Source organism: Amphiprion ocellaris, chromosome 5 (assembly GCF_022539595.1).
Source record: "Amphiprion ocellaris isolate individual 3 ecotype Okinawa chromosome 5, ASM2253959v1, whole genome shotgun sequence".
Lineage (NCBI taxonomy): Eukaryota > Metazoa > Chordata > Actinopteri > Pomacentridae > Amphiprion > Amphiprion ocellaris.
The window spans coordinates 39,799,137-39,916,028 of record NC_072770.1 but is presented as its reverse complement, the minus strand read 5'-3'; the positions used below and the strand labels follow the sequence as shown (position 1 = coordinate 39,916,028).

The following is a 116,892-nucleotide window of genomic DNA, read 5'->3' as shown; positions in this document are numbered from 1 at the left end:
GAAAACGCCATCTCAACTGCCTGCACACGGCCCTGACCCACCTGGAGGGCCCCAACACCTATGTTAGAATGCTATTTGTTGATTTTACATCAGCATTCAACACCATCTCCCCCCATAAACTGATAACCAAGTTTGGCCATCTGGAACTAGACACAACACTCTGCTCCTGGATCCACAGCTTTCTCACCGGCAGACCACAGAGTGTCAGAGTAGGAGAGGTGACATCATCCACACTCACACTGAGTACAGGTGCACCTCAGGGTTGCATCCTCAGCCCGGCCCTGTTCACCCTTTTCACACATGACTGTACCCCCATCCACCCCTCCAACACGATAGTAAAGTTTGCTGATGACACCACCATAGTGGGACTAATATCGGACAACAATGAGACCCACTACAGGGAGGAGGTCCAGCACCTGGTCAGCTGGTGCTCTTAAAGTGACCTGTGATGAATACCACCAAAACAAAGGAGATCATTGTGGACTTCAGGAGAGCCAGGAAAACGACACCCCCCCGACCTCTCTGCATAAATGGAGAGGAGGTGGACAGGGTCAGCAACATCAAGTTCCTGGGTCTCCACATCACCAGTGATCTCACATGGACCTCCAACACCTCCCACTTGGTGAAGAAGGCTCAGCAGAGAGTTTTCTTTCTGCGGAGGCCGAGAAAGACCAAGCTCCCCTCACAGCTTCTCATGAACTTCTACAGGAGTACGATTGAGAGCATTCTGTGCTGCTGCAGCACAGTCTGGTTTTCCAGCTGCACCTCTGGAAACAGAAGGGACTTGGCCCGTGTTGTAAAAACTGCACAGTGGATTGTGGGTGCACAGCTTCCCAGCCTGGACTCTGTCTATGCTAGCCGGCTGAGGAAAAAGGCCAGCAGCATCGCCAGAGATCCCACCCATCCGGGACACAGACTGTTTGTCCCCCTTCCATCAGGGAAAAGATTCTGGTCATTAAAAACAAAAACCAGCAGACTGTGGAACAGCTTCTTCCCCAGAGCTGTCGCTGCCATCACACCCCCCACTTACTGCCCCACCACCCAGTCATTCCCCCCTCCCAGTTCAACTGTGCAATAAGAACTCTACTGCAACAGTGGACCACTTTATCAGCACTGACCACTTTACTTTGTTTGTATATAGTACTTTGGTTCTTCTTTTTATTATTTGAGTATTTTTTAACTATTTTTATTATTTGCACTGCTGCTAATTGTTGTGTTCTTCAGACAAATTTCATTGTACTTCTGAACAATGACAATAAAGTCTCTTTAAGTCTTTAAGTCACCTGTCTAAACCTCTACACACCTGTCGAAACCTCTACACACCTGTCCACTCACTTCCATACCTGCTGAACACTGGGAGAGACGGATCATCAGACACATTAGAGGAGTACTTCCTCTGGTTCTACTGGTCCCTCTGGTTCCTCTGGTTCTTCTGGTTCTACTGGTCCCTCTGGTTCCTCTGGTTCTTCTGGTTCTACTGGTTCCTCTGGTTCTATTGGTTCCTCTGGTTCTCCTGGTTCCACTCAACCATTCCCTGGATATTACTAGGCTAGTTTTACACAGTGAATGTTTATGGGATGGGAGGAGGTCTGCCACCATCTTAGATCTTTCTCATATCGTTGCTCTGCAGTGGATTTAATGTTCTGAACCAAACTCTGTTGTTTTATAGACAATGACAAAGACTGAACGAGTTTCTGCAGATGTTTCCTCCAGCAGGAAGCAGACTCAGCAGATGTTCAGCTCAGTCCAGACCTGGAGGACATTTTACGTCCTCAGTCCTAAAACCTGCAGTAGTTGTGTAGATGTTCTAAAACCTGCAGTAGTTGTGTAGATGTTCTAAAACCTGCAGTAGTTGTGTAGATGTTCTTGTCCTGAGACCAAATCTACAAAACTAGGAGAAAAGAATGTTTTTAATTTTTAAAAATTCCAAATAAGTCTGGAGTTTCTCCTAAAATGCCATTTTTCTCTTGTCCACCCCCCTGATGACCAAACTGGATCTCTAATAAAACAGAATCGAATTTACATCTCCCTTTTTTGGTTTTTCTTTTTTCATTGATGTTTCTGTAATGGTGGAAACATTTTTTAATCAACATAATTTTTAAAACAATTATTATTCATGGAATGTTTCCCCACAACATGTTAGCACGACCTGGTGATGATGTTTTTGTCATTTTCTGTCTTGTTTTTCTCATTTTCTATCTTGTTTTTGTCGTTTTGTGTCTCGATTTTGTCATTTTGTCTTGTTTTTGTTGTTTTGTCTTGTTTTTGTCATTTCCATCATCCAACAGTGTTCCTAAAGAATGTGTAGAGCGAAGCTATGTCCTCTCTTCTATTTTCCATCTTTTCATCCCATCGTCAGCCTTGATTAAATGTCTCACTCTACCTCATATTATCAGGATCAGACTAATTCTTTGGACTGTTTTCCATCAGTCAGTTTATCCTCTTGGTCAGCAGTAACAGCAGCTAAATATCTAGCTTCTACTGCTGAGAAAAAGGTTAGAAAACAACCCAGAAAACATGGAATAAGAAGCTGAGCCGATCAATACCTATTATTGATCACTATGGAGCAGAAGGTTGGTTTTAACATCTAGAATCTCAGATGTTCTCCAGGTCTGGAAGAACCCTGAAACAGTCTGGAATTAATGGGAGCTACTGCTGAGGAACCTGGTTCTACAGCCAGGAAACCAGCCAATCAGTGATCAATAACTCATCAATAAGTGATCAATAAGTGGTCAATAAGTGATCAATCAGTGACCAATCGGTGATCAATCAGTGCTCAATAAGTGATCAATCAGTGACCAATCAGTGGTCAATAAGTGACCAATCAGTGATCAATAAGTGACCAATCAATGATCAATAAGTGATCAATAAGAGATCAATAAGTGATCAATCAGTGACCAATCAGTGCTCAATAACTGATCAGTGACCAATCAGTGATCAATAAGTGACCAATCAATGACCAATCAATGATCAATAATAGATCAATAAGTGATCAATCAGTGACCAATCAGTGATCAATACGTGATCAATAATTGATCAGTAAGTAACCAATCAGTTGTCAATCAGTGATCAATAAGTGACCAATCAATGATCAATACGAGATCAATAAGTGATCAATCAGTGGTCAATAAGTGACCAATCAGCGATCAGGTTTCTCCAGCAGCTTCATGTTCCTTTCAAAGATCCTGGAGATGTGGAAGAACTCTGACCATCCCACATTTAAACTCCCTGTCAGCCGATCCACCAATGAGCTGCAGGCGGCCCCAGGTGTGTCCAGGTAAACACTCACCTGTCCATCGTCCTCACGGAGGAGGAGGGGCCACACGTCCGCCGGTCACGTGACTTCACGGAGACTTGAAGTGTTCTGGAGGTTCTGAGCTTTGAATCTGTCACCAGAGAAAGATGGGATTTTTCTGATCACTGATCAATACATGAATCAATCTGCAGTATTGATGAACACAGAGACACTGCAGATCATTGATAGACTTCAACCATCCTCATCCTGGACACACTGGAGACCTTCAGCAGCTCCTCCAGCACCAGGCTGCTCCATCCTCCCTGTAGGAAGGAAGCTCCTCCAGAAGGTCCTCCTCCTCCAGGATCCATCATCTACCTCTGGTTCTCCTGCTCCATCATCTACCTCTGGTTCTCCTGCTCCATCATCTACCTCTGGTTCTCCAACCTCCATCATCTACCTCTGGTTCTCCAACCTCCATCATCTACCACTGGTTCTCCAGCCTCCATCATCTACCTCTGGTTCTCCAGCCTCCATCATCTACCTCTGGTTCTCCAGCCTCCATCATCTACCTCTGGCTCTCCAGCCTCCATCATCTACCTCTGGTTCTCCGGCTCCATCATCTACCTCTGGTTCTCCAGCCTCCATCATCTACCACTGGTTCTCCGGCTCCATCATCTACCTCTGGTTCTCCAGCCTCCATCATCTACCTCTGGTTCTCCTGCTCCATCATCTACCTCTGGTTCTCCGGCTCCATCATCTACCTCTGGTTCTCCAGCCTCCATCATCTACCACTGGTTCTCCGGCTCCATCATCTACCTCTGGTTCTCCAGCCTCTATCATCTACCTCTGGTTCTCCTGCTCCATCATCTACCTCTGGTTCTCCGGCTCCATCATCTACCTCTGGTTCTCCGGCTCCATCATCTACCTCTGGTTCTCCAGCCTCCATCATCTACCTCTGGTTCTCCTGCTCCATCATCTACCACTGGTTCTCAGGCTCCATCATCTACCTCTGGTTCTCCAGCCTCCATCATCTACCACTGGTTCTCCGGCTCCATCATCTACCTCTGGTTCTCCAGCCTCTATCATCTACCTCTAGTTCTCCGGCTCCATCATCTACCTCTGGTTCTCCAGCCTCCATCATCTACCACTGGTTCTCAGGCTCCATCATCTACCTCTGGTTCTCCGGCTCCATCATCTACCTCTGGTTCTCCAGCCTCCATCATCTACCACTGGTTCTCCGGCTCCATCATCTACCTCTGGTTCTCCAGCCTCTATCATCTACCTCTGGTTCTCCGGCTCCATCATCTACCTCTGGTTCTCCAACCACCATCATCTACCTCTGGTTCTCCAGCCTCCATCATCTACCACTGGTTCTCCAGCCTCCATCATCTACCTCTGGTTCTCCAGCCTCCATCATCTACCACTGGTTCTCCCGCTCCATCATCTACCTCTGGTTCTCCAGCCTCTATCATCTACCTCTGGTTCTCCGGCTCCATCATCTACCTCTGGTTCTCCAACCTCCATCATCTACCTCTGGTTCTCCAGCCTCCATCATGTACCACTGGTTCTCCATCCTCCATCATCTACCTCTGGTTCTCCAGCCTCCATCATCTACCTCTGGTTCTCCAGCCTCCATCATCTACCTCTGGTTCTCCAGCCTCGATCATCTACCTCTGGTTCTCCAACCTCCATCATCTACCTCTGGTTCTCCAGCCTCCATCATCTACCACTGGTTCTCAGGCTCCATCATCTACCTCTGGTTCTCCAGCCTCCATCATCTACCACTGGTTCTCCGGCTCCATCATCTACCTCTAGTTCTCCGGCTCCATCATCTACCTCTGGTTCTCCAGCCTCCATCATCTACCTCTGGTTCTCAGGCTCCATCATCTACCTCTGGTTCTCCAGCCTCCATCATCTACCACTGGTTCTCCGGCTCCATCATCTACCTCTGGTTCTCCAGCCTCTATCATCTACCTCTGGTTCTCCTGCTCCATCATCTACCACTGGTTCTCCTGCTCCATCATCTACCTCTGGTTCTCCGGCTCCATCATCTACCTCTGGTTCTCCAGCCTCCATCATCTACCTCTGGTTCTCCGGCTCCATCATCTACCTCTGGTTCTCCGGCTCCATCATCTACCTCTGGTTCACCAGCCTCTATCATCTACCTCTGGTTCTCCAGCCTCTATCATCTACCTCTGGTTCTCCAGCCTCCATCATCTACCTCTGGTTCTCCAGCCTCCATCATCTACCTCTGGTTCTCCGGCTCCATCATCTACACACTAAGAAATTTCCCTGTAAATTTACAGTAAAGAGCTGGCAGCAAAAGTTGCCAGCAGCGCACTGTTATTTTACAGTAATCCTACCGTATTCTACAACAACAGTTTACTACTGTAAAAAATATTACAGTATTATGCTGTGTAGAGAGCTATTTCCTGGGGCTTTCAAAATGAAAGCCCCAGGAAATAGCATAGCATAGAAATGGCTCAGACAAGAGATGATTTTTCAACATTAAGGTTCTATTAAAGCCAACTCTGTAACAAACATATTTCAAAAACTGACTTATTTAAGCCATTAAATTTTAGTAACATACAATCACTTCCTCATGCTGAACAGGTTCCCATTGTGCATGTTCTAGTTCAGGTACACTGAGTTTGGATTCCATTTTTCCTGAACTGTAACAAAAGATACCTGTATATCACTTAAATTATTTAACTACTGCATTGAACACATTCAGCAGCTAACAAATTTCAAGTAATTCAAATCTTGTAAAACAAAATCTATAAAAACAATAACGTTTAACAGGTTGTCAACAATCTGTTTAAAGATTGCACATCACATTTCAGGTATCCTGCTTTCAGAATCAGTCTTTCATAACTCATGATCATGTTCAATAAACACCTAGTCAAGGAACAAACCTGGAACTGAAGTATTTTATACTGAACCCAACACAATACTGAGACTTGTTACCTTAGAATGACAACATGAACATCTGGTTGCAGACTAGGCTTTTGCTTTGTGAAAGTGAAGTCCTGTGTGGAGAGATGCTGTGGGTTTACATGAAGTTCCACTCAGAGTCCATCAGTCTTTTTATAAAGGAGGCTACATGTGGATTTACAGTAGATGTCTTTTTCTGGAGCAGCTTCCTGACCTCTTGAACATCACCTTCTCCTGACTGGCCTTTGTTCCCCTCTCAGGGTTGATACCAAGAAACAGCCTACAACGAAATGACAAAGAAAGAATATATTAGGTGTGTAGGCAAAGATCCCTTGAACATAATATGGAACTCTGTCATATTCATCCAAAAAAACATACAAACAGGAAACTCAAATTATTAAGCAAAACAGAGTTTTCCACTTATAACAGCTGTTTAGTTCAGTACACATTTAAATCTAATTTTTGCAGCCGTTTGCATAACACCCAAATTTACCTTTCCTGAGTGGAGAGAAAAGCAACATGACACATCCTACAAACCTTTTTAAAACTTGAAATTATCTAAATGGTGGAATGCAGACAAGTACATGTGGAGATTTGATAACAGATCAGTGGAGCATCACATTGGATATTTAATGGAAAATTACACTAAGACAGAGATAGCTAACTTAACCTAGCTGGATCTGGTTGCTTAGAAATTCATTTTCCTGGTCTGGTTTAAAAGAAAGACCCAAAGTTTTGTCCACTCTGCAGCCAAAGGGGAGGATGCTAGCTAGCTAGCTAGCTAACAGTGTGGGAAACGTTAGCATTCATGCTAGCTGCTAGCTAACAGTGTGGGAAACGTTAGCATTCATGCTAGCGACTCGTGGCTAACACCAAGCAGTAACTAACCTGGCTATGTTTATGTTACTGTCAAAGAATAAAACATAAACTGACAGAATTAAAAGTAAGGCTGACTGTTTAATAATCACAGTTACCTTGTTAAGTGAACCGGAGCAGGATGGATCAGCTACAGATGGTCCCTGCAGGTCTGAGGGCCGAAAATCGTCGTCCTCAGTTCTTCGTTTTCTCCTAATTCTTCCCTCAGTAATGAGTAAAATCACTGATACATAATATTTTAAACCTATTTTGTCACTTCTTTGTGTTGACTGTTTGCTAAATGTGGTGATGTGCAGGAAAATTTGCCGAGACGAGTAACGGTCGGACTGCAGCAACAGTCACACTCAAATCAACCCAAACCAGAAAAATACTGTAATCTGCTGTAAGATTGTACGGTAGCTTGCTGTTAATATTTTGTTCTTAAAAAAACACACGAATTTACAGTATTCAGCTGTATTTACAAATAACGGTATATTACTGTACAAAATATGCTGTATTTTTACAGCAATTTGTTACAGTGTACCTCTGGTTCTCCAGCCTCCATCATTTACCTCTGGTTTTTCGGCTCCATCATCTACTTCTGGTTCTCCTGCTCCATCCACAGCTTCCTTCATCTCCCTCAGTCTGACGGACACGCGGTGCTCGTTCACAGCGGCGCTAGTTAACCGGTGGAACCTTAATTGCTTGTTTATAAACGGCAGAAACTAACGGGAATTAACGGCGGAAACTGACGGAAATTAACGGCAGAAACTAACGAAAATTAACGGTAGAAACTAACGTCAGTAAAACTGAAACGCGTCGTTCAGATGCTGAACGTTGCTCATTAACGTCTCAGGAATTAGACGGAGCCGAACAACGAGCCTCGTTCAACCGCCTAGACCGGTCCGGGTGATAGACGGGTCCGGGTGACAGATGGATCCAGGTTATAGACGGGTCCAGGTGATAGACGGGTCCAAACTAAATGACACCAACAGGAACTAAGAAGAGTTAAAGGACAGATTACCTGTAACGGAGCACAGTCCGCTCAATATGGGATGTCTGGTTTCCATCTGCAGCAGAGTGAGCGCCAACTGGCCCTGACCCCTGACCTCACCTGCGGTCATGTGACCCGTGACGTCACCACGCCATCTCATTTCTTTCCTCGGATCAGTTTAAAAATGAAGGAGAAAGTTTTAGTTTCTCAGAGGAACATGTTCTACCAGAACCACAATCCACCCAGGTTCTCAGGTTCTAGTTCAGGATGCAGTAGGAACCAGATAGATAAATATACCGGTAATAAATAAATAAATGTACAGGTAATAAATACAAAGTGTTCCACAAGCCTCAGCTCGACCTTCTGCCCACCTCTCTGACATCACAGTGACATCACGCTGTTCAGCTATAGAGACCACAGGTTAACAGGTGCAGCAGGTGAGCAGCTGCTGCACAGTAACAGTAAACAAGGAATGTAGGAACTTTAAGGTGTGTAACACCTGGGTACAGTATGTGGAGTACTGTGTGTAAAATGTGGAGTACCATCTATACTGTAGTATTATGTGGTACAGAAAGTACTGACCGCAGGGACCAGATTCTCTGCTGATCACAGCAGCATCAAACAACCAGCTGCCAAACAGGTGTAGGAGGGAATCCATGGTACACCTCAGAGGGGAGGGGGAGGGTCGGGGGGAGGAGCATAGAGGATGAGGAGAGGAGGAAGGGTGGGAGGAAGACTTCCCCTGTGGAGAGGATGAAGATGTCCGAGAGAAGAGGGAAGGAGCCAAGTCAGGACGATGTCTTAAAGTCACCAAAAAATGTAACACATAATAATCATGTACCATTAGAAAAGAGAAAAACACCAGGACAGGTAGAGAGAGGAGTACAGGGACAGGTGATGATGTCATGCACCAGGACAGGTAAGGAAGACAATTGAAGCATGAAAACAAACAGTGTGGTGCTGTAGGAGGTTAGCTGGTTGCCTTGGAAACGTTTGCTGCTTTCATTCGTCTGCTGGGTGGAGGGGGGGATGTAGTGGAAGGAGCTGCACTGGGCACGTTCAGTATGTTGACTGGGGTGGGCGGGGCACTGCCAGAACGTGGCCGAGACATACCTGAGAACAGAGAACAGGTGTACCACTCTGCTGTTAACGTCGACCAAATCCACCAATCAGATGGGGCAGGGGCAGGGCCTACCATAAGGGGGGAGGCGGTCCCTGAATGGGTTTCTGGTCACAGCAACACCTGGGAGGAGACCAGGTGGAACGGGTTCTGGTTCTGCTGTCTGCTTTCATTAGTTCATGGAGTGGATGAGCAGTTTGGACTTACTGAGGGACGGAAGACGATTTCTGACATGCAGACGTGTCGACAGTCCTGAAGAAACACAGAAACATCATTAGTAATGAAAGCAAGTACCATGGAATGAAAGCAAGAAGTAGAAACAGCAGCAGGAATCACTGTAGCATCAATCACAGAACGGCTGTATCACCAATGATGTGTAGAGTTTACATGTGTACCAGTGTACAGTTACTGTGTACCAGTGTACAGTTACTGTGTACCAGTGTACAGTTACTGTGTACCAGTGTACAGCTACTGTGTGTACCAGTGTACAGTTACTGTGTACCAGTGTACAGTTACTGTGTGTACCAGTGCACAGTTACTGTGTACCAGTGTACAGTTACTGTGTGTACCAGTGTACAGTTACTGTGTACCAGTGTACAGTTACTGTGTACCAGTGTACAGTTACTGTGTGTACCAGTGCACAGTTACTGTGTACCAGTGTACAGTTACTGTGTGTACCAGTGTACAGTTACTGTGTACCAGTGTACAGTTACTGTGTGTACCAGTGCACAGTTACTGTGTACCAGTGTACAGTTACTGTGTGTACCAGTGCACAGTTACTGTGTACCAGTGTACAGTTACTGTGTACCAGTGTACAGTTACTGTGTACCAGTGTACAGTTACTGTGTGTACCAGTGCACAGTTACTGTGTACAGTTACTGTGTGTACCAGTGTACAGTTACTGTGTACCAGTGTACAGTTACTGTGTGTACCAGTGTACTGTTACTGTGTGTACCAGTGTACAGTTACTGTGTACCAGTGTACCGTTACTGTGTGTACCAGTGTACCGTTACTGTGTGTACCAGTGTACAGTTACTGTGTGTACCAGTGTACTGTTACTGTGTGTACCAGTGTACAGTTACTGTGTACCAGTGTACCGTTACTGTGTGTACCAGTGTACAGTTACTGTGTACCAGTGTACAGTTACTGTGTACCAGTGTACAGTTACTGTGTACCAGTGTACAGATACTGTGTGTACCAGTGTACAGTTACTGTGTACCAGTTTACAGTTACTGTGTACCAGTGTACAATTACATTGTGTACCAGTGTACAGTTACTGTGTACCAGTGTACAGTTACTGTGTGTACCAGTGTACAGTTACTGTGTACCAGTGTACAGATATTGTGTGTACCAGTGTACAGTTACTGTGTGTACCAGTGTACAGTTACTGTGTGTACCAGTGTACAGTTACTGTGTACCAGTGTACAGTTACAGTGTGTACCAGTGTACAGTTACTGTGTACCAGTGTTTGACAGCAGCTGCTCTGTCGGCTCTTTGCTCTCCACAGTCACACCTGCAGAAACACAAACAATAACATTTAGTAAAAACAGTTAATATTCATAGGAGGCACAAAGGTCAGGGGTCAGAGGTCAGTACCCAGGAAGGCGTCGACCAATGAGCTGATTCCTTTCATGGCTTTGAAGAAGATGTTCGGCAGCTGAACGTCTCCCCGGAACGCTTCGTCCTGCGAGACTTCAACGAGTTCTACCGGGTTACTGCAGAACCAGAGAGACCCGACACATGTTCAGGCACAGACGCAGGAACTTATTTCTGAGGATCGGAGCACATTTTACCTGAACAGGTGCAGGAACCTGAACCAGGTGTGAGGGATTCAGTCGTCGTCCAGGTCAGCAGGGATGAGAGCAGCGTCCTCATCTGGGATTTTAAATGGAGGGAAGGACGGACCAAAATTCAGCAGCAGCAGCCTGGACGCACAACAACAGTCAGACAACAGTAACACAACAGTCTGACAAGAGTAATACAACAGTAACACAACAGTCACAAAACAATCAGACAACAATCAGAGAACAATCAGATAAGTCAGACAACAGCAACACAACAGTCAGACAACAGTCAGACCACAGTGCTGAGGGTTGAACCTGGACGTTAGCGCTGCTACGACGCGGCTCCACTGCTGCACCACTGCAGCCTGATGCTTCCAGCTGCTCAACATCTGTCTGCACATCTGCCACAGAGAACGAGATGGAAAACACCGAGAGCAGGACAGCAGCCAGACCTCCAGGAGCACCTCCATGGACAGGTCCGAGACAACACCTGTACACAGGTGAGATGGACAGGTGGCAAGTAGACAGATAAGATCCAGGCAGGTGTGAGAGGTGCTGATAAAGAAGTAGGCGGGGTTACTGCCTCACCTGCAGCAGTGGGCGGAGCCAGCATGGCGTGATTGATGCGGAGCAGGAAGTGCAGCAGCGTCTCCCAGGTGTCTCTGCTCAAGGTGAAGTTCTCTCTGGCCAATGACTGAACGGCACACAGCACCTGCTGACAGAGCGACAGGTATACGGGACCCTGCTGGTCCCACCTGTGCAGGATCATACTGGACAGGTGTCGCAGCATCTTCTGCACATACAGGTCAGGCTCTCTGCTGACTGGTGGAGGGATGGAGTCTCTCGGGGAAGCCAAGGCCATCAGCCAATCGATGTAGACGTCCACACAGAGTTTGACTGTGTCTCTGTCCAATGGGAGAGTGAGACCGTAACACAGAACCTCCATCGTCCACTTCACCTGCAGATCCAAGAACATCTCAGGTGTTTTCTCTGTTACCTGAACAGAACTCAGGGTTACATCTGAACTCTGCCTTTAAACCTGAACTCATTTAAACCTGAACTCTGACTTTAAACCTGAACTCAGGATTTAAACCTGAACTCTGACTTTAAACCTGAACTCAGGATTTAAGTCTGATTTTTGAATTTAAAACCTGAATTCATGTCATTTCTGTGATCTGTGCAAGTAAATCAACTCTGACATATAAACAGCCCGCTCTCAGGTGTACACCTGTCTGTCCAGAAACACACCTGTCTGTCTGTGCGCAGCAGGCTGCAGGTGTTGGGGTTTCCTAGGCTGGCTGCCAAGGGCTTCACCACGGCAATGGTAACATCTCGACCCACAGAAGGCGGGAAACAACCGAGCACGCTCACATGAGCCCCCCCACCGGACAGTGACTGGTCCATGTCCAGTCAATCAGAGCTCACCTGGACACCTGAGACAGACGAGGTGAAATGTTCTGTTGTTTCAACATTCAACAGTCAAACATCAATCAGCTGTTTGAGACACATTAACCACAGAGCAACACGTTTGTTTCTGATTCCTGAATCTGTGACCTTCAGCTCACCTGAAACCTGAACCTAAACCACAATAACCACAATAACCATACTAACCATAATAACCACAATAACTGTAATAACTCAGATCCTATTAACTCTATTAACTCCAAAAACCCTACAAACCCTAACCTTAACAGTCTGATTTATGGATGAAGCTCATTAGAAACAACTGGTCTTAAATCAAAGTTCTGTACAGTTAAAATAGAGGACATCCAGTGAGCAGAAGAAGAGCTGAACAGATGTTATTAATATAAAATCAGCCACAACAGGTACCAGACGTGTTGGAGTCTGTGTGTTGAGCTCAACATGAAGCCGGCAGGTAAACAGATCTGACATGAATCTGACTCTGTGGGGAACAACTATTAATCATACATCCTGATGTCCACTAGAACTGAAATGTTTCAACACTGGTTCTATGTCATTAAACATTAAACACTTGTTCTAAACCAGACTGATGGAAGACAAACTGCTGCTGTTCATTCAACAAGATTTCAGGAGGTGAAATAAACACATTTAAAAGCAGTTCTGAAGTCAGTTTGTTCCAGAGAAGTACAGGAAATGCCAGCTCCTACCTGAACAGGTGAGTCCAGCCGAGTCGCATTCACACCTGACAAGACAAACAGTGAAAGTCACGACTCTGAACTTGAAATCACCTCTTCTCCCTGGGCTCAGACTGGCAGGACGTTTACAGTCAACAGGCTGACTCAGGATGTTTACTGTTCTAGACCTGGAGAACCTGAAGAACCTGCAGAGAACATCCGACCACCACATCTGAGAACCCAAACTCTGGTTTAAACCTGAACACGGAGTCTTTGGGTCAAGAACAGGTGAGAACAAATAGTTTGGGTTTAGGAAAGTTCTGGTCCGTTCCTCATCAAACCAGACGCCCCCTGCTGGTTGCTGGAGAGAATGAAGCTTCAGCAACACTGAGGAGAACCAGGACCTGAGACCAGGAGAACCGGGACCTGAGACCAGGAGAACCAGGACCTGAGAGGTTCCGCTGGGTTCTAATGCCATAGAAACAGAAGCAGTTTTGTGGATCTTCAGCTCATCCTTCACAAGTTACTGACCAAAAATGAAACTTTATCCAGGAGAACCCGCACAGCAGAACATGAAGAATGTTCTGGCTGTAGAACAGCCACGATATCAACAAACAACCGTCCAATCACAGCACAGGATGTAAAACACATGTTCAGTACACCACAGAGGGATAGCAGCAGCAGTTAGCATGAAGCTACAGACCCAGCCAGGTCCAGTAGAACCAGAACGGCTCCAGTAGAGATGAAAACAACAGGCGAGTTTTTAATTAAAATTTCATTTAATGTCCAGTTTTCCCTTTAATTGAAAACAAGTTTCACATTCAGACTGAAATTTAAAAAACAAATCAACGGACAGACGGGTGGCAGTGCTCGTCTCCATGACAACCGCAGGCCGCCACCGCTGCCAAAAGGGTGTGTCGGCCGAGGGCAGCGATGTGATTGGTTCAGGGTTCATTTCCTTTCACAATGATCTGGTTGCTGATTGGCTGGCAGGGTATTAAAAAAAAAAAAAAGTACGGCAGCCCAGAGAGTCCAAACAGAGCAGAAGCTACGGCAGCCCAGAGGGTCCAAAGAGAGGAGAACTTGGTCCAGCCGGATCAGTACGGCTGCTTCTTGATGAATCTGCTGAACATGGCGAAGGCAACGATGGGTTTATCTGTTGGAACCATGTGACCTGAACCCTGCAGTGAGAATAAAGAACAGGTCCCATGATCAGCAACACGAACAGAGCTCCGTCCCCAAACTGATGTCACAGAATCAGCTGATAATGGAGGTCTGTACCTTCACTGTCAGGAAGGCAATGTTGTCAAACTCTTTGACGAAACCTCCGACCTGCCGACCGTCGACGTCATCGTAGAGCCACGGACGCCTCTGGACCTCCACCTGAGAGACAGACAGGTCAACACACCTGACAGACAGACTGAGGTTACCATGGAAACAGTAATTGATTACTGATTAATAAAACATCATCTACCTGCTGCTGCAGAGATTCAACGAACCACTCGTCTCCCATGAAGTTACAGGCCATGTCCACGTCCCCGTTATACACCAGGACCCGGTACTTCTGCACAGAGAGCAGCACAACACACCAGGATCAATAGGACACGCCCACATACACCCGGAACAATAGGACACGCCCACACACACCAGGATCAATAGGACACGCCCACATACACCCGGAACAATAGGACACGCCCACACACACCAGGATCAATAGGACACGCCCACATACATCTGGATCAATAAGGCACTATTTCTGATCAGTATTCAGGTAAGTTCAGGTGAGCTCAGGTGTGTTCAGGTGAGTTCACTGACCAGAGCAGAGAGCAGCTTCAGGTACTGTTTCCTGACGTCCAGGTAGAGCCGACCGTAGTTCAGGTTCACCTCAGCACTGCATCACCACAGAGACCACACAGGTGAGTTACAACGTTACAGATCAGAGACAGGTGAGGTGCAGCAGGTGTGTGAGTTACCTGCAGATGGCCCAGTCCAGAGCCTTGGGGCTGATGTGCAGAGCAGTTCTGACATACGGGTTGTTGAGGTACAGTGAGGAGGGGGTGGAGTTAGTGCAGGGGGGGTCCAGACGGACGGACCGAAACATCAGCGCCAAACCCCGGAACTTCTGAACATCCAAGGACAACCAGGTAAGTATCAGCCGCCAGGTGAGTATCAGTCAGCAGGTGAGTGAACTTTAATGAACATCAGGTGACCTCATACTCACCTGGCTCCACTGCTGAGTCGTCTGATGGTTGATGAATGAGTTCCCCAGATCCCTGATGACCAGCTGGTCCCGCTCCACGCTGACAACCAACACAAAACCATTGTACAACAATATTACAACCACACACAACCATATTACAACCAATACACAACCATCACACAACCATATTACAACCAACACACAACCATCACACAACCATGTTACAACCAACACACAACCACCACACAACCATGTTACAACCAACACACAACCAGGTCACCTGCTGCAGGTGAGTTCAGGTCAAAGGTCACGGCTCACCTGACTCTGCAGTGAACTCCACCTGGACAGGAGGCGTACAGGTTGTACATGTTCAGTCCAGAAGCGTAGACGATGGTCTGGACCTCCGACAGCTGCAGAGAAAGACACACCTGAGAGCCTGAACACCAAGAACCAGACTAGAGCAGACTGGTTCAGACTAAATCACACTGGTTCAGACCGGATCAGACTATTATTCTATTGTATATCTATTTTTTTTCATACATATATAATATAGATTTTGCATAATATTTTTTTTAATATATTTTATCTTATCTGTTATCATTTTATCCCATGAAGGAGATGCACTCAAATTTCGTAGTACATATGTCCACTGACAATAAAGACATTTGATTGATCAGACTGGTTCAGGTCAGTTTAAACTGGATCAGACTGGTTGGTACTGGTTCTGCTGGTTCAGACTCACGCTCTCGCTGCAGTTCTGGTCCTGGTTGTTGTAGAAGTTGCATTTCCCGGCGCTGCAGCAGAAGTTCTGCAGGTCGGCCCAGAGCCGGCTGCCCAGCAGGCCGTGGTAGTAGGCGAAGTACACCAGAGAGTTATCGTTCAGCTCGTAGCTCGACATTCCGTTTCCCACAGCAACACCCTGCATGACAGGTACAAGAGACATGCTAACGTAAAGAGGTCGCTAACGTTAGCATTCAGCTCAGCTGTGGCCTATAGCCCTGCTGATGTATTACTGCAGTACTACACAGTACTACTGCAGTAATACACACTACTACCACAGTACTACTGCAGTAATACACACTACTACCACAGTTCTACTGTAGTAATACACACTACTACCGCAGTACTACTGTGTATTACTGGAGTACTAAACAGTACTACTGCAGTAATACTGCAATATTACTGCAGTAGTACTGTGTATTACTGCAGTAGTATTACAGTAGTACTGCAGTAGTACCTGCAGTAGTAGTGTGTAGTACTGCAGTAGTATTGCAGTAGTACCTGCAGGTTGATGCTGGCGTCCTCCATCACTCTCTCGGCCAGCGTTGGGATGTAGATTCCTCCGTAACTCTCTCCGGTCAGGAACACCTGGTTGCTGCTGAACTCAGGGAACAGGCGGAGGAACTCCTTCAGAGCCAGGTAGTTGTTCATGGACACCTGCACAGAGACACCTGTAAACACCTGGACACCTGGAAACACCTGGACGTCCGTCAGCCAATCAGAGATCAGACGCAGGCTCGTTGCTGACCTCAGTGTCGTTGGTGACGTAGCGCTGATCGTCAGAGTACGAGAAGCCGACACCCACCGGAGACTCCAGGTACAACATGTTGGCAATCTGCACACAAACAGTCGACCAATCAGCTTTCAGGACATGTTAACCATGTGACAGGGCTGCCGGGACACATGACTCACCTTGTTCCAGGAGTAGGGGTTGTACTGCAGCGTCATCCCGTCGTCCTGCACCTGAAACGACACCAGGTGTAGCTGTGATGTCACACTGATGAAGGGGGAGGGGTCAGGTGGGCAGGGCTAGAGCTACCTACCAGGTACGGCCCGTGCTCGGTCAGCAGTCCGTCCAGAGAGCTGCAGCCGGGGCCACCATTCAACCACAGCACCAGCGGGTCGGAGGACGGGTCATTCTGGGACTCCACGAACCTGAGGACGACACGACAGGTGAGGCACCTGGATGTCTACCTGGACAGCCGGCTCAGGTGTGCCGGGCTCTTACCAGTAGTGCAGGTGTTTCCCGTCGGCCACGTTCAGGTAGCCAGAGTAATGTCTGAAGCTCGGCTGTTTCTGCAGGCCAGGCAGGAAGGTGATCTCATCTGCTGCCGGGGCGGCGTCAGCGCCGAGCAGAGCCAACAGGAAGTAGCACAGCAACACCTGCATCTGGGGGCAGACCGGAACCGGGACCAGGACCAGAAACAAAAAAGCAGGAGACATGTTCAATCAGTGCAAAACTACTTCATTCAAAGGGATCAATATCTCATCAGCTGGAGGTTTCTGATCAATTATTACACACACACACACACACACACACACACACACACACACACACACACACACACACACACACACACACACACACACACACACCTCTGTGTGTGTGTATAAATCAGTCTAACAGGAAATGAAACTCTGAAATCACCTGATGTTAGAAACCGGAAGCAGGTTAGCTGCGGCTAACTGCTAACACAGAAACCAGGTATGGATCACCTGAGGTTCTACTGACAGTGAGAGGTTCTACTGACAGAGGTTCTACTGACAGTGAGAGGTTCTACTGACAGTCTGAGGTTCAACTGACAGAGGTTCTACTGACAGAGGTTCTACTGACAGTCTGAGGTTCTGCTGACAGTTAGAGGTTCTTGTTTTTCAGGTTCCGTCTCCAGACTGATCACTGGAGGTTCTGGTTCCGGGTCAGTTGAAGAACAATAAAGTGTTCTGTGTTCCTCGGTGTGAAATGAATGTGTGGTTCAGATATTTTTAAACGGAGTTCTGCAGAAAGCCTCGGAGTTAAACTGGGTTCTGCTGAACGAACGGAACCAACAGGTTCTGCTGAATGAAACATTTTAACAGGAACTAAAGGAAGCTAACGGCGGCTACATGCTAACAGCCGGTTCGGACGTAAGAAACGGACAGAAGAAGTTCTGACCGGAGTCCAGCTCACCTTTCAGCCCGGTTCCGCCTGGTTCTGCCTGGTTCTGCTGGGTTCTTCCTGGTCTGTCGCTCCGCAGGGGAAATCCGCTGTAGCTCCACAGAAGTCAGAGTCACATGACTGGAGGTCACATGATCAGATGTTTTTACAGCTTTAAACTTTATTGGTCCTTCATCAGGTGACCTGCTGTTAGTATGTACTACTGTAGTACTGTGTACTATGGGTATGTAGTACTGTGTACTGTAGTACTGTGTACTATGGGTATGTAGTACTGTAGTACTGTGTACTGCGGGTATGTAGTACTGTGGGTATGTAGTACTGTGTACTGTAGTACTGTGTACTATGGGTAAGTAGTACTATGTACTGTGGGTATGTAGTGCCGTGTACTGTAGGTATGTAGTACTGTAGCACTATGGGTATGTAGTACTGTGGGTATGTAGTGCTGTGTACTGTAGGTATGTAGTACTGTAGTACTATGGGTATGCAGTACTGTGGGTATGTAGTACTGTGTACTGTGGGTATGTAGTGCCGTGTACTGTAGGTATGAAGTACTGTAGTACTATGGGTATGTAGTACTGTGGGTATGTAGTACTGTGTACTGTGGGTATGTAGTACTGTGGGTATGTAGTACTGTAGTACTATGGGTATGTAGTACTGTAGTACTGTGTACTGTGGGTATGTAGTACTGTAGTACTGTGTACTGTGGGTATGTAGTACTGTGTACTGTAGTACTGTGTACTATGGGTATGTAGTACTGTAGTAATGTGTACTTTGGGTATGTAGTGCTGTGTACTGTAGGTATGTAGTACTGTAGTACTATGGGTATGTAGCACTGTAGTACTGTGTACTGTAGGTATGTAGTACTGTAGTACTATGGGTATGTAGTACTGTGTACTGTAGGTATGTAGTACTGTAGTACTGTGTACTGTAGGTATGTAGTACTGTAGTACTATGGGTATGTAGTACTGTGTACTGTAGGTATGTAGTACTGTAGTTGTATGGGTATGTAGTACTGTGTACTGTAGGTATGTAGTACTGTAGTCTTATGGGTATGTAGTACTGTGTACTGTAGGTATGTAGTACTGTAGTAGTATGGGTATGTAGTACTGTACTACTGTAGGTATGTAGTACTGTACTACTGTAGGTATGTAGTACTATGGGTATGTAGCACTGTGTACTGTAGGTATGTAGTACTGTAGTAGTATGGGTATGTAGTACTGTAGGTATGTAGTACTGTGTACTGTAGGTATGTAGTACTGTAGTAGTATGGGTATGTAGTACTGTGTACTGTAGGTATGTAGTACTGTAGTAGTATGGGTATGTAGTACTGTGTACTGTAGGTATGTAGTACTGTAGTACTATGGGTATGTAGTACTGTAGGTATGTAGTACTGTAGTACTATGGGTATGTAGTACTGTAGGTATGTAGTACTGTAGTATGTTAGATCTCTCTGGTGTAAGTCTCTGTTAATAAATGAGCTGATCTCTGATCTCCAGACTGATTAGTTCTGACAGAAACCAGTTTTATTGTTGTATATCGTCCTGCTGCTCCTTTTTATCTGATTTAGTGCTCAGCTCAGATAAAGTCATTGTTGTGGGTGACTTTAACATTCATGTTGACGTGGACAGTGACAGCCTTACGACTGCTTTTAATTCAATATTAGACTCAACATGTAAATAAACCAACTCATAGTTTTAATCACACCCTTGACCTCATTCTGACTTATGGCATAGAAATCGAACAGTTAACAGTATTTCCCCAGAACCCTCTTCTTTCTGACCATTTTATGATAACATTTCAATTTACAACAATAGATTGTATAGGAGTTAAGAATAAATATTACAGTAGATGTCTGACAATTCGGTAACTAAATTTAAGGAGGTAATACCCTCTACTAGTCTTCTTGGTTTCTTCTCATAAAAGGGAGTTTTTCCTCCACTGGGGCCTCAGGGCTGTTCTGGGTTCATCTGGCTTCTTCTGGGTTCTTTAAGCATCTGGAGACAATCTGGCATGCAGTTGGTGCTATACAGATAAAATGACCTGAAATTACTGGTAGCACTGATAGTATCTGCATGTAGTACTGTTAGTTTCAGTATGTAGTACTGGTAGTATCAGGACGTAGTACTGGTAGCATGAGTACATAGTACTGTGTAATATCAGTATGTAGTACTGGTACAATCAGTATGTAATACTGTGTAGTATCAGCATGTAGTACTGGTAGTATCAGCATGTAGTACTGGTACTATCAGCATGTAGTACTGGTAGCATCAGTATGTAGTACTGGTAATATCAGCATGTAGTACTGGTAGTATCAGTATGTAGTACTGCTCGGTGCCAGTCTTTGACATTTAGCTCCGCCTCCTGTTTGAATATTAATGAACTGACATGAGCTCTGATTGGCTGTTGCTCCAGCTCTTTATTAACTGGTTACCATGGTAACTGTACAGACAGCCAGAGTGAAATCAAACTGAGAAACTTTATTTAAAAAAAACACAAACCAGAAGGTAAAAAACATCTATACAGCAGGTGTGTGGGGGGGGGGGCTTCTTCAGGGGCGAGGGGGCGGTCTCAACCCGGGAGGGGGCGGTCCTGAAACAGCAGTGCAGAGAGGTCACATGACACATTTACACCACTCCATGATCCGATTGGCTCCTCAGAAGGCCAACTGAAGCATCACCGTGGCAACAGCTTACCTCTCATGCCAGGGGGGGGCGGCCTCATCCCTGGAGGGGGCATCCCCATCGGAGCGCCTCGACCGGGACCAGGGGGCATCCCCATTGGAGGACCCATCGGGGGCCGCATGCCAGGGGGCGGGCCCATCATACCTGCAGCCAGTCAGCAAAGTTTGTTGCTATGGCATCAATGAACGGTGACCACACTGTTGCTAAGGTGTTGTACGTGTCCGCTCACCTGGAGGCGGGGCTCCTCTGCCCATCGGTGGCGGGGCTCCTCGTCCAGGTGGGTACTGCGTCGGTGCCCCGGCGATGCTGGCTCCTGCTGCTGCCGCAGCAACCGTCCCTCTGCCCTGGGGGGTCATCACCTGGAGACACAGGAAGCCGTCAGCGTGACATCACAGCTCACCTGGCAGAACAGACCAGCTGTTACCATGGTTACCTGCTGCGAGGGGCCGCCCACTCCTCTGACGGGCCCCGCCAGCCCAGCCGGAGCCTGAGGCATCGGAGCTCCAGCAGGAACGCCGCGACCTGCCGCCCGGCCCACACCTGGACCCCCGGCCACGCCCGCCAGTGGCACCCGGGCGATCCCCGTCTGAGGGCAGAGAACACGTTAGGACGGTCAGCTGACACACGCTGGCTCTGATTGGCTGCAGGTCACACTTACGTCTTTAGGGGGCGGACCTTCCACCGTCATGGAGACAAGGTTCTCCCCCCGCAGCAGAACCAGACCCAGAACCCGCTTCTCCTCACGCTCCGGCTGCTTCGAGTTCTTTGGTCTGGAGGACGGAAACAATACTCAGTACCCACAGTCATTTCTCAGTTTTTTAAAATTATGATTGACAAATTCATTTAACCGTCCTGTTGTCCTCATTCACAGGCACCAAAAAATAGTTTCCTTGTCTGAAAAAAAATCCAAAAATCAGCAATAAATTTCCCCAAATTTCTGAAAACTTGCAAAACCTTCAGGAAGAAAATTCCAATAATTCCCTAAAAGTTTTATTTTAAAAAATACAACAAATTTGGCAAGAAAATTTTTAGCAATATTTTCAAAAAATGAGCAAAAATCTTCCAAAAAATCCTAAAAATATCTAAAGTGATTCCATATATATATGTGTGTGTGTGTGTGTGTGTGTGTGTGTGTGTGTGTGTGTGTGTGTGTATATATGTAAAACTTCTGATATTTTCTCAAGAACATTCACATAAAAATCAACCAAAATCCAGCAAAATTCACTGGATTTTGGTTGACTTTTATGTGAATGTTGTTTAGAAACATTTTTTCCACCAAAAAATGTTCAAAATTTTATCAAAAATGTTGAAAATGTGGACAGTAGAAGTTTCACTGTGAAAATATATTTTTTTTACCACATTTTCAAACTTTAAATTTGACCCGCAGGTCGACATGAAGGTTAAACTAAGCACTGTGGCATAGAATCTTCACAAAGGCTTTTTTTGTAATGAACAGGTGCTCAGAGTGCAGAAAATAAAATCTAAATCTATTAGAAAAAGCAGTTCTTGGAGATTGTATGAAACAATCAGAGCAGAAAGGAAAAAAGAAGCAAAGAGAAAAGAAATCAAACAGAACACAGAGCGAGGACTGTCTTTGCAGATCGTAATTCTCAGATTGAAGAGTTTAATTCATGTTTAGTTTTCATTTTTTAAGGGCTTTAGTGAAGGGTAGAAACTCCTAATGAAACATTAAACCTGGGATTTACCATCATGGATTTACATTTGTGTTTGCAAAATTCCCATTCCATGTTTGCATTTTCCATCCCCCACAAAATACACAATTATTCCTGTCAAATCTGAGTCGTTCAGTGCAGACGGTCAGCATGTAAACTGCAGCGTCTGATGACTGAGGCGTTTAGGAAACGTGGATACTGCAGCGTCTGCAGGCATGGCAACAGCAAATTTTGATTTCAGCTGAAAATGTTCGGTATACAATCTTCAGGGGGGGTCCAGGGGGGGCGCAGCCCCCCTGAAGCCGAGAGGTTTTCAGTAAAATAGAGGTGATTTAGAATGAAAAACATGCATAGAATTACAGAAGACTAGATTGTAATGAATCGCTTGTGTTTTTTGTCTTATTTTTGCAATTTAGTGTTTTGCTTTGTTGTTTTCTGTACCGTTTTTGTCGTTTTGTCGACTCGCTTGTGCTGTCTGTCTACTTTTTTGTTTTTTTCTCTCGCTTTTGTCATTTTTGGTTCGTCTCTTTTTTGTCTCATTTTTGTCGTTTGTCCACTTTTTTGTCGCTTTGTAACTTTTAGTCTGTTTTGTTGCGTGTCGTTTGTCTCACATTTTGTCATTTTTTTCTCATTTTTGTCGATTTGTGTCGCGTTTTTGTAATATTTTGTCTTGTTTTTGGTGTTTTTTTTTGTCTGACTGTCATTTTGATGTCGCAGCCGACCAACGAGGGGAGCTGCAGCTGCTGATGTCATGACAACAATCACAAAGTCACACTGTAGAAAAAAAAGTTACAATAAAAACCGAGCATCGTGAAGATGGAGCCTCATGTTCAGGATGTTTAGTTTTTATTCCAGACAAACAACCTAAGAAACATGACGCCGTGCTCATCTGGTTGCCATGGAAACGGTCCGTCCACCTACTTGATCTTCCTGAACTCGTCGCAGTCGCACAGGATCAGGTTCATGTGTTTGTCGAAGGCCTTGAAGGTGCCGATGAAGATGCGGCCGTCCTGCAGGATGCACCTCATCCTGAAGTCGATGTGCTGCAGCATCTTACTGCTCTTACCCACCGTCTGTCGGCAAATCAGAGGCACACGTCACCACGACATCATCACCACATCTACAACATCAGCTGGAGCGACTCAGATCATTAATAATAATCATAATAATAATAATAGTAATAATATATATTAGAACATCAGGTGATTAATAATAATAATAATAATAATAATAATAACATATATTAGAACATCTCTGGAGGCTGAACCGTCCTGAACTCTGGACAGAATATTTTCCACTAAAAACACCTCAAATTAACCCTCCTATGTTAAACATTAAGATAATTAGAGAATTTACTCAACATTTGTCCTGTTTAAAAGTGATTTTATTCAGGTCCAGCTGCTGAAAAGGGTTTAAAATGGAGAAATTCGCCTTTTTTAAAGAGATGAAGTCTTCAGCGAACACCAGACGTCTTTATCTTCTAACAAACTGTATTAGAGGAGTTTTCCTCTGTGTGTGTCTGTGTTGGATTTCATAAATATAAACAGTCAATGTGAAACCCAGACAGATGCAGTTTTATTTCCACTGAACAAAACATTCAATGAAAGGTAAGTCCAGTCACACATGTTGGATCATTCTGGGCAGTTCTGGGTTCATTAGGAGGAGTGATGACGGTATTTAAGTTGTTCTGGACAAAATTCACGGAATTTTGGGCCATTTTGAGTCAATTTAAACAACTTTAAATGCATTTTAAACAGCTTTAAACTAATTTTAGTCAAGTTTCGGGTGATTTTGACGTTAAGATCATAATACTAATAAACAACACTCACGGTCGTTTCTCCGTTAGCAGCAGAACTAATGATGCTAATAACCAGCGGAGCTTCACTTCTACCCGCTTGCTTTATAGTTAGCACCTTTAGCTGAGCCGCTCGTCACGTTCAACTGCATTTTACACTTTAACGGCAGAAACTCAAGGCAGCACCGGAAGTAAACCTGGTAACGGACCGGTTTAATTGTGTTTCTGACCGGTTTAACCGGAGATAATCTATTACTATAATAAACGGCTAAGCTGGAACAGAACCTGCATTCAGACTCAGGCTGGTCCCGGACCGGTCCAACCCTCCAGTATTCAGACCCTGGCTGGTCCCGAACCGGTCCAACACCGACGTCCATCAGACGTTCATTCAAAGCGCCGCCATCACCGGCAGCAGCCGGTAAATCGGAGTCATTCGGGGCTCCGGTTCACCGGCAGCACGCCCAGCATCGCCCCGGGAAACACTCACCATGTCTGCGGTTCGGATGGTTCAGATTCCTCCGGATTCCAACCAAAAATACTGACCCGCGGAACTGCCCGCCTGGCCTTTATCACGAAGAACAGGAAGTGACGTCCAAGTGCAGCAGCGGAACTATTCCTACCAGAAACTGCGACAGTTCCGACCTGAACCCAACAAACTACACAGGAAGCTGTTGAGGCTGGATGAACGGGACAAAAACAGTTAAATAAAATAAAATTAAACATTCAGTACAGACAACACAGGAAGCTGTTAACGGAACAAAAACAGAATACATCAGAGAAATTAAATCAAATAAACGGACCAGATGAAGTTAAAATAAAGAGATTCAATACACACAACACGAATAGATGGAAATAATTTAAATATGAAAGTAAACTTAATTTTTATCAGCAGGATTAGTGCTGAGCTGCTGTTTCTGTTGGTTCATTTTAATAAGAAGCTCAGAAATGACAGTAAGAACTGCTGCTGGAAGATCAGTCCAGAAAATATATGTTAAAAATTAATTCAAAGTGTGAAGCATTGTGCTCTAAATCGTTCTGGTTCTTCACTTCTTTATGTGGTTCTTTAAATGGAACAGGAACGTGTCTGTCTGTCATCCGGCTCATGTTAAAGGGTTCTTTAAAGAACATTTTACTAAAAATTTCTTTGAGGAGTTAGATTTATTTCTTCCACGGTGTCACTGTGGGGAAGTATTTGTGGTTCCAGGTAGAACTGTGGTTCTTCGTTCTTTGTTTCTGTGTACACATTAAACATTAAACCACTGAGCGAACCGGACAGTCAGACCAGCGGTTCTGTGACTGATGTTCAGCAAAAAAAAATCCCCATATTTCTGAAAGTTTGCAAAACCTTCAGGAAGAAAATTCCATTAATTCCTTAAAATTTTTTGCTTCAAAATTACATAAATAAAAAAAATAATAATTGAGCAAGAAAATTCTTGTAAATATTTTCCCAAAAAATCAACCAAAATCCAGCGAATTTCACTGGATTTTGGTTGATTTTTACATGAATGTTCCCAAAGAAAATATTAGAAGTTTTACTGATATATATGGAATCACCTTAGATATGTTTAGGATTTTTTGGAAGATTTTTACTCATTTTTGGAAAATATTTGCAAGAATTTTCTTGTCACATTTTTTTTTTTTTAAAAAACAATTTTTTCAGGGAAACTTTTAAGGAATTATTGGAATTGTTTTTCTTGAAGGTTTTGCAAAATTTCAGAAATTTTGGGGATTTTTTTGTTGAATTTTTGATTTTTTTCAGACAAGGAAGCAGTATTTTTTGGTGCCTGTAAATCAGGACAACAGCGGGGTTAATAAAAGAAAGAAAAATATGAAACTAAATTAAGTTTAAGTTAAGCAAAAATAATTAAAAGCAACCAGTTTAATGAAGCTGAAGATAAAAAAACTAAATAATTAAAATACATTTAAAATAAAAACAGTCACTAAAAATGGTCCGTAATAATCCGTGTATGGTTTGCTCATTTGTTTTTCCATTTAAACAAGAGAAAAAGCCTTTTCCCATTTGGATGCTGCCGGCAGAACCGGAAATCAAAGTCAGAACTCGTGGCGACTTGACTTCACTTCTCTGTCCCAAACTCAGCACCACCTACTTTGAAAACAACGAAGACATGTTTGTCTTATTTAGAGGAAGTAGACGCATCACACTGAGAGCTCATGATCTCAGTGTGAACAAAATCGCTTTAATATTCCAAGTATTTTTAAGTATTGAAATGTGAAGAACTCTGGCGATTCCAGTTTAATCAGGTGAACTGTTGATAGTTTCCATCTCCAGATGTTTCCTCCTCAGATTCATCCAGACCAGACCTGGCTGTGTGTCAAATAAAGATACTAGATAAAAAAGACCTCGCCGAAAAACGTCGGCATTACTACTTTTTAAAGTCTATAACCATGTAAATATCACCTACAGACAGTAAAAAGAAATGTGCTGGCAAAATAAAAAAAACACGTATTTTTATGAACGCTGAGAGGAAACGATGGAATCCAGAAATAAAATCAGAGACCACAGTCTGACTCATCATGTCACCGATCAGTCTGATAAACATCCCGCTTCATCCACATAGATCTTTGTCATTCTGCCAGGTGTTTAACATCTGGTGATTGTTCAGGAAACACGCCCAGGTTAACTGGGGATAATCACAACTTACCACAGGCTGCCTGGTTAATAACAAGCCACAAAACTAATTAATGTCTCACCAAGAAAACCCGGACGAACCTGGACGACATGCTATACTGTGACGTTTTTAGAGCGACATGCTATACTATAGGCTTTTTCAATTGACATATTACTATGACTTTTTTTTGTTTTAGTTTTTTTTGTTGTTTTTTTGCAACATATAAGAATTTGAACAGTTTTAAAAGTTACTATACTTTTACTTGTGCAATGAAATATTATTCTATGGCATTTTTTAGACGACATGTTATACGCTGATGTTTTCTTGAAAAACATACTATTTTGACAATATACTGCACTATGACATTTTTTGAACCACATATCATACATGACAATTTTAGGCAACATCCCATCATTTTGCGCTTTTTGAACCACATAATAATCTATGGGGGTTTTTTGCCAACATGCTGTACTATGAGCTACAGGCCATACTATGTTATTCTTGAGTAAAACATACTATACTTTGACATTTTCTGAACTACATCCTATACTATGGCGTTATACACAGATTGCTTTGGTTACATGTTGATTTATAATCTACATTTTTTTCTGTTTTGTTTTTTGACAGGATTACCACAGACCTGACCGTGAACACCGTTGACACCCACCTCAGGGAGACGCTGTCTAAGATCTCAAGGCTGCTTGGTCGTGGTCTTTCTGGTCCTGCTCCAGAACGCCTTCATCAACTACATCTTCTTTTGAAGAGGCCCTCAGATGCTGCAATCTCTGACCTTCAGGAGGAACTGCTACTTTCACTCTGTAACGAGACGGCGGTTATTTTAAAGACCCAGCTGCTGGCAGCTTTGAGTTAAAATTTAACATCCATCAAAACGGAACTACAGACAGTTAAATCTGAGCTGTCGGTCAGTATTTCAAACATCAAGTCCGACCCAGCTGTCCTAAAGCATGCTGTGGATGAAACGGAAACTTCACTCTCCACATCACCAACAACATCGTCACACTCCAAAGCAGAGCATCTGTCTGCTGAACTTTTAAAAGTGGACAATAAATGTGAAGAATGTGAGCAGCAGCAGACTGTGAGCAGCGGAACAGATGTGATCAGAAAGAAGTCATTTTCTTTTCTTTCTGGTTGACTTGATTCTGTCAGATGCAGATGTTGGAGCTGATTCTGATCTTTCAGGATAAAAAGCTGTTTTTCCTTCACAGACTTTTCAGGAAATTATTCTCTCAGGTTTTCTCTGCTATTTATATTTTTATTATCTGTGATTATTTCATTATTGTAAAATAAAGTTTGAGGCATAAAGACTCATTTAGTTATTTTATTCCTGAAATCTTTGACGTAGCAGAACTAAACTTCCAGTTTCCTTCTTGTACTTCTGATACTAGAACTAAACGTATCTTCAACACGGATCATCTGGTTTTAATGAATCAGCAGCAACATCACAACAACAAATGAGACAATTTTCAACAAATTCATGAAACTGATGTCATTTAAAACTATCAGAGTCTGTTTTAGTGTCAAATTAAAGCTGATTACTGACAACTAGAACATTAACGTTACTGTTTTAATCACATTTAAGTTTCCTGAACGTTACATTAACGTCAACCAGCCACAGTTTTATGAACTTAATGAACCACATTACAGGAACACAACACACTTCAGCTGCTGACAGGAAACAACACAAACATCGTTAGCTTGATGCTACATTTAGCTGCTAATCAGGACTGGTCAGCTAGCTCGGTTAGCATCACTAATTCACATTAAAGCTAATATTCACTGGATGCTAACTCTCTTCTCTGGTCAACACACACAAATAAACTCCACCAACTCCTGGGGTTCACTGCTCACATTATATCTGACTCTGAAGTTGAACATAAAGTTCATTAAAACCGGCACCGATCAGTAAATTATCATTTATTAATGACCAGCTGTCGGAGTCCTTCAATGTCTGTTGGTCCAGTCAGCCGAAGGACTGAATTACTAAACTGAAAACTGATTAAAACAAGACAACGGACAGTAAAACTGTCTGTGGAAAATGTGCTGCTGCTCTGATAAATCCCACAAACTAAAACAAACTTGGTGGAAGTGTTGCTTTTAGTGAGTTTTAAAAAATAGCCAATATGAGGCTTTTATTTTTCTGGAACTAAAAGGAAACGTTGCTTATCCATAGTTTCGCTAACTTAAATTTAGCTGCACTTTCACCATGTTCTGACAGATCATTATTTTTATATTAAAATAGCTGCACTTCCTTTGTATATTTGGTCGTTTCTTATGTTGCTGCTGTTTCATTACAATTATATTTTAATAATATCACTTTAAATACAGAAAATTGAAAAGAAAAAAACGGGCTCTGAAATACTCAATGAACCGATACATCATCTAGTGTTAAATTGAATAAGAATTCTTAATAATATAAAATGTAACTGACTGAGCTGTATTAATTAAATTGAGATATTTCAAATTGAAAGAAACACAACATGGACTGAAAGATTTCAGTCAATTAAACCTTAAATTCATTTACCGAAGAAAATTAATTAATTAATTTATTAATGTCTTACCTTAAAATGACCTACGTTTTTAAAAAAATATAGGTGCAAAGTAAAAGTTTCACACTAAAGATGAATCACTGATGAACATTTAATTGCATTAACTAAATTATTATGAGGAAACAGAAATCCATTTCTAATATTTGCTGGCTGCATGGACCATGGACTACCTCACAGACAGACCTCAGTATGTGAGGCTACAGGACTGTGTGTCTGATGTGGTGGTCTAGGAGCCCCCCAGGGTACAGTACTCTCACCTTTCCTCTCCACCCTCTACACATCAGACTTCCACTACTCCACAGACAGTTGTCATCTCCAGAAGTTCTCCGATGACACTGCCATCATAGGATGAATGTCAGAGGGGAACGACTGTGAGTACAGGAAGGTCATCATGGACTTTGTCTACTGGTGTGAGCAGAACCACCTCCAAATGAACGCCAGCAAGACAAAGGAGATGGTGATCGATTTCCACAGGAAACCCTCATACACTCCACAGCTGAACATCCAGGGACTTGACATTGAGAGAGTGAGGACCTACAAGTACCTGGATGTTCACCTAAATAACAAACTGGACTGGACAGATAACACTGACTCTCTGTATAAGAAGGGTCAGTGTCGTCTATACCTGCTGAGGAGACTCCCATCATTTGGTGTGAGCAGGACACTGCTGAGGACCTTTTATGACACTGTGGTGGCATCCATGGTCTTCTATGCAGTGGTGTGCTGGGGAGGAGGATGCTCCGAGTGTGATGTTACGGGTTCTGAATGGCTCAAGCGCAGGAAATGAACAGACAAGTTCTGAATGCAATAAAGGGTTTATTTACAAAAACTTAGAGGTATTATAAATCATATCGGAGAACTAAAACAGGAAGCACGTCAACGAAAACAGATTGCCAACCTATGGCGACTACTATTGGCGAGGAGGATTCACTACAAAACTCTAACTCACATTGGGTAACACCCAGGCAAGAAAGATAACTCAAATTCACTCGGTTACAAGAGCTAGGAACTAAGCCAGGAAACTAACGAGTACGCGAAACTGCGAAACTTGAATTAACTCATAAAAACTACTATGAGATGCTCGGACTAGGTAACTAACTGTGGAGGTGCGTTGTTCTGGGCTGGCAGGCCGGTGTCCAGGTGGTGGTTGTCGAGATGCTGCAGCAGGACGGTGTGGAAGGAAACCATGAGGTGGAAACAACACAGGTGAGTGAATTCCTGGACGCTGAGGGGCACCAGAACTGGAGCTGACGATGGAGCCCGTGGAAACCAGCAGGAACAGGTGGAACTAAAACAGAGGAGGACAATCAGAATTACTAAAAGCAATTTGAGAATGCAAACTAAGATTTTGGGTATGAGGAGTGACTGTTACTGGTGGCGTGACGATCCGGCACAGAGAGGTGAATGGCGTCAGACTATATTGTGTTGAGAGAGGACTTGATTGGCAGAGACCACCTGCTCCTGCTCCAGGCTGATGATGATTAATGATGAGGATCACCTGCTGCAGCCACTGCACTGCTGAATCCTAAAAAGGAAAAAAGGGCGGAGGAAGAGGGAGAGGGCACTATCCCAGCCTGGCAGCAGCCAGCCTGACAGAAGAACAGACTAAACAGACTGATGAAAAGAGCAGCTCAGTCTGTGGCTGATCCCTGGACTCCATGGAGGTGGTTGTGATGTTATTAAGTGTTGTAACACAAGAACTCAATTACCCAGCATGCCACATACAGGAAGTGTGCATAGCAACCCCGGGCACTGTATTGTTTATGTTGAAGCTGCCTGCATTAAAAGCCAAGACCAGCCAACACGCCTCGTCTGATTATTATAAAAAATAACGAGACAACACAGTGGTGGGAGAGATGAGGGCTCTGGATAAACTGTCTTCTATCATCAGAAACTCCTCCCAGCCTCTGCATCAGACTGTGGACTCCTTAAGAAGCTTCTTCAGCAACAGACTGGTTCACCCTGAATGTAAGAAGGAACGTTTCCACAGGTGGTTTATTCCAGCATCTGTTAGATTGTACAATGCCGCACTATAAACTCCATACTATAAACTTTTTCTCTTTCCCCGTTTTAGACACGCATCCTCCTACTTATGTGCAATAACTGATACCTCATCCTGTTGTACATAATCTTCTACATGATATTTATAAGAAAAAAAAGAATCATCTGTATAAATTTTTTTTTCTGCAATTTTTGCACTGTGTTTCTTTTTCTTATCTGTTCCTGCACTGCCTTTATACTTTTTTCTTTGGAGCTGCTGTAATGGTGAACTTTCCCCATTGTGGGATCAATAAAGTTTATCCTTATTCTTATTTCTATCAAATATGTTTATGTCTACAAAATATACTGGACATCAATAAAAATGTCTGCATAGTGAAATATATGAAGTCCATCTGCATTTATACATCATAATGATGTTTAAATAACAGGAACTGCAGCCCACGTTCAGTCAAGTTAGCGGAATTACGGATAAACAACGTTTCCAGGTATCTCTTGCAAAATAAAAGCCGTGATTTGTTTTACGGAAAAATTACGTGATTTCAAAAATATGATTTTGAAAATGTAAATCAAACTGTAATCAGCGTTAGCTAGCTGCTCCACTTGCTCTGAATATTTTTGTTCTCGTCTTTGTCAAGCCCAAAGGAAAAATGAATCCATATTCTGGCTACATTACCGACAGCAGCATCCCTGGAGTGACCGGAAAGGTTAGCCGACCTAGCGGAAGTGCTAATGAGGTCTGCTCTGGCACGGATTATTACCGTCACACATGTAGCTTTGAAAATAAATCTTCTACAAGACACAGAGCTGTAGCTCCGTTTCAGTGTGAGCTCTAATGTTTCTCTGTGTCTGACTTCCTCTAATAAAATCCTCCTGTTCACTGGGAGCTGCAGCTACCAGAGATATGAAGATCTATGTATGGGTCAGACTGACTGAGAGCCGAGGATTCTCTGTCCCGCCCACATTTACGGCTTCTGCTGTTTACCTGCTGCGGCTAACAACGTTAGCATCCAAAATGAAGATAAACTCTACAGCTAAGTCATTTTTGTAACTAGTTGTACTCTTCTCCACATCTGGACAACATCACATATAAAGCAGTGAAGTTACTGTAAGTTAATATCAGACTATAACATCTGATATAAACATGTTCTGACGTCATGTTTTAAAATTGTTCTGTAAATCTGAGGTTTCCTCATTTAGTGCTAACGCTGATGCTACATCTGGTTAGTCAGTGTCATAAACTAGTTAACTGTTAGCTGTAGCTGTTTCCTGCAGATCACAGCTGATCAATCATAATGGTTCAATCATAACAGATCAATAACTGCTCTCTCGGGGTGCAGTTCGTTTGTGATCAGCAGATAGAAATGAATCTACATTAACGTTCCTCCACAGAACTCTGTTACTGATGAATGTTGAGTAAAATGCTGAGTAAAATGGTCTTTAGCCTCAACCAGGAAAACAAACATTTCCAGAAGATTAAAAAATAGAACAAAATACAACACTCTATTGTGTTCCATTCATATCCTGATGTGTTCACTCTGGTATTTAACGTTCCAGCAGTTGGAATGAAAGAACCTTGTGGATCTTTTCCTCACTGTTAGTGTCTTTTCCTACCAGTCTTGGTCTGGATCATTGGGAACATCTGGTCTGATGGACTGAGAGCTACAGAGAGCATGAACATCCAGCTGTGGTTGTCTGAAGAGTCTTTTCTCCTTCATCACTGTGAGGAAGAGCAGCACTGATGTCCTCCTCATCCTTCCAGTAATAACAATAATGCTGCAGATTCAGCTCCTCTCTTCATAATACAACTTGTCTTGTTACTTTTCAGTTTTTACATTTCACTGTCAGCAACACATTATTTATTTCATCCATTTATTATATGTGTTTAAACGTCTTTACAGTTCACAATTGTTAAATAATGTAGTTTTTAAATGTGCCGTAAAGGAAATAATGAAGCTCTTGACCTGAATGTGTTGATGTTTTAATGCTGCACATCTGCTATAAATAACATGGACTTTTTATATTTTATTTCTGCTCCAACAGCAGAGATGCAGTTAAAGGTGATAAATGGAACCTGTGAATACTAAGAACAGAGAATAATAAACAGCTGAAACAGTTGGTCTGTCCGTCTGTAAGTGAAAGTTAAACAGGAAGTGGTTCACTGAGGATGTCGTCCATTCAGTCTCCTTCTTCACAACCAGATGAGGTTTTCCTTCTGTTGGCTTCGCTCAGAAGATCCTCACAGTGAACATGAGACACCTGAGATGAAGACAGACGTCACAGTATCTGCATCAACAGCAGAGGTTCATTTTAAAGTATCCCTGGATAGATTTCCTATTTCATATATTTTTCCAAGCACTGAAAGACAGACAGGCCTGTAGTCACTTTAGCTTTAAGGGAGAGGATTTTATTATCCAGCTTATCTGTGCTGTAATTTAAATGTAATAACTGTAGTGTTCATCATTACTTTGGTCATGTTCTGGGAGGTTATTTTTCTAATCTGCACTAAGATGTACTACAACATGTGAATCAGTCATTAAACAACGTTAATGACTAGAGAGCAGATTTACTGTTTTCTTCACTTTAACTTCAGAGACTCAGATATTCAGGACTACTGACAACACAGAACCTTAACCTCACTGTTTTAATCACATTTAGGTTTTCTAAACGTTACCATTAATGTGAACCAGCGTCTCCATGAACAGTTTTATTAACTAAATGCACCACATTACAGTAACACAACACACTTCAGCTGTTGAAGTATCTGGTCTGGTGTGGGTTCTGGTGGTTATTGACCATAGAGTGAACTTTTAACTAACAGGTGGTTGTAAGTAGTGAGAATGTGTTTTCAGGCTCCAGAAATCCTATGCTGTGTTGACTTTGGGGTCCACTGTTAACCTATAGCTGATTTGTGACCCTTAGGAATGCACAGAAGGGGACTCTTGTCTGAGGAGTTGTCACTCTTTAGTGGGGTTGTAAACCAGATGCTGTAATTCTATACGTTGCTAGAAGGTATAAAAACTGACCGTTGGTCTTTGTTCGAGGAGGATCATTGGGTGACATCCTTCCAGACAGCTCCTGTCTGTACGATACTGTTCTTTCTTTTAATAAAGTTCTTATTAAGAAAGTCAGTGTCAACGGGCGTTTCTTCTCCACCTGAACATCACGGACATCAGAGAAACAACGACACTGTTTACATGAAACTCAACACAAACATCGTTAGCTTAATGCTACGTTAGCTTTAATCAGGCTACGACCGAGCAGCTAGCTCGGTTAGCATCGCTAACATTAACACTAATATTTACTGGATGCTAACTCTCTTCTCTGGTCAACACACACAGAAATAAACTCCACCAACATCTGGAGTGCATGGCACACATTATATCTGACACTAAAGCTGCATATGAAGTGCATTAAAAGCGGCACCGATATTAAAATAAACATTAACTTACCGAACTATCAGAGTCCTTTCAGTGTCTGCTGGTAGAATCAGCCGAAGGTAGAAAACTGGTTAAAACAAGCCAATAGGCAGGAAAACTGTCTGTGAAAAAGGTTCTGCTGCTCCACCGATAAATAAAACAACAGTTATTATATCAGAATTAATCCAAACGAGGAGAGCAGAGTCTCTGCTGCCTCCTCCATAGGACCTGTCAATCATTCCAGACCAGACTGTCAATCAAGTAGTCCCGCCCCCTGGCTTCGTAAAACTTTAAAGCTCTATAAAAAAAAATTAATATTGATTTATTTTAAGATCGGCCACCTGATCTCTCATTTTAACCATGAAAACTAACGAAAAAAAATTATATCCAGTCTATGCACCGTGCTCTGTTTGGCTCATCACTTGCTGATGACCACTTCCGGTCTCAGAAAATGAAAAAACTGACCTTTTTTTGTTTCTATCTCTTACTGATTTTACTTTTTAGTTATTCTCAATATAAAATGAAAATCAAAGCATTTTTAAAATTTTGCATATCCCCCTTTGATCATGAAAAGGAAAAACTCCTTGTATTTCCATTTTAATTTTTGTATTTTAAAATGAAAATCAAATAATTTTTCAATACCCGTTTCAGAACGGAAAATCCAATTGCCAAAAATAAAAAAGTACAATTTGAATGAAACTAAAGATCAGAATAAAAAAATTAAAATAATTTCAAAGCCAACATAAACTCATGTAATGACATCAGCGGTAAATAAATGATAGATAATAAAAGATAGATTTAATAATAGAATTATTCAATTCAAAAATAAACTATTTTATTTAAAGTAAAGATTTAAAAACTAATTTATTTCAAGTAAAATAAAAACATTTGCTAAAATAAAACAATTAAGTGAAATTGAAGTAAAAAAACAAATAATAAAAATAAACTAAACTAAAATGAATACAAACATACGTACTTAAAGTAAACATATAAATAAACATATTTACATGATCACAAATTATATTTAATTTATTATAATTAATAATAAAAACAAATACAATGAATTAATTCAAAATATAAAAACAGATTCAGTCCAAACCAACACGTTTATTGATTCATTGTTTCTATTAATCGATCACATTATCGATCCCGTTGATCATCTGATTTCCCGTCATCCCGCTGCAGGCAAGTTGCCATGGTAACCGGGCTCGGTCCGCCGGCCGCGCGCCGCAGAGAGACGGAGGAGAGACGGTGAGTCACCGGCACGAGCTCAGCGACACAACCGACGACCGGAGCGACCACCGGTCGACGGACGGACGGACGGACGGACGGAGGGACACACTGATCGCCCCGGTCGGTTCGGGGAGCGCGAGACCGATAACGACGCTGACGACCGTCATCTACCGCAGTGACGTCACAGCGAACAGCAACAAGGACGGCAACCCGAAGAGCCGTAGCGTCACCGCAACACAGAGAACCACAACCAGAGGAACCAGACCCAGAGGAACCACAGGAACCAGAACCACAAAAATCACAGGAACCAGAACCAGAGGAACCAGACCCAGAGGAACCACAGGAACCAGAACCACAGAAATCACAGGAACCAGAACCTGAGGAACCAGACCCAGAGGAACCACAGGAACCAGCACTACAGAAATCACAGGAACCAGAACCAGAGGAACCACAGGAACCAGCACCACAGAAATCACAGGAACCAGAACCAGAGGAACCACAGGAACCAGCACCACAGAAATCACAGGAACCAGAACCAGAGGAACCAGACCCAGAGGAACCACAGGAACCAGAACCACAGAAATCACAGAAACCAGAACCAGAGGAACCACAGGAACCAGCACCACAGAAATCACAGGAACCAGAACCTGAGGAACCAGACCCAGAGGAACCACAGGAACCAGCACTACAGAAATCACAGGAACCAGAACCAGAGGAACCACAGGAACCAGCACCACAGAAATCACAGGAACCACAGAAGTCACAGGAACCAGAACCAGAGGAACCACAGGAACCAGCACCACAGAAATCACAGGAACCAGAACCAGAGGAACCAGAGGCAGCAGAGGAACCACAGGAACCAGAACCACAGAAGTCACAGGAACCAGAACCAGAGGAACCACAGGAACCAGCACCACAGAAATCACAGGAACCAGAACCAGAGGAACCAGGTCCATCAACAGCTACCTGACAGGTCCAGCAGCTGGTGCTGAGGGTTTTTCAGGAGGAACTGGAGCCGCTAGACTTGCAGCACCAACAGGAAGTAACAGTCGGAGTAGAGCAGGAGCTCCAACCTGAGGAGCAGAAATGATCGTCCAGCTGCAGCAACATGTTGCCTCAAGAGACGACAGCAACTAAACTACAGCAACGTATTGCTTCAACCTGAGGGAAACTACAGCAACTAGCAACCTTCAGCAGGTGAGCAGCAACACACTGAGTCCATTACTACGGCAACCAACCTGCTCACTGTCAGGTTCAGTTCAGGTTAGAGAAGTTTATAGAACCGACATGAACTTCATCCATCCTCTATACACACAGTAGAGTCACCTGGACGGGTAACAGTCTATCACAGGGCTACACATAGAGACAAACAATCACACCTACAGATCATTTAGAATCACTAATTAACCTCAGCATGTTTCTGGACTGTGAGAATAAGAAATACTTTATTGATCCCCAAGAAGTTGCTCACGTTGCAGAACAATAAACTCTAAACGTAGAACTCTAAACGTAGAACTCTAAATGGAGAACTGTGTGAGGAGAATGATGACCAACAAGCTATTTCTGTCATGTGATCACATGCGACTCGTCTCATTGGCTCAACTGTGGTACCGGCACAGGTAAACTGGTCGCCATAGCAGCATCGGCATCCTCCATCACCTCCAGTTACATAACAGCTGCAGTCACCTCTCTCTCTCTCTCTCTCTCTCTCTCTCTCGCTCTCGCTCTCGCTCTCGCTCTCGCTCTCGCTCTCGCTCTCGCTCTCGCTCTCTCTCTCTCTCTCTCTCTCTCTCTCTCTCTCTCTCTCTCTCTCTCTCTGCAGGTGGCTGTCTGGCCTCCTGACTGGACAGATGGACTGTTGCACTGATCAGCTGATCTGGAATCAGGTATGTCTGCATGCAGCTTTGTTTCCATGGAAACAACAGCAGAAACAGACCAATAAGAGACAGAACAATATTTCGAAACGCAGCTAAGCCCCGCCCAGTGCTGCCCCTCCCCCGATTCAGGTAACAACGACAGCCAATAGGATGAGCCAGCTGAAGGAGGCAGAGCCAGAGCAGGAGATGGAGGGCAAGGTGAGATATCCTATCATCTGTGTATGTTGTGATGCGTTAAGGGTCATTAACAGTATGTTGTGATGCGTTCAGGGTCATTAACGGTATGTTGTGATGCGTTCAGGGTCATTAACGGAATATTGTGATGCGTTCAGGGTCATTAACGGTATGCTGTGGTGTATTCAGGGTTATTAACGGTGTGCTGTGATGCGTTCAGGGTTATTAACGGTATGCTATGATGCGTTCAGGGTCATTAATGGAATATTGTGGTGCGTTCAGGGTTATTTACAGTATGCTGTGATGCATTCAGGGTCATTATCGGTATTTTGTGGTATGTTCAGGATCATTAACGGTATGTTGTGGTGCGTTCAGAGTCATTAACGGTATGCTGTGATGCGTTCAGGGTTATTAACGGTATGCTGTGATGCGTTCAGGGTCATTAATGGAATATTGTGATGCGTTCAGGGTTATTTACGGTATGTTGTGATGCGTTCAGGGTCATTAATGGAATATTGTGTATTCAGGGTCATTAACGGTATGTTGTGGTGCTTTCAGAGTCATTAACGGTATGCTGTGATGCGTTCAGGGTTATTAACAGTATGCTGTGATGCGGTCAGGGTCATTAATGGAATATTGTGATGCATTCAGGGTCATTAACGGTATGCTGTGGTGTGTTCAGGGTCATTAATGGCATGTTGTTATGCGTTCAGAGTCATGGTGTGTTATGATGCGCTCAGGGTTATTAACGGTATGTTGTGATGCGTTCAGGGCCATTAATGGAATATTGTGGTGTGTTCAGGGTCATTAACGGTATGTTGTGGTGCGTTCAGGGTCATTAACGGTATGTTGTGATGCGTTCAGGGTCATTAATGGAATACTGTGATGTGTTCAGGGTCATTAACGGTATTTTGTGATGCGTTCAGGGTTATTAACGGTATACTGTGGCGCGTTCAGGGTCATTAACAGTATGTTGTGATGCGCTCAGGGTCATTAATGGAATATTGTGATGCATTCAGGCTCATTAATGGTGTGTTGTGGTGCGTTCAGGTTCATTAACTGTGTGTTGTGGTGCGTTCAGGGTCATTAACGGTGTGTTGTGGTGCGTTCAGGGTCATTAATGGAATATTGTGATGCGTTCAGGGTCATTAATGGTATGTTGTGGTGCGTTCAGAGTCATTAACGGTATGTTGTGATGCGTTCAGGGTCATTAACGGTATGTTGTGATGCGTTCAGGGTCATTAACGGTATGCTGTGATGCGTTCAGGGTTATTAACGGTATGCTGTGATGCGTTCAGGGTCATTAATGGAATACTGTGATGCGTTCAGGGTCATTAACGGTATGCTGTGGTGCGTTCTGGGTCATTAATGGCATGTTGTGATGCGTTCAGAGTCATGGTGTGTTATGATGCGCTCAGGGTTATTAACGGTATGTTGTGATGCGTTCAGGGCCATTAATGGAATATTGTGGTGTATTCAGGGTCATTAACGGTATGTTGTGGTGCGTTCAGGATCATTAACGGTATGTTGTGATGCGTTCAGGGTCATTAATGGAATACTGTGATGTGTTCAGGGTCATTAACGGTATGTTGTGATGCGTTCAGGGTTATTAACAGTATACTGTGGCGCGTTCAGGGTCATTAACAGTATGTTGTGATGCACTCAGGGTCATTAATGGAATATTGTGATGCGTTCAGGCTCATTAACGGTGTGTTGTGGTGCATTCAGGTTCATTAACGGTGTGTTGTGGTGCGTTCAGGGTCATTAACGGTGTGTTGTGGTGCGTTCAGGGTCATTAATGGAATATCGTGACGCGTTCAGGGTCATTAACGGTATGTTGTGGTGCGTTCAGAGTCATTAACGGTATGTTGTGATGCGTTCAGGGTCATTAACGGTATGTTGTGATGCGTTCAGGGTTATTAACGGTATACTGTGGCACGATCAGGGTCCAGGGACCAGTATGTTGTGATGCGTTCAGCGTCATGAATGGAATATTGTGGTGCGTTCAGGGTCATTAATGCAATATTGTGGTGCGTTCAAGGTCGTTAATGGAATATTGTGATGCGTTCAGGGTCATTAACAGTATGTTGTGATGCATTCAGGGTCATTAACGGTATGTTGTGGTGCGTTCAGGGTCATTAACGGTATACTGTGATGCGTTCAGGTGCAGACCTGGGCTCAGTCTCTGGTTTACACTCTGGAGGAACTCGAGTGTAAAATCTGCTACAACCGTTACAACACTTGCAGCCGGAAACCCAAACTGCTGGGCTGCCTGCACCGAGTCTGCGCCAAATGCCTGAAGAAGATGGTGGACATGGGTGAGCTTACCCAATCAGCAGAGGCCTTACTGATGGACCAATCAGGGAACAGTACACTGATGATGCTGGTTGTGTTGTGTGCTTCTGTTCCAGGTGAGTCTTCGCCCTCCGTCATCAGCTGTCCCTTCTGTCGCCATGAGACTCACGTCCCTGACGAGGAGGTCAGTCTTCTGACGGGTTCCTCCACCTGTTCTCCAACTGTCCTCCACCTATCCTCCACCTGTCCAACCCTCTTCTTCTCCTCCAGGTGTGGCTGATGGAGGATGACCGACACATCCTGGCCGTCCTGTCCGGTCAGGACCGAGCTCGGCGAGGAGCGTTGGGAGGCGGTGGGGAGGTGGTGCTGAGTCCCAGCGGTCTGACCGGTAAAAGACCACCAGCAGGTTGTTTCTGAGTGTTTCTGTGTCGTAGACCGAAAGCATCAGGTGATCTCCGTCTGTCTGCAGGAGGACCAGCAGGAGGCGTGGATGTGTCCCACCGCTCCTCAGACTGTCTGGTCATCACCATCATGGAGCTCCCTGAGGAGTCTCCATCCTCCGACTCACTGAGCATGCTCAACGTGGTGGGTTTGTATCGCCCCCCTAGCCTGGACTCGCTGCCCTGCAACCTGCCGGCTCAGAAGTGTAGCGCCTGGACGTCCCGAAGTATCCCCCGCTGCCTGCTGGGGGCACTGTGTCTGGTCAGTACATCCACAGTAACAACAACATCCAACACCAACCAACCAGTAACAATCAAAACCAACCAACCAGTAACATCTAAAACCAACCAACCAGAAACAATCAAAACCAACCAACCAGCAACATCCAAAACCAACCAACCAAGCAACCAACTAACCAACCAACCAACCAACCAACCAACCAACCAACCAACCAACCAACCAACCAACCAACCAACCAACCAGTAACATCCAGAACAACCAACCAGTAACATCCAAAACCAAACAACCAGTAACAATCAAAACCAACCAACCAGTAACAATTAAAATCAACCAACCAGTAACATCTAAAACAACCAACCAGTAACATCAAAAACCAACCAACCAGTAACATCCAGAACAACCAACCAGTAACATCCAAAACCAACCAACAAGTAACAATCAAAACCAACCAACCAGTAACATCCAAAACCAACCAACCAGTAACAATCAAAACCAACGAACCAGTAACAATCAAAACCAACAAACCAGTAACATCCAAAACCAACCAATCAGTAACATCCAAAACCAACCAACCAGTAACAATCAAAACCAACCAACCAGTAACAATCAAAACCAACCAACCAGTAACATCCAAAACCAACCAATCAGTAACATCCAAAACCAACCAACCAGTAACAATCAAAACCAACCAACCAGTAACAATCAAAACCAACCAACCAGTAACAATCAAAACCAACCAACCAGCAACATCCAAAACCAACCAACCAACCAACCAACCAACCAGTAACATCCAGAACAACCAACCAGTAACATCCAGAACAACCAACCAGTAACATCCAGAACCAACCAACCAGTAACAATCAAAACCAACCAATCAGTAACAATCAAAACCAACCAATCAGTAACAATAAAAACCAACCAACTGGGAAGAACATGTAGAGGAAGGTGTGTGTGTCCAGGTGTTTGTGTGTCCAGGTAAGTGTGATATGCTGTTGGTCTGTGTGCAGGTGTACTTCAGCTCGCTGCCTCTGGGGATCTACCTGCTGATGATTGGTCAGCTGTGGCTGGGCGTGGTCCTGGTCAGCCTGGTTCCCTCCACGCTGCTGCTGCTCGTCCTCTATGGCTTCTGTCAGTGTCTCTGCCACGAGCTGATGGAGGCGCTGGCCACACGCTCCCACACGCTGCCATGACAACGACAGCATCACAGCCTGCTGCCATGACGACAACAGCATCACAGCACGCTGCCACGACAACCACAGCATCACAACACGCTGCCACGACGACGACAGCATCACAGCACGCTGCCATGATACACGCTGCCATGACGACGACAGCATCACTACACGCCGCCATGACAACCACAGCATCACAACACGCTGCCATGACGACCACAGCATCACAGCACGCTGCCATGACAACCACAGCATCACAACACGCTGCCATGACGACGACAGCATCACAGCACGCTACCATGACGACGACAGCATCACCACACGCTGCCATGACGACCACAGCATCACAGCACGCTGCCATGACAACCACAGCATCACAACCCGCTGCCATGATGACGACAGCATCACACTGCCATGAAGACATCACAACACGCTGCCTGACAACAGCAATGCCGTGACATGCTGCCACAACAATAAAAACACACAATGTAGCCATAGCAACAGCATAACAACCACAAAGAAACAACAGAACAATAAAATGAAAGGTAGAACATCAGATCCAACACAGAACCTAACGTGAACACTCACCTGTAGACCCGTCACTCTGACATCAGTCTGACCCCGCCCCCTCTGAATACCAGCACCCCACCCCCTTTGTTAAACTACAGCCAATCAGAGCAGGACCAGGTGATGACATCATCACAGGAGATTTTTGCTGCTGATCATCAGCTGAACGTCAGCTTATCACCACAGGTGGTCCTGACACTGTCGGCCAATCAGAGGACACGTCTGTCTCTGGACACTGAAGCTGAGACAGAATGTAAATATGACGATTTATCCATGTTCTAAACAAACTGACTACCATGTCAGGATTAACACGTTCTAAGTAACTCGGTTAACATGTAAACACGTGGAACTGTTTCATATGCTTGTCTTCAGATAAAAGGTGTTTGAAACGTCTGTGATGATGTTTGGGGGGGCGTGGTCTAACTCCTGTAACCTGCATGACCTGCAGCTCTGTGATCATCTTCCACTTCAGACGATATTTAAAATAAACGTTCCATACATGTTCCAGACATGTTCCAGACATGTTCCAGCTTTGTCCCTGAAACCAGTAAATGTGGAACAGAGAGAGGAGAACGACGAGTTACAAACTGTTTCTATCATATGACCACCTGCAACTTCTCTCATTGGCTCAGCAAAAACCAGTGGGAAATGTGTTAGCCTAGCTTAGCATAAAGACTGAAACCACAGGGAGAGTGTTAGCCTAGCTTAGTATAAAGACGGAAACCACGGGTAAAGCTACCTGGTAACACCTGGGAACAACACCTGAGTGAGTCTAAAGTCGAGCTTCACGTGTCTCTGATGTGAAACTGATGATTTTATTCCAGGATGGAAAAGACGAGAGAAATACTTCAGTCAGTCCTCCTGTCTATAAATATCGCAGTCTACCTGCACAGGTGAGTCCTCAGCATCCGGTGTTCCAGAGCTGAGATTACAGCAGGTTCTCCTGGGACCTGGACTCAGCTGGCATCTCAATGTTAATCAGAAACAATGATGTTCCCCCGAGATCCAGAACAGGAGTGTTTATAGAAACCTGCCTGACGCTGCAGCATCACAAAGAAGAAGGTGGATGGAAGCAGTAGCAGGTAGCACACCTGTAGATAGCACACCTTTGGATAGCACACCTTTAGATAGCACACCTGTAGATAGCACACCTTTCTCTACAGTTGGTTCTCTACAATTAGTTATCTACAGCTGGTTCTCTAGTGTTGGTTCTTTACAGTTGATTCTCTACAGCTGGTTCTTCACAGCTGGTTCTCTTAGTTCTCCTCTGGGTTCCTACAGAATGAGCAGCTTTCCTCAGGTTGTCTCCAGGTAAATGTTCTCCAGGTGTAAACGAGGAGTTGAAGCTGTATTTTGAGGTTCTTGTGTGGAACATCTGCTGATGAAAAGTTATTGATGATGTTTTTATTGAGCTTTGCTTCATTGATCGGCTCCATTCATTAACTGTTTTAATCATTTCTGAAGCTGAACTTTGTAGATAGATTATTGATTGAGTGATCGATCAGATGACTTTATTGATCATATCCAGTCTGTCACTGTGCAGCCAAGAAAACAGGTGATCAGTCACAGATATTACAGGTAATCAATCAATGATATTACAGATAATCAATCACAGATATTACAGATAATCAAAGATATTACAGATAATCAATCAATGGATCTGATTGGCTTTAAACTGGAACAAGTCATCTGTAGTATTCAACATCACCATCCTGTGACATCACACAGATGGTACAGAGAATAAGCTCTGATTGGTGAAGGAGCAGCTTGTTGTCTGTCATGTGACTTCAGTCTGCTGACTCCTCCCCCTTCAGGTGGGCAGTGACATCATGAGTCGGTGGCGCCGTTCCGTGGACGAGCTGGCAGCGCGGCACCGCCAGCAGGGCGAGTGTGAGCGTGCTCAGGACGCTCTCAGCCGTGTCACTTCCTGCTTCCAGCAATTGGCGACGTCACTGGGCAGCTCAGCGGACGGCAGCTTCCTGCGGGACGAGATGGACGAGACAAGAGCGCTGGCTCACCGCATCTGCAGCGGTAACTCACCTGTCTGTGTCTCACCTGTCTGTGTCTCACCTGTCTGTGTCTCACCTGTCTGTGTCTCACCTGTCTCTCTGCAGGCCTGTCCCGCCGCCTGCTGCGCCTCCTGTCAGAGTCTGACTCCGCCCCCTCAGGTGTGGAGGACAGACAGGTGTCAGAGCGTCTGTGGGTTCTCTTCCTGTCGGCATTGGATAACTTCCTGTCTGACCTCCGTAAGGCAAGCGACCTGATTGGTCAGTTCCCTCTGACTCAGCGCTGCGATCGACGCTCATTGGTCAATGCAGGTCAGCTGTTACTTCCTACTTCCTGTCTGTGGGAGCTCTGTGATTGGCCGACACACTTTTCCTTCGTACCTTTCTTTCCTCATTTCCTTCCTTCAGAGAACGTGATCCTAGAAGTCCCAGAGTTCCAGGACTTCCAGGAGGTCGTTGCCTTCAGTTGTTCTTTGAGGACCCAAAAACACTCGTCAGACATCCGTCCCTCAAAGACTCGTTGTCCACACGGGTCTCCTGATCCCGTCAGAGGACAAAATGAGTGATAGATTATCCAAGGTTCCTTCAAACCATCTCAAAGACACCCTGGATCTCTACGAGGACCTCTAGAACCTTCCAACAGTCTCTGGTACATTCTCAGGTATCCTCAACCCTCCACAAGAATCTTAGCAACCCTCTCCAGGAGTCGTAGATGTTCTTGTGCTCAACGATCCCCGGAAATCCATCATGAACCCCAACAGCCTTCTCAAAAACCCTTAGAACCTTCTCAGGAATAAATCAAGGCTCTAGAACCTCGTGAGGAACACCACCATCACGAAATCCTGAAACCTGCACTAAGGAGCAACAGATGTTCCCCAGAATTGTCCAGGAACCTTCCAAAGATTCCTGTAACATTTAAAATATTGCAACAATCTCCTATAAAACTCCGTCAGGAACCCCTGGAGTCTCCTCAAAGATCACAAGAAGTTCCAGAGGAATACCAAGGAATGTCAGAAAAGCTTCACGTTCTCAGAACATCCTCTAAAATTACTGTCACTTCCTGAAAATCTCCACTTTCTTGAAGACCTACAAACATCCCTCAAAGGACCCCAGAAGGTTCTCAGGTACCCCAAGAACCCCCCAGATTTCTGCAGTAGGTCTTTAAGAAATGTTGAACCTTTACGAGGATGAAACCTCTGAGATATCTGCACAAAAGATCAGTGAACCTTCTTCTATGACTGTTGAAGGACTTCTGGAACCCCCTCCAGTGCCCGAGAACCTTTCCTGAAATCTGCTCGACCAAGTTTCAGAAGTAACTCAAGGACCTCCCAGAGGACCCCTGAACATCCACAGGACCTGTAGATCCCTTTGACTGAGTGCCTCCCGCTGCTTACCTGTCTGACCCTCACCTGTGTCTCCTCAGGGTGCATCGATGGCGTGGTGGGCGTGGCGGCGCGGGTGGCTTCGGTCCAGGTGCCGTGGCTCACCTTGGAGGAGGAGTCCAGCCCTGATCTGGCCAATCACATCGCAGGGCTGGAGGCTCTGCTGAGTGAGCTGCAGCTGAGGGTGAGAGAACGTGACAAGATTCAGGTGTGGAGGTGGAACCAGGTTTCATTAAAGCTGTTCACGTTCTGCAGGTTCCGGTGGCGTTCTGGTCAGTGGAGGCGACCCAGCCGGCCTGGGCTGAAGCTCATGGTGTTCTGGATGAACCGGATGACAGCCTGGAGGACCTGATGGAGGTCGAGGTCGTCTCCAACGGCAACAGAATGACCACCTGCTGCCCGCCGGCGTGCTGCGGACTCGGCTGCGTCGGCTAGAAGGACGTGGATCTAAAGCCTCCATTAAAGAACGTTACAGAATAAAACTGCTGTGAAGGAAATAAGATCCATAGTTTGTGTTCTAAGAAACAGGTGAAGAGGATTTTTATTATAAGATAAAGTTCTGCTGATGTAAGGAACTCTGTAGTAAAGTCCTAAAATAACTAAATAAAATCACGTTATTATTACAGAAAATACAGATCCAACTCAATCTGTCCATAACAGGACAAACATCCCATAATAGAAGACGTATGTTACAGTAACTGTGATCAATGACAACAGGATGAAATCTGTCCTCCACTGATTAAAGATTTTAAAAGTTTATCTTCACACATTGTTGAATTCTTCTCATTTCAGTGGAACTTCTTCTGTAGCTCATTAAATTATCATTATTATTATTTTTAATAAATATTCTCATCTTCTCTTCAACTGGAACATGTGAAGTTCAGACCTCTGGGCACGAAGCTGCTGGTTTTATTTTCTACATTTAAACATTAAATCTGATGCTGAACTTTAGAAATAAACCCTTAATGAACTGATTAGAGATCAGCTGAAGGTAAACCTGCTGCTGGTTTATTGATTATCTGTTAATTATTGATCCTCCTGCTGTCATCAATGGAAATCGATTAACTTTCACAACCAAAGTCTGATTTTGAACACCTTGATTGTGAAATCAAAGTTAAAACATGATATATTTTCCATAAAAAAGATCAAATATTAGATTCCAAATGTCACAGAGCAGCTATGATTATTAAATAGAAGTTCATCTCCTCTGATCGGTTTGAGCAACCTTCGTAATTAAAAACCTCCAGAAGAACAGCTGCTGCTGAACATCAGTTAAATGTCTGAACCTCAACTGATGGATTCATCTGATCAGTGTTTAGTGACTCAGCCTGAACTGATCGGTCTGCTGCACAAAGTCCAGATGATTTAATTCATTCGTTTTTATTTCATCCACTGACAAAAGAAAAAACAAAAAAAGCCACTCCAACACAGAAACAAAAGTTTCCAAACTTGTGAATGAAAGGGAGCAGAAAGAAGAATAAACTTCAGTAATCTGTCCCTTTACATCAGCAATCAGTTCACAGTGAGACTTAAAAACAACTAATTAAAGCTGCGAGCAGTGGTCAAAGGGTCCTCACATCCCAACCATGTCCACCAGGTGGTGCTGCAACCGAGAGTGTATTTCAGCCTGTGGATGTGAAGGCTGAACTCTGATCATACATGTAGAGTTTCAGGCAGATTTGAGCATGTGCAGGAAAGTTAGCATTTCCTGTTTCACAGCAAGCCATCCAAAATGGGCGCATTCCGCTGGTCGCCCTCAGACTTTTGGAGAATTTTGATAACTTTTGATCACGCATGAGTAGTGTACATCCTGGCCAAATTTCATCTCTATGGGTTTGAAATAACTAAAGATGACGCAAAATTGCCCAAAATATAAATCATAATTCAAATGTCTGTCCTGTTGGGTTTGGGGTGTTTGCAGAGGCTTTTTGTACGTCTTTACTTCATTTCTTTGTATTTTAATAATATTCTGGTTCTAATTATGTTTTTAGTTCTTGCCATGTTCTAGATTCTTCTGGTTCCTTGTCTAGATCATTCCATAAATTGACCCCTTTCACAGAAATGTTTCGTTAACTTGGTTTAAGAAGATCTCTGCTCCTTTAAGTTCTCCAGACTTCAGTTGGACCATCAGGTTTGTGTTTTATTTAGTCAGAGCCATCAGTGAGTTGAATTAAGAACTTTATTAATATAGGAAATGAACAAACATAAAAATATTGTACAAACACAGAAGACGAACAGAAGAAGAAGGAAACGTGGAGCTGCTTCACTTCTGGAAGGTCAAGTGTAGATGAGCTTTAAAGGCTGAAAGAGACAAGCAGCAGTTAGAACTACAACTCCCATCAGCCCTCACACCTGAAGCTTCCACCTCATAAAGTCTGAACCCATCTGAACTAATGATGTCTCCTCATACTTCTGTGGAGGTTCTGGAAGACATTTCTAGAAACTAGAAATGTCTTCCAGAACCTCCAGCTGGTTTCTCCCGAAGCTCCTTCCATCTCCTCATCCTGTAGTTGTTTTCTATCTCCATGTTTCCTCTCTACTCTGCTCATCAGCTGTAGAAGATGTTTCACCATGGTGGATGGATCTCTAACAAGTCATTTTGTGTCTTGTTTTTGTCATTTTGCATCTTGTTTTTGTCATTCTGTCTCGGTGTTGTTTTGCGTCTCATTTTTGTCATTTTGTGCCTTGTTTTTGTCTGGCAATTTGTCTCATTTTTGTCTCATTCTGAATGTGAATAATTCTAGCTTTAGTAGATGTTTCACCATGCTGGATGGATCTCCAACTACTAGCTCCTCTGTTCTAGTATGTTCTCACCCTCCTGGTCCTCCCAGAGTTCTGCTGCAGCTGTGTTCAGTGGACTCTCGTTGTTGGGTTCTGGAGACGAAACAAACACAGAGTCAAAAGATAAATACAGAGAATGAGTCCGTGTGGAACCACAGAACCATGAAGGAACCCTAAGAGTTCCTTCGCTTCTCAAAAACCGGGAGCAAGAGTAACAAAAACATTCCTCACCCCCCCTAAAATTTTCTTAACGGATTTGGACGATTCACAGAAATGATCAATTTGAAAATTAAAACGGCGGATTTCCGTGGAACGGCGGAAAATTGCCATGCCTGTAGTAGTAGTTCTGGAGGTAGTACTACCATACTTTCCAGACTACAAGCCGCTACTTTTTTCACACGCTTTGAACCCTCTGACTTAAACAACAATGTGGCTAATTTATAGATTTATAGAGCCAGCTTCATGGAGTCAAAACGTCTAGCCTCGTCACATCAGACCAATGAAATTACAGAACAGGTCACAGTGGACCAATGACATTAGCAAACGTCGATTTACTGCCGTGTTACCAGCACTGTTCGGAAAAAAGCATTCATTTAATTAAAAGTTTAAAAAAAAAATTGTAAATATCTCATGTTACAACGTGGACACCAGCAGCTCATAGACAGGTGAGGCTGATATATGTACATGTTTTCTATTTAAATTTAGTGGGTGTGGCTTAAATTAAGGTCACTCAATAATCCGGAATACAGCAGTAGTAGTAGTAGTAGTAGTAGTAGTAGCCATAGAAGTAGTAATAGTAGTAGTAGTAGTACTAGTAGCCATAGAAGTAGTAGTAGTCTTGAAAGTGACATCAAGTCAAGCAACGAGGTACCATAATAGCATTAAGCTAATATCTACACTCCATGATGTAACTGCTGACTGCATTTTCAGATGAGCTTGTTCAATTTTTTTTATTTATTTTTTTTTACATTCAGCCTTTAGAAAGCCATTTTCAACTGGCCATTCAATAAATGGGTTGTACAAGGAAAACCTGCAGTTGAGTGTCATTTGTTTACGTTGCCACGACTCCCCAGAGAACCTGCCACCGCTGCTGACAAAAATCCAAGAGGAAACACTTATGGGTATACTGGTTATTCTAGTTATACTGGTTACACTAGTAATATTGGTTATACTGGTTACACCTGTTATACTAGTTGTACTGGTTACACTAGTCATAGTGGTTACACTGGTTACTCTAGTTATACTGGTTACACCAGTCATACTTGTACTGGTTACCTCCCAGCAGGCTCTGGATGGACAGCAGGATGGAGCGGACGTCGTACAGGGCTGACCACTTGTCCTTCAGGATGTCCAGGCAGATGAAGCCCTGGTCGTCCACGTTGGGATGGAAACACGGAGTGACAAACTTCACCCGAGGAGCCTGGTAGGGATAACCAGCTGGGAAGTCCAGGGACAGCCGGTACCGGAGGCCCTCGTACACCTGTACAGGTGAGACAGACACACCTTCTGACCGCTGTACCTCCACTTCTAAAAGTACTCTGTCCACAGTACTGCAGTATCTCAGTACTCCTGATGTCAGACACAAACCAGCAACTGAAGGAGCTGAGACTGAACTGGTCATACGTGTTCTACGTGTACTGTATGACACATCAACCAACAAATCAAAGAACATATCCGCCAATCAATAAACCAATCAACCAACCAACGAACAAATCAACCAATCAGTGAACGTACCGTCCCCTGAGCTCCATCGATGGTTCCGACCCATTTGAAGAGATTATCTGATTCTGGAAACGCTGAGATCCCCTTATCCCCCGACATCTGCAGAAGGTCACAGAGAGTCAGGAGAACATCTCCAGGATCTGACATCAAAGCTGCAGCTCAACATCTAAACTTCTATCAATGCATCTCCAACAGTGATGTCATGAAGTATGCCGACTAATCACAGCGGCTCTGGAAACACTTCAGTCTAAATGTTCGAGCGTTACGGCTTCCTGTGTCCGTGATGCAGATGTGGTCATCTATCTGAAGGAGCTGTGATCTCCACACAGGGTTCCCTCCAGGTTCAGAACAGCAGCTACAGGCCCTCAGAGAAGGTTCTCTGAGGGCCTGTAGCTGCTGTTCTCCTCACCAATACTGACTGTTGAGTGTTGGTTAGAAGAACAGTCTGAGGCCATCACCAGGTCCTCCTCTGACAGAAAGGACAGAGAACTCACCATGAGGGTCATTAGCTCCTGCTGCAGCCTGGAGACAAACACAACATCTCACATTAGCTGCTAATCAATCAATTAATTAATTATTCATTACTACTGCACAGCTAAATGTCATCTTTAATAACAGAACTTCAACACCTGGACCGGTTCTAATGTAGAACCCCCAGCAGGGCTCCGGTCTGACTCACCGTTTGGACACCGAGCCTCGGGCGGCGCTGGCCCCGCTCTCGCTGCCCTTCAGAGCGGCTGTGGAGGAAGCTGCCGCCGCTGCAGGGTCCATGTTCTGGGAGGCCATGAGTGCTGACGGTCCGGTTCCTGCTGGGACACAGGGCAGTGGTGGTACCGGGTCAAACACACCGCTGGTACCGGGCCAAACACACCGCCAGTAACGGGCTGAGCCGTCAGTTATCCGGTAAATCGGCTTGTTAGCTCGATGCTAACTAGCTAGCTCTGTGGCTAACTGACGGTTAGCTCCGCTGTTAGCTTCCTGCTAACATTCAAACCACAGAGGAAACAGACAGGTAAACCACGCAGAACCCGTCCAGGTAAACACGCAGGTGTTTCTCTGGTCCACCGGGACTCACCGGGACTCACCGGGTGTCGGTGTGTCGGTCCGTTAGCCTCCGCGTAGAGCTGCGGTCTCTCGGATTCAAACTGAGCTCACTGCCGCCCCCCGGTTTAAACCGACGCGTCATCAAACACGCAGCCAATCAGCGTCCGACTTTTAAAAACAAACTCCTGCTGGCCAATGACAGGAGCTGGCAGGCAGAAACCAGTGCTGTGATTGGATAAAAAGAACGACCGACCGGAAAACGACGAAATTGTCCGAGCTGTTGATGGTTAACGGTGACGCACCTGCCCGTTTGCCTCTTGATGCTCAAAGTGCCCTTTTGTCAAAGTTATTTTTTAAGTTCTATTTAATTTTGTTTTTTATTTGTAAGTGTGTGTGTGTGTGTGTGTATGTGTGTGTGTGTGTGTGTGTGTGTGTGTGTGTGTGTGTGTGTGTGTGTGTGCGTGTGTGTGTGTGTGTGTGTAAAAGTCTCTGAGGACCAAAATAATAAATAAAACAAAACTAAAAATAATTCAGATCTACCGTCGGTCGGTCACGTGATCTACGTAGACGTCCCTCACTGCTCTGAGGGGTCCAGATGTTCCCTGTAGCTCTGCGCTAGCGCCGCTAGTCTAGAAACCGGAGACCCGAGGGAGGACATCAACAACTGATGGTCCTGATGGAGAGGAGGTTCTGCAGCGGGATTCGTTTATGTACGGTGTATTTTTGCAAGATGACTGATGAAGTGAGCATCCTGTGTGTGTGTGTCTGACTCTAACACACACCTGTCATCAGTTCTAGCCGCTAGTTAACCACACAGCTGCTGAGAGGATAAAGTCTGCCAGGCTTCTTTTTGTTTCTGTATGTTTCTGTTGTCATGGGCAAAGTGCATCAGAGAGATGTATTATTTTACTGTCAGTGAGTTGCAGTGTGTTTCCTGTTTCTAGAGGCAATGAGACAGAGGTTATGTTATTTCACTGAAACTACGTACATGCATTTTCACATAATTTTGGACTATTGCAGTATAAATACAATAATAATTAGAAGAATTTGAATTGTGATTTTCTCAACCTCTCATTTAAAGACATCAGTACTTGTTTATAACATTTATATGTTTATAACATTTATATATAAAATAAGATAAGATAGTCCTTTATTTCTCCCCACGCCAAGGGAAATTCACATTGTTACAGCAGCTTATGTAGCAATAAACATAGTAATAGTAATAAAATGATAATAAAATAGTATTAATAATATTTACAATATGTACAGGGACGAGAAATGAGAATGAAATATTGCAGTATTGACACACTGTAAACAACACAATATAAAGTGGCTTGAAAAAGTAATTTTAAAAAGTGCAAAGATGTAGCAGTGCAATAATGTCTGTGCAAATTTTATGGTTTGGGATGATATGATGTGAGTGCAGTTTATGTTAACATCAGCCAGTGATGCTGATGTTGTAAAGTCTAATATATAGACAAATTAAATATAATGTGCATAAATATAAAATATATAAATTTTATAACCTTGCTGTCTTGCGCAAAGTGGATAGTCAAACTGAATAAAAGCACAAATACATTTAAATACATGATTTCTATATCGCTTAAAATTTTTTTTTTACTTTATTATTAGCACTACGAATAATACGAATAAGAATAATAAAGGGAAGATTATGAATCCGCACCATGGAGCAAATCCGTGGCTCTACAGTACATGTCTGGAAAAGGTATGAAATTTAAAAGCAAGGCCTCCAGGAAGAGTAGCCACAGTTAAACAGTCCAGTGTCTAATGGTGATGTAAATTCAGCTTCAAAATAATAATTTTTCTCACATACACTACATCACAGGTCAGAGTTTGAACCAATGACCTTCTGATCAGCAGTCCTGAGACTTAGCCACTGCTGCACCTTGTATTATGAGGTATGTTTCTGTATGATGTTTCAAATTCTTGCTCCATGTGCACCCTTTTAACTTTGAGCACCTGCCCCACCAAAGGTCTCTGCACGGCCCTGATGAACGAGCTGTGGTCCTGAACCAGAGGGAGAAGTTTGAAATAAAGGACAGACTGCTGCTCACATGAAGGATTATTATTCAAGAATCAGTATAATCATGAGATTGGATCACATGTTGCTACTTATATCAGGAATAAACAGTAACATAAATCCAACTAAATTCATGGAGATGTAGACGATAAATAGACAGATAGATAGATACTTTATTAATCCTGAGGGAAATTTAAGTGTTCAGCAGTTTACATACAACAACCTAAAATAACAAAAAGGTTCAGTAAATTCAGTAAATCTCACATTCAGTGTCATTCTTTTGGCTATCGGACACTTTCTGCTGCTGTTAAACACTTCTGGGAGCAAGTTAAGAAATGTAAAATCATAATTCAAATAGATAAACAGGTTTATCTGAGGTGAACAAGTACAAGGCTTTAGTTTAATTAGCTTCTGTTGTCGGATTATTCTGCTCTATAAAGGCTGATTAACTGGATAAATTCTACAGAAACACATTCAGATCCTTGAACTCAGCTGGGTCTGTTCTTGTGTTTTTGATGGAGGTTCTCTGCTGATTTATCTCCTGTTCCCGCTCAGTCCGGCAGGTGGCGCTGCTGCTCCTTCAGGCCGCTTAAAGAGACGCTAATGACCGCAGAAGCAGCGGCGGCTCCGCTCGTCTCAGTCTGGGTCCGGGAAGATGAACGCGCCCCCCGCCTTTGAGTCGTTTCTGCTGTTCGAAGGAGAGAAAAAGATCAGCATCAGCAAGGACACCAAAGTCCCGAACGCCTGTCTGTTCACCCTGAACAAGGAGGACCACACGCTGGGCAACATCATCCGAGCGTGAGGCCACACACACAGCACCGGCTCACAACAAGCTACAGCCCCGGAGCTAACACGCTAACACCGGGCTACAGCCAGGGAGCTAACAGGCTAAAACCGGACTACAGCCCCGGAGCTAACAGGATAACACCGGGCTACAGCCCCAGAGCAAATAGGCTAACACCAGGTTTAAAACACGAAGCTAACAGGCCAACACTGGGCTACAGCCCCGGAGCTAATAGGCTAACACCAGGTTTAAAACACGAAGCTAACAGGCTAACATCGGGCTACAGCCCCGGAACTAATAGGCTAACACCAAGCTACAGCCCCGGAGCTAACAGGCTAACACCGGGCTACAGCCAGGGAGCTAACAGGCTAACACCGGACTACAGCCCCGGAGCTAACAGGCTAACACCGGGCTACAGCCCCAGAGCAAATAGGCTAACACCAGGTTTAAAACACGAAGCTAAGAGGCCAACACTGGGCTACAGCCCCGGAGCTAATAGGCTAACACCAGGTTTAAAACACGAAGCTAACAGGCTAACATCGGGCTACAGCCCTGGATCTAATAGGCTAACACCAAGCTACAGCCCCGGAGCTAACAGGCTAACACCGGGCTACAGCCCCGGAGCTAACAGGCTAACACCGGACTACAGCCCCGGAGCTAACAGGCTAACACCGGGCTAGAGCCCCGGAGCTAATAGGCTAACACCGGGCTAGAGCCATGGAGCCAGCAAGCTACTATAAGGCTAAAAACACGGTGCTAACAAGCTACAGTCATGCTAACACTACTAAGGCTATTATGAAAATATAACATCAGACAGGTTTCTATGCAGACCGACGTCTTCCTGCTTCGTCCCTGTGTTTACATTAATGAGACAGAACTAGTTCTGATCCTGGTTCTAGTTCAGATCCTGGTTCTGATCCTGGTTCTGTTTGTGTGTCAGTCAGCTGCTGAAGGATCCTCAGGTTCTGTTCGCTGGTTATAAAGTTCCTCATCCTCTGGAGCATAAGATCGTCATCAGAGTGCAGACAACACCTGACTACAGCCCACAGGTAACACACACACAGTAACATAAGTTAGATATCTCTGATTGAGGTTTAGTTTTAGTTGAGCCAGGTAACACTTGGATACCTGTCCATGGGTGATGATGTCATACTGACAGGCTGTGACGTGTCTCTCTGACAGGAAGCGTTCACCAACTCCATCACTGACCTGATCAGCGAGCTGTCGCTGCTGGAGGAACGTTTCCGAGTCGCCATCAAAGACAAGCAGGAAGGCATCGAGTGACTACGCCCCCGTGATGATGTCACTGCTGATTGTTTACTTTTCTAAAAATAGTCTGTGATGTCACCGTTTATTAATTTTCTAAATAAAGACTGTGATGTCACAGCCTGTGGAATATTTGTGATCTAAGTGCAGGTGCTCACAGCCGATTGGCTGATGTTAAACCAATCACAGAGCTGATCAATGAACCGTCATAGATCTGAATCTACATACATGTTCATATTTACATGTTAACTGGCTGATGAACAGAAGCTGAAACATCTTTGACTCACAGATTAGGTTTATTTTAAAAAACAGCATGAAAATAAAAACAGTGACATGAGCTAATCAGATCAGAGCCTGCTGCTCACATGATCAGTGTCTGCTCTCTGATTGGCTGGTCATTCCTCCAGGTGAATGTTCTCAGGACTCCGAGTCTCTCTGGGCCTCCATGGCTCGCTGCATCTTCTCCACCATCCACAGAGGAACGGAGAACGGCTTCAGCTCGTCCATCCTGACCTCCGGACAGTCCCTGATCACACACGCACACATTATCATGGCAACCACCATGTTAGCCACATTACCGTCAGCCTGCTAACTAAGTGTACAACACGGATGATCAAAGGGTTACAGCAGCCAATAACTGATCAATAAGAAATGAAAATCAATAACATAACAAACCAGAAGTGGGTGGGGCTTATCACCTGCACAGGTGATCCAGTGATGTCAGACTCACCTGTACTCATCGCTGCGGGACAGATCCTGGATGTCCTCCTCGATCAGCAGGTAGGCCTGAACACAGAACCCCCAGTCAGTTCCTCAGAACCTCATAACAGCTGTCAGTTCCACAAAACATCACGGTTCTAACATGTTGGTTCTAACATGGAACACGATGGTTCTAACATAATGGTTCTAACGTGTTACATGACGGTTCTAACACGTAACATGATGGTTGTTAGAACCGTCACGTTACATCTAACATGTAACATGACGGTTCTAACAACCGTCATGTTACATGTTAGATGTAACGTGACGGTTAGAACCGTCACGTTACATGTTAGATGTAACATGACTTCTAACATGTAACATGACAGTTCAGCCATGTAACATGATGGTTCTAAAATGTAACATGACGTTTCTATCATGCAGATTTCAAACTGTTACCATGGAAACAACTGATGGGTGTTAAACTCACCATCTTCCCTCCTGTCGCCCTCATGTGGTGTCTCTCAGCCAGCCACTGCTTGTCCTTCGCATCTGCTGCATACTGACACACACAGAAAGTGGTTTAGTGCAGCAGACACTCAGGTGTGCTTCAGTGTGGGTCTGTTTCCTGTCACCTGTCAGTGGGAGGAGCTAAGGAGGAGGTTTACCTTGAACAGGTCGGCGTGTTTGATGTAGATCCGTCCTCTGGTCCCGCCCATTCCCAGCGCCCTGCGGTGACATCACAGCATCACATGATCACTGGTCATGTTGCAATGCCAATCAAGTTTTACAAAGTGCAGCTCATTGGCCTGACTGACCCCTGGCTCAACATCGCCATGTTGTTTACACGTTGTTTACATCACCATGTTGTTTACATCATATTGTTTACATGTTTACATCGTCATGTTGTTAACGTGCTGTTTACATGTTTACACATTTTTTACATCGTAATGTTTTCATTGTTTATAGCATCATGTTGTTTACATGTTGTTTACACGTTTGTGTTGTTTACATCATCATGTTGTTTACATCATCATGTTTACATGTTTATGTCATCATATTTTCATGTTGTTTACAGCATCATGTTGTTTTCGTGTTGTTTATGTATTGTTTACATGTTTACGCATTGTTTACATGTTGTTTACATCGTCATGTTGTTTTTGTGTTGTTTACATGTTAACATGTTTGTGTTGTTTACATGTTGTTTACATCATCATGTTTACGTGTTGTTACATGTTGCTTACATCATCATGTTTACATCGTCATGTTGCTTTCGTGTTGTTTACATGTTAACGTGTTGTTTACATGTTGTTTACATCATCATGTTGATGTATTGTTTACGTGTTGTTTACATGTTGTTTACATCATCATGTTTACATGTTGACGTATTGTTTACGTGTTGTTTACATGTTTACATCGTCATGTTGTTTACATCATGTTGTTTACATGTTGTTTACATCATGTTGTTTACATGTTGTTTACATCATGTTGTTTACATCATGTTTACATGTTTACGTCATGTTGTTTTCATGTTGTTTACAGCATCATGTTGTTTTCGTGTTGTTTACATGTTTACACGTTGTTTACATCGTCATGTTGTTTTCGTGTTTACATGTTGTTTACATGTTTGTGTTTACATGTTGTTTACATGTTTGTGTTTCCATGTTGATGTATTGTTTACGTGTGGTTTACATGTTTACTTCATCATGTTGTTTACATCATCATGTTGTTTATATGTTGTTTACATCGTCATGTTTACATCATCATCATTTTTTCGTGTTGTTTACATGTTGTTTATGTATTGTTTACATGTTGTTTTGGTGTTGCTGACTTACTTGTTGGCTCTGGAGCCCAGAACAAACGTGCTGCTGTCACCAAGTCTGGATGGATCCCACTGAAACACAAACACAGCGCCCCCATCAGGTAACAGTGTGAACTACAGCAGCGCCCCCATCAGGTGTGTTTCAGGTAAGTTCTCCTATAACGGACTCACCTTTGGCCCCTCCCTCTTGACTGGATCAGACTTGGGCTTCACTCTGAGGACAGAAACACAGTCATCAGGTGTGATGTTCTACCTGGACACTGATGATGTCACCTGTCAGGTACTCACTGAGAGGAGAAGCTCAGTGTCCTATCAGACGAGACGATAGCACCTGGACGACTTTTCCTCTGCTGAGAGAAAATTATCAGAATCACTGGATCAATATCATCATCTCCACCTGATACCTCCACCTGAATCACACCTGGCAGCTCAGGTGTCTCAGTACCTTCTTGGGGAGAGGAGATCCTCTCTGACCGCAGTCTTCATCAGTAGCTCTGGACCTCTGACAGAACACAGAACCAGGTGAGACACAGAACTAGGTGAGATCCAGTCTGCTTTGTTCTGATTGGTCAGTGTGAGAGCTCCTACCTTGATGGTGACCTCTGGCCCCGCCCTCTTTGCCTCCCCTTCTGGAAACAGCTGCTTGGCCTGGTGATGACATCACAGGATAACATGGTTACCACACAGGTGAGTACATGCGGCCACATGACCAGTGGTCTAACAACAGGAAGTGATCTCACGTGTTCCAGAACGTTCCTGCAGGCCTCCCTGATCAGCTGATCGGTTTGAACGTCTTCTCCAACGTTCTCCTTCACGTTCTCAGCCGCTTTCTCAAAGAACTGCAACACAAACACACAAACAGGTCACACCCGTCCACACCTGTCCACACCTGTCCAGTGTGCTATCTGACCTTGTGGTACTTCCTGAACACGGCCATGATGTCGTTGTTGAAGCTCGGCTGAAGCACCGCCCTCAGCAGGTCCATGGACACCTGAGGATCCGTGTAGCTGCACACAGGTAAGAAGATCATCATTCACCTGAGACCAACACCTGACCAACACCTGAGACCAACACCTGACCAACACCTGAGACCAACACCTGACCAACACCTGAGACCAACACCTGAGGGCCTCATCACAGGATGAAGAAACCTTATTGATCCTCACTGGGGAAACTTACAGGTACAGGTGAGGCAAAACAGGAAATACAGAACAAGAGGGCTAAAAATAAAGATATTAAAAAATCTGTTCACCTTCACAGGTATGGCATGATAAACAGGTACAGGTGTGACATGATAAACAGGTACAAGTGTGACATGATAAACAGGTACAGGTGTGATAATGTTCTCAGCACTGAGCTGCATTTCTGTTGTTGTATCGACATTTCATGTCAATAAAGTTGCTACTGAATAAAAAACAATTACATCATCAACAAATCCTGCTCTGACTGGCTCTTCCTGCATCATCATCATCAGATTCAGGAGAAACCAGGCTGGACTCCAGTAGGACTGATCAGAGAACCCAGCAGAACCCAGTGGAACCTGGTAGACAGTGAAACCCTGTAGAACTTGACAGAACCCAGGAGAACCTGATAGAATCCAGTAGAACCCGGTACTGACCTGACTGTCATATGAGAGCGTCGTCCACGTCTGTGAATCTGTCGGTGTTTGATCATCAGGTTCCACGGCTTCTATGGACACAGTTATTGATTATTGATCAGCATTAGTGATCCGTTACTGGACTTATTGATCTGTTACGGGACTTAATGATCTGTTGCTGGACTTATTATCGATCAGCATTTAACTGCAGTTAAACTGATCTGAGGTCTTAACTTTGAGGATCTTCAGGTTTGGTTTCAGATGGTTCTTCTTAGATCCCGTCACACAGAACTTAATTAAGTTAATGTGAAGTTTTCTGTAAAATCAAATATATTAACATAGAAATTAATGAAGAATTATTATTCTATAAATATATGATATTGATGGGTTTATATCTAGAATAAAGAAACGATGTCTTGTGCAGGAGGAAAAGTGCGTTCTAGACTGAAACTGGTCATTTAAAAGTGTTGAGCAGGCGAGAACACCTGGACTGGTTTATTGATAACAGAAACTGATAATTTCGTGATTGATTGATTCCATGAAGCAGCTTCATCACTGTTCTAATTCTGTTTCATGGCGTTTGTTTTGGAATCCTGTAGCTCGGATTAATATAATATAACATAACATAACATAACATAACATAACATAACATAACATAACATAACATAACATAACATAATATAATCACATCCGAAGCTAACTCGTTAGCCGCCGTTAGCTCCTCACCGGGCTGTGCTCCGGTGGTTCCGGTCCGTCCTGCTCCAGCCAGTCCCGGCCTCCCTCACTGCGGTGGGCTCCCATAGTGAAACGGTATGACCCGGTCCAAACGTTTCTGATCCGGTCCGGTCCGGTGTAACGGAGCTAACTCTGCTAGGCTAACGGTGGCTACAGCCAACAGCATCAACCGCAGCGGCTCTTCTTCTCCTGCTGCTGTTCAGGCAGAGCCCCGCTGCTGCCCCCTCAGGCCACCGGAGGAACTGCACCCACTCAGCTCCACATTGATTATTGGTCGGAATGGTTTGTCACGGTGAAGATCCGCTGCAGAACGATTCTGACCGTTTCTATGAAAGTGGATTCACACTTTCTGTATTTTCCATCATCTGCAGCAGCTTCAGAATACAGTGGCCCGGTCAGAGCCGGTTCTACCTGGAAGGTTCCTGTTGGTTTGGGTGTCAGATGTTTGCCCATCCAGCTGATCTGGGACCAGAGGAGGTTCTGGCATCAACCACACCATGTAGGAACATCATCTCAACCCGTCACCAGGTCTGTCTTTAACCCTCCTGTTGTCCTCATTTATGGGCACCAAAAAATATTGTTTCCTTGTCTGAACAAAATCCAAAAATTCAGAAAAACTATTCCCCAAATTTCTGAAAATTTGCAAAACCATCAGAAAGAAAATTTCAATAATTCCATAAAAGTTTTATTTAAAAACAAATCCCCCAAAGAAAATTCTTGTAAATATTTTCAAAAAATGAGTAAAAATCTTCCAAAAACAATCCTAAAAATATCTAAAGTGATTCCACATACACACATGGACAAAATTGTTGGTACCCCTCAGTTAATGAAAGAAAAACCTACAATGGTCACAGAAATAATTTGAATCTGACAAAAGTAATAATGAATAAAAATTCTATGAAAATTAACCAATGAAAATCAGACATTGTTTTTGAACCGGGGTTTAACAGAATTATTTTAAAAAATAAACTCATGAAACAGGCCTGGACAAAAATGATGGAACCCTCAACTTAATATTTTGTTGCACAACCTTTTGAGGCAATCACTGCAATCAAACCATTTGTGTAACTGTCAGTGAGACTTCTGCACCTCTCAGCAGGTATTCTGGTCCACTCCTCATCAGCAGACTGCTCCAGTTGTCTCAGGTTTGAAGGTTCCTTCTCCAGACTCCATGTTTCAGCTCCTTCCACAGATGTTCAATAGGATTTAGATCAGGGCTCATAGAGGCCACTTCACAATAGTCCAATGTTTTCCTCTTAACCATTCTTGGCTGTTTCTAGCTGTTTGTTTTGGCTCATTATCCTGTTGCAAGACCCATGACCTGCGACTGAGACCAAGCTTTCTGACACTGGGCAGCACATTTCTCTCTAGAATACCTTGATAGTCATGAGATTTCATTGTACCTGCACAGATTCCAGACACCCTGTACCAGATGCAGCAAAGCAGCCCCAGAACATAACAGAACCTCCTCCATGTTCCACAGTAGGGACAGTGTTCTTTTCTTCATATGCTTCATTTTTGCGTCTTTGAACATAGAGCTGATGTGCCAAAAAGTTCCAGTTTTGTCTGGTCTGTCCATAGGACATTCTCCCAGAAGCTTTGTGGCTTGTCAACATGCAGTTTGGCAAATTCCAGTCTGGCTTTTTTATGAATTGTTTTCAACAATGGTGTCCTCCTTGGTCGTCTCCCATGAAGTCCACTTTGGCTCAAACAATGACGGATGGTGTGATCTGACACTGATGTAGCTTGACCTTGGAGTTCACCTTTAATGTCTTTAGAGGTTGTTCTGGGATCTTTTGTTACCATTCCTATTATCCGTCTCTTCCATTTGTCATCAGTTTTCCTCCTGTGGCCACATCCAGGGAGGTTGGCTACAGTCCCATGGATCTTACATTTCTGAATAATATGTGCAACTGTAGTCACAGGAACATCAAGCTGCTTGGAGATGGTCTTATAGCCTTTACCTTTAACATGCTGGTCTATAATTTTCTTTCTAATCTCCTGAGACAACTCTCTCCTTGGCTTCCTCTGGTCCATGTTTAGTGTGGTACACACCATGTCACCAAACAGCACAGTGACTACTGTAACCCTATAAATAGGCCGACTGACTGATTACAAGTTTGTAGACACCTGTGATGCTAATTAGAGGACACACCTTGATTGAACATGTCCCTATGGTCACATTATTTTCAGTCTTTTCTAGGGGTACCATCATTTTTGTCCAGGCCTGTTTCATGAGTTTATTTTTTAAAATAATTCTGTTAAATCACGGTTCAAAAGCAATGTCTGATTTTCATTGGTTAATTTTCATTGAATTTTTATTTATTTATTATTATTTTTGTCAGATTCAAATTATTTCTGTGACCATTGTGGGTTTTTCTTTCATTAACCGAGGGGTACCAACAATTTTGTCCACGTGTATATCAGTAAAACTTCTATTTTCTTGAAGAACATTCACATAAAAAAAATTTATGTGAATGTTCTTAAACATTTTTAACATTTTTTTTTCCACCAAAAAATGTTCAAAGATTTTCTAAAAATGTTGAAAATGTGGACATCAGAAGTTACACTGAAAATCTATATTTTTTTCCACATTTTCAAACTTTTAATTACTTTTATTTTGTGTCTCGTTTTTGTAATATTTTGTCATGTTTTTGTCTTTTTCTGTTTTCTTTTTGTCTCGCTTGTGTTTTTTGTTATTTGTGTTTTGCTTTATTTGTTGTTTTGAGCATCATTTTTGCTGTTTTGTGTTTTTTGGTCTTGCTTGCGTTGTATATTTTTTTGTTGTTTTTTTTGTCTTGTGTCATTTGTGTAATTTTTTGTCGTTTGTTCAGTTGTCACTTTTTTGCGTCATTTGTCTCATTTTTTGTCGTTTTGTGTCTTGTTTCTGTTATGTTTTGTCTTATTTTTGTCTTTTTTTATTGTTTGATATCACTAAAACTTCTAATATTTTCTTTAAGAACATTCACATAAAAATAATGAACAACACAAGATGAGCCCTCATCCTCCTCTTCTTCCTCCTCCTCCTGTTATTTCTCTCCTCCCTGCACTGGCTCCAGCAAATTTCGCTGGACTTTGGATGATTTTTTTGTGAATGTTCTTAAACATTTTTCAATTCAATTCAATTTTCAATTCAATTTTATTTATAAAGCGCCAATTACAGTCAAATTGTCTAGAGATGCTTTACAGAACCCACATGCCTGACCCCCAGAGCAGCCCTAAGGAGACAGTGGCAGGAAAACACCCTTTTAACAGGGAAAAAAACCTCGAGCAGAACCTGGCTCTAATGTGGGGGGAACCATCTGCTGCTGGCCGGGCGGGTTGAGAGGGACAGAAGAGGTAGAGAGGTAGAGATAGAGGGATGGAGGTAGAGGGGAAGAGGTAGAGATGGGGGGGGGGGGGGGCGACAAGGAACATAAAACACACAATTTGATACATTTTCACATTTTTTTCCCACCAAAAATGTTCAAAGATTTCCCAAAAAATGTTGCAAATGTGGAAAGCAGAAGTTTCACTGTGAATTTTTTTTTTTCCACATTTTCAAACTTTAATGGGTCAGTTTTGACCCGCAAGACGACATGAGGGTTAAACTTATTGTTATATAGCTGTTCTCTGTGAATCATAGTCTGAACTCTGCATTTCTGGTTCTCTTCCATCTAAACGTGTTGGTTCTGCTGAAATAAAACTTCAACCAGGATGTTTTCCCCTCCAGTAGAGGTGGAGCTACCGTCAGTCGAATGTTTAGCGTAATTCGTGTTTGATAAACAGTTTTTTTCTGGTTCAGCTTCATGTGAGTGACGCAGAAGGACAACAGGAACTGGCTGGACTGGGCTGGATATACTTTTACTGGGAGAGAAGCTGCATTCTGTCCGCAGGCAGGACGAAGGACACACTGTATTTACATTCTGTAGCTCAGAGGACCCCACTTCCTGTTTCAGTTCTGGAGCTCAGCGAACAAACACCAAGAACACAAACCAGGAGATAAACCTTTAGATCTTTACGACCTTTCCTCTAAGAAACATTTAATCTGAACCAAACCCAGAGCTTTCTGTGGATACGAGGCGGATCAGAAGGTTCAGACGGTTCCTCTGTTTGGATCAGTTCAGAAGGATCTCAGATGTTCCAAGACTTCAGGAGCAGCTCTGAGGTGAAATCAGTCTGAACTTTCTGATCAGGAAACTTTGTGTCCTCGGCTTCATGACAGAAAACTAACGAAACGATGACAGATCAGGTGTTAGAATGGTTCTATAGGAGAGACTGCACAGACCCGATAAAAACAACAGAACTTCTCCAGTTTGTCTTCTTCCTGCAGCTCGGTACCAAACAGAGGAACAGTCCTACATTAGCCTAGCTTAGCACAAACACTGGGAGCAGGGGGAAACTTCTAGCGCTGCTCCAGAACTCCAAAATGTGGGGCTGCTCCTTTAAACACTGAACCAGGTGAAGGGAACCGGTGGAGGAACATGTTGGTGATTGTTCCGACGGTCCAGATCAGGAGAACATCATTTAGAGTCCAAACAGTTCATGCACCAGGAAAATAAAAACAGACATAAAAGCAGAGCAAAGGACAAACTGAGGACTAACAGAGGAGAATCCAGCTGAGCTCTACACACCGGACTGTACACACAGATAGAGATCTTCTTAATAACACTTTGGTTTAGTTGAAAACAAACTATGAGGCTGTAAATACACAGACGTCTCTTTAAAAACATTAAATTAAATCAAATAAAAACTGTTTTCAATCAGTATAACTACAAAAGAACATCAACAGACTCCAGATCAGTTCCACTGTACACTATCTACACACGCCTCAGAGGACCCGCAGCCAATCAGAACGCTGGGTTACAAAGGGGGAGGAGCCACAGAGCCTTCATTCTAGGTTTCAATGAAAGACTTTCAGAAAAACACAATAAAACCAGTTTTTATCTGAAGAAATCTGAATATTTACCCGAGAAAACAAACATGAAAATACAACAAATCACTAATTTCATAAAACACACAAAAAAGATGAGAAACACAAACTAAGAAAGTCTTTAAAGAAAAAAGAAGAAAGTTGAATGAATTTTAGTGAAATTTAGAGAAAAGCTATAATTTTTAACATTTCGTTAACAAAAACAGACGTATGATCGAAGAAAAGAATGTTTCAAGCGGAGGTTGAAATATTAGTTTGCAAACCGACCGATACATCCGTCAGCTGATCACGGACAGATCGTATCAGCTGAACAGCGACAGATCATATCAGCTGATCAGTGATAGATCGTATCAGCTGATCATAGACAGATTGTATCAGCTGATCAGCGATAGATCGTATCAGCTGATCATAGACAGATTGTATCAGCTGATCAGCGATAGATCATATCAGCTGATCATAGACAGATCGTATAGGAACAGAAGATAATTTAGAAACACGTCATCACACCTTTGTCCAGCAGGGATGGCTCCACTGGTTACAGCACTGAGCAGCACATGTAGCGGAGCAGACAGCGGTGTGGAGTCACCAGGTTAAAAACTAGACCAACATATTCTATTTCGGTGAACAGATTCACCGAGATACAATAATAGATCTGAATATTTAACTCGCTACAAGTCAGCGTCTGCCCAAAAATCCAGAATCAGTTTAGGCTGATATTTACAAAAGAATCAGAAAACCTCAAACTAAGACGTAAAATGTGAGACGAATTAAGAAAAAAATGACTAAATGTTGAGAAAATTGTAAACACATGAACTTTAGACGAAACACAAACTGCTGATTAAAGAACTCGAACACCTGGAGGAACATCTGTGGCTCCGCCCCCTCTGCGGCAGTGACTCTGCCCCTCTGAGGAGTCCGTCCTCCTCACCAGTCTGAACCAGACTCCCAGTTCCAACCTGCCTCGTCCCCAGAGAATACGCCGAATCATCTCTTTCCCACAATCCACCAGGGCCAGGCCGTCAGAGGGGGCGGGGCCAGGCCGTCATAGGAGGTGGAGCCAGGCAGTCAGAGGGGGCGGGGCCAAAAACAGGACGCCGCTTGAGTCCAATAGAAACGATAGCTGCCTTGTCGACCAATCACTGAGCCCTGTCAGTGTGGGGACCAATCAGAGGACGTCCAGTGGCCCCATCACACGTGACATCACAGGTGAGTGAAAAGGTTTTCATTGGTGGAGCTCCGATGAGTCGCTGATTTACGTTTTCTGATTGGCTTCAACCACAACTGAGTCAGCTGCAGAGTTTCAACCAATAAGATCGTGTGTAGTCAGCAGGGACAAACCAGATTGAGGGACACAGCGTGAGCCAATCAGACAACAGGGTCAATCAGGCCCTGCCCCCTGCTGGCAGTGGCAGAAGGGCATTGTGGGTATGAACTGAGGGTGCTACAGGTGCTGGTGAGGGACAATCTGAAGGGACGAAACGACGGTCAGGAACACAAAGGGGGCGTGGTCACCACAAGCCCCGCCCCCTCTACACAGCAGCTATCTTGTCTCGAGGACTGCTACTGCTGCTGCCACCACTGCTGCTGTTATTGTTGTTGTCGTGGCCACCAGGTGGCGCCACAGCGCTCTGCGTCCTATCAGAGGCCTTGGGGGCAGAGTCTCTGTCTCCAGGTACAATGTGGGCGGGGCCAGGTGAGGACAGGGAGGAGGTGCGGGGCAGGGAGGGGCGGTATGCTGCCGTCAGCTCGGCCAGACGCTCCGGAGTCGGAGCCCACTTCACAAAACCGGCATCGTTCTGGAGGAAGAGTACTGCAGTACCGTGTACCGCCCGGTAGTACATCTCATCCCTGGAATACACAGAGGATTACAGTACTGCGAGTATCAGCAGACAGTAGCAGGACTACAGTAGGACAGCAGAAGTACAGTCAAACATGGTGTAGTACTGCAGTACCTCTTGCAGATGTGCTGGCTGCCTGATCTGTACTCGTGTTCGTAGGCCGGAACGCTCAGCTGGTGGCGGAGGAACCGACTGGCCTCCATACGGGTCAGAGCCGGCGTCACCGGGTCACGCCACTCTGGCACGAAGACGATGAAGGACAGGGGCTCCGAGGACTGGTCCAACAGGTCCTTGCAGAGAGGGGACACAGTCAGGACGTGGGCCACCACAGAGCCACAGAATCAGTACAGAACCAGTACATGGGGTGGCTCAGGTGGTAGAGCAGGTAGTCCTCTAATCGTGAGGTTGGCAGTTCTGTTCCCTCAGGTGAGGAACACATTGTGCTCAGGTTAAAAAGGTGTTGAGAAGAGCAAACTGTTTACCATTTATCATGAACCAGTACAGACCAGTACAGAGCAGGACTAGTCCAGAGCAGAACCAGTCCAGAATACTGACCTCAAAGTGTGTCACCATGGCATCCATCAGCTCCTCACAGAACGGAGGATTTGCTTCAAAGGAGCCGCTGACGGGACAGAAAGACAGGAATGGCCTGGAAACACAGTATACTGGTTATACTGGGACACTGCAGTACTACACAGGTGTGTCCAGGTGTGTGTAGGTATGTACAGGTATGTAAAAAGTGTCCAGGTGTGTCCAGATGTGTGTAGGTATGTACAGGTATGTAAGAAGTGTCCAGGTGTGTGCAGGTGTGTCCAGATGTGTGTCCAGATGTGTGTAGGTATGTACAGGTGTGTTTAGGTGTGTCCAGATGTGTCCAGGTGTGTCCAACTGCAGCAGCCTCACCCTCTGGATCCGAAGAAGCCGTCGATGTCGGGGAAGGCAGAGCAGAACTGTTTGTAGTAGCAGTTGAGCGGCGAGGCGAAACACTCGAAGGAAACACCAAACTGTCGGTTCAGCGCCTCGAACACGGACACCGGCAGCGCCCCCTGCAGGCCCGTCCCCTCGTTGGCGCCGCTGCCAAACATCACCTGGACACAGACACACCTGGTTAATGCTGAGTGGTCGCCATGGTGACAGTGGCTGGAAGCTAATTAGCTAATCAGCTGACCTGGTATCTCTTCAGGAGGCACCAAACTCTGGACAGGAACTTCTCAAAGCGAGGGTCGTCTATACAGCTGTACCTGTACAGCAGCTCCTGGACAGGTGGGACAGGTAGAACAGGTGAGAAAAAGGTGGACAGAGGTTTGTTCATTCAACAAATGTCATCAGTCAGTGGTGTAGTACGTGTCAGTACTCTGAGTAAAGGTGGTAGTAGTAGTATTAATATTAGTAGTAGTACTGCATTATGGTGGTAGTAGTACTGCATTAAGGTGGTAGTAGTAGTAGTAGTACTGCATTAAGGTGGTAGTAGTAGTACTGCATTAAGGTAGTATTAGTCATAGTACTGCATTAAGGTGGTGGTAGTAGTAGTAGTAGTACTGTGTTTAGGTAGTATTAGTAGTAATACTGCATTAAGGTAGCAGTAGGACTGCGTAGTACCGACCAGCTTGCTGAAGTGACCTCTGTTGACTTTGACCATCTCCCCTCTGAAGCGGAGGCAGGCCACGTCGTTCTCAAAGTGCAGCTCCACTCGGGGCAGCGGTGGCGACGGGACGGACAGACGGACCGGGTAGCAGTAGACCAGACGGGACTGGGGCGGCGACGCACACGCCTCTAATACGCCAAACACACGCCAAACACAGAGGAGGGACATCATACAAACAGGACAGTATGCTCAAGTAGGTGTGTTTACCTGTAGGTTGGTAGTAGGGCTGGGCAATAAATCGATTTTATCAATTAATTCGAGTTTGTACTTAATGTCGATATGTTTTAATGAAAATCGATTTTCTCATCAACATCCGCCACCAACACCTTCCCGCTGGGCTCCCGTAGTTCAGAGTGCGCGCCCCCCCCCCCCCCCCCCCCCCGCGCTTGATACACAAACAACATGGTGGCGAGCGGTGCAGATCTAAAGGCATGTGTCCACTATATGCTATTTTCCCGCACGGCAACGCACCACATCTGAAAATGGCACGGACAGCGGTCACTAGCGGACCACAACATGGTCACATGACAGCTCTGAGCAACAGCAGGTCGCTACGTGGTCACATGACCGAGCTTTCAGCTGGACAGTCCTGCAGATGAGTCGGATAAACACAGCGGCTCAGTCGCAAACTTTCCCTTTTATTTCAAAAAACATCAGCGAAAAGTATTTCTGGAAGCATTTGAAGCGAGAAATAATCTGCAGCAGCTGAATCTGTCCTCGTTTTAGGTCACTGACGCCTAGTTTAGAAGTTTGAGGACAGTTTCACAATGCGTGGAATCTCCGTACCCACATGCAATTTGCATAAAGTAGAAGTCAGTCTACTTTATGCAAATGAGCTGCAGCCCTGTCCAGGTAAACACACCTGATCACAACTGGAAACGCACTGCAACCGGACCAGTATCCCACATGCAGCGCATTTCCAGCTGCGATCCGGTGTGTTTACCTGGAGAGGGCTGCAGCTCAATTGCATTAAGTAGACTGGACTCCAGCCTGCAGAGATTAGGTAGGTGGCAAAAAAAAAAAAAAAAAAAAAAAAAAAAAAATCGGATAAGTCATGAATCAGGATTTTCTGTGAAAAAAATCGGAGATTTTTTTTTTAGGCCATATCGCCCAGCCCTAGGTGGTAGGTGTGTTTACCTGTAGGTTGATAGGTGTGTTTACCTGTAGGTCGGTAGGTGTGTTTACCTGTGAGCGGTAGGTGTGTTTACCTGTGGGCAGGTAGGTGTGTGTTTACCTGTAGGTAGGTAGTTGTGTTTACCTGTGGGCGGATCCTGCAGCAGGCTCAGGTGTGTCTGTCGCAGGCGGCGGCTGTACTCTGCAGACAGCTGGTAGATCTTGGAGCAGATTCCCTCCACGGAGTCTTTGGCAACGGCGGCGACGTGGGGTCCACACTGCTGCCTCAGGTGCTCCAGGCGATCCTGCAGACACACAGCGGTCACACCTGAGCTGCTGCACGTCCTACACCTGTCTGTAAACACCTGTCAAACAGCGGATCTCAGGGGTTACCATGTAGTCCTCCTTGCTGGCGGAGTGATCTCTGCGCAACCAGCTCATAGTGTCCTCAGCATTCCACTTCACCACCTTCCTGCTCTCCGGACTGGCGTTCCTGCAGGTCACATGACAGAGGTCACATGACAGAGGTCAGCCCACCCGCTGGCTGCTGACCTCAGCAGAATGAAGCTCTGCGATTGGTCAGCTGTCACCTACCTAGAGTCGATCATCTTCTTGGCAGCTTCAGCATATTTAAACAGAAGCTTCCGGGCCTCCTCTTTGTACTTAATGCGAGACAACCTGTGACACAAATCATTACATAATCAATACACAATCAATACACAATCAATACAGGATCAATATATAATCATCAACATGTCATCAAATAATAATAAGTCAGCAAATAAAAATATAATTATTAAAATATTTAGTTTCTTACGACTGACCAGTTTGAAGTCACATTCTGACAGACAGTTGACAGACAGACAGACAGGTGACAGGCAGGCAGACAGGTACCTGATGGGGATGTCGTTCATCACCTCTCTGAACATGGACGGGGAGATGACTGGCTCACAGTCGCTGGGCAGTAACGGGTCCTGACCTTTATCGATCACTTTCCTCTCCAGCAGCCAGCGGTTGAAGGACTCCCGGGGCGGATCAATACCTGCACAGGTGGACAAGCAGTGAGACAGGTGCTTGTTAACATAACGTTTGCTGGCTGTCAGTACGTTTCAGGTACCCATGCGAGTTCCAGGTTGAAACTCAGGTAAAGGACTGTATTTCTATCTTCAGCAGCGACTCAGAGGAGCACCATGCTATACAGACTGTCCAGGTGTCACTGTCCACACCTGTCTACAGGTGACCCCGACGGCTACAGGTGTTGTCAGCATACCTTCTCTCTGGTGGCACAGCTCGTGGTAGTGTTGCCTCAGCTTGGTGACCAGCTGAGCTCTCTGCAGCTCAATCTCTGGGTGGGGCGGCAGGTGAGCGGCGGGGGCGTGTTCTCTGATCACGGCATTGGTCTGGATGTCCAGGTCCCAGTAGATCCTGAAAAGGACCACAAACATCTGATTAAACCTCCTGGAGGGCCACCAGCAGGTAACAGGAGGGGGCGTGGCCTCAGCACTCACACTGCTGGTCTGTATGGTGCTGGGGCGGGGCTTGGGGTCGTGGGTGTGGCTGACTGGGCCTGTTTGTCCTCAGGGGCGGAGCTCCAGGGTTTGACCCCGGGGGTGCTGGGAGAGATGGGCGTGGTGGGCTCCACCTGAAACAGAAACACACCTTCAGGCCGAGTCATAAACTTTCTCATCCAATCAAATCCATCAGGTCAGTCAACATCGCCGACTGCACGTGAGGCTAACAAACGGAGCTTAAAGCAGAACAGAGCTCAGGAATCATCTTCAGGTGCAGCAGGTCAATCTGTTCATCAGCCTGCACACACCTGAGAAACACCCAGCACCTGGTTGGTCAGTCATGACACCTGTTCAACTGCAGCTTTAACGTTTACCTTCGTACGTTTGAAGCTGTTAGGCCCCACCCCCTGTTCCTCAGAGCTCCTTCTCTTCCTCTGACCATTACCAAGGTTACTGTCTCCACCCTCTGCAGGAGCCGCATTCAGACCCAACGGATCAGACTGGAAACAATCAATAATTACAGATCAATAATTAGATCAATAACTAGACAGATCAATAACTGTAGACAGATCAATAACTTTAGATCATGTAGTTATTTGTTTGTTTACTGTTTGTGTTTGTTGGGGGAGGGACTCACAATGACATCATGCTGACCCAGCACTGGCACCTCCCACAGGCTCTGATTGGTGAATCTGTTGAAGTAGTACGGCCGGTTCTCCCTCCGGGACCAGCACTTGGACCAGCCGGCCTGGACCAGCTCATCTACAGAGACACACACACACACACACACACACACACACACACACACACACACACACACACACACACACACACACACACACACAGGTGAGACAGACAGGTGAGAGAGAGAGACAGACAGGTGAGAGACAGACAGGTGAAGGACTGACAGGTTTACCTGGGAGCTCAGGTGTTTTGGTGGCGGTGGACGGAGAAAGGGGCGGTCCCTGAGAGGAGGCGGAGGCTGAGGGAGAGATCAGCATGGCCGCCTCCCCCTTCACCAATCCCTGGCTGTCATTGGACATCTCAGCTGCACGTCAGAATGACATCGACCTGCCTGGACAGGAGAGACAGGTGACATCACTGTCACATCAAACAGGTGCACTCAGGTGATGATCACCTGTCAGAGTTGTTCACATTTATAAAGGTGTGTTTAAAACAGGAACCTGAAGAACCCTGTTCTGATGTAGAACACGAACAGAACCAACTGATATTAATACTTATTATTTATGGTCATTTATAGACAATAATAATAAACCCTCGGATGTACTTTACTCATCTGGACCTGATGATCTATTAGTAAATCAACAGATAATCAATACTTTGATCAGCAGTAGCGTTTTAATGAATCAGACAGGACAAGGAGCTGATCGATCAGATTAATCACTGATCAATCGGTGTTAACATCAACGCCATCCAGCTGCAGGTGGACTCAGGTGTTGTGTGTTCGGACAGGTCGGATTTCGGGTTCGGCTGTTCCGTTCGGTGGCTCCGGTTGACACGGTGACGGACTGCTCGGTAACACCGGGCTGAGCTGTTGGTTTTGGCGGCAAACAGCGGCCTCGTAGCACACATCTGATCACATCTGATCACAGTGATCGATCAGCGGCTCTGTGTGTGTGTGTGTGTGTGTGTGTGTGTGTGGTGACAAACTGCCACGCGCTGTCGTTACATTTGATCTGTTTTCGTTCATACGCAGAAACGAGCGCCATGGTTACACGCATGCGCCTGGCAGGCTTTCCAAACAAACAAGGAGGGGGGAGGAGAGGGAGGAGGAGGAGGACAACAAAAGGCTACGGCTGCTCCTCCGGTTCCTGGATCTCCACACGCACACGGTGGCGGTCGGTACGGGTCCACGGCGGGACCAAACCGGCCCAGAGCGCCGAGAACGGGCACAGCGGCGGCGGCGCACCGTTAATTCGGCCGTTAGCGGCCATTTGGTGCGGCCCGCTCGGAGTGCGCTCAGAGCCGCAGCTGGTTCAGGCGCCACTCGGCTCACAAGATGGCGGACACGCCCCTGCCACAGCGCCGCGCGCCCTCCCCAACATTTGTGCTCCGTTCCGCAAACCCCGCCGACCCGCGGGGCTCCAACCGGGCTCAACCGGAGCCCGGAACCTTCCGCCGCATGTCGGTGTAGTCAGAGCGGACCTACGGGGCCGCCTGCTCTTACCTTGACGGGGGAAGTGTCGGACAGCTGCAGGTTCTGCGCGCTTGTTTCGGGTCCTCCGCTCCGCTCCCTCCCCGCCTGCTCAGACATCTTTACAGGGACCCGGGCTCAGCCACTGCGCAGGCGCGGCGGCTGACCCGCTTCCTGTCCCGAGGTGTCTGGTTACCGCCGCCATGTTGGAGAGGTCAAAGAACCAAAATAAAACCAGAAATATGTCCCAAAAAACCACGGAATACGTTGAAAACACTTGAAATATGCTTAAAATACATGAGATGTAAAAAAAAAAAAAAAAAATACATGAAGTATATGTAATACATCAGGAATCTAAAAAAGGTGAACAGAGGCTGAAGTCAAAATATCCAAATAATCCGGAAAGCACAAATCTGCTGAAAATACATTTTAAAATAGCCTAAAATACTTAAAGGCAATACTGTACTTAAATATACAGTATATACATGTAACACACATTTAAAGAACACAAAGAATCACTTTAAAATAAATGAAGTGTTTTTAAAAAATTCATTTATTGTGGTAAAAATAAATCATGTCTGAAAAACATGTCAAGAGGCTGAAGTCCAAACAGGCAAATAATCTGGAAAACACCAGCAGTATGTTAAAAAATATACAAAATCTGTTAAACATTTATGAACTATATTTGTACATACACTATTTCTGCTAATAAAAACACAAGATACGTTAAAAAATACCTTAAATCTGTTAAAATGGTATAAAATATGCTTAAAACATCTGAAATCGGGGTAAACAGAAGCTGAAATACAAAAACACAAATAATCAAGAAAACACATAAAATCTGCTAAAAACATGCCAAGGGTGAATAATTGGTTAAAAACAAAAACAACAGACAAAGTAATTTGCATAACAATCTGCAACAGTTTAATGAGTAAGATTTGTCCAATTCATCGTGTTTCCTTGCGGATCTCTAACCCTGTCATTCTTCATTTTAATCATTTTAGCTGGTTTGCAGTTTCAGCATCCATCACTGGATGGCGCTGTGTGTGTGATACTGAATGAATCGTGTTTGTAACTGTGGTGTGAACTATCAGATGAAGCTGATTATTATTATTTGTGTTCCCAACATAAATCACAGAGCAGTTCATGTTCATCTAACGTCTTCAGCGGTCAGTCAGGTTGATTAGAGAGCTGTGACTTCTTCTGTTTCTAAGTTTCTTTCATCATGTTGTCCTGAGGTCAGAGGTCGGAGGTCACGCTGCTCTCCTGCTGCAGCAGCAGGTCCACCGCCGCCTCCACGTCCTTCACCACGTGACTCGGCTCCACCAGGTCCGGCTCCAGCGCCAGGTCTCTGTGACCATGAAACACCGTCTCTGAGACACCACTGTTTTGGTCGCCAGGCAACAGGGAGCGAGGGTCATAGACACCTGTGCACACCTGAGGACAATCACAATGAATGACATGAGGCAGACGCTTTTATCCATCCAACAGTAGATGCAACAGGAGATAGGGAGGCGACCTGAGGGTCCTCAGTGGACCCTCTGACCAGGATCTGAACCAACGATCTCCGGTGCCAGAGTCAGGGAGCTAACCAGTGAGCTGTCCAGCTGCTAGGAAGGTAGAGGACCTGAGTTACTGACAGAACATTCTGCTTTTCTGATCCGATATTTCTGACACAGTCACTGCTGTCCTCTGACTTTTGATTTGAATTATTTTGTCTGGTTGTATTTTTGTATTTCAGTTTTGTTCCTATCTGATTGTCTAAGTGTCTCGTGTTCTAATGAGAATGGCATTCTACGGACACTAAGTATTGTAATTTATTGTTACTGAGTTTGCGTCCAGCATTAAACGTACATACCAGAATAGAGCGACACTGAGCAGCACACACCACCTCCTCCTCTGCCGTCGTCACCTGACTCCCTGTTCCCTGGGCAACCAGCTTGGCAGCGGTTGTCATGGCAATGTGCTGCTGGGCCAGGTAACGATTGTACAGGTTAGCACCATAGATGTCCGTCAGCAGGTTGTCACTAGGCAACAAGAACAGGTCAGATTGGTTGGTGTTCCAGATTGTTTGGTTAGACGGTGTGACAGATTGTTTGGTTAGATAGTATTTCGTTACCCGACAGCGTAGACGGTGGTCAGTTTGCGGTTGTGGTTCTGCAGTCGTAGCAGCTGCTCGGCGTACTGATAGGTGAGCAGACTGGGTTTACCCAGCAGAGCCTCATAGCGCAGCTCTTGGCCCGTCAGTTTCCTGTAGACCGACTCCAGACACAACAGGAACATCCCATGACCAAACCTGCATCACAACAGGAAGTTACCATGACCAAACCTGCAACACAACAGGAAGTTACCATGACCAAACCTGCAACACAACAGGAAGTTACCATGACCAAACCTGCAACACAACAGGAAGTTACCATGACCAAACCTGCGACACAACAGGAAGTTACCATGACCAAACCTGCAACACAACAGGAAGTTACCATTACCAAACCTGCAACACAACAGGAAGTTACCATGACCAAACCTGCAACACAGCAGGAAGTTACCATGACCAAACCTGCAACAGCACAACAGGAAGTTACCATGACCAAACCTGCAACAACACAACAGGAAGTTACCATGACCAAACCTACAACACATTGAGGACATAGCCTCCTGCTTCCCGACTCATCTCCACCTGAGAAGAGGGGTTTGGTTGTTACCGTGGTGAAGGCGCCTCGGCCATCCACAGCAGGTCCATGTTGCAGGCGAGAATGGGGAGCTGGTTCAACAGCTGGGTGTCGTGCACGTTGCCAGGTCTACCATTGGTCAGAAGCACGTCAATCAGCAGCTGCAGGTTGGTCTCCCATTTGATTGGCTCCCCAAACAGGATGATTGCTATGGCAACACAGGAAGTATCAGCAGCTTCAGTCAGACTTTATTGACACTGGGTGTGAGGATGCTGACAGAGAATCAGCTGTTTTCATGGAAAATATACATCATAAATATAAGCTGAAGAATTAGAACAGAAGTCCACAGACATGGGTTGGTTGTGTGTACGTTATATATAGGTTATGTGTTTGTTGTGTACAAGTTGTATGTAGGTAGTGTGTTTTTAGTGTGTTCATTGTGTGTTTCTTGCATGTTGGCTGCATATTTGAGTGTTTTTGTTTGTGTGTTGTGTATAGGTTGTGTGTGTGTTGTGCGTAGGTTGTGTGTGTGTTGTGTATAGGTTGTGTGTGTGTTGTATCTAGATTGTGTACAGGTTGGTGTTACCTTGTATCTGGGGCAGACTCTGTGCAGGTGATGACTGAAACAAATAGCATAAATATAATAAATAAGTTCATCAGAAACTCCCAAACATCACTTTAACTCACGACCAGTTTTATTGATTGATAGAATATTTATTGATGCCTTTGATCAGGTATCACAGGTGTAGTACTAACAGATAGAGTATTAACAGGTGAAGTACTAACAGGTACAGTAATCGCAGTACTCACAGGTGGTGTGGGCTTCCTCTGGTGGTCGACCATGTCCAGTAGGGGGTGCTGTTGTGCGAGCTGCTCAATGCTCAGCACCTTCTGGAAACCCAAACTGACATCAGGTCAGGATCCAACTTTAACTGAACTCACTACTGTGAACAAGTGTCTCTGCAGCTTTTAGTTCCTTCAGGAGGAACTCACCTGTGACCTGAGTTCAAACTACATCATTATCACATTCAGGACATGTCCTTATCACTGCCTAAAACCAGTCTAAAACCAGTCTATAACCAGTCTATGACAAGTCTAAAACCAGGATATAACCAGTCTATGGCCAGTCTAAAACCAGTCTACAACCAGCCTAAGACCAGTGTATAACAAGTCTATAGCCAGTCTCTAACTGGCCTAAAACCAGGCTACAACCAGTCTAAACTCAGTCTAAAACCAGTCTAAAACCAATCTACAACCAGTCTAAAACCAATCTACAACCAGTCTACAACCAGTCTACAACCAAATCAAAATCAAATCAAATCAAACTTTATTTATATAGCACTTTTCATACAGTTAAAAATGCAACACAAAGTGCTTTACAACATTAAAAACATTAAAAAGAAGAAAACCCGTCCCTCCCTCCCTCCCTCCATATATACATATATGCACACAACTGCAGGAGCACGCACACGTACACACGTCCACACACACATACATACACACACACACCCATACATACACAGACACACACACGCCCACAGACACACACTCCCACCACTGACAGTAGGGAGACATGGCATGGCACTGACGATTGTGGAAAACGCCTCCAATTGGGGTCGTCCACACTGGGAGGAGTCACAGGCCATGACCACTGGGGGCGCTGGCACCCAGACCCACAGACCCCCCGACCCCGACAGACAGGGGGACCCCCACACCGAGGTGGGGAGCCCCCCCAACCAGCTGGGCCGAGGGGACCCATGGACAGCACCCCCAGTGGGAGACCACATACAGGACCCAGTCTATAACCAGTCTACAAGTCTACAACTAGTCTACAACCAGTCTACAATCAGTCTATAACCAGTCTAAAACCAGCCTATAACTAGTGTAAAAGCAGCCGACGACCAGTCTAAGACCAGTCTATAACCAGTCTCGGACCATGTTCCTGTAGGTTCATTGAGATGGTGTTGGAGGCCAGCGAGGGTGGTGAAGGTCCTGCACGCTAAAGAAGTGGTTGAGGTCTCCATCCAGAGAGGAATGAGCCTTGGTGCTACTGCTGGTGTTACCCTGATCTCTGGTGAAGTGCTGGATTCCTCCAGGGGTTATCATCTGTGAGATGATAACCCCTGGAGGAACCCCAATCCTCAGCCTGCAGGCTTCCCTAGCTGCCTTCATGCCTCTCCTCAGGTCAGTTCTGGTTCTGGTTCTGGTGCTGTGCGGGCACCTGAAGGTAGCACTGCCAGCTCGAAGGAGTGAGTGGACCTCACTGGTCATCTATGGTTCTCTGATGAGAAAAAGCTGAACGTATCTGTCCACAGTGACATGGTCCACACAAAAACAAATGTAGGAGGACACTGATTCAGTGAACTCCTCAAAGTCTCCTTGATCAGAAACTTCCTGTCTGCTCTGAACAGTTCTGTAGTTGGACTGCAACACCTTCAGGCCAGATTTTGGTCAGTTTTTTAGTTGGAACTGCTCTCCTTTTGGCTGGTGTATAAACGGGCTAGCAGCAGGAAATATGATCGGTCTTTAGACAGGCCAGAGTCTTTAGACAGGCTAGACTATGGACAGCATCAGCATGAGCGAGCTGTTTAGTGACAGTGGTGAGTAGATGGGTGAGAGCAGAGCTCATGTTAGCATCTGGTGCTACGTAAACGGCTGTTAGGATTACTGTTGGCTCTCATGGTAGGTAGAAGGGTCTACATACAACTGATAGGAAACCAAGGTTGGGACAACAGTGATGGTTTGTGATCCTGCTGTTGTTATGGACAGAGACAGAGGTCCCCTTGCTTGCTCTGACTGGAGTCTTCACTTCTGTCCTTCCTGTGATTGGTCCACTAGTACGGCTGGGTGATAAATTGATTTTATCGATTAATTCGACTTTATACGTAATGTTGATTTGTTTTAATGAAAATCGATTTTCTCATCAACATCCACCACCAACGCCTTCCCGCTGGGCTCCCGTAGTTCAGAGTGCGCCCCCCTCCCCCCCAACGCTTGATACACAAACAACATGGCGACGAGCGGTGCAGATCTAAAGGTACTTGTCCACTAGATGCTATTTTCCCGCACGGCAACGCACCACATCTGAAAATCACACGGACGGCGGGCGGTCACTAGCGGACCACAACATGGTCACATGACAGCGCTGAGCAACAGCAGGTCGCTACGTGGTCACGTGACCGAGCTTTCAGGTGGACAGTCCTGCAGACAAGTCGGATAAACACAGCGGCTCGGCCGCAAATTTTCCCTTTTATTTCAAAAAACATATCAGCAAAAAGTATTTCTGAAAGCATTTGAGGCGAGAAATAATCTGCAGCAGCTGTATCTGTCCTCGTTTTAGGTCACCGACGCCTAGTTTAGACGTTTGGGGACAGTTTCACGATGCGTGGAATCTCCACACACCACATCCAATTTGCATAAAGTAGAAGCCAGTCTACTCTATGCAAATGAGCTGCAACCCGCTCCGGGTAAAAACACTGGAAACGCACTGCAACCGGACCAGTATCCCACATGCCGCGCATTTCCAGCTGTGATCTGGTGTGTTTACCTGGAGAGGGCTGCAGCTCATTTGCATAAAGTAGACTGGACTTCAACGAGATTAGGTAGGGGATAAAAGAAAATTGGATAAATCGTGAATCGGGATTTTTTGTGAAAAAATCAGAGTTTTTTTTTTTAGGCCATATCGCCCAGCCCTATCCACTAGGTTTTCACTCGTTACACCTCAGTTGTTCTCTTATCCAAAAACCATCAGGTCCATGTGACTGTATGACCTGCCAGGTAGACATACTCAAAAAACAACAATACAACAAGATACACACAGCCAGAGAGCAACAGCTGCTGCACACACACGCTGCCATGACAACCAGTCAACAGCCAGACTAAAACCAGTCTACAACTAGTCTACAGCTAGTCTACAACCAGACAAAATTTCGGACTCAAACCAGACTAAAATAGTCCAGTTCGTCTGTGAAAGATACGTGTTGCGATGCTGGTTGTTGGTCCCTGTCCACACACCAGGACACACCTGTCATGGAAACTCTTCATCATTTGCAAAGGACTGTGGGAAAGAACCACCTGCTCAGGGGCAATCTACAGAGAGAGAGAGAGAGAGAGGTCACATGACTGATGTCCAATGAGACGCTCCACACAGATACATCATAACGCCAAAGTGAAACACTGTCTGTCTCCTTTACCTGGACGTCCAGCAGATTGGACAGCTGCTCCGCCTTGTCCTGTCTCTGACAGCTTCCTGCATTGGTGACAAAGACAACAGGAAACAGGAAGTTGTTGTTTTGATCCAGAAGTTTTCTGAGAGCTCGACGAGCTCCTGGAAGGACAGAACGTCCACGGAGGAGGACGCCGTCCACATCGAAGAGGACTCCCGCCTGATAGGAAGAGAGACAGAGACAGGTTAGAGACAGACAGACAATTCAATTTAATTTTATTTATATAGTGCCAATCACAGGTCATTGTCTCAAGATGCTTTCCAGAACCCATATGAGCCCCCAGAGAAGCCCTAAGGAGACAGTGGCAAGAAAATCTCCCTGTAACAGGAAGAAACCTGGAGCAGAACCCGGATCTTTATGTGGGGGAACCCATTTTCTGCTGGAAGGAGGGTAGAGAGGGACAAGGAACGTATAACACACAATAGGATACATGTATTGTATGAGTAACATAGATGATACATACAAAATAGAAGCTAACATGTAAACTGATTCATAGTTTCCTGTTCTGGTGTACGGCTCTGGTATTAAATATACTATATATATAGCTCGTGGTAAAATTCAAGCAGTATGTAGATGAGCATATCAAGTATAGGGAGGGTGATGCAAAGCAGCAGCATCCCACAGTGAACATGATGGAGATAGGCAGACAGACAGACAGACAGACAGACAGACAGACAGACAAGTTTAATAATCTGAAACTATTCAGAGGACGTCTCCTGTCGTCTCGGTTTGTCTTCATATCTGCAGATGTGTACATGCAGATTAAAAATATTCTGTCTGTCTCTGTCCTTTTCCAACAGAAATGTATCTTCAGCATGGTCCCCACAAAGACCACGTCCCCATAAAGACCAGCATCATTACACACACATGCCCAGACTCACTAACCTGTCTGTTGGTGGACGCTCGTCTGATTGTCTGCAGGACGCCTCGGCTCCACATGACTCCTGTTGTATTTCTGTTCCTCTCTGCTGCTGCTTTATAGCCACAGCGCTGTGATGTCATCAGGGGGCGGGGCTACACGGCTGTCACAGTGGCTGTCATGTCATTGTGGCCGCAGGGTGTTCATCAGGACAGAGAGTATAAAAAGTCCAAACTCCCTCCAGGACGCTTTGTTCTTTCAATGCTTTTCAACATTCTTTAATGTTGCTGAAAAGTAACAGGATCTGGAAGGTCCAGAACTCCTGGATAGAACTACACCACGAAGATCGAAGAACCAAGAAACTCTGAGAAAAGGTTGTTGAAAAGCATCAGTCAGGACGATACAAGAACATTTAAAGTTCCTGAAGATCTCCTGGAGTCCAGTTAAATCCATCATTAAGAGATGGAAGGAAGATTGAACATGAATAAATCTGACTAGAGCAGGACGTCCTCAAGACCTGAGAGACTAGAGAAGGAGGCCACCAAGACTCCTATGACTCCTCTGAAGGAGAAAGAGACTAGAGAGGGAGGCCACCAGTGGAACCACAGCAGGGTGGAATGCTCCAGAATGACCCTTGAGGAGTCCAGTTGTCTTTAAAAGGACATTCTGTAGATATTCTCTATCTGTTTGTCTCCTTTCTGTCTTCTGAACTATATGATCAGAGGAGGACCTGTTCTACCACCTAAACCAGAACCATCCTGTCTGGTCCTGCTCAGAGCGGATCATCAGAGACATGATGTTCAGAAGCTGACAGACTGGAGGAGGTGGAGGTGACGTCGGCTATCAGAGAACAGAAGAACGTGTCTCCGTTGTTCTAACGTCTCCACAGTGATGTGTTTCTGATTCACCAAATAAAAGATAAACACCGACTGAGCCTCATTCCACCTGAAGAAGTTTATGGGAACTGAAGCTTTGACAAAGTTCTGCACAGAGAACAACACACACACACACACACACACAAACACACACACACACACACACACACACACACACACAGATTAAATGCGGCTGACCGTTTCTCCTCACATGACATCACATGCAGCGTCTGGTCATTAATCAGCCAATCACATGCTGCAGAATGCTGCCACCAATCAACCAATCAGAGTGAAGCCACATGACGAGACAGAGACGCTGTTCTGCTGTTCTGAGTCATGAGCAGAACACTACAAGGAACTAGAGTAACTAAAGTAACTAGAGTGTCTGAGAATCTCCAGAGATGAAGCAGCTGAACAGACATCTGTTAGAATCTAGAGGGTTACTGTTATATCTAACGCTGTGACGGACCAATCAGATGATGCAGAACTGGAGGATCAGAACAACAGAACATCCAGCCTGACCTCTACACAGTCACCAGAACAAACCTGAAGTATATCACCTCACAGTAATCAGATTACTTCTCAGAACAGCAGAATATTTCTTCTAATGAACAACAAAAAACAAACACTAGAAAAACAAGAATTGAAGTTCAGCTCCAAAGTAGAAACTCAGAGAAACTGAGTCCAGCTGTGATTCCAGTCAGTCCAACTGATGAACATGCTTCTAAATGAGCTGAGAACAGCAGAACATTCTCAGTCGTGGACCTATGGACTGGGTCTATCTATGTCTGCATCATAGCTCCACATGGAAAAGAACTGAACAGAGGAAGAGAAACATCTGAGGAGTCATAGTAGCACTAATCAGCAGGTGTAGAAGGAGTCATAGTAGCACTAATCAGGAGGTGTAGAAGGAGTCATAGTACCACTAATCAGGAGGGATAGAAGGAGTCATAGTACCACTAATCAGGAGGTGTAGGAGTCATAGTACCACTAATCAGGAGGTGTAGAAGGAGTCATAGTACCATGAATCAGGAGGTTTAGAAGGAGTCATAGTACCACTAATCAGGAGGTGTAGAAGGAGTCATAGTACCATTAATCAGGAGGTATAGGAGGAGTCATAGTACCACTAATCAGGAGGTGTAGAAGGAGTCATAGTACCACTAATCAGGAGGGATAGAAGGAGTCATAGTACCAGTAATCAGGAGGTGTAGGAGTCATAGTACCACGAATCAGGAGGTTTAGAAGGAGTCATAGTACCACTAATCAGGAGGTGTAGAAGGAGTCATAGTACCACTAATCAGGAGGTGTAGAAGGAGTCATAGTACCATGAATCAGGAGGTTTAGAAGGAGTCATAGTACCACTAATCAGGAGGTGTAGAAGGAGTCATAGTACCATTAATCAGGAGGTGTAGAAGGAGTTATAGTACCACTAATCAGGAGGTGTAGAAGGAGTCATAGTACCACTAATCAGGAGGTCTAGGAGTCATAGTACCATCAATCAGGAGGTCTATGAGGAGTCATAGTACCACTAATCAGGAGGTCTACTGTAGGAGTCATAGTGCCACTAATCAGGAGGTGTAGAAGGAGTTATAGTACCACTAATCAGGAGGTGTAGAAGGAGTTATAGTACCATGAATCAGGAGGTTTAGAAGGAGTCATAGTACCACTAATCAGGAGGTGTAGAAGGAGTCATAGTACCACTAATCAGGAGGTTTAGGAGTCATAGTACCACTAATTAGGAGGTGTAGAAGGAGTTATAGTACCATGAATCAGGAGGTTTAGAAGGAGTCATAGTACCACTAATCAGGAGGTGTAGAAGGAGTCATAGTACCACTAATCAGGAGGTTTAGGAGTCATAGTACCACTAATCAGGAGGTTTAGAAGGAGTTATAGTACCATGAATCAGGAAGTTTAGAAGGAGTCATAGTACCACTAATCAGGAGGTGTAGAAGGAGTCATAGTACCACTAACCAGGAGGTGTAGAAGGAGTCATAGTACCATGAATCAGGAGGTTTAGAAGGAGTCATAGTACCACTAATCAGGAGGTGTAGAAGGAGTCATAGTACCATTAATCAGGAGGTGTAGGAGTCATAGTACCACTAATCAGGAGGTGTAGGAGTTATAGTACCACTAATCAGGAGGTATAGAAGGAGTCATAGTACCACTAATCAGGAGGTCTAGAAGGAATCATAGTACCATCAATCAGGAGGTCTATAAGGAGTCATAGTACCACTAATCAGGAGGTCTACTGTAGGAGTCATAGTGCCACTAATCAGGAGGTCTAGGAGGAGTCACAGTACCATTAATCAGGAGGTGTAGAAGGAGTCATGGGAGCCTGAATTTAATTTTTAGCTTGTAATCTGATACCAGAGCAGATACTCTACTACTGTATTTTGAAGTAATCTGATTACTGTGAGGGGATACAGTTTAGAACCACTTGTTGGATCCTGGACCTACAAACATTTGGGTATTTATGGTTTAATCTTCAAGAACCAACAAAACACAACAAGAACAAACTGAGCTGAAAAAGTTTTAATAAGAAACAGATGGAGTACAAAACTGAGCTGGTATTTACAGATAGACAGACAGACAGACAGACAGACAGACAGGCAGACAGACAGACAGGTTAGAGTCCCAGCAGAGTTCTGGCTTCTTGACTCTGAGCCTGAAGGGTCTCGCTGGCGTAACGCTGCAGCAGCTCCATCTTCTTCCTCCGGACCAGAGCCTCCTCCACCTGAAGGACACAAATTTGAGTTCACATTGGAGTGGAGGTCCTACTGAGGACAGGATAGGTGAGGAACGGCGTCTCACCTCTCTCTGGGAGGGAACAGGTATGTGTGCGATGAAGGCGACTCCTCCTTCTTCTCCCTGCATCTCCTCCTGGTTCTCCTCATCTTCAGGCTGCACACAGTAAGAACAGCAGGTAAGACAGCCAGTAAGACAACAAGTAAGACAACAGGTAAGACAGCAGGTAAGACAGCAGGTAGACTGTCCAGCAGGTGAAGGACTCACCTGGTCAGTGTGGACGCTGTAGATGTCCTCCTCGTCCTGCTGCTGCTGAGACTCTCCAGAGAGACGAGACTCTTTCTCTGTTCTCCATCTCTGGACCGCCTCCAGCACCGCTACACACACACACACACACACACACACACACACACACACACACACACACACACACACACACACACACACACACACACACACACACACACACACACAGAGAGTAAGACTGTTTGTTGCTGTGTTGAAGTTGATGCAAACAGTAAAACAAAAAGCTCGTCTGCAGCCAGCAGGGTCACAGGGTCACTGTCCAAAACACCTCCACACTGCCTAAAGTTCACTGGAGTTCACAGTGGAATTTTCCAGTTAACTCCAGTATTAACTCCAGTTAACCCCAGTATTAACTCCAGTTAACTCCAGTATTAACTCCAGTTAACCCCATTATTAACTCCAGTTAACCCCATTATTAACTCCAGTTAACCCCAGTTGAAACTCCAGTTAACCCCAGTATTAACTTCAGTTAACCCCAGTCGGGGTTAGGGTTAGGGTTAGGGTTAGTAACCCTAACCCTAACTCCAGTGTTAACTCCAGTGGCTCCCAACCCTGACGATCTTGACATCGGGGTTCAGTAGGTCTGTGTGTGGTCCGGTCCAGTCTGGTCCAGAGATAACTGGCTCCAGGTTCTATGTGTTTTCTCTATTGACTGTGTCTGAAGCTGAGATAATGTCTTCCTGTTTGCTGGTGTTGATGTCAGATTTCTTCACCTGGACATTAAACTGCTCACCCGTTTGCCTCCTCAGACTGAACAGGTTTATTAAACGGCCTCGTTCATTGAGCGACTCTCACCTTGTTTCTCGTACTGTGTCTCCAGAGGAAGCAGGACACCGTCGTCTTCGTCCCTGTAGCCGTAGTACTCGGCGTCCACGTCCTTCATCAGCTCCGCCCTCGTCTTCCTCAGCGCCGGGACAGCTGGAGTCACATGATCAGTGAGGACCAGTCATCAGACAGCAGGAAACAGAAAGTGAAGTAAGAGGAAGTACGTACGCTCCTTCTCGAACAGCTCGCGGACTCCCGGCAGGTCTCTGGCTGCTCCGAAGTATTTATAACCACGGTTTCCTGGAACCTCCTTCCCCTCGTGGTCCAACATCCTGGGACCGACCCGCTGGAAGAACCATGATCAATAATCACTGATCAATAATCAACCATCAATAACCACTGATCAATAATCATTTATCAATAACCACTGATCAATCATCACTGATCAATAATCAGCCATCAATAGTGACTGATCAATAACCACTGATTAATAATGTTTACCGCATAGTCGGGTCCTCCCAGCTCCTTGATCCTGACCTCCCAGTGACCTTTCTCCCTCAGCAGCTTGTTGATCTCATCGTTCAGATCCCTGATCCTGAACTCACCCAGACCAGCTGGAAAACAGACAGGTAGACAGACAGGTTAGAGACAGACAGGTAGACAGACAGGTTAGAGACAGACAGGGAGACAGACAGGTTAGAGATAGACAGGGAGACAGACAGATTACAGACAGGTTACAGACAGACAGGTTAGAGACAGACAGACAGGTTAGAGACAAACAGGGAGACAGACAGGTTAGAGAGACAGACAGACAGGTTAGAGACAGACAGCAAGGACAGAGAGGTTACAGACAGACAGACAGGTTACAGACAGACAGGTAGACAGGTTAGAGACAGACAGACAGACAGGTTAGAGACAGACAGATTACAGACAGGTTACAGACAGACAGGTTAGAGACAGACAGACAGACAGACAGACAGGTTACAGACAGACAGATTACAGACAGACAGGTAGACAGGTTACAGACAGACAGATTACAGACAGACAGGTAGACAGGTTAGAGACAGACAGGTAGACAGGTTAGAGACAGACAGACAGGTAGACAGGTTAGAGACAGACAGGTTAGAGACAGACAGACAGGTAGAAGGGTTAGAGACAGACAGGTTAGAGACAGACAGACAGGTAGACAGGTTAGAGACAGACAGACAGGTTAGAGACAGACAGACAGGTACAGGTTACAGACAGACAGGTTAGAGACAGACAGGTTAGAGACAGACAGGTAGACAGGTTAGAGACAGACAGACAGACAGACAGGTTAGAGACAGACAGGTTAGAGACAGACAGGTAGACAGACAGACAGACAGACAGGTTAGAGACAGACAGGTTTAAACTCACCGTTCTGGATCTGAGCGACTTTTTTTGAGATCTCACTGATGATCTGAAACAGAGATTACTGTTAAATACACACAACTAGAGTACTACTCAGTACTAGAGTACTACACAGTACTACAGAGCACCAGAGTACTGAGATATTACTACAGGTGTACTGAGGTATTACTACAGAGTACTGAGGTATTACTACAGGTGTACTGCAGTGTGAGTACCTGTCGTCTCCATTTTTCAGCTTTAGGAAGTTCAGAACATTCTGAGGCCAGAAAAGGTCTCCTCTCCTGCAGACAGACAGGTAGATAGACAGACAGATAGACAGACAGGTAGATAGACAGACAGACAGACAGACAGGTAGACAGATAGGTACAGACAGACAGGTAGATAGACAGATAGACAGACAGGTAGATAGACAGACAGACAGGCAGACAGATAGGTACAGACAGACAGGTAGATAGACAGACAGATAGGTAAACAGACAGGTAAATATCAGCTTTTTTTCTGCTTAATTTTCTCGGTTCTCCTTTAAAAAGAAGAAAACTGCCAGAAATCATTTCTTTAGATTGTAGGTTCTTCAGTTGTTCTGTATTTCATGTTCTCTGGTTCTAAAAGCTCTAAAAGCTCCAGATCAGCTTCAAACTCAGTGTTCTACAACAGTTCATTTAAAGTAACTTCAATGTTCCTCATCTACAGGGTTCTCCAAGATTTTAGAACATAGTAGAACCTCACCTTCACTTTTCCTTCCTCCAGCTGAGCCTGTCTGAACCGGGCCAGAGCCGTCCTGAGAGACACAGAACCACCAGGAGAACCAGCAGGAGAACCCGCAGCAGAACCATTGGGAGCACCAGGAGGAGGAGAACCAGCAGGAGAAGAACCAGCAGGAGAACCAGCAGGAGGAGAACCAGCAGGAGAACCATCAGACACAGTTTACTGTCAGAGTGTGGAGCTGATTCTTTAAGTTCTTGATCACTAATGACATCACAGCTGTGACCTGAGAACAGGTGAGTCTAAACCTCTTCCAGGTGAAGCAGTTGCAGAGGAACCCGGAGAACCAGAGAACAGGTGGTCCAGACCCACCTGTTCTCTCCTGAACAGTTTCATCATGAAGGTAACAGATACTCACATGGCCTTCTCAGCGTTCCTCGCCTGCACAAACACAAACACCAGCAGTTAGAAACATTCTTCTGATCAGCTGATCAATACGTCTGATCAGATCTGATCAGCTGATCAATACGTCTGCTCAGATCTGATCAATAAAACTTTTGAAGAGTTTCAGGTGAATGACTGAAGTTCAGTTCAGAGAAATGTGAAGAACAGAGATCGAGACCAGACTAGAGCTGAATATCATATCATATCATATCATATCATATCATATCATATCATATCATATATCATATCATAGATATAAATCCTCCACATAAACTGAGAAACAGGTTTATCTGATATTTACACCATATTTATTCATTTATTTAACTACTGAGACGTGGAGAACATTCTAGAGAGAATCTGTCCTTAAATACCAGAACACTGAGAGACCAGGACTAGTTTTTTGATATGAATATTTAGCAGTATAATAGAACTCTGAGTTACAGACTAACAACACTAAGACAATATAACACTACTATATAACACTATAACATATTTCTATAACATAATACTATAACATATTACTATAATATAATATTATGCTATAAAACACTGAAACAGGTCCTAATATATTTTATGTTTCCGTGTTTTTATTAAACTGATCTTTCAGAAAACTGCTGAACTGAACGGCGGGAAAACCAGTAAAGGAAAGTTCGTCTCAGTTTAGAAGCTGATGAGTTTTTACTGGTCTTAGTGCAGATAGTAGTTAATGTTAGTGAATGCAGCTAACGGGCTAGCATGCTAACGGATAGCATGCTAAGGGCTAGCAGGCTAACAGCGGTGTAAGTGAATTAAAGCTGTTAGCAAGCTAACGGCTAGCATGCTAACAGCCTTGTAAAGGCCTTAAAGCTGCTTCTCACCATCTCTGCTGCCGGCTGGACTTGAAACACAAACTCTGCTGCTGATTTTAGCTTCTAACAAAGTACCGGACAAACTCCGGCTCCGAATTCCGACCCACACTGACGGTACCGAACAGAAATCAGACCCACACCGACGGTACCGGAGACAAATCTCCCGCTGCCGCTACTGCTTCCGGCGTCATGTCGTCGTTGGTGTCCCTCCCTTGATTACTGCCCCCTGCTGGAGGAACCTGAGCACTGCCACACATAATTATTATAATTTCCACACATGAGGAGGCTGCGGTTGGAGAAGAGCTCAGTGTTCGTTTAAACTGTTCTGATCAAAGGAAGTCTGTGTTTTATTGTGTCACTGAGCTCCTGTTTTCTGCGTAATACCTGGTAATTCTATAAAGATGGCTGATTAGAATCCCATTTACAGTTATTACCCATGAAGAAATCTGCTCCTAGTCTGACCTCGGGTTCTTCCTCCAACACAGTGACCCAAACATCATGCCAGAGTTGGTCCAACAGTCTTTAAAGGACTAAACAACTGAGGTCCAGGAGTGGCCAGATCTCAGTCCAGTGAGGATCTGTGGTGGGTTCTCAAAGTGAATGTTCATGCTCAGAATCCATTCATGGAGCAGATGGAACAACTTGTATTGAAGAACGTTCCAAACACCCTCAGAGACATGAGCCAGCCTCATAAAGATCTACTGGAGGTTGTGGCTCAGACCAGAGGGCTGATAATCATTTTAGCGTCTCATGTTTCAAGTCATTACATTAATAAAACATCTGAATCAAACTTAGAGAACATTTTGTCTTTGTTGTTTTGGAAATAAACTATAAAATAAACTCTAACCCTGTTGTTGATGGTCTGAGGAGGAATCAGGGGTTTGTCTGACTTCACAGGGAGGATCATCTTCTGGCCTCAGCTGTTCTTCAGCTGTGGGATTTTTTTTTATTGGAAACAGACTTTCAAGTTCTGATTTTAACTTTTTCCACAACTAGAAACCTGTTCAGATTAAAGAAGAAGCAACCTGTTCTGATTGGATGAATAACAGATTATTGTAGGTTACAGTGTGTTTTGTTGTGTTTATTGTCAGGTGAACATCAGAACCTGCAGCGACTTGGTTCTGATGTTCTGTTTCACCTGAACTTTACCTGCTGGGCTGAACATAGAACCAGGTGAAAGAGAAGCTGCTTCAGGAGTTTATAGCTGACTGATTACTGCCAAAGGTCACAGAGAACAACCAGGAAACAACCGGCAACACGTTCAGATGACCGGAGAGTCCAGATTCAACAGGAGAGTCCAGATTCAACAGGTGAGTCCAGATTCAACAGGTGAGTCCAGATTCACCTGTTCCACCTGAGATGGGCTGAAGGACGCCACAAACCCAGGAACAGGACAGCAGAGAACCAACCTGAACAGGTGACGTTTACTGTAGAACTCTGTATGGCATTAAATACCTCAGAGTACTTCAGAGTTTCACTAAGGCAGAAAAGTGCTGCATAAGTTCTATTTACATTCTCTGACTGGTTCTCTGACAGAAACTCAACAGTCCGTTGGTTCCATTCTCTTGGTTCTGTTCTGTTGGTTCTGTTGGTTCTGTTGGTTTCATTCATGTATCAGAACTGCAGCAGCTGTTTTCTGTCATGTTCTAAACATCTGGCAGATGCTGTGGTTCCAGCTGTTCCTCCAAAATCTGTTCTGTTCTCACTGCTGATGACGGTTCTGGTTCTCTTCTAGGTCCAATCTTCATTCTCCATCGTTTCTCCTACTGGTTCTTCCCCTTCCAGTGCTCTTGCTGGTTCTCCTTAAGGTCCAATCTTGGTCCTGCTGGCTCTCCTGCTGCTGGTTCTCCTGCTGGTTCTGCTGCTGCTGGTTCTCCTGCTCGTTCTCGTGTGTTGCCATGTTGGGAAGAACCGGAGTCTTCTGTGGACGCTGCAAGTTGGACCTCCACCAGTGCTGCTCCCTGTCCTCCCCTCCCCCCCCTTCCCCCTCCGCTGCCTGGACTCCATTTCCCATCAGGCAGCAGGAGGTACAGGGCGGGGCAGGGGGAGGGGCAGGTGAGTTCAGCTCAGACCAACCGGATCTTAAAGGTGAGAACCATCTGACTTTCAGAGTGTCCCTGAATCCACCACATCAGTCACTCTGATCATCTGTTGTCAGGCCAACGAGTACAGCCACACCTTTCCCAGAGGCCCCGCCTCCCATGGCGTCCTGGGTTTCCATAGCAACATGCTGCCATCCAACCACCGAGGCGAGGACCGTCGGAGCAGCGCCACCTGCCTACCTGGCCGAGGAGGGGTCCTGTTTGGAGTGTTCGACGGTCACGCCGGGCCGGCCTGCGCCCACGCCGTCAGCCAGAGGCTCTTCTATTACATCGTGGTGGCCTCGCTGCCGCTCAGGACGCTGGCCGACCTGGACCGGGCCGTGGAGGAGGACCGGGCCGGACCCCCACTGCTCGAGTGGCACAAACATCCACAAGACCACAGCGGGACCAACGGGGGGATGAGCTCCTTCCATAGTTTGAGGAACTACTGGCAGGAGAGACTGGAGGACGAAGACGAGGATGAGGACAAAGAGGTAACCAGAAACACAGTAGCCTGAAATCTAGAACCCAGACTAGAACCGAGACCTGCACGGGTCCAGAACTGTCAACAAACCTACAAAAACCAGCTGGACATATTTAACCTCTCCACACAAAGTCTAGTTCAGAGGCCCTGACTCAGCTGCTGGGTCTGGTTCTCGGACATGTTCTGAGTCAGGCCCAGTATCAGGTTCAGGATCAGGTCCTGAATCAGGTCCAGGGTCAGGCCCTGAATCAGGTTCAGGATCAGGTCCTGAATCAGGCCCCGACTCTGGTTCAGGATCAGGTCTTGAATCAGGTCCTGACTCAGGTCCAATATCAGGTCCTGAATCAGGTTCATGATCATGTCCTGAATCAGGTTCACGATCAGGTCCTGAATCAGGTTCAGGATTAGGTCCTGGATCAGGTCCTGAATCAGGTCCAGGATCAGGTCCAGGATCAGGTCCAGGATCAGGATCAGGCTCAGTATCAGGACCTGGTATTGGACTAATGCCGGGGCAGTCCAGCTAATCCTATGTGAGCTGTTCAGGACTTCAGTAAGTTCTGGTTCCTGTGAGCTTCTCCTTCTTCTGACATCATTATCCGACTCCTCTCTGATTGGCTGCAGGACGACAGCAGAGTGACATCAGCGCTGGTCAATGCCTTCCGTCGCCTCGACTACGACCTGTCTGTGGAGGCTCAGGTCCACCTGTCCATGTCTTCCCCCAGATCCTGCAGGTGTTTCAGCGACGTCCAGCTGAGGCCCAGAAGATCAACACCAACAGTTTTATGGATCTTTAGATGTCAGACCACCAGATGAATCCTCTCTCTCTGTCCACAGACGGGTGTCCCTCCCTGGGGAAGGCCTGCCTCTGTCCTCCCCCCTCCGGGTGGCCCTGTCTGGCAGCACGGCCTGTGTTGTCCACGTCTCCAACGGCGTCCTGCACGTGGCCAACCTGGGCGACAGCCGGGCGGTCCTGGGCGTTCAGGAGGCGGACGGCCGCTGGTCGGCCACCAGCCTCACCAACGACCACAACGCCCAGAACCCCGATGAGCTGCAGAGGGTTCTGGAGGAACACCCGCGGTTGGAGCGGAGGACAGTGGTTCGCCACGACCGCCTGCTCGGCCTGCTGCTGCCCTTCAGGGCGTTCGGAGACGTGCGCTTCAAATGGAGCACAGAGATGCTGAGTCGTGTCTACAAAACCCGACTGGACCTCGTGTCGGCAGTCAGTGAGGCGGTCCGGACACTGCCACCACACTACCTCACCCCGCCCTACCTCAGCGCCCAGCCGGAGGTCACCCGGCATCGAATCAGTCCTGCAGACAAGTTCCTGGTGCTGGCGACCGACGGACTGTGGGAGATGATGCACCGACAGACGGTGGTCCAGCTGGTTGGAGAGCAGCTGACAGGTGGGTTCAGGGTTTTTCTTGTTACAGATGAAATTAGCTCCTGTTCCTCAGTAAATCCTGACTGAAACGTTTTAGAGTCATTGATCAGAAAGTTAATGTTGGAGTTTATTTTACTGAAAAAACCTGGACTATGTTTCAGTTTATGGACCAGTGAGGTCTACTGCTGAGACTATAGATTCCCTGTAAGAATGCAGAGTGATCTGGTCTGTCTACTGTCCCATCATGTCCTGCTGTATTTAAAAGGACTTCAGGATCAGATATGAAGACTGTAGTTGTTTTGAGAGCATGTAGGAAAGTAAAGGACCGAGGATGGAGCCCTGAGGGACGCCTCAGCTCACAGAATGAAGGTGTTTCCCACTGCAGGTTGTCTTCTGGCATCCTGAACCTTTATGTTCTCTGGTTTCTCTGAGTTAAGGCTGAAGCTGAGGGATCCTAAAGTGGGAACAGAAAGACCTAAAGAGACGATCAGCAGCCGATCCTGTGAACGACGCTGCAGTAAAAAACAGGTTTAAATGACCGGGATTACAGATTAAAGCAAAAACTGAATAAATAACTGTAGAAATATGTTAATGCACATGTATCCAGAAATATCCAGTCATGCTCTGTGGCATGTTTCAGTGCTGAGCATGCCCAGTTGGTTCTGACGTGACGCTGATGTTTGATGGTTGAAGGTTGATGGATGATGGTTGGTGGTTGAAGGTTGATGGATGATGGTTGATAGTTGAAAGTTGAAGGTTGATGGTTGAAGGTAGAAGGTTGAAGATTGATGGCTGATGGTTGAAGGTTGAAGGTTGATGGTTAAAGGATGATAGTTGATGCTTGAAGGTTGAAGGTTGATGGTTGAAGGTTAATGGCTGAAGTGATTCTGCATTGAAGCTGAGATAAAAAAAAACAAACCTTTAAATCAGTCCAGCTGTTAGCGTGTGTTTGTCTTCACAGGTTTTCAGCAGCAGAGACCCATTGTTCCTGGCATGGGCATGACTCTGGGCGGTCTGCAGCGCCTCCTGTTGGATCGGAGAGGCCGTGTCCTGTCGGTGCTGGAGGACCAGAACGCCGCCACCCACCTGCTCCGCCACGCACTGGGCGACGATGGCTACAGAGCCGTGGCCCCAAACCGCCTGGCCAAGATGCTGAGTCTGCCAGCAGACCTGGCCCGCAGGTACCGCGATGACATCACCATCACCGTCATCCACCTGAACGAGCTCAACACCTGAAGGAGTTTACCTGCTCTGTAATCAGACAGCTGGCGAATCAGCATCCTTCCTCTGAAGAAACATGATTCCTTCCGTTTCCTTAAAAATCAGCCGTTTCTGGTATTTTGTCCATAGCATCGGACTGTTCCTAATAAACTGGACACTAAGAGTTTCTGTCTCATGATGAATTCAGTTTAACATGAAACCAAATTTAATTCAGTTTAATTCATAACATTGGCTGTGTCAAGGTTCTTCCTAAGGAACCAACAGTTTCCTCTGGTGTCAGTGGGAGAAACCTTCAGCAGAACCGGGCTCAGGGAGGGCAGACGTCTGCCTCGACTGGACCGAGGTAGCTGCTGTTGCTATGATGGCAAACTCTCTGCTGGTCAAGTTTTACATCTCAAACACTAAATGTGACCCTGAAGGTAAACGAGGTTCCACGTTTAGCATCAGTCTGGAACTTCCTGTGACTCCAAGAACTCTGAACTTAAGATGGAACCATTGAAACATGAACCTTTGTCACTAAAAACAATCCTGTATTTTGGTTCTTTCATAGATTCATTAAAGGTCTTCTGGAAATATGACTAAATCTGTTTGGTCAAAACATACAAACAGCAACTTAAATGATCACTTTTTGTGATTATTAAGTTGTTGTTAATCATATTTTCTTAGTGGCAGGCCTCTTAACTTCATGTGAATCATCACAGTTAACTACAGTTGCTGACTCCTCTAAGCCAATTTAAATGCCATGATCAGGAAGAAAACACAACTACCACCTGCTGCTGAGAGACGATTGAGAGACACCAAACCTACCATCAGGCAGAGGTGGAAGCATCATGCTCTGAGGCTTTGTAGAAGAGCTTCTGGATTGGTTTCAGACTGGATGTTGGACTGGTTCTGGACTTTCTTGGGACTGGTTTATGTTTGGTTCCAGTCTTGGTTCTCCTGGATTTAGATGTGATTTAAAGTTGGTTTAGGATTTATTTCACTCTGGATCTGGTCCTGGAGGAGACTGGTTTTAGATGGTCTTGGGCGCATCTTGGACTTTTTTTTTTTTTAGGAGTAATTTAGGTTTGATTTTGGTCCCCATGTTGTACTGGTTTTAGACCTTTTCAGGCCTGGTTTCAGACTATATTCTGACTGGTTGTGAACATTTTTGGAGTGGTTTAGGTTTGATTTTGGTCCTGGTTTTAGACCTTTTTAGGACTGTCTTCGGCGGGTCTTTTTTTTTAACCCCAAGAACACCAAACCTACCTTCAAGCATGGAGGTGGCAGTATCATGCTCTGTGGAACTGGAGCTTTCCACAAAGTAAATGGAATAATGAAGAAGGAGGATCACCTCCACGTTCTTCAGGAGAACCTAAAACCATCAGCAGAAGGTTGATGTTGGACACAGTTGGGTGTTTCAACCAGACAATGAGCCCAAACACACATCAGACGTGGTATAGAAATGGTTCCATCAGGCTGGAATGAAGTTTCTGAACTGGTCTGCCCTCATATCGTATTATATATATTCATTAAGTTAGGACAAACTGATAGAGCAGCAGTAACTTAAACTCTCGGTCAGTTACCATAGTAACAGACTCTATGACTCTAACCTAGTCGGGACCAGGTTTATCTCAGTAAACCTCGAGTTTCTCAGTCTCCGCCCTCTTTCAGTCACACACCATTTGATTTCCTCATTCATTCAGTCATCAGGTGAGTTTTGGTGAAGTCTAGTTCTGCCGTGTGTCAAAATGACGTCCTTTTATTAACGATCCAGTGGATGAAGGAGCAGAATTACTGCACAGAGAATTAAATATTCGTCAGGAGATTGTTATCAGACCGCGCATAGATGTTCTCGCATTTCTGGACAGTTATCTTTTTGAACGGTACCGTTTCACCTCACAGTCTATAATCTACATACAACCTAATCCGTCCTTACATTTACAACTTTACCAACCACAGTCATGCTCTCACATCCCAGCAGATATTGTGTGTTGTGCTGCGGTTCTTTGCAAATGGAAGTTTTTTATATAATGTAGGAGATGCAGAACACTTCAGAAAACGGTCAGAAAAGTGTGTCTGGCCCTGAAACGACTTTTACCATCTTTGTCGTTTTCCCTGGACAGAAACCTGTCAGAGCCATCAAGGAGGAGTTCCACAGGATTGTAGGTGAATGATGTAGAGACCTGTTAAATTTTAAATCATATTATGTTAATGACATTGTGTTGCAACCTCAGACTGGGATTAGTAATTTTAATTTCTTTTAGGATTTCTCAGTGTGATTGGCTGCATAGATGGACACACACATCCCCATCAAAGCTCCCTCACATAATGAAGCTGATTATGTGAACAGGAAGTCCATTCACAGTATAAATGTGCAGGTAGGTTAGAGGTAGATTGACTACGGTTTCAAAATGTTAAAGACTGCATCATTTAGAGTTTAAGTCTCCATCATCACCACCACAGCAGTGAAATAAACACATGACATACATTTCATTTGGTCTTCTTTATTTCCTACAAATAAAAGAGCTAGTTTAGTTCATGTTCCAGTAGTTAACATAATTCACCTGTGACCTGCATCCACCTCTAACTTGTGCTCCAGTATTTCAATTTCCAGATCTGCCCTCCTAATCTGGTGGTCCAAGTACTGTATTTCTTTATCTGTTTTTTGTATTTTTCTCAGCAAGTGGATTTTGTATATTTGTTTTACTGGTAACTGGGAATACATAAAGGACATTAAATTATACAGTTGCACATGAATTCCATGGACTGAACCTCTGGTGTTTACTGAACATCCATCTCACTGTGTCAGTCTGTGCAGTGGAAGTTGAGGAAGCATCCTGCTGTTGTCCAGCCATGCTCTGTTAAAAAGGATGAGAATGTGCAATACTTCAGTGTAGGCTAAATGTCACACTCTATATTCCACCAGAATGTTCAGAAATGTGAATGGGAAGAGAACTATCAGTAACATACCTCTAGATGCCTTTCTGGATCCCCCTCTGTAAAGGCAGCAGACACAGTTTCATCCTCTTCATCCTAAATGACTGATATGTTTCAGTGGACTTAAACTACCATTTGGCTAAATCTCTGGAGTATTGTCTACTTACAGTTACAAGCTCTGTTGTGGTGTGAAGGGGCTCCACCAGGCAGATAACACCATCACAATCTGTTGGGCCAAAAGAAAAACAAGACATAAAAGAGAAATAAATATTTGTATGAATATGCTTTAAAAAAATATCTATATCTATCTATATTTATATGTATTTATATGTATGTGTGTGTGTGTGTATATATATATATATATATATATATATATATATAGTTGGCTGAGTAGAAGTCTGTGTTAGTTTAAATAGGCTTAATTATTTAACAGAACATGATATGGATGCAGACATTTAGGCTGTGTGTGGGATAAAACCACTGCACAGTAAAACAGCCACTTAATATTTAGGCTACTTTACAATGTAAAACATGATCAAAATGAGGTAGCTCCATGAGATTATGCTGACTTCTTACCTGTTTGAACAATGTTCTTATATTTCATCTTAAGCTTCTCCCCTGCAGGATTGCACCTCAATGAAATAACTTAATAGACTACTATTCAAACAGTTTTCCCCTGTAATATTATTGTGATTTAAACTTACACATTGACAGGGCAGCAATGTTCTCCCACACCGTCTCCCTCTCTTTTGCAGCTGCAGGTGTTGCACTTCTTTCTAAAAACGTGTTCAAACTCGCTATATAAGCGCATTAAGATTTCCAATTCAAACGATGTAGTCCTCCGCTTCCCCGTTGCCATGGTGACTCGTCGAATCGGCGCTCCATTGATACTGGCTTTTCAGAGTTGTGGTGCACGCGCTTAACTCCGGGTGAAACTACTCTGAGTTGATTAAACCAACTCAAATCAGCCGTTGTGAAACCGAAAACTCAGAGTTTTCTATCTCAGAGTAGATCAACTCAGAGTTCAGGGTTAAACTCGGAGTTTGTTGAACCTGCTTCGTGAAACGGACCCCAGGTCTCCTCAGATGTTAAACTTGAATTAATGTTTTCTCCTCATACTTCTGTGTAAGTTCTCAGTCATCCAGGTCCTGGTAATGGTAGCAGCTTCAGGAGAAACCTGCTGGAGGTTCTGGAAGACGTTTCCAGAAACCATCTCCTCATCCTGTACATGTTTTTCTATCTCCATGTTTATGACACTGAAGAAGATCTTCAGGTCACGTTATTATCAGTGGTCTGGGTAGAAGGTATCTGGACTTCCTCTGGTGGTTCAAGAACCAAACAGAACAAACAGGAACCCATCCAGGTACCATCTCCTGGTCTGAACACATGCAGACTGCAGGTGATTCACAGGTAACACCTGAGTGAGACACCAAGGGCTGGATCTCAGGCTCCGCCCCACTGGTACCTCCCAGCCAATCAAGAGCCAGCAGAGAAGAAGACGCTGCAGCTGAGTGACATCAAAATAAATTTAATCAACAATTTTACAAAATCAAATCTCATTTAGAAAAACAGTTAAATACCAAACGGCTTCGAACTGACCAATCAGCAGACACCCTCCCCGCCCCCTCGCAGCTCACAGAGCTCAATCATTGGACGATACTCCAGAGGGGCGGAGCTGTGTGAGGCTTCGCACAGAAACGCTGCTGAGATCATCAACAGGAAGGAAACAGGGCAGGTCACATGGTTGAGGGAGCACAAACGTGACCAGGATCCAGCCAATAGTGAGAGAGCGAGTTGTTTGTGTCCCGACTGAAAACAAACACACAGCGTCCCTCATAGGCATACTCAGACCCGATGAACCGAAGAAGATATGATGGAAAGGAGGGGCAGGCTCTAATGTCCACTGTCCAATCAGAGGGCAGCACTGTTGTTGAGTCACTGGCGTGGAGGCGGAGCCAGCAGCTGAGTGGCAGTGACGGACTCTGGGAACAGGTTGTGGTAGGTAGGCAAGGGGACGTACGCCGCCGTGATCATCTTACCTGAAACAACAGGTGAGAGTATGTCAGAGCTGCTCAGCGATTGGTCCACCACACGGGTGTCACATGACAGGAAGTCTTACCTGCAAAATATCTTCCATGGAGAGTGTTGACAGCAGCCATGGCGGCCGGGATCGATGGACATTTGACATAAACATTTCCCTGTAAAAAAAAAGAGACAAAGGTCAAACTGAGGTCAGAGGGGAGGATGGCGATGTCAGAGGTGAGGTGTACCTCGGCAGAGTTCTTGTCTACGTAGATGTGGACCACTCCTCCGTGTTTGCTGCACTCCTCGATGACGTCATGCTGGATGTCCACTTCCCAACCAGCCGCCTCCTCACTGAAACAGTTACTGTTACCTGTCAGCTCACCTGTCACACTCAAAATGACTTCATATCAAATAACTCTGAGGTGTCTCTTCCAGTGGGCGTGTCGTTGTCCACTACATATACACGTGGACAAAATTGTTGGTATCCCTCGGTTAATGAATAAACCGTGGTTTAACAGAATTATTTTAAAAAATAAACTCATGAAACAGGCCTGGACAAAAATGATGGAACCCTCAACTTAATATTTTGTTGCACAACCTTTTGAGGCAATCACTGCAATCAAACCATTTGTGTAACTGTCAGTGAGACTTCTGCACCTCTCAGCAGGTATTCTGGTCCACTCCTCATCAGCAGACTGCTCCAGTTGTCTCAGGTTTGAAGGTTCCTTCTCCAGACGCCATGTTTCAGCTCCTTCCACAGATGTTCAATAGGATTTAGATCAGGGCTCATAGAGGCCACTTCACAATAGTCCAATGTTTTCCTCTTAGCCATTCTTGGCTGTTTCTAGCTGTTTGTTTTGGCTCATTATCCTGTTGAAAGACCCATGACCTGCGACTGAGACCAAGCTTTCTGACACTGGACAGCACATTTCTCTCTAGAATACCTTGATAGTCATGAGATTTCATTGTACCTGCACAGATTCCAGACACCCTGTACCAGATGCAGCAAAGCAGCCCCAGAACATAACAGAACCTCCTCCATGTTCCACAGTAGGGACAGTGTTCTTTTCTTCATAAGCTTCATTTAGCAAGAGAGATCATATTTCTCCTATATTGGTTTCTCTTCATTGGCTCCCTGTTAAATCTAGAATAGAATTCAAAATCCTTCTTCTGACATATAAAGCTCTTAACAACCAATCTCCATCATATCTTAAAGACCTGATAGTACCATATTACCCTAGCAGAACTCTTCGCTCTCAGACTGCAGGCTTACTTGTTGTTCCTAGAATCTCTAAAAGTAGAATGGGAGGCAGAGCCTTCAGTTATCAGGCACCTCTCCTGTGGAACCAGCTCCCAGTTTGGGTTCGGGAGGCGGACACCCTCTCTATTTTTAAGACCAGGCTTAAAACCTTCCTTTTCGACAAAGCTTATAGTTAGGGCTGACTGGGTGACCCTGACGGGGTGAGCTGGTGTTTTCATTTGCACAACTGACTTCCCCTCTTGACGTCCCTTTAGTTTGCCCCTAGTTATGCTGCTATAGGCCTAGGCTGCTGGGGGACCTCTCTGGATGCACTGAGCCCTTCTCTAACTACCTATGTATTTACTATATATACCATTATTGCATTACATTCACTCTGTTTCTTTCTGTGTCCTTTCTCCGAGTGTCCCTGGTCCCAGAGCTGGATGCTTCAGATGTGTGGCTGTGTTTTATGGTCCTTGTGTCCCACCCCCCACCTCTCTATCTCTACCCCTCTATCTGTATCCCTCTATCTCTACCTCTACCCCTCTATCTCTACCTCTCTACTTCTTCTGTCCCTCTCAACCCGCCCGGCCAGCAGGCAGATGGGTCCCCCCACATTAGAGCCGGGTTCTGCTCGAGGTTTTTTTCCCTGTTAAAAGGGTGTTTTCCTTGCCACTGTCGCCTTTTGGCTTGCTCTGGGGGTCAGGCATATGGGTTCTGTAAAGCGTCTCGAGACAATTTGACTGTAATTGGCGCTATATAAATAAAATTGAATTGAATTGAATTGCATCTGTGAACATAGAGCTGATGTGCCAAAAAGTTCCAGTTTTGTCTCATCTGTCCATAGGACATTCTCCCAGAAGCTTTGTGGTTTGTCAACATGCAGTTTGGCAAATTCCAGTCTGGCTTTTTATGAATTGTTTTCAACAATGGTGTCCTCCTTGGTCGTCTCCCATGAAGTCCACTTTGGCTCAAACAATGACGGATGGTGTGATCTGACACTGATGTAGCTTGACCTTGGAGTTCACCTTTAATGTCTTTAGAGGTTGTTCTGGGCTCTTTTGTTACCATTCCTATTATCCGTCTCTTCCATTTGTCATCAGTTTTCCTCCTGTGGCCACATCCAGGGAGGTTGGCTACAGTCCCATGGATCTTAAATTTCTGAATAATATGTGCAACTGTAGTCACAGGAACATCAAGCTGCTTGGAGATGGTCTTATAGCCTTTACCTTTAACATGCTGGTCTATAATTTTCTTTCTAATCTCCTGAGACAACTCTCTCCTTGGCTTCCTCTGGTCCATGTTTAGTGTGGTTCACACCATGTCACCAAACAGCACAGTGACTACTGTAACCCTATAAATAGGCCGACTGACTGATTACAAGTTTGTAGACACCTGTGATGCTAATTAGAGGACACACCTTGATTGAACATGTCCCTATGGTCACATTATTTTCAGTCTTTTCTAGGGGTACCATCATTTTTGTCCAGGCCTGTTCCATGAGTTTATTTTTTAAAATAATTCTGTTGAACCACAATTTAAAAGCAATGTCTGATTTTCATTGGTTAATTTTCATAGAATTTTTATTTATTATTATTTTTGTCAGATTCAAATTATTTCTGTGACCATTGTGAGTTTTTCTTTCATTAACCGAGGGGTACCAACAATTTTGTCCACGTGTGTACATGACAACAGGCCTGTCTGAGTATTAAGAACCAAAGACCTGGACGGTCCAGACAGACTGATGGATCAACACTGATCAGCTGATCTCACATGTTACTATGATGAACACTATAGGTGCAGCAGACAGATGTGTCCTCACCTGTGGGGGTTGAACATGTTGGACAGCTGGAAGCAGTGAGTGGCCAGAGGCTGAGCCGGCAGGTTGAGAGCAGCAGAGTTCATGTTAATGTTGAGGGACGGATTCATGGCAGCTGAAAGACAAACACTCTGATCACTAACAAACACCTTGATCACTAACAAACAACTTGATCACTAATAAACACCCTGATCACTAATAAACGTCTGCTATTTTCTATGCAGTGGTCTGCTGGGGAGCAGGGAGCACTGAAAGGGACAGAAAGAGACTAAACAGACTGGTCAGACTAAACAGACCACTTTATTTTTATTTTTTCTGTTAAGCCACTTTATCCTCATCTCTCACCCTTGTATATATTGTAAATATTATTACTATTGTTCTATTATTATTTTATTCTTATCACTACGTCCACTGTTACATAAGCTGCTGTAACAATGTAAATTTCCCCTGGCATGGGGAGAAATAAAGAACTTTATCTTATCTTATCTTAAACACCCTGATCACTAACAAACACCCTGATCACTAATAAACAGTCTGATCAATAACACTGTGTAGCAGTGTGTGTGTGTGTGTGTAGTTGTGTGTATTGTGTACATTGTATGTATTGTGTGTACATTGTGTGTAGTTGTGTGTGTATTGTGTATATAAGATAAGATAAGATAAATCCTTTATTTCTCCCCACGCCAGGGGAAATTTACATTGTTACAGCAGCTTATATAGCAATAGACATAGTAATAGAAATAAAATAATAATAGAATAGTAGTAATAATATTTACAATATGTACAGGGATGAGAAATGAGGATGAAATAGTACAGTATTGACACTGTAAGACAATGCAGTATAAAGTGGCTTAAAAAAATAAGTTTAAAAAGTGCAAAGATGTAGCAGTGCAATAATGTCTGTGCAAATTTTATGGTTTGGGATGATATGATGTAAGTCCAGTTTATGTTAACATCAGCCAGTGATGCTGATGTTATAAAGTCTTATAGCAGATGGGATGAAGGACCTGTGATAGCGTTCCTTCTTGCAGGGTGGATGTCTCAGTCTGCTGCTGAAGGAGCTGCTTAAAGACCCCACAGTGTCATGCAGTGGGTGAGAGGGATTGTCCATGATGGATGTGAGCTTTGACAACATCCTCCTCTCACCCACCTCCTCTATGGAGTCCAGGGAACAGTCCAGGACAGAACCTCCTCCTGACCTTCTGTTTAGTCTCTTTCTGTCCCTTTCAGTGCTCCCTGCTCCCCAGCAGACCACTGCATAGAAGATAGCAGACGCTACCACAGAGTCATAGAATGTCCTGAGCAGAGTCCTGCACACTCCAAAGGACCTCAGTCTCCTCAGCAGGTGGAGACGACTTTGGTCCTTCTTGTACAGAACCTCTGTATTGTGTGTCCAGTCCAGTTTATTATTGAGGTGAACACCCAGGTATTTGTATGTGTCCACCATCTCAATGTCCAAACCCTGGATGTTCACCGGTGCAGTCTGAGGTGACAATGGCTGTATCATCGGAGAACTTCTGGAGGTGACAGCTCCCAGAGTTGTAGTGGAAGTCCGATGTGTACAGGGTGAAGAGAAAGGAGGACAGACTGTCCCCTGTGGACCTCCATGCTGCTGACTACCACATCAGACACACAGTCCTGAAGCCTCACGTACTGTGGTCTGTTGGTGAGGTAGTCGATGGTCCAAGCAGCCAGGTGACAGTCTACTCCTGCTCCTTCAAGCTTCACCCTGAGCAGAGAAGGCTGGATTGTGTTGAAAGCACTGGAGAAGTCAAAGAACATGACCCTCACAGTGCTGCTGGGTTTCTCCAGATGAGTCAGCGATCTGTGCAGCAGGTAGACCACTGCATCATCCACTCCAATGTTCGGTTGGTAGGCGAACTGCAGTGGATCCAGATACTGGCTCACCTGGGGACGGAGGTTCCTGAGGACGATCCTCTCCATGGTCTTCATCAGGTGAGAAGTGAGGGCCACAGGTCTGAAGTGGTTAGGCTCCCTGGGGTTCCTGGTCTTAGAGACAGGAACCAGGCAGGAAGTCTTCCATAACAGAGGAACCCTCTCCAGACTCAGGCTCAGGTTAAAGAAGTGCAGCAGCACCTGACAGAGCTGGTCTGCACAGTCTCTAAGGAGTCTGGAGCTGATTCCATCAGGACCTGCAGCTTTCCTGGTCTTGATCTTTTTAAGTTCACTTCTCACCTGATCAGCTGTTATGGAGAGGCAGGGGGAGGGTGGCAGGGGGAGGGGTGATGGTGGTGGTGGGGGGTGAGACGAGGAGGGGTGATGGGGCTGTATGCGAAGTCCGGAGGTGGTAGAAGACGGGGATGGGAGGAGGGGTGCTGTTGGTGGTGTTGGTGGTAGAGAGCTGAGGTGTGAAGAAGGAGCTGGCTGGTCGGTGCTTTGATGAGAGGGGGGAGGAGTGGGAGCAGAGTCGAATCTGTTAAAGAACAGATTCAGCTCATTGGCCCACTCCTGGCCTCCTGCTGCAGCTCCCCTCTCATGGCCTCTGCTGTAACCAGAGATGGATCTCAGGTCTCTCCAGACCTCCCTTGTGTTATTGTCCTGCAGGTGAGATTCCATCTTGGTCCTGTAGCTGGCCTTGTCCGCCTTGATCTTCTTCTTTATCTCCTTCTGCACCCTCCTCAGCTCCTCTTTGTCCCCAGATCCAAAGACCCTCCTCTTCTCCTTCAGCAGGGCCTTCAGTTCCAGGGACACCCAGGGTTTGCTGTTAGAGAAACACCGTACTTTCCTGGTCGGTACGATGTTCTCTGCACAGAAGTTGATATAGTCCGTAACAGTGTCTGTCAGTGCATCAATGTCCTCCCCGTGTGGACCACACAGCACATCCCAGTCTGTGGTCTCAAAGCAGTCCTGCAGCGCCTCAGTGGCCTCGTCAGACCACTTCTTCACATACCTGGTGGTGGGGGGTTGTTTCTTCACCATAGGTATGTAAATGGGCTGCAGTCTCACCAGGTTGTGATCTGAGTGGCCCAGCGGGGGGAGGAGGGAGGAGCTGTATGCATCCTTGATGTTTGCATACAGCAGATCCAGGGTTTTATTGTCTCTGGTATGGCAGGTCACGTACTGGGTGAACGTGGGGAGAGTGGCAGAGAGCGATGCATGATTAAAGCCTCCTGAGATGATAATAAGAGACTGAGGGTGAGATGTTTGCAGCTGGGACACTACACTGTGGATGAGTTCACAGGCTGCAGCCGCATCAGCCGAGGGAGGGATGTACACAGTAATGGCTATTACATGTGAATACTCCCGGGGCAGATAGAACGGACGCAGACTGACCGCCAGTAATTCTACATCCTTAGTGCAGAGCTGCTCTTTAACGCTAATGTGTCCAGCATTACACCATCTCTCATTCACATACATCGCGAGGCCCCCACCCTTTCTCTTACCACTCTCCCTCGCGTTCCGGTCCGCTCTGACCAGATGGAATCCGTCCAGAGTTAAAAGTGAGTCCGGAGTGAGTTCGTTCAGCCATGACTCCATGAACATCATGAGGCTGCTCTCCCGATACTCCCACCGCAGCCTGGTCAGCGCCGTCAGTTCTTCCATCTTATTCGGGAGAGACCTCACATTCCCCATAATCACAGATGGAACGGACGGCTTGTAGCGTCTCCTCTTCTCCCGACGCTTCAGTCCTGCCCGGCATCCTCTCCTCCTTCTGCGGAGCTCAGCTGGGATGTCTGGTCTCTCCCACGACGGCGGCCTGGCCTGGCTCAGCGCCAACAGCTGTTCCCGACTGTAAACAATTCCGTGGCTGAATGGTTCACCAGATGCTGATTTAAAAAGTTCCGAAAACAGTAGTAAACAAAGTAGGGAAAACGCTATTTGCACATCCATGTCTGTCCCGTACAAAAGCGTCACACCTACTTGCTGAAAAAACTTAAAAAAGGGAAGAAAACTACAAAAATAACTAAACAGACCTAAAGTTAACCGGAGATGCTGTAACTAGCTGCCGCTGGCACGGTGCCACCTTGTAAAAAAAAAAAATGAATAAAAAATATTGTGTGTATCGTGTGTGTGCGTGTGTGTAGTTGTGCGTGTATTGTGTATAGTTGTGTGTGTAGTTGTGTGTGTATTGTGTATATTGTGTGTATTGTGTGTGTGTGTAGTTGTGTGTGTATTGTGTGTACCTGACACAGCAGCCATGGCTCCTATAGCGATAGCTCCACTCATCTGCAGAGCCTGCTGAGCAGCAGGAGGAATCTGAAGTCCAGTTCCTGCAACAGACTGCAGGTTAGAACCTCACTGACTCTGGTTCTGGGTCTACTGGACCTGTTGGTCACCAGGTGGTCTCAGGTGGTCTACCTTCAGCCAGCCGGGCCATCAGCTGCAGCCTCCCGGTGGTTCCCAGGTCGATGCCGGTGCGTTCCAGCTCGTCGCTGTCGAGGAAAGATGATGCTGTGGAGGCGTCGGTCCGCTCCGTCACGTGGCCCACCTTCATGGGGCGACCCGCCAGCTCGAAGCCGTTCAGCTGCTCCAGAGCTTTCTTAGCGCATTCTGCATCTGCAAACTGACATTACACAGGTGTGCTGTCTCACAGGTAGGTACAGCTGATACTGAACATCATCAGCAGCAGGAGGACCAGCACCGATTAAAACAGATCATAGAAGCTAGAGATGATGGACCAGCGGCAGGTCTACACCTGCAGCCCACATCCAGCTGTTGTTCAGCTTCCTGTCACATGACCAGAACCTGGAGGAAGATGAGGATGAAGAACTCACCATGATGAAGCCGTAGCCTTTAGAGCGTCCCGTCTCACTGTCCATCATCAGCTGGATGCTCTCAATCTGAAACACAGAGCAGCGGTCAGACACTGTGAGTGTGTGTGTGTGTGTGTGTGTGTGTGTGTGTGTGTGTGTGTGTGTGTGTGTGTGTGTGTGTGTGTGTGTTACCCGTCCAAATGGCTCAAAGATTCCTCTTAGCATCTCCTCGGTGATGTTGAAGTGCAGCGAGCCGACATAGAGCCTCATCGGTCCAGATGTTCCCTTCTGAAGGTTGTTAGCTGCTGCTGCTGCTGCTGCTGCTGCTGCTGCTGCTGCTGCTCGGTTCTTCTCAGCCTGGACACAGGTGGAGTACAGGTATAATTCAGGTGGAGTACAGGTATAAGACAGGTGTAATACAGGCGTAGTACAGGTGTACCACAGGTATAGTACAGCTGTAGTTCAGGTGTAGTACAGGTATAGTACAGGTGGAGTACGGTAACAGTCCATTCCTATTCATCAGTATTAAACTACTTCTGTGTGTTGAAACCATCAAAGTGAGAAATTCTGAAGATGTGTGTGTGTACCTGTGATGCCTGTACGATGATGGGAACTCCCAGCAGCCTTTGCCCCGTTAGTCCAATGGCCAGAGGAACTGAGCTGGCCTCCACAAACTCAATGTAGGCGATGCCCTTCGACCTGCGAGAGTTTCTGTCTGAGATCATCCTCACATCCCGAACCTGAGGAGGTACCATAGCAACGGTTACTACGGCAACCAACCAACAACGTCATCGTCTCTTATAGTCCTGACCAACGGCCGACCAACACTAAAGTTCACCCAGAATCACCTTTTACAGTTCTAGAAACCACAAACACCTCCAGGAACCAATGATTGTTTCTACACTGGGATACATCCCATAATACTGATGATCACAGCAGGTTATAGACACTAGGATACATCCCATAATACACACTACACCTTTCCAACAGCTGAGAAGAACTCCTCCAGGTCTCGAGGCCGTATCCGGGCTGCCAGCTGCATACAGAACACGGTTCGGGCGTCTCGTTCCTCTGGAGTCAGGTTGTCTATGGGCTGCCTGTTACCACGACGACATCAACAGTTTGACTGAGCATCTTACAGTCCAGGTGAAAACAACCCATAAACACAAACCGTCCAACACTCACCTGATTGGACTCTTCTCCTTCCTGAACGGACTCTTACTCTTTGACCTCCTACGGCTGGAAACACAGAAAGACAGGTGAACAGACAGACCGACAGGTGACCAGACAGTCAGGCTGTAGCTCCGTCTCCATGGTAACTCACGACTTGTGGTGGTCTCGGTAGCGTCCTCCTCGCTCTCGGCTGCGACGGTGTTCTCGACTGCGGCTGCGACTCCTGCGTCGTTCTCGGCTGCGTTTGCGGCTGTGACTCCTCTTCTTGTCTCGACTCCGACTGCGATTCCTGTCACGGCTGTGAGAGCAGGTGTGCTTCTTCCTATTGGACACACAGCAGCTAATCAGAGCGCAGCGTGACAGACGCCTAGAACTGGAGAAATGTTCTGAAGGCTGCAGCAACCATGAAGTTCTTCATCAACGTCTTGATCTGAGGCACTGTAGCGTTTCTCAGGGTAGAAATGTTCATAAATATTTGTTGATCAGTCGCTGGTAGAAACTTAACCCTTTAAGCGCTAAAGTCGCAAAATTGCAACCAGCAACATTGTGGAATTTAACAAGCCATAGTTGCAAATATGGTGCCTCATGTAGTTACTACTTTACACCAGGAGATGGCGGACATCTGAAACTTCAATCTGAGCAACATTTGTGGGCATGTTTTCATTCAAAGTTTTGGAGTTTATAGAGTTTGAAAGACGCCCCCCCGGTCGAGGAGACGAGGAAGTAGCAGCTGTAGTCGGAGCGTAACAGAGATCGCATTTCAGTGAGAGAAAACTCACCATGCCGAGAGGTCTGTTCACCGTTGACGAAGTACTTCATCAAGTAATGGCTGACTTAGATTCTGAAGAGGAATATTCACCCTCTGATGAAGATGTTCAGTCGTCCAGTGAGACAGAAAGTGACACTGCGTCTGTGCGTAAGGGCAGCGAGTCCGCGCTCCATGACAGTCCACAAGCAGCACATACTGGAGCTGATGCTTTGCTTCACCATGACCACGGTGGCAGGAGGGGATGTGGTGGGTGTAGCAGGGGTGGTCAAAACCCCGCTAATGGTGAGGAGGGTAGCGGGGATGAAAACGCACTGATAATAGCAACGGAGGCAGCAGTGGCGTTCACGGCCCCGCCGTAAATGACGATCGTGATGGCTGGGTTTGCTTGAGAGATGAGGAACAGTATCAAAAGTTTATCTGACATTTAGATGAGCCTGTTGGGTATCGTGGCGAAAGGAATCTGACAAATTCTGAGCCAAGCAATGCCGTCGATCAATAAACATCTGTAAAAGTTATGTAATCCATATGGCGCGCCCTGATGATGTTATAATATGCAAATTAGATGAGTACATTTACTCCAATCACAAACTTTGGGTCATACTGATGATTTTTCTCATTTACAGTATGCCTTTATCTCTAATCATTTTCAAGTTAAAACCTTTTGAAAAAGTGATATCAAAACTGAATATTTTATTGAAAAACTGTGGCGCCTAAAGGGTTAACTGATTCAAAATACATGAAGAGGGAGAAGGCCAGGGACATGCAGGTAAGGATACACATCATAAATCAGCTGCAGTACTTTACTGTTAATTATTACAGTGACCAGAGGAGGCGCTAACTCTGGGTAACGGCAGTTCATTTAGGCCACCAGAGAGCATTGTGGGGGTTTTACCTGAATCACTGCAGACGCTGCAGCAGCTCAGAACAACTACTAGTCTCTTAATAAGAACCACTGGAAGAACCAGCCCTGACAGAGTCCAACACTCGCTGGACATGTGGAGCTGTACAAGGACCGGATGGTTCCCAGCAGCAGCTCCAGTACCCCCATACTCGTGCAGTGCCCGCCACAGGGGCCCTCTGGGGACACGGCCTTCCTCAAATCCACAAAATACATGTGGACTGGCTGGTCAAACGCTCATGACCCCTCAGCAGCTCTGCATGTAAGGAGCTGGTCCACGGCCAGGAGGTCTCCTTCTTCAGCCCAATGGGTTCCTTTACCACTAGTGTCCACCAACGTGACCTTAGTCTGCCGTCACAACAGACACCAGCTACCTTCAGGCCACAGTTCCTCACACCACCACCATAGAGGCTTTGAACATGGCACCCTCAGATTCCAAGTCCCAACCTCCTCCGGGGTGAATGAGAAATCCTTCCAGAGGTAGGAGTTGAAGACCCCGCGGACAGGGGCCTCCATCAGACGTTCCCAGTTCAGGCTCACTACATGTTTGGGTTTACCAGGTCTGTCCTTCCATGAGGTCACAGTTCTGCTCCTCTGCTTTCAGACATTCAGCCGCAGGTCTGAAGATACGACTACAATCCATCGCTGACCTTTGGCTTACGGTGCTCTGGTACCAAGTCAGGGTTGAATTCCCCCTGGATAATTATGGAGTCCTGGGCAGAACTCCTCCCAGGAACCACCCAGAGACTTCCAAGAAGGCCAAGGAGCTGGAGCTGCTGTTTGGTCCATGAACATTCAGAGTCACCTGTCCAGCACCTGGCATCCTAGGTGGAAAGTCCTGGACCTGCTATTGTCCCCCTTGTGGGCCTATCTCCAGAAGGGGGCATCGGGCTCTCAGAAACTGAGTTCAGAAGGTTAGACAGCAGACACATGGACAGACAGGAGGAAAGGCTTACCTCTTGTTGCGGTCCTCCTGTCCGTTGGAGCTGGAGGCCTTGGTGTCCTCCTAGGCAGGTCGACAGAGAACAGCATGAGGAGGCAACATTCAGGTGAGGACGGGAAGCAGGGAGGGAGGGGTAGAGAGAATATAAACACAGTTTAATGAGTCATTCAAACAGACTGTGGAGTAGGGGGTCCGGTCAGTCTAGATCGGTCTGGGTCAGTCCAAGTCAGTCAGTCCCAGCCTGCAGCCCGGTTCTCTGAGGGGTTCTGAGGCTGAAGCCCGGCTCTGTGGGGGTCGGAGGGGGTTCTGAGGTTCTCCGGGTGCAGACAGACCCTCCACAGTCCAGCTGGTCTTCAGAGTGGTGCTGAGACTCCTCTGAAGGGTCCTGAAGCAGACAGGAGGCGGAGTCACTCACTCAGCCCACACCAGAGTACACGCCTCCTCAATACACCTGAGACTGTCACCTGAGCAGGCAGAACATCTGTCCTGTTCCAGCCCTCCCTCCTCCCAGCTGACTGGATCAAACTAGTTTTTCCAGATGTTTTACAGATGCTGGAGGGTTTCTCTACATGTTTCTACAGACAGTACAGATGTTCCAGGTGTTAAAGCATCTTACATGACATATATGTAGCAGCCAGCTTTGGGAGGCCCAGTGCATCGTGGGTAATGTAGGCGTCATTCTAAACAGGGTGGACAGGTAACGTGTCTGGCTGCTTCTCAACCTGTGGGGTGATTGGAGGAAACAAACTGCTGTCTAATTGGACGGGCTGGAACATGTGACCATGCCTGTGACATCACATCTTGAAGCTTCCTGCAGAGCTGCCACACTAAGACATGACACCTGTCCTCGAATAGCTCTGCTTTAACAGGTAAGCCCCGCCCACCCCACCTGCAGGTCACTGAAAGGTAAGCCCCGCCCACCCCACCTGCAGCTCACTGAAAGGTAAGCCCCGCCCACCCCACCTGCTCTGTCCTGACCTCAGTGTCAGATCTGACCCGGTGAGTCTCCATGCAGCACCAGTCCGAGTCCAGGTACAGCTCAGTCAGGATGCAGAATGCTGCTTATACTAAGCTAATGGCTACATGTTCCTTGCCGTGGGGACAGTTTCCAGTTACCGGGGGAACCACAGTCATGTTACCATGGGGACCACAGTAAAGCAATGCATGATGGGGGCTGTTTACTACCTTCAAGTCTGTGACAGATCACACTGGCATTCAGGGGAGTAGAGGTGAGAAATCGTTAGGCAAGTCTACAAAGAGAGATAGATGGGCATTTATTCATGACAGTCTGAGGACGCCTTCATCATCATCATCATCATCATCATCATCAATCTCATCATCATCATCATCAGCCAGACTCTACTGCTCCACCATCAGTCTGACAAACTGAACAATCTGCAGCTGATTATTGATCAATCATCTGCCGATGTTCTGATAATCAATCATTTAGAGTTCGATGTTGCATCTGAACCAGTGAATCAATAATCAGATAATTGTTATTATTATTATTATTATTATTATTATTATTATTATTATTATTATTATTATTATTATTACTATAGTGACCTGACCGGAACTGATCAATAAAAACTAAACATCAGGTGTGTTTGGTTCTGAAATTATTCCTCCAGTTATTCAGGTAATCTGATGACTAAAACTGCTCCAGTTATTCCAGTAATCTGATTACTAAAACTCCTCCAGTTATTCCAGTAATCTGATTACTAAAACTCTCGGTTTAATCCATCCTCGACTCCAGATCACCAACTGGACCAGACTTCATCCTATACGGACCAATAAGGAGTTAAAAATGGGCATTTTTTAAGTCAAATATCTGATTAACTGTTTGGTTCATAAAATGCTAGAAAGTTCTGAATGGTAAAACCTAGTTCTGTTCCAAAAACAAACAAAAAAAAAAAAATCACAAACATTTAGTTTACAATGAAAATGATAGAAAGCAGCAAATCATTTTAGCTCATGTCAATCTAATTCTGAGTCAATTTGAGCAAAATTTAGCTAATTTTGAACAATCTTAGCTCTTATAAAACATATTTTTAATTATTTTGGACAACTTTTAGTTCATATCAGACAAATTCTGAATTTTTTGAACAATTTCTAGCTCATATCAGATGAATTTTGAGTTATTTTGAGCATTTTTTAACTCATGTCTGGCAAATTTTAAGTCATTTTGAACAATTTTTAGCTCGGATATTTTTTAGCTCATATCAGACATATTTTGAGTTATTTTGAGCAATTTTTACGTCTTTCTATCTGAGACGGTGAATCTGCAAAACATTTGGGTTTTTCTTTTTGCATAAAAAATGACATAAACTAACAAATAAAACCACTGCTGACTAGAACATCAAGGAGAACTGACAATGGGATATTTAGTATGTTTTTATGCTAAACAGAGATTTTCATCCCAAAAAACATCGTAATTCTGGAATAACTGGGATGATTTTGTAAAGAAGTGAATATAACAACAGATAAAAACAGCTGAAAGGAGCCGTTGTTATGTCTCAGCCATTAAATTAATCTCAAACTATTTTATTAATCCATCAGTTTGAGTCAGTATTTAAGAAAATCAGTCTAACTTCTCTGAGTTTAGCTTCTTCGGTGGGAATATTTTCTGGTTTCTTTCCTCGTTGAACCAAACAAGACATTGGAGGAAACCCTGATCCACATCTTTCACCCTGAACCCAACAGGTTCTGCAGTTGGATGAGGAGCAGTAGAGTCCCGCTGAGAGCTCCAGAACCAGCGAGGACTCCGAGACTCTCACCTTCCTGTAGGGAGCCTCCAGCATCGCCTCGATGTCCAGGTCGTCAGCCATCCTGCTGCTCTGCACACAAACACCACAACAGTGTCAGCACAGGTGTACACTCACCTGTTAGCTCCCATGCTACACCAGCCGGTCTACAGTCACCTGTCAGGTGTGCCGTCCCGAACAGGTGAACAGACAGTGGATCGTCTGCAGATTTTAACTCATTTTCACCAATTTTTAACTCGTCAAATTTTAACTAATTTTGACCAATCCCAATTTTTAGCTCATATCAGGCAAATTTTAGGTCATTTTGAACAATTTTTAGCTCGTCAGACAAATTTGAATTCATTTTAACCAAACTTTAGCGCATGTCAGGCAAATTATGGGTTATTCTGGACATTTTTGTAGCTCATATAAGACAAATCTTGTGTTATTTTGAGCAATTTCTAGCTCACGTCAGGAAAATTTTAACTAATTTTGGACAATTTTTAGCTCATATCAGGTAAATTTTGAGTTATTCTGGCCAATTCTTAGCTCATATCAGGCGAATTTTAGGATATTTTGAGGAATTCTCAGCTCGGTGCTACATTAGCCGTTAGCCCGGACTATGCATCTACCGGCTAACAGCTAGCCAGGCCTCTCCCGGTGTTTCTCCGGCTTCTAGCGGCTCTTTCTCTGTCTGGACGCCACCAGAGAGGCTCCTAGCGGCAGCTGAGCGGAGCTTACCTCGGTACACAGCTGCTCGGTAGGTCTGAACCAGCAGACGGTCACTCGGTCCGGTTAACGGCGGATCCTGACTTCTCGCCTGCGCGACAGTGCAGTAAATGGCGAAACCGGAAGCTCGCGTCTTATCGCGAGAACTCGTTACCGCGAGATCAAAACACAGCAGATGTTGATCTCACAGACGACAAAACAAAATTACATATCTTATAAACACATTTTTATCTAAACGTTTCCTGACTTCTAATTTCCTTTGACCTATCTTTTATTTTTCTTTAATTTTGTTAGTTTCCAGACACAGACATTTTCTGGTATTTATCCTGTGAAACACTTTGTAGGGTTTTATAATTATCAATAAAGCTATTATTGTTAGTTTTGTATTTTTATTATTGTTATTAATGTTAAAATAATTGTTTTTAGTGGTGTTTTACCATTATTAGTTATATCATCATTAAAATTAATGGTTGTAATATTTTTATTTGTATTTGCATTGTTGTTACCGCTATCATTAATGGTACAGTTATCACTGTTATTAGTAGCAGTGTGTTTAGTGTTATCGTAATATTTGTGTAGTGTTATCATTAGTAGCAGTATGTTTTATTGTAGTAGTCAATATTTGTGTAGTATTCTTAATAGTAGTGATGTTAGGGAATTCTGCGATGTCAAAAGAGGAATCAGGAGGCAAACTCAGGGACACTCTGGAGACTCAGATGGCTTATGTTGAGAATAAGGTTTACTGAATTCAGGAGAAATGATACAGCGAGTAACACAGTGACGTGAGCACTGGCAGCATCAGTTCTGAGGAGTCTCTCTGGTCTTGGGTACTTATACCGTTTGGAAGGCGTGCCATGTTGATGTTATACTCAATATAACCTTGTTGTTCTGACATCGTCAGCCAGATAGTTGGTCTGTTATCCCTATGTTATGTTTACCAAGCGTCTGTCTGTCTCAAGGTCATATTAGGGGACAGAGAGAACATACGCAAGTTTGTATCCTCTATCTAGGAGAACCATGAGTCAAGGGTGACCATTTGGAATGACTCAGCATTTAGGCTGTCATAAACTAGAACCACCTCAGTCATGAGAAAGTGAGTAATTTTTCCTTCACAAATCCCTCCTTTTTGATCGTAAGATCAAACCTAAACATTAAGTAAAAGGGAAAATTACCATTTGAAAAACCTAGGTCAGAGAGCTCCAGAAAACTGATCCTGTAACATTTAAAAACATTCATTTCTTATCAGAAATAGTCACTATGTAATTGATCACATTCTCCAATACATCATTTAAATTCAATTAATAATAAATTCAATCACACATTAGATGTTATAAGTCAACTAACAGACTGTGAGCCTCAAAGGTTTATGCAGGTAGGAACGAAAATGCAGTGGGACAAAAATTTCCTACCACCCCCCTATAAGCTTGGAAATAGTTTGACTACACCAAATTCATGGGGCAGCGATCCTAGAGATCTGCATAACAGCTCATTAGCCTGTTTCCCTAAGAGCTTCAGTTGGTATCCAGGCAGCACAGTTACTGTCATGTTATTCATGATTCTCAAAAACATACAACATAATATAAAACTTATTATAAGGCACAATTGATGAATAAGATTCAAACAAAACTAATAAATGTGGTGTAGATGTGACAAAATCATGTATGAGATGTGTGTGGTGTTTGTATGTATATGGATATGTTGTGTGTGTGTGTAAGCAGTTGCATCCCTCTAACTGATCTGGTCTAAATCATCTTTTATTCGTTCCATTCACACCGTGGGAACGATGTTCGAGACCCTCCTATTTCTCAGTTCAGCACAACTCAAATGAGCACAATGATGCAATGTGTGAATCAGTATACAGCAACACATCTAGTAAAATTCATAAATAACACTAAAATGTTGTTAAAATCATTGATTAATTCTAAGGTAAATGCTTCCATCACAGTATA

The 116,892-nt window shown here is 45.0% G+C and overlaps 11 protein-coding genes and 2 pseudogenes across 20 annotated transcripts; 3 read left to right on the top strand and 10 right to left on the bottom strand.

Moving 5' to 3' along the window:
• Nucleotides 1–1,023: 1,023 nt before the first annotated feature.
• LOC111571412 (ral GTPase-activating protein subunit beta-like) lies at nucleotides 1,024–13,634 on the bottom strand (annotated as a pseudogene).
• A 147-nt stretch (nucleotides 13,635–13,781) lies between these two features.
• ctsa (cathepsin A) lies at nucleotides 13,782–18,324 on the bottom strand. The gene is made up of 14 exons (XM_023274539.3): nucleotides 18,169–18,324; nucleotides 17,230–17,390; nucleotides 17,045–17,156; nucleotides 16,914–16,964; nucleotides 16,750–16,836; nucleotides 16,503–16,658; nucleotides 15,964–16,140; nucleotides 15,540–15,631; nucleotides 15,243–15,321; nucleotides 14,995–15,143; nucleotides 14,837–14,912; nucleotides 14,496–14,585; nucleotides 14,303–14,404; nucleotides 13,782–14,202 (listed from the first exon to the last, which is right to left on the bottom strand). The coding sequence occupies exons 2-14, from the start codon at nucleotides 17,388–17,390 to the stop codon at nucleotides 14,119–14,121; spliced, it is 1,416 nt and encodes a 471-aa protein (XP_023130307.1). The 5' UTR covers nucleotides 18,169–18,324; the 3' UTR covers nucleotides 13,782–14,118.
• Nucleotides 18,325–19,657: 1,333 nt separating this feature from the next.
• snrpb (small nuclear ribonucleoprotein polypeptides B and B1) lies at nucleotides 19,658–24,945 on the bottom strand. 2 transcript variants are annotated; one of them, XR_008601737.1, is made up of 8 exons: nucleotides 24,793–24,945; nucleotides 23,432–23,583; nucleotides 21,496–21,607; nucleotides 21,271–21,423; nucleotides 21,067–21,196; nucleotides 20,850–20,981; nucleotides 20,655–20,745; nucleotides 19,658–20,178 (listed from the first exon to the last, which is right to left on the bottom strand). XR_008601737.1 is itself a non-coding variant. In XM_023274540.3 (7 exons), exons 1-7 carry the CDS (start codon nucleotides 24,793–24,795, stop codon nucleotides 20,705–20,707), a joined length of 723 nt encoding a protein of 240 aa, XP_023130308.1. In that variant the 5' UTR covers nucleotides 24,796–24,945; the 3' UTR covers nucleotides 20,553–20,704. The 2 variants fall into 2 exon arrangements, 1 of the variants encoding a protein (XP_023130308.1); XM_023274540.3 differs by lacking the exon at nucleotides 19,658–20,178 and having other exon boundaries at nucleotides 20,553–20,745.
• Nucleotides 24,946–36,319: 11,374 nt separating this feature from the next.
• LOC129348961 (putative testis-expressed protein 13C) lies at nucleotides 36,320–37,108 on the bottom strand. The gene is made up of 2 exons (XM_055010785.1): nucleotides 36,929–37,108; nucleotides 36,320–36,799 (listed from the first exon to the last, which is right to left on the bottom strand). Exons 1-2 carry the CDS (start codon nucleotides 37,106–37,108, stop codon nucleotides 36,320–36,322), a joined length of 660 nt encoding a protein of 219 aa, XP_054866760.1.
• A 103-nt stretch (nucleotides 37,109–37,211) lies between these two features.
• Nucleotides 37,212–47,071, top strand: LOC111571424 (regulator of G-protein signaling 9-binding protein-like). Of its 2 annotated transcripts, none has more exons than XM_055010784.1 (11): nucleotides 37,212–37,349; nucleotides 37,975–38,038; nucleotides 38,159–38,227; nucleotides 40,368–40,521; nucleotides 40,615–40,682; nucleotides 40,769–40,886; nucleotides 40,968–41,200; nucleotides 44,733–44,949; nucleotides 45,033–45,236; nucleotides 46,348–46,490; nucleotides 46,562–47,071. In XM_055010784.1, exons 2-11 carry the CDS (start codon nucleotides 38,003–38,005, stop codon nucleotides 46,739–46,741), a joined length of 1,422 nt encoding a protein of 473 aa, XP_054866759.1. In that variant the 5' UTR covers nucleotides 37,212–37,349; nucleotides 37,975–38,002; the 3' UTR covers nucleotides 46,742–47,071. The 2 variants fall into 2 exon arrangements, with proteins under 2 accessions (XP_054866759.1, XP_035806002.1); XM_035950109.2 differs by having other exon boundaries at nucleotides 37,272–37,349; nucleotides 38,122–38,227.
• Nucleotides 47,072–48,467: 1,396 nt separating this feature from the next.
• ube2c (ubiquitin-conjugating enzyme E2C) lies at nucleotides 48,468–52,034 on the bottom strand. 5 transcript variants are annotated; one of them, XM_023274552.3, is made up of 7 exons: nucleotides 51,895–52,034; nucleotides 51,489–51,615; nucleotides 51,304–51,331; nucleotides 50,822–50,908; nucleotides 50,363–50,567; nucleotides 49,121–49,180; nucleotides 48,468–48,607 (listed from the first exon to the last, which is right to left on the bottom strand). In XM_023274552.3, the coding sequence occupies exons 2-7, from the start codon at nucleotides 51,593–51,595 to the stop codon at nucleotides 48,570–48,572; spliced, it is 525 nt and encodes a 174-aa protein (XP_023130320.1). In that variant the 5' UTR covers nucleotides 51,596–51,615; nucleotides 51,895–52,034; the 3' UTR covers nucleotides 48,468–48,569. The 5 variants fall into 5 exon arrangements, with proteins under 5 accessions (XP_023130320.1, XP_023130321.1, XP_023130322.1 ...); XM_023274553.3 differs by having other exon boundaries at nucleotides 51,885–52,023; XM_023274554.3 differs by having other exon boundaries at nucleotides 51,489–51,618; nucleotides 51,895–51,989.
• Nucleotides 52,035–54,492: 2,458 nt separating this feature from the next.
• Nucleotides 54,493–56,062, top strand: polr2j (RNA polymerase II subunit J). Its single transcript, XM_023274551.3, has 3 exons — nucleotides 54,493–54,692; nucleotides 55,619–55,727; nucleotides 55,861–56,062. The coding sequence occupies exons 1-3, from the start codon at nucleotides 54,550–54,552 to the stop codon at nucleotides 55,960–55,962; spliced, it is 354 nt and encodes a 117-aa protein (XP_023130319.1). The 5' UTR covers nucleotides 54,493–54,549; the 3' UTR covers nucleotides 55,963–56,062.
• Nucleotides 56,063–56,221: 159 nt separating this feature from the next.
• LOC111571418 (deoxynucleotidyltransferase terminal-interacting protein 1) lies at nucleotides 56,222–61,001 on the bottom strand. Of its 3 annotated transcripts, none has more exons than XM_023274546.3 (13): nucleotides 60,789–61,001; nucleotides 60,084–60,154; nucleotides 59,376–59,472; nucleotides 59,206–59,304; nucleotides 59,054–59,113; nucleotides 58,911–58,967; nucleotides 58,754–58,815; nucleotides 58,637–58,679; nucleotides 58,479–58,537; nucleotides 57,312–57,372; nucleotides 57,134–57,205; nucleotides 56,675–56,730; nucleotides 56,222–56,470 (listed from the first exon to the last, which is right to left on the bottom strand). In XM_023274546.3, the coding sequence occupies exons 1-13, from the start codon at nucleotides 60,861–60,863 to the stop codon at nucleotides 56,362–56,364; spliced, it is 921 nt and encodes a 306-aa protein (XP_023130314.1). In that variant the 5' UTR covers nucleotides 60,864–61,001; the 3' UTR covers nucleotides 56,222–56,361. The 3 variants fall into 3 exon arrangements, with proteins under 3 accessions (XP_023130314.1, XP_023130316.1, XP_023130315.1); XM_023274548.3 differs by having other exon boundaries at nucleotides 58,754–58,812; XM_023274547.3 differs by having other exon boundaries at nucleotides 60,084–60,151.
• Nucleotides 61,002–63,917: 2,916 nt separating this feature from the next.
• pcif1 (phosphorylated CTD interacting factor 1) lies at nucleotides 63,918–74,114 on the bottom strand. Of its 2 annotated transcripts, none has more exons than XM_023274544.3 (16): nucleotides 74,005–74,114; nucleotides 72,733–72,891; nucleotides 72,454–72,578; nucleotides 72,191–72,316; nucleotides 71,814–71,947; nucleotides 71,576–71,730; nucleotides 71,200–71,347; nucleotides 70,900–70,983; nucleotides 70,699–70,798; nucleotides 70,451–70,610; nucleotides 69,151–69,320; nucleotides 68,716–68,802; nucleotides 68,451–68,635; nucleotides 68,103–68,196; nucleotides 67,662–67,837; nucleotides 63,918–67,557 (listed from the first exon to the last, which is right to left on the bottom strand). In XM_023274544.3, the coding sequence occupies exons 2-16, from the start codon at nucleotides 72,857–72,859 to the stop codon at nucleotides 67,239–67,241; spliced, it is 2,190 nt and encodes a 729-aa protein (XP_023130312.1). In that variant the 5' UTR covers nucleotides 72,860–72,891; nucleotides 74,005–74,114; the 3' UTR covers nucleotides 63,918–67,238. The 2 variants fall into 2 exon arrangements, with proteins under 2 accessions (XP_023130312.1, XP_023130313.1); XM_023274545.3 differs by having other exon boundaries at nucleotides 72,733–72,887; nucleotides 74,005–74,111.
• A 392-nt stretch (nucleotides 74,115–74,506) lies between these two features.
• On the bottom strand, nucleotides 74,507–81,855 carry zgc:77375 (uncharacterized protein LOC402927 homolog). The gene is made up of 10 exons (XM_055010732.1): nucleotides 81,755–81,855; nucleotides 80,837–81,028; nucleotides 80,621–80,732; nucleotides 78,945–78,948; nucleotides 77,454–77,547; nucleotides 77,230–77,263; nucleotides 76,677–76,851; nucleotides 76,091–76,267; nucleotides 75,830–75,998; nucleotides 74,507–75,408 (listed from the first exon to the last, which is right to left on the bottom strand). Exons 1-10 carry the CDS (start codon nucleotides 81,806–81,808, stop codon nucleotides 75,211–75,213), a joined length of 1,209 nt encoding a protein of 402 aa, XP_054866707.1. The 5' UTR covers nucleotides 81,809–81,855; the 3' UTR covers nucleotides 74,507–75,210.
• Nucleotides 81,856–85,120: 3,265 nt separating this feature from the next.
• isy1 (ISY1 splicing factor homolog) lies at nucleotides 85,121–89,970 on the bottom strand. The gene is made up of 11 exons (XM_023274564.3): nucleotides 89,812–89,970; nucleotides 88,929–88,951; nucleotides 88,535–88,586; nucleotides 88,024–88,089; nucleotides 87,815–87,857; nucleotides 86,921–87,033; nucleotides 86,648–86,765; nucleotides 86,450–86,572; nucleotides 85,616–85,725; nucleotides 85,415–85,504; nucleotides 85,121–85,337 (listed from the first exon to the last, which is right to left on the bottom strand). The coding sequence occupies exons 1-11, from the start codon at nucleotides 89,812–89,814 to the stop codon at nucleotides 85,230–85,232; spliced, it is 849 nt and encodes a 282-aa protein (XP_023130332.1). The 5' UTR covers nucleotides 89,815–89,970; the 3' UTR covers nucleotides 85,121–85,229.
• Nucleotides 89,971–90,800: 830 nt separating this feature from the next.
• On the top strand, nucleotides 90,801–95,542 carry LOC111571423 (pyruvate dehydrogenase [acetyl-transferring]-phosphatase 1, mitochondrial-like; annotated as a pseudogene).
• Nucleotides 95,543–99,400: 3,858 nt separating this feature from the next.
• On the bottom strand, nucleotides 99,401–115,075 carry LOC111571415 (RNA-binding protein 39-like). The gene is made up of 15 exons (XM_023274542.3): nucleotides 114,956–115,075; nucleotides 114,248–114,307; nucleotides 111,484–111,533; nucleotides 109,012–109,182; nucleotides 108,873–108,926; nucleotides 108,667–108,784; nucleotides 108,275–108,427; nucleotides 107,880–108,044; nucleotides 107,709–107,774; nucleotides 107,293–107,497; nucleotides 107,118–107,204; nucleotides 102,976–103,087; nucleotides 100,159–100,264; nucleotides 100,008–100,086; nucleotides 99,401–99,927 (listed from the first exon to the last, which is right to left on the bottom strand). Exons 2-15 carry the CDS (start codon nucleotides 114,296–114,298, stop codon nucleotides 99,824–99,826), a joined length of 1,521 nt encoding a protein of 506 aa, XP_023130310.2. The 5' UTR covers nucleotides 114,299–114,307; nucleotides 114,956–115,075; the 3' UTR covers nucleotides 99,401–99,823.
• Nucleotides 115,076–116,892: the final 1,817 nt, after the last annotated feature.

Excerpts from the sequence above, each read along its gene's own strand:
- ctsa (XM_023274539.3), bottom strand. The coding sequence starts at position 17,390 with ATGCAGGTGTTGCTGTGCTACTTCCTGTTGGCTCTGCTCGGCGCTGAC. Across the intron at positions 17,157-17,229 it reads GGGAAACACCTGCACTACTG|GTTCGTGGAGTCCCAGAATG; the intron begins GTAAGAGCCCGG and ends TGTCGTCCTCAG. Across the intron at positions 15,144-15,242 it reads CGACTCAGCAGTGGAGCCAG|AAGTTCCGGGGTTTGGCGCT; the intron begins GTGAGTATGAGG and ends TTGGATGTTCAG.
- snrpb (XM_023274540.3), bottom strand. Across the intron at positions 21,197-21,270 it reads TGGGCGGCCCCTCGCAGCAG|GTGATGACCCCCCAGGGCAG; the intron begins GTAACCATGGTA and ends CTGTGTCTCCAG. Across the intron at positions 20,746-20,849 it reads GCCCCCCCCTGGCATGAGAG|GACCGCCCCCTCCCGGGTTG; the intron begins GTAAGCTGTTGC and ends CTGCTGTTTCAG.
- LOC129348961 (XM_055010785.1), bottom strand. The coding sequence starts at position 37,108 with ATGGACCTGGTTCCTCTGGTTCTGGTTCCTGTGATTTCTGTGGTGCTG. Across the intron at positions 36,800-36,928 it reads TGGTTCCTGTGGTTCCTCTG|GTTCTGGTTCCTGTGATTTC; the intron begins GTTCTGGTTCCT and ends CTGGTTCCTCAG.
- LOC111571424 (XM_055010784.1), top strand. The coding sequence starts at position 38,003 with ATGGACTGTTGCACTGATCAGCTGATCTGGAATCAG. Across the intron at positions 38,228-40,367 it reads AGCAGGAGATGGAGGGCAAG|GTGCAGACCTGGGCTCAGTC; the intron begins GTGAGATATCCT and ends TGATGCGTTCAG. Across the intron at positions 45,237-46,347 it reads ACGCTCATTGGTCAATGCAG|GGTGCATCGATGGCGTGGTG; the intron begins GTCAGCTGTTAC and ends GTGTCTCCTCAG.
- ube2c (XM_023274552.3), bottom strand. The coding sequence starts at position 51,595 with ATGGCCTCCCAGAACATGGACCCTGCAGCGGCGGCAGCTTCCTCCACA. Across the intron at positions 51,332-51,488 it reads CGAGGCTCGGTGTCCAAACG|GCTGCAGCAGGAGCTAATGA; the intron begins GTGAGTCAGACC and ends GTTTGTCTCCAG. Across the intron at positions 49,181-50,362 it reads CATCCAGAGCCTGCTGGGAG|AACCCAACAACGAGAGTCCA; the intron begins GTAACCAGTACA and ends TTTCGTCTCCAG.
- polr2j (XM_023274551.3), top strand. The coding sequence starts at position 54,550 with ATGAACGCGCCCCCCGCCTTTGAGTCGTTTCTGCTGTTCGAAGGAGAG. Across the intron at positions 54,693-55,618 it reads CTGGGCAACATCATCCGAGC|TCAGCTGCTGAAGGATCCTC; the intron begins GTGAGGCCACAC and ends TTTGTGTGTCAG. Across the intron at positions 55,728-55,860 it reads CACCTGACTACAGCCCACAG|GAAGCGTTCACCAACTCCAT; the intron begins GTAACACACACA and ends TCTCTCTGACAG.
- LOC111571418 (XM_023274546.3), bottom strand. The coding sequence starts at position 60,863 with ATGGGAGCCCACCGCAGTGAGGGAGGCCGGGACTGGCTGGAGCAGGAC. Across the intron at positions 59,114-59,205 it reads GCAGGAACGTTCTGGAACAC|GCCAAGCAGCTGTTTCCAGA; the intron begins GTGAGATCACTT and ends TGTCATCACCAG. Across the intron at positions 56,471-56,674 it reads TCCCGCAGCGATGAGTACAG|GGACTGTCCGGAGGTCAGGA; the intron begins GTGAGTCTGACA and ends GTGTGTGATCAG.
- pcif1 (XM_023274544.3), bottom strand. The coding sequence starts at position 72,859 with ATGTCCAATGACAGCCAGGGATTGGTGAAGGGGGAGGCGGCCATGCTG. Across the intron at positions 70,611-70,698 it reads CCAGCAAGGAGGACTACATG|GATCGCCTGGAGCACCTGAG; the intron begins GTAACCCCTGAG and ends GTGTGTCTGCAG. Across the intron at positions 68,197-68,450 it reads GGCTTCTTCGGATCCAGAGG|GCCATTCCTGTCTTTCTGTC; the intron begins GTGAGGCTGCTG and ends CTGTGTTTCCAG.
- zgc:77375 (XM_055010732.1), bottom strand. The coding sequence starts at position 81,808 with ATGTGGAGCCGAGGCGTCCTGCAGACAATCAGACGAGCGTCCACCAAC. Across the intron at positions 76,852-77,229 it reads GAGTCTGCCCCAGATACAAG|CAATCATCCTGTTTGGGGAG; the intron begins GTAACACCAACC and ends GTGTTGCCATAG. Across the intron at positions 75,999-76,090 it reads ACCACCGTCTACGCTGTCGG|TGACAACCTGCTGACGGACA; the intron begins GTAACGAAATAC and ends CTTGTTGCCTAG.
- isy1 (XM_023274564.3), bottom strand. Across the intron at positions 87,034-87,814 it reads AGTCGCTCAGATCCAGAACG|CTGGTCTGGGTGAGTTCAGG; the intron begins GTGAGTTTAAAC and ends TCTGTTTTCCAG. Across the intron at positions 85,505-85,615 it reads ACAGCGTCCACACTGACCAG|CCTGAAGATGAGGAGAACCA; the intron begins GTGAGTCCTTCA and ends TACTGTGTGCAG.
- LOC111571415 (XM_023274542.3), bottom strand. The coding sequence starts at position 114,298 with ATGGCTGACGACCTGGACATCGAGGCGATGCTGGAGGCTCCCTACAGG. Across the intron at positions 111,534-114,247 it reads TGGAGGCTCCCTACAGGAAG|GAGGACACCAAGGCCTCCAG; the intron begins GTGAGAGTCTCG and ends CGACCTGCCTAG. Across the intron at positions 100,087-100,158 it reads TAGACAAGAACTCTGCCGAG|GGAAATGTTTATGTCAAATG; the intron begins GTACACCTCACC and ends TTTTTTTTACAG.